The sequence below is a fragment of the Cricetulus griseus genome, chromosome 7, assembly GCF_003668045.3.
Source record: "Cricetulus griseus strain 17A/GY chromosome 7, alternate assembly CriGri-PICRH-1.0, whole genome shotgun sequence".
Taxonomy (NCBI): Eukaryota; Metazoa; Chordata; class Mammalia; order Rodentia; family Cricetidae; genus Cricetulus; species Cricetulus griseus.
In genome coordinates, this window is record NC_048600.1 from 93,412,771 (window position 1) to 93,556,949 (window position 144,179).

Below are 144,179 nucleotides of genomic sequence, written 5' to 3' on the forward strand. Positions count from 1 at the left end.
TTTATAGCCCCTTTTGCTCCACAAACAGCACTGGATAGTAAATTACTTCTGGCACTCAGCCTTGTCAGCTTGCCAGACTCCAACTGGAGCGAGTTTTTACAACCCAGCTAATAAGCCCTAAAATGAGGAGGTAGGTATAGTGGAAATAATGACACGTTTTTTAACTGCAGGAGCAGAGTGACAACAGAACAGTCTAGTAGATTCTACTTCTTAACATTTTTTCTTCTAATCAAATTGCCACAATTTTTTAGGCCATTGTAGTTCAAAACACATGTAAATGGAAAGGGTTTCTTTTAACTGAAAAAAAAATTAGTTTTGTGTCTATTGGTCCTGTAGTCCTGTAGTTTAAGTTGCTATTTTTGTAAACTTGGAAAATAAATGAATAAATAGATGAAGGAGGAGCAGTTGAGAATAGAAAGAGCAAAAATATGGGTAAACAGTTTGGGTAAACAACCTGACTACTAAAACTAACTACTATCTTTCAAAACCGTATTCCAAAAGGACTGGCTTCTAGACCTGGCAATTGTCTGTGTATGAATGCATTCTACAAAGGCCATGGCTGATTAGCTACAACTACTATTTCTCCCAATTTTCCCAACTGCAGTCAAAATTAAGTTTTAGTCTTTTAAATGTTTTTTGAACATAGGTCCAAAAAAACTGAAAGTGAGTATCATATTTGATTTTTATCATTGAAAGGAACTTAAAAAGTAGTATCCCTTTCTCTAAACTTAATAGTGACGTCTGATACGAGTCATAATTTACAAGCACAAGAAAAACTCTTTTGCCTCCATCCCATTCTGCTTCCCAATTAGACCTGGTCTGATTAGCCTCAATACCACATGCTCAGTCAGAAAACATTGATGCAAAAAATTATGTGAAGTAAGTGTGTGTGTGTGTGTGTGTGTGTGTGTGTACACTAAAATAATGTGGCCCTGCCCTCAAAATATCAGCTTTCTAATAATTTCTAATATTTTCTCAACAATGTCATGCTATTTTATACCTCACTAAACAGACATAAACTATTCTTTGTTTCTGGAAGGTTCATCATCTATTCAGCAAGCTTACTTAATTAAAAAATTAATTACAATTAAAAATTAAATTTGCAAGCCAGGCAATGTGGTGCACTCTTTTAATCCAAGCACTCAAATGACAGAAACAGGCAGATCTCTGTGAGTTCCAAGCCAGCCTGGTCTACAGGGAAAGTTCCAGGATAGGCTCCAAAGCTATAGAGAAACCCTGTCTCAAAAAAGCAAAAAATAAGTAAATAAATAAATGGATAAATAAGTAAATAATTAAACTTGTTTTTAACACACTACCATTACAGTCTGATCTACAGAGTGAGTTCCAGGACAGCCAAGGCTACACAGAGAAACCTTGTCTTAAAAAACCAAAACCAAGCCTGGCTGTGGTGATACATGACTTTGAGCCCAGCCCTCAGGAGGCAGAGGTAGGCAGATCTCTGGAAGTTTGAGGCCAGCCTGGTCTACAGAGCTAGTTCCAGAACAGCCAAGAGAGACACAGAGAAACCCTGTCTCTAAAAAACAAAACATAAAACAGATAACACACAACCCCTGTTTTTTCTTGTTTGGTTTGGTTTGGTTTATTTAATCCCAAGTGGTGAAGTTAAAGGCTTTTGCCAGCTGGCTTACCTAAATTAGGTGTATTTATATAAAGGGCTCTGCTTGCTAGATTTACCCAGGCCTATGATTTCAAAAGCCATTACTTACTGTTTTTTGTTTTGTTTTGTTTTATGTTTTGTTTTTGTTTTTTTGTTTTTTTTCGAGACAGGGTTTCTCTGTGGCTTTGGAAGCTGTCCTGGAACTAGCTCTTGTAGACCAGACTGGTCTCAAACTCACAGAGATCCACCTGCCTCTGCCTCTGCCTCCTGAGTGCTGGGATTAAAGGAGTGAGCCACCAACACCCGGCTGCCATTGCTTATTGTTGCTAGTATAGTATATGTATGTTTGCATCTGTGTGTGTGCATGTGAGTATGCATGCACTCGGTGTGTGTAAGCCAAGATTGACATGGAGAGTCTTCCTCCATCACTTTCTACCTTGTACATCGGGCAGGGTCTCCTGCTGAATCTGGAGCTTGCTCTGAAGATTTCCAGTCAATACCTGTAGATAAGGAATTACTGCTGAGTCACCACATCCACCCAGCTTTTATATGGGTTCTGAGCATCAAACCCTGTTCCTAAGGTTTGCATGCTCATGGTTTCAGGACAAGCCTTTTACCTACTGAGCCATCTCCACAGTCCCCAACTGAAGTTCATCTATTTTATTTTGAGACGGAGTCTGGCAGTATAGCCTAGCTTATCCTCAAACTGGCCATCTTTCGAGGCTAGCACTTCCCAAGTGCTAGCATGACGAGTATGTATCCTTCCTGCTTTGCCATATGTAAAAATGGAGATGCATTTATCTAATATGGTAGCCACGAGCCACAAATGTCTGTTGAGTGGCTAGAAGAGCTGAGAAACTGAATTTTCAAAAATTAATGGTTATTAATTCTTTCATTTGCTTTTGTTTTTTAAGACAGGGTTTTTCTGTATAACCCTGACTGTACTGAAACATCTTCTATAGACCAGGCTGGCCTCAAACTCAGAGATCCACCTACCTCTGCCTCCTGAATGTTGGGATTAAAGGGGTGCACCACCACTCCCAGCCCTATTTTTAAAATTTGTATGTGTGCATGCACCACCAGCCTGCTCTCGTCCCAGGGCACATGGATGGAGATCAAAGGACAATATACAGGTATATGTTCTCTTCTTCCACCATGTGGATCTCTATGATGAAACTCAGTCTATGAGAATTGATGGCAAGCACCTTTACCCATGGAGCCATTTCACCATATGCAAGAGAAAGTGAATTCTAAATATCACTTTACTTGTTCTAATTTTAATTGCCACATGTAGTTAGTAATTTCCAGCTTGAACAATACTGATCTAACTTCCAAACATAGTACCAATCCTAAATTCCAGACTTATGCTAGTATACCAAACTACCAACTCAACATCTCCATTGCAAATCTTAGAAGCATTTCAAATGTAATATATCTGAAGAGTTGAGACTATAGCTCAGTGACAGAGCACTTTCCCTAACACTGTCATATATAATATGATTTAATATATACCTATGTGTACACACACACACACACACAGAAAGAGAGAGAGAGAGAGAGAGAGAGAGAGAGAGAGAGAGAGAGAGAAACCCAAGCTCCAAATACTCTAATTCCAAAACTTGCTCTACTGTCAGGATGGAGGCACACACCTGTGATTCCAGCACTTTGGAGACTGAGGTAGGAGTATCACTTGAGCTCATTAATTCCAAACCAGTTGGGGAGCCACTGAGATGGCTCAGTGGGTAAAAGTGCTTACTGCCAAGCCTAAGCACCACTTGAGTTCAATCCCTGAATCCCATGTGGGGAAAGGAGAGAACCATTGCCACATACTCGTCCTCTGAGGATGTTCTGATACTCGTGCACTGGGTGATGGTTTTACACACCTTTAATCCCAACACTTGGGAGACAGAGGCAGGCAAATCTCTGGGCTACACAAGAAACCTTGTCTCAAAAAACCAAAAATAAATAAATAATAAAAAAGGAGAAGAAATAGATAAAGACAGGTCTATAGCTCTGGTAGATTGCTTGCTCAGTATGTATGGGATCCAATGCCCCAACTCTACAAGAAGAAAAAAAATGAAACAAGAAGGTTATTTAGTAGAGATGTATTTATTTACAGTCAAAAAGAATCTATGAGAGATAGGACCTTGACAAAGGAAAGTTGATTACTCTTGGTTTAGGAGACAGACTCCCACCTTGTAGCTCAGGCTCTTTTGGTACCCACAGTGATCTCTTTCCTTAGCATCTCAGGTGCTGAGATTACAGGTTTGAGTCACCATTCCCACCACTTGACAAGGGAACTTGTAAAGAAGCCAAACATACAGGAGGAACTATGAAGTATAGGAAAGACGTAGACTAAGGGAGCAAGGGAAGAACACAGCAACTGAAAGAAGATTGGAGAGTCAATGAGTCACCCTGACTGAGGATTCACAAACTCCTACAGCTGAGGAGTTTGACATCCTCTGTGTCAATTTACAATAGTGCCAAACTGCAAAATAAAGAAGCACCCCTGTTCTCTACAACTCTCAAGCCCCTCCCACAAACAACACTGGCATGCATACATACAAAGAATGAGGGTGTTTATTTTCATACTTTCTGACTGATACACTTGAGATGATCTTCAAAGCCCAAGACAAATGGAGCCCATGGAACTTTAACATTTGTTACAAAGCACAGGGTGAAATATTATACTTGGAACCATTGAGTTTGTCAAGAGAAAGTACAAAGAAGATCATGAGCAAAGTACAATTATATTTCTGTATGAAACTGCCACAGTGAGTGGTTGGAGAGATGGCTCAGGAGGCCCTGAGTTCCATGACAGTCAAGGCTGTTACACAGAGAAACCCTGTCTCAAAAAAAAAAAAAAAAAAAAAAAAACCAAACAAACAAAAACAAAAGAAAACAACAAAAAAATCACTAAGTTTTCTTAATTCTGAGTATAGTTTGGTAATATCTATCCACATTTTAAACACACATGACTTAAACCCACCAATTCCAACATTTCCAAACCTGTCCTGTTTGGACAATGAAGTGTTGGACCCAAAAGTGAAGTCGCTTGGGAATGCCCCAATGTGTTGGAATAAAATCCTTTTGCTTTTGCATCGAACTTGTGTCCTGTGAGTGACTCTATGGGGTGCGTCTCCTGGAGTTGAACTTCACTTTTGGGTCCAACATAAGCACTATTTGTAATAGTTTTAAAAAGAAGAAGCCACTCTTTAATCTCAACACTTGGGAAGCAGAGGCAGGAGGATCTCTGTGAGTTCGAGGCCAGCCTGGTCTACAGAGTGAGTGCCAGGTTAGGCTCCAAAGCCACAGAAAAACCCTGTCTCAAAACCACCCCCCCAAAAAAAGAAAGTGACTAAATAGTACATGTGGATAACCTTGTACTGTGTGTGTGTGTGTGTGTGTGTGTGTGTGTGTGTGTGTGTGTAGCAATTGAATTACAGTATTACAGGACAGGGGCACATGATGTCACACCCAGCTTTTTATGTGCATGCTGGAGATTAGAACTCAGATCCTTATCCTTGTGCAACAAGCACTTTTCCTACTAAGCCATCTCCCAAGCCATACTATAGAACTATTAAAGAGAGTAAGGTTCAACATAATGGTACACATCTGTAATCCCAGCATTTAGGAGACTTGGACAGCAGGATCATGAGTTTCATGCCAACCTGAGCTATATATAAAAAGACTCTGTTTCAGAAAACAATACAGAAGAGCAACAACAATGAAAAGAATGGAGAGTGTGTGTAAATATACATATACAATAAAGTGGAAATAGGAGTAACACATATTGTTAAAATTTTAAAAGACAAATTGATTATATTGTATAATCCGCTTTAGGAGTGTGTGGGAAGTGTTCAAACAAAACAAATAAACAAGGGCTAGCTCAGTGGATAAAGGCACTTGCTACTTAGCCTGGCCACCTGAATTTGATCCCTGAAACCTATGTAAAAGTGGAAGAAAAAAACTAACTCCACAAAGCTGTTCTCTGACCTCCACAGAAGGGCTACACACACACACATCATGTACCCACAAATACAATAATAAATAAATAAAATGTAATTGATAAATAATTCTTGGAGGATTGTTCCCCAAACCATTCATATTTGTTATCAGTGGAATGGTGTAATCAATATGAATCATATAATTAAGGCACACTGTTTTTGTAATTTCTGTTTAAGGAAAACATTTTAATAGAGTCTAAAGAAAAGTACTAGTGGGCTGGAGAGATGGCTTAGTAGTTAAGAGCACTGACTACTCTTCCAGAGGACCTGGGTTCAATTCCCAGCACCCACATGGCAGTTCATAACTGTCTATATTTCCAGTTTTAGGGGACCCATGCCAAAACATCAATGCACATAAAAATATAAAAAATGGAAAAATCTTTTTAAAAAAGCTTTGGAATTAAGCTCTGGTTCAGATTGCATGTTCATTATCATTTTATGTTTAGCTAGGATATTAAGGTAAAATATAATTTACCTGAAGTTCTCACTGGTAAGTCACAGCAAATAACCTCAGCTTTTCTTCTAGACACTGTTAGTTCTGTCAGAGACGCTTCTGTCTAAAGGAACTTGAGATTCAGTTTTCGTAAGAAAAACACTTTCTGTAAAATTAAATACATAATAACGAATCTGGAAGATTCTGTCCTCTTTTGTCCCCATCTCACCCTAAGCTTCTATAACCTGGGAACCGTCCAGGTACAAATTAACATTTTAAAAGACCTCACATTGTTCACACAAGAGCTCTATTATTGGTCGCTCTTTTACAACTTTGGTTTACTCAAAAACCCACATACAAATTGGATCGCCTCCACTCCAGCTTTTCGACACACAGGTATTGTGGACAAGAGGCCGCTTTTTGACTACAAACTGCCTTATTCATTTAGAATAACTTCATTCACAAGGTTCATTGGACAGCTAGTTTGTGCCCATCACCGGCATCACAAAGCAATTTGCCTACCTTGTCATTAATTCTTAAGCAGCTGTGTATTACTACCCTCATTTAACAGATAAGCAAACCAGGCTCTAAATGAAGTTACTTGGCCAAGATCACACAGCTAGTAAGTGGGGAGCTTGCTGGAAAATTTAAATCTTGGAGTAAACAAAGGTGACTAACGGTTCTTTTAAAGTTTTTGGTTACATTCGTTTTAAATGACAAGGAGCATTCTAGGGTTGTTAAAAAAAAAAATAGCATTCCCTGCCGGCTTGCATCCCCCTCTCTTAGTTTAACTTCGCTGTGCAAGCATGTGGACGTCTCCAGCTATTTCTGTTGATTTACCGCAAAATTTCTAGATGTTCCTTGAAACCAACGTGTAGCAACGTGTAGCACCCAAACACCACCCTCCCATTAGCTCTTTTGGTTCTTTTCTACCCCAAACCAGAGCCTCCTTCCCTGCCCAGGTTGACAGCTCTGTCCTGCCTCCCCCTTTGAGGTGTAGAACCGGCTGAGGCTCACTTTGATCTTAATACACCCTGCGGTGACTAGCGGGCAGGGCTGAGGGATGGACGCGGTACAGGGAGGTGGGGATGCAGCGGAACACGGAACACGCTGAGCGCAGAGCATTTCCCAACAGATCCTTTGAGGGCTACAGGTCCGGCGGGGTTGGGGTAAGACAGCTGGGGCAATGCTGATGGCTGAGGGCTGGGTGAGAGCTAAGAATCGGCTCTGGCCAACATGGGTAGAAAGGGTCAAGTCAGAGGTGAGGATGGGGTAAGTCCTAGGTATGGAAGAGTGTTCTAGGTAGGTCTGGCATGAGGATGGGGAGAAGCCCACGGTGGGGGAGAGAGATCGAGATCTCGGGTGTTAGGGCTAGAGAGGTCCAGTCTGAAGGGAGGGTCGGGGAGGTCTTAAGTTTTGGATAAAGCTGGAGGGCTAGAGAGGTGGAATGAGGCTGGGGTGGGAGAGAGATCCAGGTCTGAAGTGAGGTGCGGTTGAGAGCAGAGGGCTTCGGATGAAGTACCGAGTGGCGAACAGCAGATGGATCTTAGTTTAGCTGGGTGTCGCGGCTCGGAGTGTAGGAGTGAACTGCCGCTTCCCTCCCGCGGCAGGCAGCGCCCTGTGGAAGTCTCCCCCCCGCCCGCCCCCTGGACCCGCGACGGTGCTGGCCCTTGTCCTCCCGCCTGGACCCAGCTCCGCGCTCCTACTGGAACCGGGCGCCAGCAACTCCGGCCCAACTGCAGAGCCCTCTGCCCAAAGGCGGATCGGCCTCTCCCGACCACACGTTCCTCGTGAAAGCAGGGCCACGTCGGAGCCCTGGGCCGCACCAGAGCTTCAGGCTTTCCGGATGCGGCCTCCTGGGCCTCCGGGTTGAGGATAGCACTGCCTGCAGCTTCTTCCAAAGCAGGTGGGAGCAACACCACCCGGTTCCGAAAACCCCTCCATCAATGTCTCCACTCCCATTCCTGATATCCCTTATAAAGTCTTCATCGATCCGAAGGGGGTTCAAGACTGCAGGAAAACTTCTGTTTTACAGAGGGTCTGATTCCCACTAAGCTTGGTATCATCGCCTTATTGATCCCTCGCCAATTCAGCCCTTCAGTCCTCTTTACCCATCCTCTCCAAACGTCAATACAATTGTGGGCTAAATAAAAATTTACATTATTATGGATTAAAACTACTATTCACAGTGTTTGTGTAGTAAAATGCAGCTGTATTTACTTTATCACACACACACCCATCAGTTATTGCATCAATTTTTGTTTTTCTAAGCTTTCTATGTGCCCATCATTGATTTCCCCTCTACCAGAACTGTAAATATTCACTCGGCAGGATCAGGCTATATGCATTTTCTGTTGTTTCTTGGAAAAGCCTTTCTAATACAATCTTGAATAAGAAGCCAGTTGCACAACTATTCCAGGATTTCTTTTTACTGTCATGCTGGGATTTCACTTCTTATGTGAGTCCCTTGCGTTCTGGAGTCTGTGTTTATTTTTCCCTTATATTTTAATAGAGCACATCCTCCTGTAACTTTCTGAAAAAAGGTAAGATGGCAAAAAAATTTTAAAGATCTTAATTGTCTCAAAATATCTTTATTTGATCATCTCACTTAATTATTGTGATAATTTGTCTGAGTACATAATTCTAATTTGGAAATTACTTTTCTTTCTTTAATGTATTTATTTTCATTTTATGTGCATTGGTGTTTTGCCTGCAAGTATGTTTGTGTGAGGGTGTCAGACTTGGAGTTATAGGTGGTTGTGAGCTGCCATGTAGTTGCTGGGAATTGAACCCTGGGTCTCTGGAAGAACAGCATGTACTCTTAACCTCTGAGCCATCTCTCCAGCCCCTGAAATTACTTTTCTTTAGAACTATAAATCGTAGCCTGGCGTTGGAGGTGCTCGCCTTTAATCCCAGCACTCGGGAGGCAGAGGCAGGCGGATCTCTGTGAGTTCGAGGCTCTTATCCTACCTTCCAGTTTAGCTGCCGAACAACTTAATGAAATGTTTTATTTGTTGTTGTCGTTGTTGCTGTTTACTTGTAGAAATACATTTGTGTGGGAACCTGTTTCCATTGTTAATTCTGGAAGCTTCTGTCTTTGATAAGCTTCTGAAAATGCGGGAGACATGCTTTGATGTGCTTCTTTTCATCCACTGAGTTAGATAGTCAGGGTCCATTTAGAAGCTTCTGAGTTTAGTTCTGGAAACTTTCTTGTGTTACATTGTCTCCCTTTATATTGTTCATTATTTTCTGTTCTAGCTTCATTTCTCTTGTTGTGGGGAAAAAAAAAACTGACAAAAAGCAACTTAGGGGAGAAAGGATCTATTCTTGATCACAATTCCAGTTTACACACAGTCCCTTATTGTGGGGAAGTTAAGGCACCGGAACTTGAAAATATCTAGTCACATGACATCCATAGTCAAGAAGACTGGAAGGGATGTGTAGTGCTTACTTGTGTTCAACACCCTCTATAAACTCACACAATCCACAAACCTCTTGCCTAAAGAATGGTACTGCCTCCAGTGGCCTGATTCTTCCCACATAACCAGATAATCTCCCAAAGAGCTATCCACAGGTAAACCTGATCTAGCCAGTACTTTCTGAGACTCTCTACCCAAGTGATGCTAGATTAAGTCAAGTTGACAATTAAAAGTAACAGTCACAATCTATTACACACACACACACACACACACACACACACACACACACACATTCCACTCACCATCCTCTGTTCTTCCTTTTTCATATTTGTTATTTGTATACTGAACTTTCCAAATAATTCTATTTCTTTCCTCTTTTCTCTCATACTTCCCATCTTTTTTTTTTCTACTGTCTGCAAACTTCCTCCATCCTATATTTCTTCATTGCCCTGATCCCAGTTTTGACTTTCAATAATGATATGCTAATCACTGTTTAGCAACTGCCTCTTAAGGAGGGGGAAGAAGAAGAGGAAGGTCTTGATTTTATAGCACTTATCCACTTGCATAGTGTAAATTTCTCCTTCCTGTTGATTTCAAGTTACCAAGATTATATCACTGAACATGGCATAATAGTAAATCATATTAATATTTCTAATGCATAGCTTAGAAGGACATAATCTCAAGAACATATATAATAGCAAAATCATCTGAAGTGATAAGCTTTCAATATTTCTTTTTAAAAAAATGTATTTCATTTGTATTGGTCTTTTGCCTGCATGTATGTCTGTGTGAGTGTCAGATCTTGGAGTTATAGACAGGTATAAACTGCCATGTGGGTGCTGGGACTTGAACCTGGGTCCCCTGGAAGAATAACCAGTGGTCTTAACCGCTGAGCCATTTCTCCAGCCCCCTAAATATTTCTTTTAAAATTTAAATTTACTATTTGGGTTGGGGTGGCAATTTGTGTATACCACAGCACACATGTGGGAGTCAGAAAACAACTTTGTGGAGTTGCTTCTCTTCTTCCACCTTTACACTGGTTTTGGGGATCAAACTTCAGTTGGCAGTCTTGCGTGACACATGTTTTACCTAATGAGCCATCTTTTTTGGTGGGAGGGGCAGTTTAAAGGCATGCGCCACCTCCACCACCCGGCCCTCATGAGCCATCTTTATGGCCCCAAATATAATTTATTTCATCAAAAAACCTGAATTTTAATAATGAATGCTTTAACAACTAGCATACAAAATTCCTAAAAGTTTCAATAATTGGCTTTTGAAATCTTGCATGAGCCAGCTCCTGCAGTTATTGCTTCAAAATAATCTTGGTCCCTAATAATAAATGTAAATCACCGTAATCTTCAAAAAAACTTTTCTAATTATATCACACACATCACTTGAGTGGTTTGTTTGTTTGTTTGAGACAGAGTTTCTCTATGTAGCCCTGACTGTCCTGGAACTCACTCTGTAGACTAGGCTGGCCTTGAGCTCAGGGATCTGCCTGCCTCTGCCTGCATGTGCCACCATGCCTGTTGTGTTTTGTATTTGTTTTTGTTATTTATCTGCCTACAGAAACCCTCTACAGTTAAGCTTTAATTCACAATCTACGTTCCTTGTCAGTTCATTAAAGAGATCGTCCTGCCTCTGCCTCCCTTATGCTGACATTTTTCTTTCTTTGAGGCATTCAGTGTAATAGGAAAAATAAAAGGTAAGTACAGATAGTACAATTAAGTGTGATAAACAAGTAGAAAGGATATACTAATGTAAAGGAATAACTAATGTAGGCTGGAGGAATTTACTAGTAAAAAATTAGCATACTTTTTTGTTGTGGCTGTTTTGTTTTGTTTTTTTCGAGACAGGATTTCTCTTTGTAGCTTTGAAGCCTATCCTGGCACTCGCTCTGGAGACCAGGCTCCAGACCTTGACCTCACAGAGATCCACCTGCCTCTGCCTTCCAAGTGCTGGGATTAAAGGCATGCACCACCAACGCCTGGCGTGACTGTTTTTTGTTTTTGTTTTTGTTTTTTTTAAGGCAGGCTGTCACTATACAGCCCAGGCTGTCTTTGAACTGGCAGTGATCCTCCTGCCTCAGGTTCCTGGAGTTACAGATGTACCTCATTTTATCAAGTCTCCTTGTCAGTAGAAGTAGTAGTCTCACCTTTTACCCAGATTGGCCTCAAACTCCTGGGCTCAAACCATCCTCCTAGGCCAGCCATTTGGGTAGCTCAGACTACAGGTGAACACCACCAATACACCCACTCTTTGTCCTTCAGGATACTTCTGGTTCCATTATTGTCATTATAGAGACAGAAGCAGACAGGCAGCACCAGCCTGATCTAAAGAGCTAGTTCCAGGACAGACATAGCTACACAGCGATACTCAGTCTGGAAAAACAAAAACAGCAACAACAAAAAGCCAAAACAATCCAAACAAAACAAAATCTTCATGAGAAGGCCTGGGAGGTTGACAAGGTGGCTCAGTAGAGTAGGTAAAAGTGTTTACTTTACAGGCCTGATGACCTAAATTCAATCCCTTGCACCCACATAAAGGTAGGAGAAAACCAATTCCACAAAGTTGTCCTCTCACCTATATGTCATACTAGCTCTGTGTGTGGGGGTGTGGGTGTGGGTGTGTGTATGACACAAGATGCATAGGGAGGTCAGAAGACAATTTGTAGGAATCTGTTCTTTCCTTCCAACATGTGGGATTGAACCAGCTCATCAGGCTTGGCAGTAAGTACCAAATCTGCTGAGATACCTCATCTGTCCCACAGTGAGATCTTCCCTAAAAGTAAAAATGATTCAGAAAATGAAGTATAAAGTATATTTAAATATGCTTGAAAGTTAAAACTGAAACATAAACTTCCCATGTAAAGGATATATTTATGCCTGTCCTTAGTGTATTGTCTTTCATGGACTTAGTACACATTTTATCAAAGTTGTACAAAGGTTTTCTAACCTAAAATATTTAATGTTATGAGGTTATGATTCCATTTCAGATAGAGATCAATAGATACTTCCAATATCTATACACAGGGTTTATAGCAAGGATTAGATACCTAGATGTTTAGCTCTCACTTCAGTATCTTCTAAATACTATAAATGTTTACTTGGAGGCAAGCTCAGAATTCCACTGAGCAGCACTGGAAGCAACCTTACCCCAATATGTTCATTCCTTTCATGAATCAGTTCAACAGGCAATTATTGAATACCTATTCTACAATTGGCTTTAAAGACACACAGATGATATTGGACACATTCCCAGCTTTCATTATCTAATGGAGAGGCAAATACAAAAATTATGGGCAACTCATTCTATCTGGGAAGATTGAGAGAGATTTTCACTTCATAGATTCTGATTACAATGATAAATTCATAGAACTTTAGAGTTGGGTCATGAAACATTCCAAGTACATGAAAAGTATAGAAAATAACTGTAGCCAGGTGGTGGTGGTGCACGCCTTTAGTCCCAGCACTCGGGAGGCAGAGGCAGGCAAATCTCTGTGAGTTCGAGGCCAGCCTGGTCTACAAGAGCTAGTTCCAGGACAGCCTCCAAAGCTACACAGAGAAACCCCGTCTCAAAAAAAAAATAAAAATAAAAATAAAAATAAATAAATAAATAAAAAGAAAGAAAGAAAATAATTATAGAATGATGCTGGAAGTACTATAACTTGAGAATGGGAATATGGCACACACCTTTAATCTTAGAACTCTGGAGAGGCAGGCAGATCTCTGTGAGTTCTCGAGGCCAGCCTGGTATACAGAGTGAGTTCCAGGATAGCCAAAACTACACAGAGACAGGATAGCCTGTCTCCAAAAAACAAACAAACAGATAAGATAAATGTTGATGGGACTGGAAAGATGGCATCGGTTAAGAGGGCCGACTGCTCTTCCAGAGGTCCTGAGTTCAATTCCCAGCAACCACATGGTGGCTCACAACCATCCGTTATGAGATCTGGTGCCCTCTTCTGGTGTGCAGATATACATGGAAGCAGAATGTTGTATACATAATAAATAAATAAAATATTTAAAAAAAGATAAATGTTGATAAGCATTCTGATTTTTCAAGGCCTTTATCTGAAAAATTAGGGTAATTAATTTACAACGAGGTCTCACACTGGAGCCCTGGCTGGAACTTGCAACAATGACCAGGCTAACCTCAAACTTTGAGCAATCCTGCCTTTGCCTCCCAAGTCCAGGTATCACAGGCATGCACCACCATACTTGCCTCTATCTTAATAACCCCCCCAAAAGCTGCAGAGATGTCCCAGTGGTTAAGAGCACTGACTGCTCTTCCAGAGGACCCTGGTTCCATTTCTAGCATCCACAAGGCAGCTCACAATTGTCTGTAACTCCAGCTTCAGGGGATCTGACACCCTCACACAGACAGACATGCAGGCAAAATACCAATGCACATAAAATAAAAAATAAATAAATAAATCATTAAAAAGGAAAAGATTAGGGCCCTGTGGACCCCAGACTGGTCTTGAACTTCTCACATAGTTGAGGATGCTCTTGAACTGATCTTGCTTTCACCTCTCAAATGCTGGTATCACGTAGTGTGCCACCACACTCTGTTTATGTAATGCTGTGAAATGAACCCAAGACCCTATGCTTGCTAGGCAAGCACTCTACCATGTAAACACCATCTCCAGCTCTCTAAATATTTTTGAAGCAAGAGCTAGTAGCTGGGCGCTTAAGAAAGTTTTCATGACTCAGAGCTTTCCCAGCTATTTATTATGTATCATACTTCTCTCGAGAAAAAGCTTCAAGCAACGCAAAACAAGTTCCCCAATTCTATTTGGGAATTTTATCATGAAGTCATTCTCTCTGTGGCTCTGTTCTTTCATCTGCTTTTCAAACACTTAACTAAAAAAAACAAAGACTTCTAAGAAACGAAAACTTGCTGGTCGGGGAGGGAAAAAGGAACTCTGCTTTGATTAATGGCCTAACCAACATGATTAGAATCCGAAAATTAGAATTCATGTTACAATTTTGTAGTGCTCATAGTGAACTGAACATATCCTTTATGATGCAGACTTATCTATAAAGAAGAAATCTCCTGCCTAGAGAGTGAAGTCTCCCCTTAAACAGGAGGCACCACTAATAGGCAGGCCTTCAGTTCATTTGCTAGCCCCATTGTTTCTTTCTTTCACCAACATTTGCAGCAAAGGGTGCTGTGAAGAATTATCCAGCATTTGGTGATTGTCTCTCTCCTTTCTGATACAAGGTCCCAGAGAAGAGAGTTTTCCTCACTGCAATGAGGTGGGATTTAGTAAACACATGAGTAACTATTAGCAGCACCAGCTGGGGCCTGATAAAATATTCAGGAAAGGTAAACTGCAGAGGAAAGCCATTCCTAAGAAAACAGGTTCAACAAGGAAAGGTGTTTGACACACATTCCTAATGACCTCATCTTGATCCCTGGAAACCATGTAAGGTAAAAGGAGAGAACTGACTCCAAAAAGTTGTCCTCTGACCTCCACATACATGCCACAGCATGAGCATGTCCCTGCCTCCATCACAAGCACACATACACACAGAAATAATAAAATAAAAATTTGAGTTGGGCAGTGGTGGCACACGCTTTTAATCCCAGCACTCAGGAGACAGATGCAGGCAAATTTCTGTGAGTTTGAGGCCAGCCTTGTCCACAGAGTGAGTTCCAGGATGGCCAGGACTATTACAAGGAGAAACCCTGTCTCAAAAAACAAAACCAAAAACAAACACACAAAATTTAAAAATACATGGTGGTGTCGACCTTTAACCCCAGCACTTGGAGGCAAGAAGCAAGCAGATATCTGTAAATTCAAGGCCAGCCTGGACTACATAGCTAGTTGCAGTCCAGCACACTGAGATCCTGTCTAAAAGAAAGAAACAAAAAGAGCCACTAGAGGCCCATGACACCTGAAGGATGAGCAAGTATCATGGATTTCAAACTTTCAGAAATCTCTGTACGCACCAACAGGACCAGAAGTAGCATGAGAAACAATACAAGAAAATTGATTGGGGCACAGTCCTTTTAAAATGCTTCTCATGCGCCTGAGCTAACATGCGCTTAACTCGTTAAACAACTATAATAAAGCCTTATGCTGTTTGCATCCAAAAAAAAAAAAATGCTTCTCATGCAAAAAGAACTGTCCCAGAAAAGTAGGGATTGAAGCCAAACAGCCAAATTCTGCTATTAGAAAGTACTGAAGGGACCAGCTCCCCATTTCAGCAGCCATAACAGCCTAGCACGTGCTTGCCTGACCTTGATCTTGGTCACTAGGAGGTCAGATGCCTGCCTCGTGGCAAGGAACCAATCAGAAGTTAGCTGGTGGTGCTATGTTTTATAGCTCTGTGTGTGCTTTACAGACAAGTGCACAGCAATGACCTACAGAGCATAGCAACCGCCCTGTGAGGGCCTATGGGCCATAACAACCAATTGACCAATCAACACAGGGCAAGCCTGGAGGCACACCAATCCTGAGCCTGTGTGTACCCCTAGACACTCCCCTTACGCTACCCTATAAGGCGTGTTTCCTAGCCATCCGCTATGGTAGATGGATGAAAGGCCCTAGCTAACATGGGGTTAGCTTATTAAACAACTACAATAAAGCCTCGTGCTGTTTGCATCAAGCTTTTTTTGTTTGTTTGTTTGTTTGTTTGTTTTTGGAGACAGGGTTTCTTTTCTTTTTTTTTTCTTTTTTTTTTTTTTTTTTTTTGAGACAGGATTTCTCTGTGGCTTTCGAAGCTATCCTGGAACTAGCTCTTGTAGACCAGGCTGGCCTCGAACTCACAGAGATCCACCTGCCTCTGCCTCCTGAGTGCTGGGATTAAAGGTGTGCGCCACCAATACCCAGCTCCGACGTTTTTTGGTTTTTATTTACTTATTTTATGTATATGAGTGTTTGCCTGTAGTATGCATGTGCACCTTGTGTGTGCAGTGCTGGTGGAGGCCAGAAAAAGGTAATGGATTCCTGGAACTGGAGTTACAGGTGGTTGTGAGCCTCTTTGGGATACCACCTTACTGAGTTCAACTGTGAAGGTAGCAGCTTGCTTGCTGCTGCTGCTCCTCCTCCTCCTCCTTCTTCAGACAAGGTCTCTCTACATAGCCCTGGCTGTCCTGTATGTAAACGACAGCCTTGAATTCACAGAGATTCAAATGTCTCTGCCTCCAAAATGCTGGAATTGTTTAATTAAAGGTGTGTACCACTACTTTCAGCCTGGTAGCACTTTCCTTTCTTTTTTCTTTTTGGTTTTTCAAGACAGGATTTCTCTGTGTAATCATCCTGGCTATCCTGGAACTTGCTTTGTAGTCCAGACTGGCCTCGAGTTCAGAAACCTAACTGCTTCCCAGAGTGCTGGTATTAAAGGTGAGCACCACCATGGCCCGTGAATAAATTATTAGCATTTTCCATGAAGAAAGTTATCTTAGAATGGTAATGGCTGCAGGGAACAAGGAGAGGCAATGCCTTTAAAAGGCTTCCAGGAAGTCAGATGGTGGTGGTGCAACACAACTTTAATCCCAGCACTCAGGAGACAGAGGCAGGCGGATTTCTATGAGTTCAGGCCAGCCTGGTCTACAGAGTCAGTTCCAGGACATCCAGGGATACACAGAGAAACCCTGTCTCAAAAAAAAAAAAAAAAAAAAAGGCTTCTAGGCAAGTTTCTAATCACTACATGGTCAGAAGATTCTTTCTACAGTTTAAAAGACAGGTCATGAGTTTGAATTCATTCTCCCTCTTCCTCTCTGTGCGGAGTGTATGGTGGGGGGTATGTGGGGGGCAGGATATGGTGGAGGGGCATGTTACTATGTTCTCCAGGTTGGCTTCAAACTCCTATATTCAAGTGGTCCTCTTGCCTCAGTGTACCAAATAGCTAACTAAGACCACAAGCATGTGCCACCAAGCAAAAAAAAAAAAAAATCAACTATGAATAATTGCAATGTTTTCCCAAAAAAAGTCATTTTACTGGCAAGTGTGCAGGCAGAAATAAAATCCTAAGAGGAATTAGGTGAATGAAAATCTTTTATTTTATTTTTTATGTATATGTGTGTTTTGCCTACACATATGTCTGTGTACCAGATGCATGTCTAATGCCCTAGGAGGTCAGAAGAGGGTGTGAGATCCTGTGGAACTAGAGATACAGATGCCATGTGGGTTCTGAGACTTGAACTCAGGTCCTCTAAAAGAGCAGCAAATGCTCATAACTGCTGAGCCATCTCTTTCAGTCATGAAAAAGGATTTTTGATTATTTAAAGAACATAAAATATTTCAAGAGCACTGAATCCAAGCATTGTGGCACATATCTTTAAACCCAGCACTTGGGATGCAAAGGTAGTTAGATCTCTGGTCTACATAGTGAGTTCCAGGACAGCTAGAGCTACATAAAGAGGGCCTGTTTCTAAAGACAAAATGAAATGAAAACTTGTTACTGAAAGAAACCCCCCCCCCAGGCTCAGGCCCCCGGGATCTCAGCCCAGGACCGAGGTCACCCAAATCACCAGGCAGAGTTGAAAGAAAGCTTGATGCAAACTGCACGAGGCTTTATTGTAATTGTTTAACAAGCTAACCCCATTTTGCTCGGATCTTTCATCCATCCACCATGGCGGGTGGCTGGGAAAAGACGCTGTGAATCATCTGCATAGAGATCTTACAGGGCAGCGTAAGGGGAGTGTTTTGGGGTACTCACAGGTTCAGGATTGGTGTGCCTCCAGGCTTGGAGGGCTTGCCCTGTGTTGATTGGCCAACTGGTTGTTATGGCCCATAGGCCCTCCCAGGGTGGTTGCTATGCTCTGCACGTCATTGCTGTGCACTTGTCCGTAAAGCACACCCAGAGCCGTAAAGCATAGTGCCACCAGCTAACTTCTGATTGGTTCCTTGCCACGAGGCAGGCATCTGACGTCCCAGTGACCAAGACAAGGTCAGACAAGCACGTGCTAGGCTGTTATGGCTGCTGAAATAGGGAGCTGGTCCCTTCAGTTTCCATATAACAAATTAACTTCTAAATACTAACTACTAAACATAGTAGTGAGTAGCTTAAGATAGAGAGGTCTTTTCCTCATACTGTGCCCCCAGGTCCAGGTCTCACTGTAGCTCAGGCTGACCTTAAACTCACGTAGTAACCCAGGCTACACATTTAGCCCAAGATACATGCTTCTCTTCATTTATTTTTTTGGTTTTTTGATTTTGGTTTTGGTTTCTTGAGAAAGAGTTTCTCTGTGTAGCCCTTGCTGTCCTGGTACTCACTCTGCAGACCAGGCTGGCCTTGGACTCGGAGATCTGCCTGCCTTTGCCTCCTAAGTGCTAGGATTAAAGGCATGTACCACCACTGCCAGGCTCATTTAATTCTTATTAACCACAATAAATTAGCAATTGTAAAATGACATACATTTATAAAACTTAAGTAGCAATCTAGCATCCCTGTAATAGAGAATTATATTCCTGGTTGTATAGACATGATTTATGAGGGGCAATGATCCAGTTCTGTGGCTTTAATACATTCCCCAATGTCCATGTAGGTCATACTTGGAAATTCAGTGTTGAGATGATTACATCAAGAGTGTAGAAGGCACAAAGGGCCAGGCGTTTGTGGCACACACCTTTAATCCCAGCACTCAGGAGGCAGAGGCAGGCAGATCTCTGTGAGTTCGAGGCCAGCCTGGTCTCCAGAGCAAGTGCCAGGTTAGGCTCCAAAGCTACACAGAGAAACCCTGTCTCAAAAAACCAAAAAAAAAAAGAAGAAGAAGAAGAAGAAGAAAGAAGAAGAAGAAAAGAAGAAGAAGAAGAAGAAGAAGAAGAAGAAGAAGAAGAAGAAGAAGAAGAAGAAAGAAGAAGAAGAAAGAAGAAGAAGAAAAGAAGAAGAAGAAAAGAAGAAGAAGAAGAAGAAGAAGAAAAGAAGAAGAAGAAGAAAGAAGAAGAAGAAGAAGAAGAAGAAGAAGAAGAAGAAGAAGAAGAAGAAGAAGAAGAAGAAGAAAGAAGAAAAGAAGAAGAAAAGAAGAAGAAGAAGAAAAGAAGAAGAAGAAGAAGAAGAAGAAGAAGAAGAAGAAGAAGAAGAAGAAGAAGGCGGCACAAAGGTCTTTTGAGCACAGATAAGCGCTAGGGCACCTGGAATGTTAAGCAAACTGGGTCACTCCTTCCGGAGAAGGAATGCTGTATCTGTTATCTGCCCAGAAGGCTGGAATGAATGTGTTTCTTAGCCTGGTGACCCTTGCACTATCTGTGTGGTCAGAGACTGAGGCGGAACCCTCCCCCAGACCTTTACTTTGTCATTTAAGGAGTTTATGTGTGCTCGCGCTCATGGTATTGAGCTAATCATCACCAGAATGGTTTTTACCACGTTGTGCTGTCTCTAAAATGAACCACTCGGAGTCATAACTAAGTTGGACAGATACAGGATACTGAGTTGTGCTGTGACTTCTTCTCTCTTGTCTTCCATGACTCGTCACTCCGCTAGCCATGAAGGCCTCAAAGACCCCAACCAAACATGAGAACAGGATCCTCATGAGTGGTTCATGACATTGTTGCAGGAGTATGTTTATGTTTGTGACAGCGGGTTTGCTAGAAGACCAATCTTTCTTCTCCTAGTTTGTGTTTTTAGTTTGGGTTTGGGTTTTGTGAGATTTTTTTTTCCATGTGAGGCAATTCTTGTGTAGCAGTTTCCTCCAAGACTGAAATAATCCATCCTGCCAGGAAGGCAGGAAGCTCCTTAAGCAGGAAGGTAAAGAACTCAAATAGCTTTCAGAATTCCCTGAAACTGACCAGATTCACTAGGGCCCTCTCTGCCAATGTAAGCAAGAAAAGCTTACTCTCAGAGGAAGTGAGGCTGAACTGCAAAGAAGTTTCTCAGACAAGAGCTGCTTGGAAAAGATTTAGACCAATGAGGCACCTAGAAAAGACACTCTCCAAACTGTTGAGCAGTTTGTGCAGTGTGCTCCAGGTTCCCAGCTTTGTGAGCTATTACTGATGCTGGGTTGGGCTTTGGTGATACAGCTGTCTTTAAGTCATTTCTGCTCCTGTAACTAACCCCTCACCCATACTCTTTTTTTTTTTTCCAGACAGGGTTTCTCTGTGTTGCTTTGGAGCCTGTCCTGGAACTTGCTTTGTAGACCAAGCTGGCCTCGAAACTAAGAGACATCTGCCTGCCTCTGCCTCCCAAGTGCTGGGATTAAAGACATGTACCAGCACCATTGCCTGGATCTGGCCCATATTCTTGTAAGTAACGCCAATAAAACTAACTCATTGGTTCAGCTGGGAGGTGGTGGTGCACGCCTTTAGTCCCAGCACTTGGGAGGCAGAGGCAGACAGATCTCTGTGAGTTCAAGACCAGCCTGGTCTACAAAGCAAGTTCCAGGACAGCCTCCAAAGACACAGAGAAACTCTGTCTCAAAAAAACAAAAAAAGAAAAAAACAAAAACAAAACAAAAAAATCCTCATTGGTTCATCAAGGTGGACTTTGATCTGTCATGGGATTCCTATCTAGGGTGAGTTGATATGTGTGGCATTCCCCCAGGAAGGGTTTTGTCACCCAACAGTAGTGCAGCATGGGGCCATGCATCCTGGATCTTGAGATTCTCAAGCAACTTCATAAATTGTCAGCCAAATGACTTTCTACTCTTTACAAATTGCTCAGTCTGTAGTATTCTCTGTTATAGCAGTCAAAATGGACTAAGACACATATATGCTCTCCCTCCCTCCATGAAAATTGAAGCAAACATTTATTTTAGAAACAATAAAAGCAGGGCATGGTGGTGCAGTCCCTTAACCCCAGCACTCAGGAGGCAGAGGTAAGCAGATCTCTGTGAGTTCCAAGCTAGCCTGGTTGACATAGCAAGTTCCAGGCCAGTCAGAGCTACAGAATGAGACCTTGTCATTAAAAATAAAATCAGGAAAACTTAGAGGTAATTATAACAAGATTAATTTTCTTCTACACATGAGAAATACAGATACTCCTTTGTTTATAGTATGGTTTATGGCCATGAGTGCATTGGAAGTTGAAAATGTGTTTACCTGCAGCCCTGCTTCAGAGATCAAGGAGCTGTTGCTTCACTTTCCAATAAAACCTGGCTTGCTTGCCATATTGCCATATTAGTTCAGCAACACAGTGCACAGAAAAAATGTCATTTGTTTCCCATGTAAAAGAATGGGTAGCTGCAGCTGCCAGTCCATGAGTTCTCTTGGCTTCATGGCTCCTGGTTGGCTCACCCTTGGCCTCCTTGGCCTCTCTCTTCCCCCTCTCTTCGCTTTTTCTCTTACTCCCTCTCTCTCCTGTCATGGAGCTGGCCATGTTCATCTAGAATCTTCCAGATGCCACTGGCTGTTGTCTCCCTCATATCTACAATAAAATTCTCCTCAATCACACCTAGGTGTTGTGGAATAATCTTTTTATACACTGTGAGGATGTGTCACTGATTGGTTTAATAAGCTGAGCAGCCAATAGCTAGGCATGATTTTGGGGCCAGAGAGGACACTGGGAAGAAAAAAGTGGAGACTCCAGGGACACGGAGCAAGCAGGATGGGCACTATAGAGATGAGATAATAAAGCCATAAGGCAGAAAGTAAATTAATAGAAATTTGTTAATTTAAAGTTATAAGAACTAGGTAGAAACAAGCCTATTGTGTGGTTGAAGTTTTCATAATTAATAATAAGTCTCTGTGTCATTATTGGGAGCTGACAGTCCTGATGAAAATGTCTGACGACACTTAGGAGGGGTCATGTTCTCATTTTCATTTACAGAGGACCTGAGTTCAAAACCTAGTATTGGGATCAGGTGGTTCACAACATTCTATAACTCTAGCTCCAACGGATCTTATACCTTCTTCTGGAAGCTGCATGTAGACATGCACATACCCCCACACAAAAATACACATAATTTTTTAAAAAAAAGACTAGGTATGGTGGTATATACCTATAACCCCAGCACTTGGGAGGCGGAGGCAAGGTCATCAGATTCTCAAGGCCATCCCTTGCTACTCATTGATTTCAAGGTCAGCCTGCGCTACCTTAGATCCTGTCTTGAAATAAAACAACTTACTTGTTCTTGGGACTGACTGTATGACTCAGTATGTAACGGAGCTTGCCACCAAACATGAGGACATGAGCTCAATCTCCTGGAGCCCACATGTTAGAAGGAGGCAACTCCTGCAAGGAATCCTCCACCTCTACGTGAGCACCCTGACCCATGAGTTCACACACACACACACACACACACACACACACACACACATTTTGTTTTTGTTTTTGAAAAGCCAAAATTCAACTTCCATGTAAGGTTTCTATTGAGTGCCTATTGATTTCATAGCATGATAAAGCTTAAAAATTGTTAAGTTCAACTGCAAAACAGGGACCAGGGCTGGGAAATAGGTCAGTTGTAGAGCCCTTGTCTAAGTATATGGGAGACACTGGATGGGAACCAGAACACTGCAAAACAAAAACACGAATCACAGCCTCCCTCAAGACACCCTACAATAAATGCTATCACTGAGAAGGTAGAAGAAGGACCTTAAGCTCCAGGGCAGTGTGGACTGCACAGAAAGTTCAAGGTCAGCTTGAGCTAAATAATAAGACTTTGTCTCACAAAATGAAAGCCAAGGGCTGGGGATGCAGTCCAGTTGGTAGAGTGCTAGCCTAGCAAGCAAGAGGTTGGGGACTTATCCCCAGCACCACATGAAGGAGGGGGATCAGGAATTCAAGGTCATCTTCAGTCTGAGCCAGTTGTTGGCCAATGTTGGTCGATACTTTGTCTTAAAACAATAATAAAATTAGATTAAAAAAATGAAAACACACAAAACAAAATAGTATAAATCATAGGCCATCTCCACACAAAATAACTTTTTCATTTACTCCTTACTGTGAAACAAAATAATCATCCACTGGTTTGTTTCCAGTGCTCTTGAATTTTGAGCACAATTCAGTGATCCTCACTAGCAGACTCTAGAAGACAAGTGTAATGAAGTGGTGGCAAAAAGAAATGTAGCGAGCAGAAGCATTCCCTTCAGATGGTGTATAAAGAGATAAAAGCTGAACAGCTTTTATTAAAGATCAGTTGGGCTACAGACCTCATCATAGTGTAGCTTACAGTTCTCCCTGAGAACCTTCCTGAAACTGTGGGGCATCCCTCATAACAGCTTGGATCTGCACCATTCAGGAAAACAAGGGTTGTTGAACCCCCTTGTAACTGGGTTTATTTGCTTTTATCTTTACTTTTTTGTTTCTTGGTTTCTTCTTAGAGAGAGCCTTAAGTAGGCAAGGTTGACCTTGAACTCCTGATCTTCCTGCCTCTGCCTCCTGAGTGCTTGAATACAGGCACATTGACCACTCCCTCTCCTGGCTCTGTAACTTGATCCAGTTCTTCCTTTTATAAGCTGGTAGGGAGATTCCTTAATATGAAGTTTACTTATGTATGTGGTGTTACAGATAATATATATATATTACATATAAATATTTTTTTCCAAGACAGGTTTCCTGTGTAGCCTTGGCTATCCTGGAACTTGCTCTGTAGAACAGGCTGGCCTCAAACTCAAGAGATTCACCTGCCTCTGCCTCTGGAGTGCTGAGATAAAAGGCACATGCCACCATCACCCTCATTATTGTTCATGGTTGCTATATGGATAGGATATTCAACAAGTATCAATCCATTTTAGTTTTAAAATTAAGCATAGAACAACTTGTGCCTGCCACAGTTTTTAAAAATGAAAATAATAGTTGTTTCCATACACAAGGCTCACAAAATCCAGTGTAGATAGTTCTAATTTGGCTCAGGTGGCTTATTTTCCCTCTGGTTATTAGTGTCAAGTTTCTTCTTCTCCCTGGGGTTCTAACTATGGCTTGATACCATCCTTATTATTTCTAGCTAACTCTAGATATACACACAAACTCTAGATATACACATCAGTGGTTTATTATGAAAACCTCATAGTACACAGCAAACATCCCATGGTTCTTATGTTTTTTCTTTCCTATACAAAAGAAACAAAAATGATTAACATTTGGTTTTAAGTTTCAAATAAGATGAGTGAAACTACTTCTTCACACCACTACCTGTTAGGCAGGTTATTGCTATTTTTATCTTGGGGCATTTTTGTTTCTGGTTTAAAGATGAATTATATTTCTCTCAAAATTACCATAAAACATGACTAATTTACTAAAAGCATGACAAATATTCTTGATATAATGCTTGTAGTTTATTTTAATAATCTCAGCCCTTGACTTTTAAAGTGACATGGGTAGATGGAGGAAAGACATTGCACACACTTAAAAAACAAAACAAACAAAAAAAAAGCAGATTTGGCGGGCAGCAGTGGCACAGGCCTTTAATCCCAGCACTCAGGACCCAGAGGTAGGAGAATCTCCATGAGTTCAAGGCCAGCCTGGTCTACAGAGTGAGTTCCAGAACAGCCAAAGATACAAGGAGAAACCCTGTCTCGAAAAACCAAAACCAACCAACCAAACAAACAAACAAAACTGGATTTGATACCTTGGTTAATTTTAGAAAACACACAGATACTTATAACTGACTTGGTATCAAGGGTTATGTTTACGACCTTCTGGACCTAACAATGATAGGCACAGCATCTTGTAAGACTCTGAAATTTTGTCATATGCTGCTCAAGAGTGAGGCTTCTGGGGATAGACTGTCTGGATTAGCATGTCAGCCCCAGGGATGCTGAGATGGTTCAACAGGAAAAGGTGCCTATACACAAGCCTAACCACCTGAGTTGGATTCTTAGGAGCAATAGTAGACAGTAGTAGACAGACAGAACCAAGTCCTGCAAGTTGTCTTTGACATTGCCCACAACCCCATATAAGTGTAATTAAAAAAAAAAATGTCTGCTCCACTGCTGTCCACGTCAAGTTTATTTTTCCTTATCAATGAAGTAGAGATAATAATACTGCCTTAGATGGCTAGTCAGAATATTGAATGAGCAAGAATATTAAAAACTTAATATATTGCCTGGAACATGATAAGCACTCAACTGTTATAATTTACAATTGTGCACTGGTGACCATACTTAGTGGCATTTACTGAGTTATCCCTTATATATGCCAGACCCGGTGACAGACACCAGCCCTATCCAAGGGTTTATTGAAGAACAGAATAAAAAGGATTTGCTAGTTGATCATAGTGGCTCAGATCTGGAACCCTAAAACAATGGAGGTTGAGGCAAGAGTACTGTCATGCATTGTGGGCCAGCCTGAGCTACAGAGTAAGATCCTGTCTCAAAACAACTAAAGACTACTGCTGTATCTCACAGGTGTTTGCTTTGTTTTGATGCTGGAACTTGATCTCAGGGCCTTGGGCTTGCTAAGAACATGCTCTAGCAGGGAGCTAGCCTGCACACAGTTCATCATTAAGTTGGAAATCATTCAGTTTGTGAATTTGGATGAGGGGGGAAAGAGTCTTTATCTAAATCTCTAAGTGAAATTTAATTATTTCCTACAATTTTTAATATGGGCAGATAAATCACAGTGATGTTAGCCATTTCTGTGGCTTTGTTACCAAGAGAAATAACAGCTATTTCTTTTTTTTTATGTTTTGTTTTTTGTTTTTTTGTTTTTTTTTTTTTTTGAGACAGGTTTCTCTGTGTAGCTTTTGCTGTCCTGAAACTCAGTCTGTAGACCAGGCTGGCCTCAAACTCACAGAGATCCACCTGCCTCTGCCTCTGCCTCCTAAATGCTAGGACTAAAGGCATGTGCCACCACTGCCTAGCTAATAACAGCTATTTCTGTATTGCTTTACATAGTTCTCTCAGTATTTAAAAATGCAACTTAACCTTATCACTATTTTGTTTTGATAGACTGTCCTATGACTAACTCTTACATAAAACATAGGGCTGAATTCACGAAGAAACATTTAAATCATTACAACTGTATCATTTTGATGTTTTGGTATTAATATTTTATAATCTGTTTTCTATATATGTACTTTTATGAAGTCTTCATTAGACTACCAAAGATCCATGGCATAAAAATGTTAAAAAGTCAAGCAAGGGCTGGGCATTAGTGGCACATGCCTTTAATCCCAGCACTCAGGAAGCAGAGGCATCGGATATCTGTGAGTTTGAGGCCAGCCTGGTCTACAGAGTGAGTTCCAGGACCACCTCCAAAAAAAGAAAAAGAAAAAAAAAAAAGAAAAAAAACCAAGCAAGGTACAGACATTAATGACAGAGAACAATGGGAAGAAATACAGATTAAGTTTTGATAAGAAAAATTAGGTTACCCTCTTTTGAAAGGAATTTTAAAAATAGGCTATTTTAAAATAGGAAATGGTATTGAAGTCATAAATCAGAGAGCCACTTAGTAAACAAGTCATTTCACTTCCCTTGGCCTGTTTTGTCAGCTGTAAAATGGAAATAATGCCAGTGTCATAGGATCATTATGAAAAAGTGAGTTAGTACCCATAAAAACATATTGATAACTGCAAGTGATAAAACGATTACTATTCTCTCCTTAGACACATCTGGCCATGTGCTGGAAATGTAAAAGAAATGGAGCGTGACCTTTGACATTTATTAGTTGACATTCAATTACAGATATGGCATGAAGGAAAAAACAAACAGAACATTTAGAAAGCAACCCAAATTCATTGTTTAGAAGGGGAATTGAACATCTGTGTCATTGATGGTGAGGTGTCATCACAAATCTCAAAAGCACTAACATCCCAAGTAACAAGTCCAGCCACAGTCAAGAGCTGTCTAGAGGTAGTCTGTAAATGCTTTACCTATCTGATTAAGATGATGATGTAACTAAAATGACCCCTCGGTTAATTCCAATTTGTCTTTAGTCACTAAGTTTTTTTGGCATTCTATACTCACTCCAGATAAAGAATGTTAAAGTGAGAACCCGTCAACAGTGCCTCTCTCACAGCACAAATAGCTGTTTCTTCATCCACGTTAGTTAGCTCACATCAATGCCTGATACCACCATTTCCTTTAAGGATACCCCAAATCCCTCAGGCCCATTTCTCTTTCCATAAAAGATTCATGATAGTCTTTCACTTGGTTATTTGGCAGTATCTGTCCCTTCATGCTTTTCTCCCCTACAACAGAACCCTGACAAATGATGGAGAGGGAGTATTTTGACAGTTATATTTATGGCTAGTTAAATTAGCACTCTAGTTTGTAACTCGATATTTTGAGATTTGCTTACAGTGATTTAATTATCCAGACTCCGACTGAATTTCCCAACACTATAAACTTATGCAAAAAATGGGCAGCTAAAACTTCAGAAATCTCAGTGGGATGGCATTAATCATCGATGTACTTCAGAAATCTAAAGAAAAATATCTCTAATCTTATTTTGCCTGGAAAATATTTTTTAAATACATGGGGTAGTATAAAGATCTGAAAGCATTCTAAAGTTTTGTCTAAGTATAAAACATAGGTTGGGGCTGGACATATATGGCAATGCACTTAAGAGCACTGTTTGCTCTTTCAGAAGAGGTAGGTTCGATTCCCAGCACCTACCTGGAGACTTACAACCATCTATGACTCTTGGCCTGTAAGGACAGCACACAACTGTGGTATAGATTTACACGAAGTCACACTCATACACCTAAAATGTGTATGTCTTAATTTAAAAATTTTGGCTGCTTATTTTGTCCAACTTGAAATTCGTTCAGAATATTAGCTCAACTGTAAGCCAGTTTATATTAAAAGACTTGATCGGGCCTGTACATCCGTCTTTTCAAGCCTGACGCTCAGAACACGGACTCCCTCACAAGCTTTTGACAGTACAATGAGTAGAGTCTTAAGGAAGTGTCCCTACTTCGAATAACCCATTCGTCTTGGAGGAGAAAATTAGTATCTACTTTGGTCGCTTCACGTTCAGAAACCACAATTTTAATCTTAATCGGGAAGGATCCTGAAGCCTCACAGCACCTTAAAAAAAAAAAAAAAAAAAAAGGTCTTCTTATTTCTTTTGAGACACGCCCGCCACAAAATAGACCGCTCCCTTTCGTGTAGCCAGCCCATTCACAGCCGACAAGGGCCGCCGAGACAACCTTGCGGCTGCGCTCGTGAATTTCGACCATGGGTGGCTCGGGGCACGTGGCGGCGAGGGGACCGGGGACCCGGTTTCCTCCCGCGTCCGCTGAGAAGAGACTGTGAGCACACATCAACCCCGGGGCAGGCCACTTCCTAAGACCACACAGTCTCGGGATCCGCAGAGGATCTCAGCTCCCTTCAAAGGCCCCTTCGCCCTCAGTTTCCCAGACACCCGCCTCTCTTCAGGGGTCCTCTACCCCCTGGGGGGCGGTGACTACGCTCGCAAGGCGAGAAACGGCTCTCTAATCCGCTCGCTGGTCCCCCTCTGCCCACAATGCACCGGGACCAGCAGGAAGGCCGCTCCGACCCCTAATTTTCCCGCGAATTCAGTTCAAAGAGGCGGCCGGGCCCGCGGTCGGCAGCGCGCACGGGCCAACCAAGCCGCGCCTCCGCGAGAAGCGCCTCCGTGTGACTGACGGGGGAATCTGCGGACCAACGGGCTGGGCGGCCGGGCGGCGCGCGCTCCCGTCGGCCAATCAGAGCGCCGGGCGGGGAAGTGGGCGGAGCCAGGCCAGGGTAGGGTGAGCGGCCTCCGAAGCGGAGCGGGGCTCGGAGGAGACACTTTTTTTTTTTTCCTCCCTCCTTCCCTCCTCTCCTCCTCCCTTCCCTTCCCCTCTCCTCCCCTCTCTCCTCCTTCCCCCCTCGGTCCGCCGGAGCCTGCTGGGGCGAGCGGTTGGTGTAGCAGGCGCTCACTCTCCGGGGCCGCCCGGCGGGTAGCTGGCGGGGGGAGGAGGCAGGAACCGCGATGGCGCCTCAGAAGCACGGCGGTGGGGGAGGGGGCGGCTCGGGGCCCAGCGCGGGGTCCGGGGGAGGCGGCTTCGGGTTCGCGGCGGCGGGCGGGGCGGCGGCGGCTTCGGGCGGCAAATCCGGCGGCGGGGCTGTGGAGGCGGCGGCAGTTACTCGGCCTCCTCCTCCTCCTCGCGGCGGCGGCGGGGTCCGCGGTGTTACCGGTGAAGAAGCCGAAAATGGAGCACGTCCAGGCTGACCACGAGCTTTTCCTCCAGGCCTTTGAGAGTGAGTGTGAGAGGCTTCGAGAGAACGAACGCCCCTCTGGAGCGTTCCGGGCACGGGGCGCTCCGCGGGGCTTTCGGAGAGTGCACTTGGTTTGGGAGTGGAGGGAGGAATCGAGGGGGACGGCCCGGCTCCCGGGGTCCCGGGGCAGGTCCTTGACTCCCGGAAGGTTCGCCTCGGGGCCCCACGTTCGGAGCAGCCTTTTTTAGGTGAGGACGTGACGGTTGAACTGAATGCAGACAGATCCCGAGACGAGTTCGTGTTTTCTTTTATGCCTTCCCTACTCTACAAGTACCGGGGTTCCAGTTGTAGGTTTCGGGGAACAAGACGCACCCAGTGTAGGCATGAGCGCAGTAGAGCCGAGGAAATTGTCATTGGTCTGAAATGCCTTCGCAACCACTTGGGCTGCGTGTTAACCCGGCACCATTTGAAACCTTTTAAGCCTTTCAAATCTTATCCACCCATTTTATGGATACGTAGACTGAGACAGAATGGACAAGCGTCTTCTCCGGGGACAACCCCGGAACTGAGTCTTAATTCCTGAACATTATCTTAGCTCAGTTTTCTGTTTTAAAAGATGCGTGGAGGGCGAAACTATGACTTACTCGCAAAGGGGAGCAGTGTCTGGAAACAAACAATAGAATTTATAAACAACATTATGACTACAAATACAATTGCTACTTAATAGATATTCTGTCCTGATTGTTTTGCTTTGCTTTTGCGTAGATACTGTAATTTGGGCAGTCTTCTAGCTAAGTATTTTACGGCAACTTGAATAAACTCAGCTTTACCGTCGACTGTCTTTATTTACAATATTACTGTGGCATATGTTACGGGCATGGTATCAGCTGTGCTTGGAAAGACGTATTACATTGTTTAATACTCTTCTTCATTCTCGTTAGTGCTTCATGAAATTCCTGTTGGAATGTAATACAACTAATTTCGATTTTTATTGGGACAAATACTGAACCTACTTTAAAGATCATTCTTTTGCTTAATACACTTAACAAAAATCAGAAGCTTTTAAGTGGAAACGGAACTGAAGGACAGTTATAAAAATAAACACGCTTGTTTGTGCCTCTTCTAAAATATCTTATCTCCTTTTAGTTTAATTTGAAATTAAAACTAAACTGTAGATTAAGTGGAAATTTAAAACTTTCTAAATGTTATGAGGAAATAAATCCTCTGGGAAGGTTTTAACTGCTTGTTTTCAGATGAGTCCACCTGCGAGAAATTATCATTAAGAGTTAGATCTTTTTTTTTTTTCCTAATACTGATTTTAGTTTGTGTATGTTTAAGTTCTTAATATAATTATTAATTTAGGTATTCATAATTAAATTAATACTCCTTAAAGAAATGTGATTCTGGTAGCTTACTAATATCACTGGAATGTGGTTATGAAGCTATATTCTTAGCTTTAACCTAAGTCTTTTATAAAAATTTAAAATTTAAACATTAAAAAGATTGTAGGAACCTAACAATTATGAATTTAAAATATGGTGACTTTTATAATACTAATTCTGATCATGTCTGTATTAGAATATTTGGAAAGAGTTTTATTTGATCCTGGCTAGTTACTACAAGTTTTTGTAATGGCCAGTTAGAATATAATTTTTCGTCTTGTTTGACATTAATAAATTTTTGTAGGATAGAGCTATCTCAAGGTACTTTTGGGGGAGAAAGGGATAAGTAAGTCATCAAATGAATTTACTGCTCTTTGCGTCTGCACAGTAATGGTGGCCACCTTCAAAAGGGTTAGTTTGAAATTGTAAATTAATCTAAGGGAGAGAAGGTAGCATAGGGAGGGAAGTGGATTTTGTGAATATATGCCACAGACTGAATGATCTTTAGTGCTTACTAATTTTCTGGATATAAACACATAGTACCCTGTTTCCACAAAGTAGATTGTTGTATATTGGTTAGAGTGTATGTTGCAGGGGCTGTTGATGGTTTACTGACAAATTGATTAAAAAGATAATGTTTGGATTTTGTTTCCTGTTAACCAGAACCAACACAGATCTATAGATTTCTTCGAACACGAAATCTTATAGCAGTAAGTAGTCAATGAAATTCACCAATATTATTTCATTTTTTATAACTTCGTCTGTAATTTTAATATTTTTAATTTTTTATAGCCAATATTTTTGCACAGAACTCTTACTTACATGTCTCATCGAAACTCCAGAACAAACATCAAAAGGTACATTTTTATAAATCTTATTTCAAACTGATCAAACTACTAGAAAGTTTAGTCTTGCAGTTGGTGAGAGATTCTCAGGAGACAGTTCTTCAAAGATTTGTCTTAAAAGTTCTAGTTAAATATAAAAATTTACAGAACAATTAGTTGAATTTGGGATACTTGTTTTAAAGTATCATTTTTGTAATTCTAGTTTGTCACTAGTTTTTTTTCCTCTAAAAGAAATTATTTAGTGTTTTTTTTTTTTTTTTTTTTTTTTACTGACTCATATTTTTGCTCTTTGCTGTTAGTTATTTTCAAGTTTGGTTGATAGGACTTAAATGATTTCTAAAGGGCTCAAGGTCTGATACTTTCAAAGTTAATAGAAGGGTCTCTAAAATAAGGTGTTTTGATTATCTGGTCTTAAAGCAGAATCTGAGTGTGTTGTACAGAACTTATTTTTTATTGTGTGGTATTTAGAAGTTAGTTAAAGGTAATAACGGAAGTTAGGTTTCTTAGTTCATGTGCAAGATTTACTTTTTGAGCATATCAAAATGAACAACTTTCAATTGAAAAGAAAGACCTTCTGTTAAACTTGGTAGTATCAGTATAGTCTTACTATTTGTCTGTTGAGTCAATGTCTTGCTAGGTAGACATGGCTCGCCTCATAACTTGCTATATAACCTAGACTGGCCCCAAACTTGTGACTATTCTGACTCAGCCTCCATCCTAGGACTGAGATTATAGGTGTGAGCCACCATGCCTATCTATTTCAATAGTCCTGACTTAATAAAACCATTAAACTACTTCAATACATTAGAAACTAAACTGGTCTCAAAAACTAGAAAGAAGAAAGACAGGCAGACAAACTAAACTGCTTGGGAGAATCTTGGTTACTATGAAGGCATCACATTTCCAGAGCAAGATACAATTTTGTAAAAGTATCATAGTTTACAATGAAAAATTGAAATGTAAGATGGTCTTCTGGCAGTTGGAGGGAGCTGGGGAATAACTAGGAAGAAGATAACAAATTAGACAACAGAATTAGATTGTCTACTTTTTGCCTGTATTGCATTATTGATCTATGTCAAGATTCACCAAACTTTTTCTGTTAAAGGAACAGTAAATATTTTAGGGTCATTTGGTCAGAAGATATAGTCAAGAATATTGTCTAGGTACTTAATATAAAGAGAAAAGTGTTTATAAATGTTTTATTAATGAAATTATATAAGGGTTCGATGTACACTGTTTTGTAATATAAGCCTACTAGAGAGAAATACAGAATCCTTTTTGGTTTTGGAGAATAAAGAATAGTTTACTTAATGATAAGGATTCATCAGGTCAGCTAGTCACCTTTATCTTCAAATACCATTCTTGGCTTGTGGGTTTATACAAAAACATTAAGCCAGATTTGGCTTGTAATCTGTAGTTTGATTACTTAATTCATTCCATAGAACTTTGTGAATTTTAACTTTTTTTTAAAAATTAAAGTTTTTTAATACAGTTAGTTATTCTAGAATATGACCTGATTTTGATTTTAAAAGTGATATAGTCTTTGAAAACTAAATTTGGGTTAATTTATAAGTAGATTGCATACACATCATTTCATAATGTTGCTTATTAGACTGTCTTGTGGGATATATTATATGCCAGTAGAGACAGTATAAAGTTTGGTTATGCTGGGCATGGTGGCATGTGCCTTTAATCGTAGCACTTGGAGGAGCAGAGGCAGGTGGGTCTCTGAGTTCAAGGCAAGCCTGGTTTACATAGCAAGTTCTAGGGCAGCCATAACTATCTAATGGGACTTTTGTTTCAAAAAAAGCAAAATTTTGGTAATAGAAATGGGTTTTCTGATTATTGCCGTTTGGATTTTTGGAACTGTCTTTGGGGGATTTTGAAGCAAATTTACTAACCTAGAAACATTTAAATCTCACTTAGATTATTTCCTCACAAAACACATAGGGATTATTACTTAATTCTCTTGTTATATCTGACTTTAGGACTTTAGGGATAGGACCTTTAGATGAGTGGTCTTTGCTGTCAGTGACTTTGAAGGTTTATGTTGCACAGTAAATATCTACATTTCCATTTATGTATAACATGTACTATTAGTATACCAGTATTTTGTGGAAAGGGCACTGTTGAGAACTGAATCCAGGATATTAGGTATGTTAGACAAATGCTGTCATCACTTAGAGCTATATCCTTAGGCCTCATTACTCCCTTTGAAGTCATACGATCAGTTATAATATTAATTCTAGTGTATTTGTTAGACACAGACTTCAGTCTTACTTCATAGGTTTTAAGTTTTTATTTAAAATACCGTAAGCTTACCCTACTATGACATAGTAGGATTAAAGATGAGGTGAACACTTTTGTTTGCTTGTTCATTATTCATTCATTTACTTATTTAGGGAAATTATTTCACAGTGTATTCCAAGCTTGGTTGGAAGCTATAATCCTGTCTCAGATTCCAGGATACTATGATTACAGGCATACAACTTACACATCTGACTTTGGAAAGCTTTTTACTTCATCTATTTTATTAGATATCTTTTAAATTATTCTGAATCCTCCCAGTGTGTCGCCCCCACCCCCCAAGTTTGTACTTTTAATCATTCCATATGGTGACCTTATGGTACTATTTTATTTGTTAATCTTAGCTGTGCTGTGGTATTGCTTTTCTAAAGAAGTGCTTGGAGTTGGAGAATGCTATTTTTCTGTGGTTGCTTCCTTTTTCCCTACAGAAGGCTGGATTGTTCTTATAATCTTAACTATTTCAAACAGTTGCGACTGTTCAGTTCTATTGATTTCTTCTACATGAAACTCAAATGTTGGAAGAAATGCTTGGGTTTTTGAGTCTTACCTTTCTTTCTGCAGACAGCATTTAAAATTTTTTTTAGTTGGGGGCTGGAGAGATGACTCAGCGGTTAAGAGCACTGACTGTTCTTCCAGAGGTCCTGAGTTCAATTCCCAGCAACCACATGATGGCTCACAACCACCTTGAATGAGATCTGGTGCCCTCTGCTGGCATGTAGGCAGAAGACTGTATATAAAATAAATAAAATCTTTAAAAAAAAATTTCTTAGTTATAAAAAGTTCATAATGTTTCCAGTAATTTAAAAGAAACCCTTCATATTTATACTGAACAGTTCTTTGTAATTAGTATAAAAAAGTCCTTCAGTTTTCTTCTATTTGAAAATAGACTGATTTTTCTAAACTACTAAGCTGTATGATAAAACTTGAAAATGGGGGGGGGTTGGTTAACCTAGGGATAAAGAGATTTTTTAAAAATCTTTCATTAGTGGAGAATGTTTTTTTTTTTTTCTAGACACGGTTTCTCTATATTGCTTTGGAGACTGTCCTGGAACTTGCTCTGTAGACCAGGGTGGCCTGAAATTCATAGAGACCCTCCTGCCTCTGCCTCCTGAGTGCTGGGATTAAAGGCATGCGCCACCAATATCCGGCTGAGGAGGGTTTTTTTAAAGAATAAGCCTGCCTTATGTCTGTAATTTCTATTTATCCACATACAAGTAGTAAAAAATTGTAACTGAAGGGCTGCAGAAATGGCTCAGTGGTTTAGAGCACTGACTGCTCTTCCAGAGGACCTGAGTTCAATTCCCTGCAACCACATGATGGCTCACAAACCATCTATAATGGGATCTAATGGCCTCTTCTGCCTGATGCCCTCTTCTTTCATGAAGGAATAAATGCAAATAGAGCAAAATATACATACATAAATAAATCTTTTTTTTTTTTTTTTTTTTTTTTTTGAGACAGGAATTCTCTGAAACAACCCTGGGTGTCCTAGAACTCGCTTTGTAGACCAGGGTGGCCTCACAGAGATCCACCTGCCTCTGCCTGCCAAGTGTTCCCAGCACTCAGGAGCCAGAGGCAGGCCGATCTCTGTTGAGTTGGAGACAGCCTGGTCTACAAGAGCTAGTTCCAGGAGAGCCTCCAAAGCCACAGAGAAACCCTGTGTCAAAAACACAAAATAAAAAACCAAGAATCAAAAAGTGTCAAGTTAAAGATGAATACATAATTTTATAATTGAGTGGTATGTGTCCTAACTTCATTGTTGGTGGTTTTTGTTGTTAACCTTTTTGGTGTGGCATATCAGTTAGCTGAAAATTTGCCAGTAACTTTTGAGGATGTTTTATGACTGTCAGTTACATCTTATAGTCTGGTGTGATGGCTCATACTGTAATCCCAGGATTTGAGCAACTGAGGTAGGTAGGATTGTCCTGAGTTCAAGTCTAGCTTGCGCCACAGAGTGCAACAAGATATAAAAAGAATAACCATGGTGCTAGTATGTATTTGTTGGTTGCTTCATAGGTACTGAATGTTCTAGCAGGGTATGGTGGCACAAGCCTTTAGTCCTAACATTGGAAAGCAGAGACAGATCACTTGAGGTCAAGGCTAACCTGATCTACAAAGCAAGTTCCAGTATAGCCAGGGTTACAGAGAAAAACTGTCTCTAAAAGCAAAACAAACAAACAAACAAACACAGCTGTTCCAAAACTCTGCATTTGTTTGGCTCATCTTGATAGGTGCTTAAATACCTAATAAGATTAAGGCCTTATGAGAAAGCTATATGCTTAAAGAAAAAGTAATAAAGTAATCACTCTCCTTTGGGGACTTACAACCTATTAGAAATAAAATACTTCAGAGACATTTTACATGTAGGAGACTTTAAAAATAAGTAAAATTAAATGCTACGGGTAAGGAGTATTGCTCATGACTTAGATAATTACAGGAGGTTTCATGAAAATAAAATAAATAACATTTACAGTTGAACTTGAAGGAGTGTCTACTGTATTATAACAAACTATTGTCTCAATAGTATGTGCATTGTTATGAACTAGCCATCTAGTTTATCTTGAAATAATCAAAATTGAATTTTTATTTTGTTTATTACAGTATAATTTGTATTTTCCCCAGTTGAGAAGTGATTATTATGTTTATCTGTTTCTTCCAGGAAAACATTTAAAGTTGATGATATGTTATCAAAAGTAGAGAAAATGAAAGGAGAGCAAGAATCTCATAGGTAAGATAATCTGTCAGTTTACATTAAGGGATATACTTGAGGAAAGAGGGATAATTATAAGTGACCATTTCCCAGTGATCACCTCAAGATTGTTAGGAGTTTAAAAAAAAAACTTAGAATCAGTTGCTCCAGGTACTGTGTGAGTCAGGAATTAGTTTCTGTAGCATCTGTGGCAGAGATTCCCTCAAGGCTGTTTGACCATCTCTAATGTTGGAAACTTTTCTAGGACATTAGTAATTGTTTATCTCTTACCAATTTCTGGCGTTTTCAAATCAAGTTCTTTAACTATGTCTCCTACTTGTGTTAGTGCCTCATAGTCTAGTTAGAACCTGATCTGATGCATTTTTCTTCTGATTCTCTTCATAATTTGCCCACTAGTCATTTCAAGGTTGTAAGAATTGAGCCAATATAAAAAAATTGACCCATTGCTGGGCAGTGGTGGCACAAACCTTTTAATCCCAGCCCTGGGGGGTGGGGGGATCAGCAGAGGCAGGCAGATCTCTGTGAGTTTGAGGCCAGCCTGGTCTACACAGTGAGTTGCAGGCTGTTTAACAGAGAAACCCTGTCTTGAAAAAGGGGAGGAAAAAACAAAACAAAAATTTCATTCCTTTATCTTCCTTACCCAAAATTTAGTATAGATGCCTAAATTAGTTTTTGTTTGTTTGTTTTGAAACAGGGTTTCTCTGTGTAACAGCCCTAGCTGTCCTGGAACTTGCTTTGTAGACCAGGCTGAGATCTGCCTGCCTTTGCCACCAGTGCTGGGATTAAAGGCATGCACTACTATACCTAGTATAGTTTTGAAATTTATAGCAGGTAAAAACAGAACCAAAGTATTAACATTCATCTATGTAAAACAAGTTAATATTCCTTGTTTTTTATGCTTTAGGTCTACAATTGTTGTAGAAACTTGTTAGAAGAAATTATGGACAGAAAAAAGATCATGAGTTGTGTCATGGGTTTTAGTCGTCTTTCTTTATTCCCCCCTTCTTTTTGGTGTTTCAAGATTATTTCTCTCTAGTCCTGGCTGTCTTGGGGGTTGCTCTGTAGAATAGGTTGTCCTCAAACTCACCTGCCTTCTGCCTCCTGATTGCTGGGTGCCACCATGCCCTACAGTTTTTTTCTTTTCTAAAATGTTGGTTTGTCATAATAAATGAGAGTCATTTTGTTCTGTTAAGTATAATAATAAAACTGTCATTTATACAAATTATTGTTTGGAAAAGGAGCATCTTCAAAGCACCTAGCAAATTTTAGAGACTCATCAGGTCATACCTGCTTCCCAGATTTCTCTGATTTGTCTCCTTGCTTTTTTTGGTGTAATTGTGTATACTTAAAACACATCTTTTTTTCATTTGTAGAATGCCTAAAGTGCCTTATGTCTTCTCAAACTATTAGTTTTGGTGTTCTAGTTTGAATTTGTGGGGTTTTGACCAAGCATTATGGCTTCCTGGAATAAATAAAATCATATAAAAAATTGAAGTTGAGGTTTCTTCTATAGGTATCTCCTAGGTCCAGATGAGAAGTAAAATATCTTCTGTCTTGCCATTGCCCTATTCCATCCTTTGTTTAATATTACTTACTGGGTAAATACCCAGAAAAGTTACCTGAACTAGATTTTTTTTTTTTTTTTTTTTTTTAATTTGAGAAGTCTTGCTGTTTCCCCAGTTTGCCTTCAATATGCTATCCTCCTGCCTGCCTTACCTTCCCAGATGCTGGGATTATAGGCAGGCATATGACACCATGCCTTGCTGAAGTAGAACTTCTATTAGTTGGTTTTTCTAGTTATTTTGATTTGTTTGCCTTGCTGGGAAATTAACCCAGGGCCTTGTGCTTGCTAAGCAAGCTCTCTAACTTTTAAGAGATATCTTAAGTCCTTATGGGCCTTTTATCATTGTTTTTGTTAAAACCTAAGCTTTAGAGTTACTTATCTTTCCTTTGTAAACATTCCTTTTGGTAAGCATCTTTTTCAACAATAACAAGGTCTGTATCTGTATCTGGAGCCAGAAGAGTGTGTCATTTCCTTAGTGTGCCATGTCCCAAGCACTATATTTAAGCCTTAGGGATATAATAGTGAGCAAAATACATCTGCCTTTTTGGAGGGAAAGATGTATTTATCTAATAAATGGTGGGAAAGAAAAGTACAGGGAAACCATGAGTGTATACACAGGAAGAAGCAGTTTTTGTTTCAGTAGTTGAATATGGGAATGTAATGGAAATCTTGTCTGGATAAATAAGCTGAAATTTGAAAAATGGATATAGGAGTAAAGTGAGGGAGGATGAACAGATGTCTGAGTAGAAAGAGCAGGAAGAGTGATATGAAAAGCCTGAAAAAGGTGTCTGTGGCCAGGCAATTCAGGGTCTTAGAGGCTGTATGAAGATGTGATCTTGCTGGGCATAGTGGTGTACACCTTTTACCCCAGCTCTTGAGGCAGGTTCAAGGATAGGCAGAGCTATATAGTGAGATCCTGTCTGAAATAATAAAGAATGAATGAATAAATGGTGTGGTGTTTAACCTAGGAATACTATTAAGTTATTCTTTGTATATATTTATCTTTGTAGTTCTGGGGATGGAACCTAGGACCTTGTACGTGCTAGACAGTTGCTCTATGAATGAACTACACAACCAATAAAACTATTTTAAACAATGCTATTGCATTAATAGCTTTTCTCTGTCCTGTTTTGTAGATAATGTTTAAACTTCTTTGGTTTATTGTATGTTTATCTCTAATGTCTTCTTTTATGTTTTTGTCTTAGTGTTCTTTGAGATAAGGTTTCTTGTAATCTTTGAACTCTCTGTGTAGCTGAAGTTGACTTTAAGACGATCTTCTTGTTCCATTTCCTAAGAATGGCATTTGATAGGTATATGCCACGAAGCCCCGCTTAAGCACTCTACAGTATTGAAAGATTTGTTTCTGTGTAATAGATACACACCATCTCCCACTCAAAGTCTTCCTATCTGTAGGTCTCAAATGCTATATTTAGATACCTTGGGTTCTAGAATACGGGATTCAGTAGTGAAGTCATCAGATTTTTAGCTTTCTAGGATAAAATGTATAAGGAAAGTTAAGCTAGTGATATGGCTTACCTGCTAAAGGCGCTTTCTTCAAAGCCTAATAACCTGAGTTTGTTCCCTAGAACCAGCATGGTTGGAAAAAAGAACTTTTTTTGATTCCCAAAAATTGTCCTCTGACATTGACACATGCATCATGTGTGTACCCCACACAAACACAGAATAAGTTAGTGTGTAAAAGAGAAGTAGCAACCCTTGCACAGTGTAGATGCTAGCATACAACTATTCCTTTTGTTTGTTGTTTTTTTTTCTGGTTTTGAGACAGTTTCTCTGTGTATCTGTCCTGGAACTCTGTAGACCAGGCTGGCTAAGGTTCTGTTTTTTTGTTTCTTTTTTAGTTTTTCGAGACAGAGTTTCTCTGTGGCTTTGGAGGCTGTCTTGGAACTCGCTCTTGTAGACCAGGCTGGTCTCCAACTCACAGAGATCCACCTGCCTCTGCCTCCCAAGTGCTGGGATTAAAGGGCATGTGCCACCAACGCCTGACTGGTTTTTGGTGTTGTTTGTTTTGTTTTGTTTTGTTTTAGAAGACAGGGTTTCCCTTTGTAACAGCCCTGGCTGTTCTGGAACTTGCTTTGTAGATCAGGCTGGTTTCAAAATCAGAGATCCACCTGCCTCTGTCTCTGCAGTGTTGGAACTAAAGACATGCGCTACTATACCTGACTGGATAAATAACAATTCTGTGCCCCCCCTCTACCCCCTCCAGGATATCCCCATGTATCCCTGGCTGGCCTGGAACTGGCTATGTAGACTAACCTGGGTTAGAACTCAAAAAAATCTACCTATCTCTGCCTCCTGAGTGCTGGGATTAAAGTTGTAGGCCATGCTGGCCCAAATCCTGAGGATTTATCCTGGTCATCTAAATTCTATCTAGCCTGAAATCAAATAATGCCTGACTAACCTTACATGTTTTTCTTCTTTCTCATTATCTGACCCAGCTTTAAGTGTGGGTACAGTAAATATTAGGGGCGAGGAAAGGGAAAGAAAATGTTTTTTAGAAGAAATCTGTGGTAGACATGGTAGTAGTATACACCTGTAACCACAGCTTAGGGAAGTGAAGGCAGAAAGATCCTTGGCTGAATAGTGAGTTTCAGGACAGCCTGAGATACTTAATTTATTTACTTATTAGTGTGTATATACAGATGCACACATGCCACTGCACAAGTGGAGATCAGAGTACAACTTGTAGGAGTCATTTTTCTCCACTTTACGGGTTCCAGGGATCAAACTCAGGTCACCAGACTTGATGGCAAGTGCGCTTACCCAAATAACTATCATGCTATTCTCTCTCTCTCCCTCTCTCTCTCTCTCTCTCTCTCTCTCTCTCTCTCTCTCCTTTCCTTTCTTCCTTTCTTCTTTTTTTTGAGATAGGGTTTCTCTGTCTAGCCCTGGCTGTCCTGGAACTCTTTGTGTAGACCAGGCTGGTCTTGAACTCACAGAGATACACCTGTCTCTGCCTCCCAAGTGCTGGGACTAAAGGTGTTTGTGATTATGTCTAATAAAAAATACAAGTCTTAATTTCAATTTCTTACATTGTTTGTGAATGATAAATTTTTAGTAGTAACTCAAGTTTACAAAGTTGTTTTGTTTTTTTGTTGTTGTTTTTTTGTTTGTTTGTTTGTTTGGTTTGGTTTTTTCAAGACAGGGTTTCTCTGTGGCTTTGGAGGCTGTCCTGGAACTAGCTCTTTTAGACCAGGCTGGTCTCGAACTCACAGAGATCCACCTGCCTCTACCTCCCGAGTGCTGAGATTAAAGGCGTGCGCCACCACCGCAGCTACAAAGTTGTTTTTTTGTTTGTTTTGTTTTTTCGAGACAGGGTTTCTCTGTAGTTTTGGAGGCTGTCCTGGAACTTACTCTGTAGACCAGGCTGGCCTCGAACTCACAGAGATCTACCTGCCACTGACCTCTGTAGTTGAGACTGTCTCAGAAGGGAAGGGGAGAAGAGATAATAAACACAAAAAGCAGAAATAGAATTCTAAAACAAGTCTAAGAGGAACACTACATAATGCCTTTGCCATTGTGCTGTTTTTGTTTTTCCTTTTTTGAGTAACCCTTTATATCTTTTTGTAATGCTTATGGATGTTTTGCCCTTATTTACATTTGTATACCACTTGCATGCCTGGTGCCTAAAGAGGAAGACCAAAGAGTGTTAGAGTTCCTGGAACTAAAATTACTGATAGTTGAGAGCCAGCTTGTGGGTGCTGGGAATTGAAACCAGATCATCTGAAAGAGAAGCCAGTACTCTCTGTTGAACCATCTCACCAGACCAATTTTTTTGTTTGATTGGTTAGCTGGTTGTTTGACTGTTTTTTAAGGGGGGGGGTGTGAGGCAGAGACAGGTGGATCTCTTGAGTTCTGGGCTAGCCTGGTCTACAGCCAGGGCTACACAGAGAAACTGTCTCTAAAAACAAAGACAGGTTTCATTTAGCCAGGCTGGCCTTGAATTTACCATGTAGTAGAAACAGCTTTAAATCTACTATGTAGCAGGTGATGCCTTTGAATTGCTGGTCCTCCTTGAGTATTGTGATTGCAGGTATACAGTACCATACCAAAGTTGTGGTCGTTGTTGTTTTTAATACCAATCCCTTTGTATAACAGTTTTGTTGATACTTCAGTCATGGTTGTTGCTCTTAGTTTTTCCTTCATATTTTATGCTTTCTAACTCTACTTCTACCTTTACTACATTTCCATAGTCATTTTTGTCTTTTCCTGATACTCTTTAGGGCTCTCTGTAGTTCTGACTGTCCTGGAACTGTATAGATCAGGCTACCTCTTGCATTTTTTTTTTTTTTTTAACTTTATTTTATGTGTGTTGGTGTGGAAGTGTCAAATCCTCTGGAACTGGAGTTAACAGACAGTTCTGAGCTGCCATGTGGGTGCTGGGAATTGAACCTGGGTCCTCTGGAAGAGCAGTAAGTTCTCTTAACTACTGAGCCATCTCTCCAGTCTTAGCATTGTTTTTTTGTTTGTTTGCTTGTTTGTTTTTGTTTTTCAAAACAGGGTTTCTCAGTAGGTTTGGAGGACTGTCCTGGAACTCTCTTTGAAGACCAGGTGAGCTTCGAACTCACAGAGATCTGCCTGCCTCTCTCTGCCTCCTGAGTGCTGGATTAAAGGCATGTGCCACCAATGCCTGGCTTGTTCTTCAGATGCTGTTTCAGTACCCCTACCTTGTAATGTTGTAGCAGACTTTATGGAATATTCCACTAAGGATAAAGGTGTTTCCATATCTGTTATTGAAAAAAAAATTACTTAATTCACTTGTCTCTAATTTCTACTAAAAAAAGAAAAATAACAAGTTCTGGGAAGCTTTTTCCACATCAGCCTCTTTGCTATGTTCTCATTTCTTGTCATTATTTATGTAGCACTTTATAGCCTGCCTCATTTTCTATAACTCTCATTTCTATATAGATACCTAGAGTGTCACCACCATTTTAAGAAAACTAAACATGTACTGGATTATATAATAGCATCTGCATACTGTGACTAAAATATGTGATAGAAGGAGAAGACCTTTATTTTGTTTCATGGTCTCTAGAAGTGTCCGTCCATTGGGGCGGTAAATACATATTGGTAGTAGACTCCATATTTTGTCAGCTAGGAAGTAGAGAAACAACATATAGGAAGGGGCCTAACTTCCTACAAGTAGGCCCTACCTCCTATTTTTCAGCATCTCATCAAAATGTCTTCATACTTGTGAATCTGCTTATTAGGTTCCAGTCCTCGTTAGCTACTCTGGAAATGTCATCCTATCCACATCTTAGAAGTGTGTTTTTCTAATCTTAGGATTCTTAACCATCATTCATTATAGCCTTTTATTACTGAGCTTTGTTGCTCTATGTAATTTAGTTCTCTGTAAAAATAAATACCTTGTCCTTATCTACCATCTTTTCTCTTTAGTCCTCTGTAATCCTGGTTCTTTGTCACCACAGAAACTGCAACAAATGTTGGTTATCTTTTGCTGTTAAAATATATTAGAAAAAACTGTTGGTGTTTGCCTAATTTTTCTGTTAGCAGTTTTTTGTTGCTGTTGTTATTTTTTCCAAAATAGGGTTTCTCTGTGTAGCTCTGGCTGTCCTGGAACTCTTAAGATTAGGCTAGCCTCCTAAATACTGGGATTAAAGGTGTGTGCCACTACCTTCTGGCTTGCTTCCTTTTCTTATTGTAACGCTTCTAACTCTTATATGAAAATTGCATATTAAAAAAGTAAATTATATTAGGCTGGAGAGATGATTCAGTGGTTAAGAGCACTGACTGCTCTATCAGGATCCTGATTCAATTCCCACCACCTACATGGCAGCTCATAACTTTTTGTAACTCCAGTTCCAGGGACTCTGACACCTTTATACCAGTGCACATAAAATAATTTAGATGAAAAGAAAAGAAAAGAAAATACACATTTACAGAAAATTTGTAATTCTGTGTTTCACTCTTGATTGTAGAATAAAGTAATGGCTCCACATCATCTGTGAGGATGCATGGATTTCCATTTCTGTAATATATTTGACGGGCTGGGGAGGTAACTCAGAGGTAGTGTACCTGTGTAACATTGGATGTCCTAGCACCATGGGAAAAATATTAAATACTTTAGCATTGATTCAGATTCCATTGTCAAATACGTATTTTTTAAAATTGCATGATAGGAAGGAAGCCTTCCCATTTATGGCAAAGAGAATAAAGCACTGTGGTTATGGGACATCATTTGGTAGTCTGCTGTTTTTTTACTTTATTCCTTTGGTGTTTTGTATTTTTGTCAGTTTGTGAGCAGAGTTGGTTGTAGTTGTTTGATTTTTTGTTTCTGAGATAAGGTCTCACCATATAGCTTAGGTTGTCCTTGGTCTGGATAGTTAACATCTTTGTTGTGAAGAGATTACAGAATCTGTGTTAACCTCTCTTTTCTACATTTATTACAAAATATTAAAGTGATAAATTTTTGTTTTATTTAGCTTGTCTGCTCATTTGCAACTTACATTTACCGGTTTCTTCCACAAAAATGGTAAGTATTGTAATGGAATAGTGGTTCATTCTGAATTCTTTGTGTTCATTTTTCTTGTGTGTTTTGTTTTTTGCTAATTTTCATTTGTTTGAGATTTCTTTATTTTTTTGTGTGTACTGGGTATTAAACTCTGTCCCTCTGTTACCTCTGATGGTGCATTTCAATGTTGAGCTTAAAATGTAATGATTAAAAAATTTTAAATAGTTACCTCAGAAGTTCAAGAGGCCAAGCATCTTGGTATGACCCATTTACATTAATGTGCTGAGTTGGTGCTGTCATTGGTTGTTGGTTTGGTTTTGATGTTTCAAATAGAACAGTAAACAGTTGAAATAACCACTACTACTGATGAAATATTATCAGAATGTCAGTACCAAGAAAATATATAGTATTTTGTGTTCATTTCAGTGAACGCTAAAATCATGTTGGGAAACTTGGGTTGTTTTAAAAATGGTGAAGGGCCAAGAGTGGTAAAGGCCAGGCATGGTGGTACATGCATGTAGGAGGCAGAGGCAGAGACATCTCTGAGTTTAAAGCCAACCTGGTTTATATAGTGAGTTCCAGGCCAGCCACGGCTACAGTTAGCAAGACCCTGACCCACCCACCCCCAAAAAAAAAATGAATACGGAATCATTGAGATAGCTTAGCAGATAAATGTGTGACCAAACTTAATGACCTGAGTTTGATCTCCAGAACTCTACTACATAGTAGAGAACAGGCTCCCATAAGTTGTCCTCTATTTCTTTATTCACACATGCCTATACCCAAACACACACATTCAAAATAATTATGGATTGTGAAGAGAATAGACAATGCCTGTCAGATTGTCCATCTTTTTTATTAATTTTATTCAGTGGAATAAAATTTTTACCAGAAAAAAAGCTTAAGTTTTTCTTGGATTAGTTCAGTAAGGAACAACGTTTAAGGGTTTGAATACTAGAGAGTAAGTAGTGTTGTGATTGCTTAGTATAGGCAAGGTCCTGCATTCTGTCTGCAGCCCTGCAACAACAGACAGGTGAGGTTGATAATAAAATAGTGTGGTAACCTCTTGGTAAGTGATTCATGATTTTTATATTAGAAACTTAAAATCTGATCGTATGTATGTTATCTACTAATAGTTTTAAGTGTTGCTTTAAGATCTGACCTGTTTTGTATTTGGAGGTAACCCAAAATAACAATTTCTATTTTTTCTCCTAAATAGTTTATAATCTAAATTTTTTTTTGTTTTTGTTTTTTTGGGTTTTTTTGTTTGTTTGCTTGTTTTTGGTTTTTCAAGACAGTGTTTCTCTGTGTAACTTTTGAGCCTATCCTGGCACTCTCTCCGGAGACCAGGCTGGCCTCGAATTCACAGAGATCCACCTGCCTCTACCTCCCAAGTGCTGGGAATAAAGGTGTGTGCCACCAATGCCCGGCTATAATTTAACTTTTATGCATTCATTAGGTCTGTTTCCAGGGACTTGTTTAAAATATACATATATTGATACTAAAATGGTATCTTTGGGAACCATGTGATAAATTTTTTTCTTGTCATATACAGTGGCAAGAAGCTTTGGTTCCCAACACTCAGGAGGCGGAGGCAGGTGGATCTCTTTAAGAATTCCAGGCCAGCCAAAAAGCTACATAAGACCCTGGTTTCAAAAAACAAAACCCCACAAAATGTGAAGTAAAATCTTATTGATCTCATTTACTGGTTTGGTGACTTTGCACAAACTTTTTCTTTGGCCAAATAACAAAACAAAACAAACCATTCCCGTCAGGCTGGTGATGGTGCACGCCTTTAATCTCAGCACTTGGCAGGCAGAGGCAGGCGGATCTCTGAGTTCAAGGCCCGCCTGGTCTTCAGAGAGAGTTCCAGGACAGTCTCCAAACCTACAGAGAAACGCTGTCTCAAAAAACAAGCAAAATAGACCCTGTCTCAGAGTAAAATAAAATTAATGGAAGTTTGAGGGAATTAAGATTTGTTTTGGAAAAAAAAAAAAAACACTTAAATCAGAATTGAGAGACTAGCTTCCAGGTTCCTAACAAAACTGAGTGTGGTAGCATGTGCCTGTGTGTGTAACTCTAGCACCTGAGATTCCTAGGCCAGAGGATCGGTAATGGGACAAGATCCGGGTCAGTTTGCTTGTTTCAGACAAACAAAATGCCCAAAATAGCAGAAATGACTTGAGAGATCTGAGAATAAATTTATATACATTGTTAAGGCTCCATTCTTACGGTAAACATTATTTTGACAATCTTTCTGTTTTGGACACTGGTTGGTTTTTGTTGTCTTAAAGTATTTTCCTTGGGGGCTGGAGAGATGGCTCAGAGGTTAAGAGCACTGACTGCTCTTCCAGAGGACCTGAGTTCAATTCCCAGCAACCACATGGTGGCTCACAACCATCTATAATGAGATATCATGCCTTCTTCTGGTGTGCAAGCATGCATACAGATAACTGTATACATAATAAATAAATAAATAAATAAATAAATAAATAAAATCTTTTTTTTGTTTTAAGAAAAAGTATTTTCCTTGTGGCTGGGCGGTGGTGGTGCATGCCTTTAGTCCCAGCACTCAATAGGCAGAGGCAAGGGGATCTCTGTGAGTTCAAGGCCAGGTTGGTCTACAAAGTGAGTTCCAGGACAGACTCCAAAGCTACACTGAGAAACCCTTCTTGACAAACCAAAGAAAAAAAAAATTTCATTGTGATTATAATTTGCCTGATTCAGCCATCTTCTCAGTATACACTGCATAAAAAGATTGACTTGCATTTGTTTTGTTTTAGTGCTTTCTGTTAACTGCTTTTATTTGGATTGGTGCTAGATATCACATACCTTTCTGCGTGCTAGGGAAGCAGTCTAGTAGCTCTGAGCAATGTCCACAGCTTAAGAAGATTGATTTTATGTAGGAAAGAAAGTTACCTAATAATCTAAGAAGGGAAAAGGTTGTTTGCAATATATATTTGGTATATTAATGATCTAGTAATAGTTCTATATATTTATTGAAGTTTAGTATTTAAATATTTAGGTTTGCACTATTAACTTCAGAATTTTAAAGATCAGTACTTTAGAGCCTTGGCTAGGAAAATTTTTTGTTACTTAATCAAAGTATAGACTGATACTCAAACTACAACTTCTTAAGTTTTGTGAGCCAAAGCATTGCTAAGTAGTAAATAGTAGCTTCAGTTTTGCTATTGCCATTTAGACATTTTCTTTTCTCTCTCTCTCTCGTTTGTCTTTTTGATACAAGGTCTTGTTATGTAGACCAGACTGGCCTCATATTCATAGATATCCACCTGCCTCTACCTTTCAAATGCTGGAAATAGAGATGTGTACCACCACATCCCACTAAAGTAATTCTTTAGTAATAGATTTTGGGGAGAAGGAGAAAGCATTGAACTTTTTTTGTTATAATCCTCTGGAACTATTTTACTCAAGCTTCCTGCCAAGAAGCTTTGCCTACATTTGTCACTTTTGACAAATAGTTTTCTGTATTATCATAAATGTTAAATTTTCAAATGAGAAGTAAATAGATGAAGTATAAGTTAAAACTGAGCCATCCTACTCAAAAGAGAAAAATCTTAATCTTTAGGCAGATACATATATTTGTCTTATGAAAGTTTTATTTATTTTTAAAAAGAGTACTGCAAGTCTGGAACTGAACTGGGAAGAAACAAGAAAAATAAAGCTTGTGATATGTTTTCATTATAGGAAGTCTTTTGAGATTACTTAATTTAGGAAAATATTTTTCATTCTTTTTTTTCTCATGTATATATTAAAAAGATTTTTAAGACATTGGTTTTTCTATTTAGATAAGCCATCACAAAACTCAGAAAATGAACAAAATTCTGTTACCCTGGAAGTCCTGCTTGTGAAAGTTTGCCACAAAAAAAGAAAGGTAATGTATAAAATACTAGTAGATGAAGTAGTATAATCTTTAATTGAACGTGTTTCTGTATATCTACTATAATTATGAGCCAATTTTAAAACCTCAGAAATGAGGACTGTGTTGAGGCTGGGCATGGTAACACACTCGCCTTTAGTCCAAGCAGTTAAGCAGCAAGGGCAAACCAGGTGTTCGCAGTGAGTTCCAGGCCTGCCAGAGCTACATAGTGGGATGGTGTTTTCAGAGTGGAAAAGGGAGACAACTACATAATGGCTGAATTACTATCACCTGTTGCCACCCTTCCTAATTTTCCCCCTGATCTGAGCATCTGGACAAAACATTGTGCAGAAGTCACAGGAAGAAGATATGGTCTTAGTGCAGATTCTGCTGCTTCTACTGTTTAGTCTCATAGGTTGTTCCTTAGCTATTAGTACATTAATATGGATGTAGTCTTTACAGTTTTAAATAAGGGTATAAGTACATCCCTTCAGATTGTATTTAGAAGATTAAATCATTTCATCATAGAAACAACTGTCAAAATGGCAACATTTATTTCCTGAGCAACCCACCAAAACCAGCACTATGTAATTCTAGTAGCCTTAAGTCCTTGAGTCTCTCTTTTATTAAAGGCAACAAAATTAATAATGGCTACAGAATAGGAATAGGTGTTTCTTTCCAAAGAGAATAAATGTATCTCTAGTAGGCACAAGAAAGGGTGAAAGAGGGTTTTTTGTTACTATTTTTAGCTAGAGTATCATTACACCTTAAGCAAGAATTGAAATATATAGATCTCCTAGTGGTGATGCTTTTGCATATGGTTTTAAAGTGATGAAGGACTTTTAAAACTGCCAGAGTCATAATAGGAAGCAGACTAGATGATAGGAGGCACTTATGTAACGTATTAAAAAAGTATATATAGGGGGCTGGAGATGGCTCAGAGGTTAAGAGCACTGGCTGTTCTTCCAGAGGTCCTGAGTTTAATTGCCAGCAACCACATAATGGCTCACAACAATATGTAATGAGATGTGGTGCCCTCTCTGGCCTGCAGGTGTGCATATAGACAGAACACTGTATACATAATAAATAAATAAATAAATAAATAAATAAATAAACCTTTTTTAAAAAAGTATTTGTAAAGTTAGGATCTATACTACTAATTACTCACACTCAACCTTCATAAAATTTATGATAAGCAGTAAAGTGAAATTTTAAAATTTTGAGGAAAAACTGTTTCATGTTTCAGGAAAAAATACTAATTGTAAATACCTTCAAAGGACATATATACCTGTTTATTTTAGTCATTTGAGAAAAGACTTAGGGTATAGGTGAGGTTTAGATTTCTCATGTAGAGTGCTTTCTTTTAGTCTGTTGTAAGTACATGTTTATTATTATTCTTTATGGTTATTTTGCGTGCGTGCATATCTGCACCATGTGCATGCCTGATGCTAGAAGAGGCATCCCTAGAACTTGTGAGTACCATGTGGGTGCTGTGAATTAAACCTGGGTCTTCTGGAAGCTAACCAGTGTTCTTTTCTGCTGATCCATCTCCAATCCATTTTGTTTTTCCCCGTTTTATTTACGAATTTACTAAGTTGGTTGTGGAGGAGCATCAGAGCTTTGAGGCCAACTACATGGGCTATCCTGTCTCAATAGTTACTGCATGAGATGCAAAGTTTTTTTCGACTATGTTCTCAGATAATTAGTTATGGAGTGACTATTTCTCAGATGATTGGTGACACTTTTATTAAAGAATATAGAAAACAGATACAGGTTTACTGTTTTGTAGCAATGTAGTTTATAAGTATCTTTTTCTGATGGTCCCATTTGTTATGTCAAAATAGAAGATTTAAAGGAAATGTTGAAGTGAAGGTTGTTTAATATTTTAATCATGCTACTAATTTCGTTCTTGTTTTTGTTTTGAGACAGGGTTTCTCTATGTAGCTTTGACTGTCCCAGAACTCAGTATGTAGACCAGGCTGCCCTCCAGTTCACAGAGATCCACATGACTCTGCCTCCTGAGTCCTGGGATCAAAAGCATGCCTCACCACTGCCCTGCTTTAGTGTTTTGTTTTTGTTTTGTTTTGTTTTGTTTTCAAGACAAAGGGTTTCTCTGTGAAATAGGCCTGGGTGTTCAGGAACCTAATTTTGTAGGCCAGGCTGGCCTTGTACAGACAGATCCTCTGTCTACTGAGCGCTGGGAAACCAGGGACTTGTGCATACCGGATTACTGACTTTATCACCAGCACTTTGATTCTATTTTTCTTTTTTTTTCCTTGTATTTCCAGTTGTTTTGTTTATATTTTAGGTTATTTATTTGTCTATTTATTTTGAGGAAGCGTCTTAAAGTAGTCTGTGCTGCTCCAACCCGCTATGTAGTCCAAGATGAGCTTAAACTTGTGATCCTCTACTTGTACCACCATGTCTGTTCATGCAGTGCTTGGGATTGAACACAACACTCATGGTTTTGTACACATAAGGGAAATTCTCTATTGCCTGCACTACATCTCTAGTCTTTTGTCTTATTTACTCTATATTTTTTCCCTATTGCTTGTAGTTGAACCCAAAGCCTGTACATAGTAGACAAGTACTTTAACTGTTGTTCTGTACTTCCAGGACCCATATCTCCATTCTAGCCCATATATACCACATTTGTAATATACATCTTGCAAATAACTATCAACTAGACTGGATATACTTCTCTCTCTCTCTTCATTATATTGTAATAATCTTCCATTGCTTTGATATTAGGAATCTAATTATTGCATTTTTATTTTTGCTTCACAGTTTTCAGCAGTATGATTATTTTAAAATGCCATTTGGTAATTATGACTTATACCATGTTTCCTATAAGTGAATAAAAGTTTTAGTGTAATTTATCATTGCTTTTGTATAAATGTAACTTATGAATCTTTACTTTGCAGGATGTAAGTTGTCCAATCAGGCAAGTTCCTACTGGTAAAAAGCAGGTGCCTTTGAATCCTGACCTCAATCAAACAAAACCAGGAAATTTCCCATCCTTGGCAGTTTCCAGTAATGAATTTGAACCTAGTAACAGTCATATGGTGAAGTCTTACTCATTGCTGTTTAGAGTAACACGTCCAGGAAGAAGAGAATTTAATGGAATGATTAATGGAGAAACCAATGAAAATATCGGTAATTTTATTTCAGTAATTTCACTAGATTTTATTGTTTGATATTAAAAAGTAGTAAAAATATTTGAATTAATATTTCATTATTATATTTAGAATTGTGGAGCCAGGCAGTGGTGGCACATGCCTTTAATCCCAGCACTTGGGACACAGAGGCAGTAGAATCTCTTGAGTTCAAGGCCAGCCTGATCTACAAAGCGAGTTCCAGGACAGGCTCTAAAATTACTCAAACCCTGAAAACTCTGGACTTGTACAACTTGTATCAGTTTCTCTATGTTTGACTGCAATCTAGGATCTTCCTCATGCTGGGTGTCTTGTTCTCTGCTTAGGTTAAACCTGAGCTTTCCCTTTTTATCTTACTGTTTGTCCACCTGTTTTTAAGCTTCCCTTCCTTCCTTCCCTCCCTGCCTCTTGTTCCCTTTCCCTGTCTTTCTTCTCTTGTTACTTTCTTGCTTGTTTCCTTTCTCTCTTGATAAATGGTTTCACCATTACCTAGGGTAGTCTTCAAAATGAACACTTAATCCTTCTAACTCAGCTTTCATAGTGCTGGGACTATATAGGTGCATGTCATTGTACTATCTTGAACATGAGCCATATATATAATACACACATATCACATTGATCCCTGTACCCATTCTTCTGAATTCATCTTTGAGGTGGTCATTCAATTGATGTATAGATGTCTACGATACAAAGATAATTATACATGCAGTACTTTTCTCAGAAGGCTTACAATCTAGTTTAGGGTGAGAGATCTGGAATAAATATTTGCTTTGAAATGAACAGTGGTATAACAAAGATATATGAAAAGTACTGTTTAAAAGTTGTTGTAAGAGAGCCAGGCGGTGGTGGCACACGCCTTTAATCCCAGCACTCAGGAGGCAGAGGCAGGCCTGGTCTATAGAACGAGTGCCAGGACAACCTCCTAAGCAATACAAAGAAACCCTGTCTTGAAAAACAAAAACAACAAAAAAGTTGTTGTAAGAAGCTGGAGGGATAGCTCAGTGTATACACTCCTGGAAGAGACTTGTTGCTCTTCCAGAGGATCCATGTTAGGTTCCCATCAAGCACATGGCAGTTAACTGCTATCTATAACTCCAGTTCTAAAGGCTCTAACACCCTCTTCTGGCCTCCATGGGTACTGTATGCACATGGTGCGCAAACATAAATGTAACCAAGACCACTAATAAAATAAAAATAAATCTCTCTTTATGAATTCTTTTTTTTTTTTCCAATAAGATTTGTTTATTTTTACAGTGTTCTGCCTGCATGTACGCCTGCAGGCCAGAAGAGTGCACTATACGAATATAGGCCATTACGAATGGTTGTGAGCCACCATGTGGTTGCTGGGAATTGAACTCAGGACTTGTGGAAGAGCAGCCAATGCTCTTACTGCTGAGCCATCTCTCCAGCAAACCTCCCCACCCCCACCCCCTTGTTTTTTTTGAGACAGGTTTTTTCTGTGTAACAGCTCTGGCTGTTTTGGAACTCATTTGTAGAACAGGCTGGCCTTGAACTCAGAGATCTGACCTGCCTCTGCTTCCCAAGTGCTGGGATCAAAGGCTTATACCACCCAGCAGCTTAAATTCTTATAGTGGAACTCTGAGTAGTAATGAGGAGCCTGCCCAGCATGAGTCATTCCAAACACGTATTATTTGCAAAGATGAGTTCTGATGTCATTGTTGTCAGGAGGTAAGGGCAGACACAGCTGAGTTGTATAGGCCTATGTTCCCAGTACCCAGTAGATCAGCCAAGGACAGCCATTTCTAGACCAGCCTGTGCTATATTACGAGATCATGTTGTAGAAAAATAAAGATGGACACAGTACAAGTTAAAAATTGAAAGTTGAAACAAATGAGTGTGAATGTTGATACATTGTAATTTGTACTTCATTTGGATAAATGAGCACATTTTACCTTACAACATTAAAAGTGACGAATATAGATGACATTTCTTTTTAAGTAATTGTTTTACAAAAAAAAAATTTATTCAATTCAGATGTCAGTGAAGAAGTTCCAGCCAGAAGAAAACGAAATCGTGAAGATGGGGAAAAGACATTTGTTGCACAAATGACAGTGTTTGACAAAAACAGGTAACATTGATGGTCAAATAAGGCTTCCATACTGTTCTGCAAATGTTTTCATTCTGAAGCAGAGTAATGGTAATGTTGCTTGTGTTTGTTTTCTTCTAATAAATAGAAAAATAAGTTTGCAAATACTGAATTTTTCTCTTACATAGAGAGCAGTAAGCAGAGATAAGGAACTCTGAGTGACTTAGTTAAAATTGTTTATTCAAGAAGTATTTTCAGGGGCTGGAGAAATAGCTCAGAGGCTAAGAGCAGTGGCTGCTCTTCCAGAGGTCCTGAGTTCAATTCCCAGTAACCACATGGTGGCTCACAACCATCTATAATGAGATCTAGTACCCTCTTCTGGCCTGCAGGCATACATGTAGGCAGAACACTGTATACATAGCAAATAAAATAAAAATCTTAAAAAAAAAAAAAAAAGTATTTTCTTGCCAGGTATTGGTGGCGCATGCCTTTAATCCCAGCACTCGGGAGACAGAGGCAGGCGGATCTCTCTGAGTTCGAGGCCAGCCTGGTCTCCAGAACGAGTGCCAGGATAGGCTCCAAAGCTACACAGAGAAACCCTGTCTCAGGGAAAAAAAAAATAAGTATTTGTGACTGCTTTTTGACAAATACTTCCAGTCAGGAGGCACAAAATTTCTGTGTGCAGCCTAACTTCTAATGTAGGCTATAGAGAACTCTCCAAAAATATCAAGTACTGTGAAGAAACATTAGAGAATAAGTGGCTGTTGTTTATAGAAGAGGTAATGTTTGAAATAAAGGCATAAATGAAATGGGTTCTAGAAAAATCTTATGATAGCAACTAAAGCTAAGAAAGTCAGTTATCTATAATTCTGTGTGACTATATGTACATTTGGCACAGGGTATTGAGTAAAAGAAGATGTAGGAAATAAATACAGCATTCTTTTTACATATAGTTGGAGAATGGTACCAGAGGTTTCATGATTTCTCACATTATTGTGAGAAATCAGTTCCAGCTGATTGCTAGAACTTAGCAATGAAACTCAAGATAGTGTGGTTATTTTTTTATTTTTTAAATTATATTTATCGATTTATTTATTTGATTTTCGAGACAGGGTTTCTCTGTGTAACAGCCCCACCTTGTCCTGGAACACTCTCTGTGGACCAGGCTGACCTTGAACTCACAGAGGTCTTGTCTGCCTTTGCATCCCAAGTGCTGAGATTAAAGGTGTGTGCATCCAGCGTCCTAAGATAGTATGTTTTTAAAGTCAGATTTGATTGTAGATCAAAGTGTTAGTTGAAAACAACTAGAGGGATGAATGTAGCTCAGCTATAGAGTGCTAACTTTGAATGCACATGACCTGGGGTTTGATCCCCTAAACACAGATGTAAAACAGTGGAAGGCACTGGTGAATCTAGTGGTGAAACAGTATGACATACCTGCACTGGGCCTCATTCTTTGTACCTTACATACAAGCTAATACATTCTTTATGTGAAATAAAATTCTGGGCCAAGAGGTGGTGGTGCACACCCTTAATTCGAGCACTTGGAAGGCAGAGGCAGGCATATTTCTGGGAGTTCCTAGCCAGCCTGGTCTACAGAGAGTGCTCCAGGACAGCCAAGGCTACCCAAAGAAATCCTGTCTCAAAAAACCAAGAAAAAAATTTTGAACCACCATCGTGAGGTTAGATGTATCAATTTTTTCTTTTATTCTTACATTGAAGTTTTCTGAGAGAATAACCCAAATGTAAAAAAAACATGTAGAGAAAGTTTGAAATAGTGAAGAAGAAAAACCTATGTCTTTCAAAGAACAAAGACTATCATAACCAGAGTGAGACTGTGATAGACAGTTGTGGTCATTTACCTATAATCCCAACTACTGCAGGTCTGGAACAGCAGGTTTGCTTGACCTAAGATTTTAAGGCTAGTCTCCAAAAATGTGTCAAATGGGGCAGTTACTTTAAAATCATATATTCAGAATTTCTATTTCTCTGATATAAAACTGGAGAGATAACTCAGAGGTTAAGAGCACTGAGTGCTCTTCCAGAGGTCCTGAGTTCAATTCCCAGCAACCACATGGTGGCTCACAACCATCTGTTATGAGATCTGGTGCCCTCTTCTGGTGTACAGATATACATGGAAGCAGAATGTTGTATACATAATGAATAAATGAAATCTTAAAAAAAAAAAGAAAAAAAAAACTTATTGTGCAACTCTAAGAACTGCAGCCTCAGGAGAGTGAAGTAGATCTCAGTTTACACACTAGCCTGTGACTCATAAAAGATCCCATCTCAAAACAGTAATTGTAAGAAAAGGGGGGGGGGGAGCTGGAGAGATGGCTCAGAGGTTAAGAGCACTGACTGTTCTTCCAGAAGTCCTTAGTTCATTTCCCAGCAACCACATGGTGGCTCACAACCATCTACAATGAGATCTGGTGCCTTCTTCTGGTGTGCAGATATACATGGAAGCAGAATGTTGTATACATAATAAATAAAATCTTTTTAAAAAATCCAAAAAAACAAACCATACAGCAAAAGGATATTATAAAATTTTAAGCTATATGTAGTTAAGCAATTAAAAAGATGAGACATCTGAACTGAAAGTACACTAAGATACCATTTTTCACTTATCAGATTGACAATCAAAAAAGTTGATGAAGCAGTGTTCCTGAGGCTGTAGGGAGAAGGGCCTCCAAACACATTACAGGAAGTGTTAGATTGTTGCTGTCAAATACACAGGCATAATGTAAAATATCATGTAGCAATGTAAAAGTGTGAGGGGGAGATATTTTTTAATTTAGTAGTACAGGATTGTGTTTCCAATTAAAAATTATGCAAAGGCCAAAGTTAATTTTTAAAAGAAAACTAACTGTTGTTAAACCATGATGGCAGAATTCAAATAGTAGAACATGGAGACAATACACACACACACACACACACACACACACACACACACACACACACACACACACACACACACACACACACACACACTCTTAAATCTAAACTTATTTGATGCTAGGAGTCAGACTTTAGTTTTGGATTTACTTGATAGGCCTGGTTATTGGTGTTACTCTTAAGGCAGGGGACTTACTGTTGCTGGGTCTTGCTTTCCTTTTCTGTGAACAGCATCATCTGGGGTATAAGGTTGTGGGAGGCTAATGTAGCAGTGTATCCTCCCAGTGCCTGGCACACAGTAAAGTTCTCAGTACATCTTAGCTATCATCATCTAATGGGACCTGAAAACCAAAGTGGAGTCATGTTCTTCCTATGCGAAATCAGTTGTTACATGATAAAGGAAAGGTTTGTAGAACAGCAGTGAACTCCAGTGTTCAAGCATGGAAACAATATATCAATCATACAGCACATGCATATGACCACATGTGTTAAAGCTATATAGGTGTATAACTTCCTTTCTTTTTTTTTTTTTTTTTTTTCCCCCCTTTGGTTTTTCGAGACAGGGTTTCTTTGTGTAGCTTTGGAGCCTATCCTGGCACTCGCTCTGGAGACTAGGCTGGCCTTGAACTCACAGAGATCCCCCTACCTCTTGCCTCCCAGTGCTGGGATTAAAGGCGTGAGCCACCAACACCCAGCCAATGTATTTCTTGATTGATTCATTCTTTCACTCATGAAATATTTACTCAGCACTTGTATGTGCCAAGTTCCCTTGGGTACCTGCAGTGCACAGGCTTGTACCTTGAATCATTAGTTTCTTGAGCAAATGTAAATGTAAAGTTGCCAGTTCAAACACTAGTGAACGTACTTTGGAATGATTCCCTAAGGAATGAATTTTAACACTGCTGTTGTCCTTATTTCAAAACTCTCAAACCTAGAGAGAGTTTATACTTAATGTATAAAATTAGCTAGGTTTTGAGACTTTAAGAATATTACAAATGTTTAAAATTATGCCTGTAGCTGCTGTCATACAATTCTCTATATAGTTGTAATTGCTTTTTGTTAATGTTGCCTTTATCAGAACTAGAATGTTATACAAATGGAATACTTTTTAGTATAAATCTAGAATGTAGATTTTGTGTCCTTACAATAATACACAGGTTACTTTATGAAGTGTATGTGTTTATTTTATAGGCGTTTACAGCTTTTAGATGGGGAATATGAAGTAGCCATGCAAGAAATGGAAGAATGTCCAATAAGCAAGAAAAGAGCAACATGGGAGACGATTCTTGATGGGAAGGTATGGATGACCTAGAAGGTTGAGTCCCCCTTACTTGCAACGTCTTATTTTGATTGATTGTATAATTCTGGAAAACTCTGTAGAACCAAATAATAGATAAAAGATATTATACTACCACATTCAACATTTACTTATCCAAACACCTTGCTATGCTGAGATCATCAGATTTAGTACGAAGTGCCTTTACCCACTGGGTCATATTGCTTACCCTAATAGTCCTTTGTTTTTAATATTAAAATGGTCTAATCAGAAAATGAGGGCATTGTGCTTAAGAACCTGGCTGAGTTACATCTCTGCTGTTAGATTTGTGGCATTTGACAAGATCACTCATTTGCCTTGTTTCTCCTGTAAAAATGAGGACTAGAATTGAAAGATTTTTTTAAAATTTTTTTTTAAGATTTTATTTATTTATTATGTATACAACATGCTGCTTCCATGTATATTTGTACACCAGAAGAGGGTACCAAATCTCATAATGGATGGTTGTGAGCCACCATGTGGTTGCTGGGAATTGAACTCAGGACCTGTGGAAGAACAGTCAGTGCTCTTAGCCTCTGAGCCATCCCTTCAGCCCTGAAAGATGTTTTTTTAAGATTTATTTATTTACTTACTGTGTATACAGTGTTCTGTCTACATATATGTCTCCAGGCCAGAAGAGGGCACTAGGTCTCATTATGGATGATTATGAGCCATCATGGGATTGCTGGGAATTAAATTCAGGACATCTGTAAGAGCAGACAGTGCACTTAACCACTGAGCTATCTCTCCAGCCCAAATTGAAAGATTTAATAGGATAATGAATGTGCATGTGCTTAACATTCAATTCTTGCTCAATAAGTATTATGTATTATTTTATGTTATATTTATAATAACAACAAATAACATGTAATGGTTAGTAATAAATTTATTGAGAAATCTGCAAAAATTAGATAAATCATACCTAATATAACATTTAAATTTTTTTATTTGCTTGGGGTTTTGTTGTTGTTGTTTGTTTTATTTGTTTGTTTTTGTGTGTGTGTGTGTGTGTTTTGGGTGGGTTGTTTGGTTTTTTTGAGACAGGGTTTTTCTGTGTAGCCCTGACTGTTCTGGAACTCACTCTGTAGACCAGGCTGGCCTTGCACTCAGAGATCTTTCTGACTCTGCCACTGTAATGCTGGGATTAAAGGCGTGTGCCACTACCACTCAGCTGAAAACAACTGAAATTCTGACTATTATGTGCCATTGTTTTCATGGGGTAATAATTCAGTGTTTGTTTGTAAGTAGCTGCCACTTCATACTTCCTGAGCTTTCCATTTTTCCAGTGATGACTTACTTCATACATTATTTGGCTATGTGTGTTGCTTTTGGACTTTAAAATAAATGTATTTGTCACTGCACTGAAGCACATTTGTACAGGTGCATTTACATAATTGAAAAAGTTGTCTTTGTTTTAAATAAATTCAACATTGACATACTACAATGAATATTTGTGATTCCTGCATTATCTTTGAAGTCATCATAACTCTTCCTGTATTCTTTTGTTTCTTTAGAGGCTGCCTCCATTTGAAACATTTTCTCAGGGACCTACCTTGCAATTCACACTTCGTTGGACAGGAGAAACCAATGATAAGTCTACAGCTCCTGTTGCCAAGCCTCTTGCCACTAGAAATTCAGAGAGCCTTCATCAGGAAAATAAGCCTGGTTCTGTTAAACCTGCACAAACTATTGGTAAAAACACCATTGCTATCAAAATAGTGGTTTCAATGTTTTAGGCTTTACTATTTGACTCATTAAGTAGTCATATTATTAACTGATAATAGAATTTGTCTATTAAATGTAAAGTTCTGTGTTAAAATTACGATTAATAATCCCTTTTCTACAGCCATTGTGAGAGATGTTTCTAGGAATTTCACTTTGCCTTTAACATTTCAGAAGTATGATATGTAGCATGTTTTCTACATATAACACCTTCAGGTGGGTCTGTAAATATCCTTGTGACTATTTAGACCAAATTGTTCCAGTAGTTTGTCTCACATAAGAAAATGATTTGTGTCCAAAGCCACAAAGAAACCCTGTCTCGGAAAAAAAGGAAAAGAAAGAAAGAAAAAAAAAAGAAATGATTGGTTTTCAATGCATTATTAAAATATAAAAGAATCGAGCTGCATAGAATATTTGCCTATCATATGCAAGGACCTGGGTTCAATCCTTGATATTGCAAATAAAGAACAAGTGTAGGCAGAACCAGAGCTCTGCTATATTCAGTCCCGGCTTGATATTTTAGGTCTGCCTAATGAGAACAGTGACCTGGATATCAGAGCATCTAGGTATTGTTATCTTAAGAGGGAATGTTTCTCTTTGATATTGCATGGTCATGTGCATGTTATGTTCAAGTGACTATAAAAATGAGAGATAGAGCCGGGCGTTGGTGGTGTGCGCCTTTAATCCCAGCACTCGGGAAGCAGAGGCAGGTAGATCTCTGTGAGTTCGAGGCCAGCCTGGTCTACAGAGAGAGTGCCAGGATAGGCTCCAAAGCTACACAGAGAAACCCTGCCTCAAAAAACCAAAAAAAAAAGAAGTGACTTGTAAATACCTTTAATCCCAGTACTTGGGAGGCAGACGCCGATTTGAGGCCTCACCAGGGATTCATACTGAACCCATCTGCTTGCTATGCAAGCCTGACATCCTGAATTGATTCTCAAATCCCATGTGGTAAAAAGAAAAAAAAGGCTCCTGAAAGTTGTCCTCTGGCCTCCAGATGTGCCCTGGTACTGAGTTTTAAACTCACTGTACACAAAGATAATAAATAAAATTTTAAAGGTAAAAAAGAAATGACCAGCACCGTGGAAAACATTTCCTGAGTAATTTGTGGTTTGGGCACTTCTCAAAGTACTCTTTAAGCTAGTGAAATGGGTAAAAGTATCATGGGATACTAAAACAAAGCTTTGTGACAGAATTCTGTATGTGGGATCATTAGTTTTGTCACATAAACACACTAAATTAAGTAGTTTTTCATTAAGTCTGAAGAAATATACTAAATTCATTAAGGATGATTATTTTGGGGGTTTGGTGTGAATATAAAATTTGTTTTTTTATTAAAAAATACACTCACTTTATTTCCACTTTTCCCCCAGTCCCCAACAGCACAAAGGAGAACCCTCTAAAACACAAAAATAGCCAGAAGCAGAACTCAGATGCTTTTTTTTTTTTCTCGAGACAGGATTTCTCTGTGTAGCTTTGGAGCCTATCCTGGCACTCGCTCTGGAGTCCAGGCTGTCCTCCGAACTCACAGAGATCACCTGCCTCTGCCTCTGCCTCCGAGTACTGGGATTAAAGGCGTGCACCACCAACGCTCAATAAACTAGTCCTTAGAGGATGACTGCATGCGTGCACTAATAACCAATCAAATCCAGAGTCAGGGCCAGGTTTGTAGCAGGTGAATGGCATGCTTGGGGGCCTGAGTTTAACCACAGCAACACCCAAAACAAAACATAAGACACTTGTGACTGAAGTATTCAAAAACTTGTTGTGATTATATAGAGTTATGTGAGGTTTTTATTATGGTTTAAGGTATCAGAGGATAGTCCAGGTGTGGTGACGCATGCCTTTAATCCCAGCAGTTGGGAGGCAGAGACAGGCTGATATTTGTTAGTTATAAGGCCAGCCTGCTCTGCAAAGTGGGTTCCTGCATAACCAGAGCTTTGTTACACAGAGAAACAAGTCTTGAAAATAATAATAAACAAAAAGAAACATCTTTCTTTATCGCTTGAAGATAAGAACAGAAATACCACAGATAAAAGTCTTTGTTTAATAATTTTGGCAATATACTTTATAGAAGGGAGTTTTATATCAACTAAGTAGGTTCATATTTTCAGCTGTTAAGGAGACTCTGACTACAGAGCTGCAGACAAGGAAAGAAAAGGATACTTCAAATGAAAATCGCCAGAAACTAAGAATATTTTATCAGGTAAACACAGCTGACTTGTTCATTTTAATTGTAAAATACAATTTTGAGTATTCTGAGTGTTTTTCTAGTTAAACTGGTTTTAGAGACAATAATTAAACAGTGCTTAATTGAAATGTGCAAGTTGTAAGCTTAATGCTTTTTGTTTTTAGTTTCTTTATAATAATAATACAAGACAACAGACGGAAGCCAGAGATGACCTGCACTGCCCTTGGTGCACTCTCAACTGCCGTAAGCTGTATAGTTTACTCAAGCATCTAAAACTCTGCCATAGCAGGTTTATCTTCAATTATGTAGTAAGTAGTTTTTCTTGCTTGCCTTCCAGTAGTACACATCACACATAAAACAACCTTAGAGAAAGTGCAGTTTGCATGTAAATAGAAGTTTTGCCCAGATTACAGTGATTGAGTTTATTGTATTTATGTTGAATAATAATAAGTATTTGTAAATACATATATTCATTGGCTATGATTAAAGGGGAATGGCTATGATTAAAGGGGAATGTCCTTTGTTGTTATTTTGTTTTGTTTTGAGACAGGGTTTCTCTGTAGCTTTGGAGGCTGTCCTGGAACTAGCTCTTGTAGACCAGGCTGGTCTCTAACTCACAGAGATCCACCTGCCTCTGCCTGCCAAGTGCTGGGATTAAAGGCTTGCACCTCCACCGTCTGGCGAGAATGTTTTTTGGGTTGTGTGTTTGTTTTTTTTGTTTTTGTTTTTTTTGTTTGTTTGTTTTTGTTTTTTTTTTTGGTGTGTGTGTGTGTGTGTGTGTGTGTGTGTGTGTGTGTGTGTGTGTGTGTGTGTGTGTGTGTGTGTGTGTGTGTTATTTTGCAAAAGAAAAGGTTTGTGCAAAGTCACCAAACCGTAAGTGAGATCAATAAGATTTTACTTCACTTTTTGTGGGGTTTTGTTTTTTTGAAACCAGATCTCATCAGTAGCTAGGCTGGCTTGTCTTCTCTGTGTCTACCACCCAGGAATGGGGATTGCATTTAGAGCCAGCATGCCTAGCCTGCTTTTTTTTTTTTTTTTTTTTTTTAACGTCTTCTGGTATGCTTTTTTTTCTTCCCTCCCACCCTCCCTTCCTTTCTTCCTTTCCTTTCTTTTTTTTGCTTTTGGGCTTTGAGACAGGGTTTCTCTGTATCTTTTAGATGCTGTCCTGGAACTTGATCAGTAGAACAGGCTGGCCTCGAACTCACAGAAATACTCCTGTATCTGATCTGGTATACTATAATATCAAGCTGATGATGCTTGCCTTAGTTTAGTTTTCAAAACATTAAGAACTCATAGCTGTATTTTAATTAAATTGGATGTTTAGAGTTAGGTGTTTAGAATATTATTATTATTTTCTTGCCTAAACAGCCTGTTTCTGTTGTTTTGTTTTGTTTTGTTTTTATAGTACCATCCAAAAGGTGCTAGGATAGATGTCTCTATCAATGAGTGTTATGATGGCTCCTATGCAGGAAATCCTCAGGATATTCACCGCCAACCTGGATTTGCTTTTAGTCGAAATGGACCAGTAAAGAGAACACCTATCACACACATTCTTGTGTGCAGGTAAGTGGAAAGCTTATACTCAGGCTGTGTCTGTGTGTGTGTGTGTGTGTGTGTGTGTGTGTGTGTGTGTGTGTGTGTGTGTGTGTGCGCGCGCGCGCGTGCGAGAGAGAGAGAGAGAGAGAGAGAGAGAGAGAGAGAGAGAGAGAGAGAGAGAGAGAGAGAGTTTGGTTAGAGGTTGGTTCTCTCCTTCCACCCATCATGTGGGTCCCAGGGATTAAATTTAGACAGTCAGACTTAGCATCGAATGCGCTTTTATTGATGTTAGAATAACAAAGGGGATCCAGAAAAGGCTAGTGTTTTGGTAGAATTCTTCTTTTTCAGTGTTAGGTCCCTGAAGTAGTACACTATTTTATAACCCTTGCTAGATCCTGTTTCTAGTGGGCTTTTCCTCTTTCATTTTGAACTTTCCCAAGTTTTATTGTTGGTGTGCTGCTGAGCATTAAGCCCAGGACTGTGTGCATGCTAGACAAGCTGTATTGATGTAGCCCTCTTTTCAAATTTTTAGCATTCAATCAATCTAGATAGATTTCTTTTTTTCCTTTTTGTGGTTTTGGTTTTGTTGGGGGGGCGGTGTTTGTTTACCAAGACAGGGTTTCTCCGTGTATCTCTGGCTGTCCTGGAACTCACTCGGTAGACTAGGCTAGCCTTGAACTTAGAGAGATCTGCCTGCTTCTGCCTCCCAGGTGCTTGGGATTAAAAATGTGTATTAGCATGGCAGTTATGCACTAATGTTGCTACCCCTTCGTTGATTTGTAGAATTCTCTACATTGGGCTGAAGAGATGGCTCAATGGTTAAAATCATCTGCTCTTGCAGAGGACCCAGGTCTGTGTAGGAACCTGCAGAAAAGGGATATATTCGATTTGGGTAGTATGAAATAAAATGATTCTATCCCTGTCACTTAAGTTCCCATATGATGCTATCCTAAGATAGCTGACATTATTTTTTCTCCCTTCATTGAGTTTCATAAACACACAATAGTGGTGAGTTTGAAGCAGCAGATGTGACTGCTGAGTTGAAAGGTTCATTTTCATAAAACTTAGAAAAACATCAGGCAGTGGTGGCGCACACCTTCAATCACTTAGGAGGCAGAGGCAGGAGGATTTCTGTGATTACAATGTCAGCCTAGGCTAAAGACTGAGTTCCAGGACAGCCAGGGCTGTTACACAGAGAAACGAGGGCTTAAGAAACTTAAAAGGGAAAAAAAAAAAACTATTAAAGAGGAGAATTTTTGGTTAGGTATATATCTTCAACTATTTATAATAATACTTGGCTGGAGGGGTGGCTCAACCATCAAAGACTAGGCTCACAACCAAAATAATACTATAAATAAATATTATATTAAACAGTTTTTATTCATAAAATTAGTTGTTTTGGAGATAGTTTTGCTATGTGATACCCTGGAATTTATGTGTAAGTAATGACATGTGCATGTGAGTGCCCAAGAATTGAGAAGAGGGTGTCAAATCCCCTGGAGCTGGAAATAGACAGTTGTGATCTACCTATCTACCTTATGTGGATGCTGGAAACTGATCTTGGATCTTCTGCAAGCATGCTTAACCACTGATACATTTCTACATCTCTTAAATGTTTCTCTCTCTCTCTCTCTCTCTCTCTCTCTCTCTCTCTCTTTCTCTCTCTCTTTTAAGTTTATTTCTCACACCCAGAAAGATGCTTTTGTCTTTGAAACTTTGGTGTAGGATTGGGGCTACATTTTAATCTTTGATCTCTAATTCTTGTGTGGAGGGATCTTCTGTCTACTTTGCATTATATATTGAAACAAAACAGGGCTGGGAAGATGACTCCTTGATTAAGAGGACTGACCTGGGTTCTATTCCAAGCACCCACATGGCAGCTGTCAACTGTCTGTGGCTGCAGTTCTAGGGGAATCAGTCACCCTCACAAATATACATGAGGCAAAAACATTGAAGCATACAAAATTTAAAAAAAAAAAAGGAAAGAAAATAGTATAAGGGGATGCTTCCTTAGGTATTATAATTTTTATCTGATAAAATAGTAATATTACAGACCTTGGTTCATGTTCAGTATTATATGGGTATAGAAGTTGTCTTTTATCAGCATTGATTTCTTTTCATTAGGCCAAAACGAACAAAAGCAAGCATGTCGGAGTTTCTTGAATCTGAAGATGGAGAAGTAGAACAGCAAAGAACATACAGTAGTGGCCACAATCGTCTCTATTTCCACAGTGATACCTGCTTACCTCTTCGGCCTCAAGAAATGGAAGTAGATAGTGAAGATGAAAAAGATCCAGAATGGCTGAGGGAAAAAACTATTACTGTAATTACCACTGTTTTCCTCCTCCTCCTCCACAGTGCTCATACAAGTTTTGTAATTATGTCATTTAAAAAGTTACTTAAGTGTGGAAAATTTTCTTTTGTGTGAGTTTGTATTGGGAATTTTGTCTTTTTTTAATTGCAATTTTGTAACTTAGGATTTCCTTTCTAAGATAATTGCTTAAGTAAAAGTTGGTTTTAAGGAATGCTGCCAGATGTGATAGGTAAGGAGCAGGTGGATTTCTGAGTTTGAGGGCAGCCTTTTCTACTACATAGTAAGTTGTAAGGCAGCCAGAATTAAATAGAGAGACCTTGTCTTAAAAAAGAAAGAAAGAAGAAAAGAGAGCGGGGAAGTGGTGGCACACACCTTTAACCCCAGCACTTAAGAGTGAGTTCTGTAGATCTAGTCTACAGAGTGAGTTTTAGGACAGCCAGGGCTACACAAACCCTGTCTTGAAAAGAAAAAAAGATGCTGTGTCTGCTGTTTTCCAGTTCCAAAACAATCTAGTTTGACAGCCTGTTTTTCTTAGAAATACCACTTACGTTACATATGTAATAGGTATTTTTCTCTCTCTTTCAGCAAATTGAAGAATTTTCTGATGTGAATGAAGGAGAGAAAGAAGTAATGAAACTGTGGAATCTCCATGTCATGAAGCATGGGTAGAGTGTTTCTGTTCCATTACTTCGTTCTTTTTGCTGCTTCTAATTCTGAGTCTGTCCAACTTTTTCAGTTATTATTTTATGTGTTTGGGTGTTTCGCTTGTATGTATGTCTGTGTACCTTCTGTGTGTCTGATACCTCCAGAGGATGGAAGATGGAGTTAGATGATTGTAAATTGCCTGTGGGCGCTGGGAATTGAACCCACCCAGGTTCTCTACAAGAACAGTAGGTCCTCTTAGCATTTGAGACGTCTATTCAGTCCCACCTCCCTTTTGAGGCAATGCATATGTAGCTTAGGCTAGCTTTGAACTCCCTGTAAAGCTAAGATGACCTTTAATCCATATACTCCTGCCTCCACGTTAATATTATAGGTATATGATATCATGTATAGCTCACCTTTTAGTATTATTATTGTGTGGGTGTTCATACACACCGGATGCACTGTTCATATGTGAAGATCCTTTGTGAATCTGTTATTTCCTGTTGTAGATTCAAAGAGGGCAACAGTGCTTTTCTACTGAGACATCTTGTATCCCCTTGAGTATACAAGGAGATATATTTTTTTGGTTTTGTTTTCTTTTTTTGAGACAGGGTCTCTTTACTTACCCTGGTGCTCCTGGAACTCACTTTGTAGATCAGGCTAATCCACAAACTCACAAAGATTTGCTCGACCCAGCTTCCCAAAAGTGCTGGGATTAAAGGCCTGTACCACTACACTATAAAGATCATTTTTTGTAGGGTGCTCTGCTATAATGGGGGGAGGATAATGATAGGTGAATCACCTGCCAGAACCTTAAACTATTACTGTAGGTATGTTTCATAAATATTAACCTCAACCAAAAGTATATTAAGTATGTGAATTCACTAATGGTGCTTAGAGAGTGAACTGCATAAAGGGCATTGAAATTCTTTTAAATATTTGTTTTGTTTTTTTATGCATCAGTTTACTATTAGTTGAACATTAACATATTAGGATTTTCTGTGCAGGTATAATTCCTGAAAGCTTAACACAATAAGATGTTCATTATTTGTTTAGTTTATTGAAATCAGGTCTCGTGTACTAGAGGCTGACCCTGAACTCATGTTCCTTCTATACTCTGGAATTATGTGTGTGTTCCACCTTGCTCAGCTTGTTTACATTTTTAAACACACAAATACATGGTCTCAGTATTTTTCCCTGGGTGATTTTTTTTTTTAAGATTTATTCACTGTGTATACAGTGTTCTACCTGCACATAGCCCTGCAGGCCAGAAGAGGGCACCAGATCTCATTACAGATTGTTGTGAGCCAACATGTGGTAGCTGGGAATTGATCTCAGGACCTCTGCAGAGCAGCCAGTGCTCTTAACCTCTGAGCTATCTCTCCACCCCTCCCTGGGTGATCTTAACCTTGTGTGTTAACGCATTCTCTCACTTAAAAAAAAAAAAGTAGGTTGGGCATTGGTGGCGCACGCCTTTAATCCCAGCACTTGGGAGACAGAAGCAGGTGGATCTCTGTGAGTTTGAGGCCAGCCTGGTCTCCAGAGCGAGTGCCAGGATAGGCTCCAAAGCTACACAGAGGAACCCTGTCTTGGGGGGGGGAGGGATTATTTATGGGTGTGTGCCTGTGGGAGTGTGAGATTCCTGGAGCTGGAGTTACCTGTGGTTGATATCTACCTCACATTGGTGCTGGGAACTAAACTCAGGTCCTCTGTAGGAAGAGCAAATGCTCTTAACCACTTAGCCATCTCTTTGGCTCCTTACCCCATCCCCTTGACTCAGCATCCCAAATAGCTAAAACTATGATTCCTTTTTCGTTTTTTATTGCCAGTGAATACAAAAATAATGTGTGCTTAAAAATTATGAAAGTGTGGAATGCTTGCCACACAAGCCTGCTAACCTGAGATCAAACCCTGAAACCAATAGAAAGGCAAAAGGAAAGGACCTACTTCAAAGAAAATGTCCTGACCCAAATATACAATGCTAGAAATAATTTCTTTTAAAAATGATGAGGTCCTGGAGGAATAGCTCAGTGGCTAAGATCAGAGCATCCGGGTTCAATTCCCATCACCCAAGTGGTGGCTTGCAGCTATCTGTAATTCTAGGCACACATTGGGTATAGGGTGCACAGATGCACATGCAGGCAAAACAACCATATACATTTAAGACAATAGAGATTGGATTAAATGTGTTTTCCTTTTTTTCTTGATAAGCCCATTTCAAGATGCAGTTTTAGACTGGGTAATGTAGGCAGTGGTCTTAAGTAGATGGCTTGCCTAGAATGTACAAGGATCAACCACCACAGATAACATGGTTTTATTCAGATTACTTTCATTTATGATTCAGTTTTCTGATCCAAATCTGTAAGTATGATAGCTACTGAGGTTTATTTATTGAGGATCATGGTTGAAATGTCATGTCTTGGCTGGTGACTTTGTATTAAGTCATTTGCTAAGCTTGGGTGTGTTTGTCATGTTAGACATTGCTTGTCTCTGTTGTTTTCACAAAAGATCTGTATCACTATTAATGTTTTGTTTTTCTTAAATAGATTTATTGCTGACAATCAAATGAATCATGCCTGTATGCTGTTTGTAGAAAATTATGGACAGAAAATAATTAAGAAGAACTTATGTCGAAACTTCATGCTTCACCTAGTCAGCATGCATGACTTTAATCTTATTAGTATAATGTCAATAGATAAAGCTGTTACCAAGCTCCGGGAAATGCAGCAAAAGCTAGAAAAAGGAGAATCTGCAACCCCTGCAAATGAAGAAATAACTGAGGAACAAAACGGGACAGCAAATGGATTCAGTGAAACTAATTCAAAAGAGAAAGCTTTGGAAACGGATGGTGTCTCAGGGGTTCCAAAACAGAGCAAGAAACAGAAACTCTGAGGTCTAACCCCATGATGTGGACAAACACTGAAATTGCTTCTAGGGAATTCAGCCTTGAAGAAGAGTTGTGGTTTTAGGTTGTTTGGTTTTTAATCATGGATTTGGAACAGGCAGAGTTAGATGAAGTCAGTGATTTCAGCATGGAGGCTCTGTGGGTTGCTTCACTTCATTCTCGAGTGTTTATCAGCTTTAGTGATACAATTTGGTTTAAGCCTGAAAAGCAGTAAATACTTCAAGGAATTTTTTTTAACTGAAACAGTCAATTTATGAAATATATTGGATTAATCTAGAAATTTCACACCTAAATTATAAGGCATTTGTGACAGTCTGTTTTTCTGCTTTTTAATTATGAGAGGTTTTCTGGGGAGGGAAGGTTGGGGTGTCATTCTCTTTTAGAAATGGAGGATTTTTGTGAAATTGTTACATTGCCACTTTTTCCCAAAAGTTGACCCTTGATTCTGAAATCATTTCTACACTTGGAATGGAAAGTTATGTTGCAAGTTCTGCAAGTTTGTGTTGCAATTTTAATGTAGCACCTATTCATCTGCCTGTTGGTGATGTTAACTGTCCAGGTAGACCATGCAGCGTCATGTTCATTGATGAAGTTATCTTTTTTTTTTTTTTTTTCAAGTGGATAATTTTATTGCTTGCTTACTGAATATGGTTTTTGACTTGGAACATAGTTTTTCTAAGCTTTTCTTTTTTAATTAGGTAGTACCATGGAAAATTCTCCTGTGCACCTCTCTGCATTAGGATTATAAAGCAAGAAAACAGTTTGAGATTTTATGAGATGCTACTTGGGTGGGTGGGGTGTGTGTCCCTGCGAATGAACCAGATGTTAGACCTTGTTTCCTTGAGATGTGCTTTATGATTAGAATATCCAATGCAGATAAGCTGACTTGAATTGTTTTGAGCGATTTTCCCTGTGTTGTGTGTTTTATGCACATGTGTGCAGTTGGATTTTCTCCAACAGAAAGCGGTTTCACTACTGGCGTATTAATAAGCACCAATAGGTTTTTATTCCAACTCCAAGCACTGTGGTTGAATAACATCACCTCAATTTTTTATTATCCTTTAAAGATATTGCATTTTCATATTCTTTATTTATAAAGGATCAATGCTGCTGTAAATAACTGGTATTTTTAATGTTTTAATTTCATTCCACCACCATCAGATGCAGTTCCCTATTTTGTTTACTGAAGGGGCATAAGCTTTCTCATGGTGTCTTCAGAGATTTATAAATGTAAATACTGATTTGGCTGGTCTTTACGATGTGTTTCACTGTGAGGCTATTTAAATAGTGTGGATGTGATTTGTCATCCAGTATTAAGTTCTTAGTTACTGGTTTTTGTGTTTAAAATATAGAGAAGAGGGAAACTGCAGTGTCGCTGCAAACTCCCTGGGTGTGAAGCTCTCCTCCTGACTTCACTGAGCTGTCATTTGGCCTCTGGTTGTGGGTTCTGAGCATTTTTCTTGGGCTTTAATTTGCTAAAGCTGTGCACATATGTAAAAAAAAAAAATAGATTATTTTAGGGAAGATGTAGATGTAGAATTATTGCTTATGTCATTTCTTAAGCAGTTATGCTCTTAATGCTTAAAAGAAGGCTAGCATTGTTTGCACACACACAAAAAAAAATTTGGTGATTTCCCTCCCCTGAATAGTAATGAAATTACTTCTGTTGAGTAAACTTTTTATGTCATCTTATAATAAAAGCTGAAAAATCCCTTTGTTCTATTTATAAAAAAAAAAGCTTTTCTATATGTACCCTTGATAACAGATTTTGAAGAAATCATGTAAGATGATAAAGCATTTGAATGGTACAATAGATGTAAAAAAATTCAGTTTAAAAGAAACGTTTGTTTTTACATTAAATGTTTATTTGAAATCAAATGATTTTGTACATAAAGTTCGATAATATAAAGCTGCATTCTGCTTTTCTTCATTCATGGTCTGCATGTATACATTTAGATTTTTGCTTAGATGGCTTAGGAAGGATCCAGAAAAGCCCAGTAGTTTCATGAAAAGGCTAATAGGGAGCCAAGAAGAAAAAAAAGAAAGAAAGAAAGAAACTCAATTTTCAGTGCTCACAGTTTATATACGTGGTCATTCACAGTTCTGTGTGTGCTGTGCATGGTGGCTGTGCTAGGCAGTGAGTGGCTCTATTATCTCTATTGAGATATGTGCTACACTTTGAACGTACATAGAAAGTTATTGACCCCAAATTGTTTTCTAAGTATGTAGTTCAGAGCAAAGACAGTAAGTCAAACTGGTGTTTTATTTGTAGATTTTTTGTGTGTGTGTGTTGTTTTTTCATTTTTTGGTTGTTATTGTTTTGAGACAGGGTTTCTCTGTATAGCCTTGGCTGTCCTGGAATTTGCTCTATAGACGAGTCTGGCCTTAAGAGATCTACCTGCCTCTGCCTCCAGAGTGTTGGGATTAAAGTTGTACAACACCACACCTGAATTAAAAAATACTGTTTTCCAAGACTGGGTTCCTCTGGGTAGCCTTAGCTGTCCCAGGCTGGCCTTGAACTTAGAGTTCTACCTGCCTCTGCCTCTGCCTCCAGAGTGCTGGGATCAAAGGCATGCACTATTGTGCCTGGCAATTTTGTTCAATGTTTGTAATAAAAAATGCATTTATCTTGGTCTTCAAAAAGGTTAGAGAATAGGAATCAAAGTAAATTCTTTTTTTAAAAAGGTGGTTGGGGGAGGAGTTTGTACACAGCCATAAAGGACATAAGTGACTCTTTGGGATCAGCATTACTGACTCAGTGGTTTAACACCACTGACTTTCGCAGAAGGCCTAGGTTCCATTCCCAGCAACCACTTGGTGACTCACAGCCATCAGCTAACTCTACATATTTAACACCCTCTTGGCTGCCTCAGGCACTTGACATGCATGTGGTACAGACATATACACAAGCAAAACACCTGTACACAAAAAATTTAAGAATAGAGAACTACATTAAATATTCAGGTGGGACAATAAATTGATACACCCTTTAGGGAAAGCTATCTGGTATACTTGTTTAAAAACGCACAGCAGTTCTTTTCCTGCCACAAGTGAACCCTGCACAGGAGGCACAGGTACATTCAACCCACCAACCTGCCACCTTTGGCTAAGGAAGGCATGGCTATTGGAGCTGTAAAATGTATTAATATTACTGTCCAAAATTCATTGATTACTGGCCTTACCCAAAATAACCTAGCACATGGAGGTCATGAATCTGCCCTTTGTCTTAGACAAAATCATCTCAGTTAAGGGTGTAGCTAAGTTTGTTGAGGGCTTGATTAGCCTAGCATGCATATTGCTTTGGACTCAGTGCCCAGTTAACACATACATAGCATGGTGGTACAAGCTTGTCCCAGCACTTAGCAGGTGGAGGCAGGAGGACCAGAAATTCAACACCATCAGACTGTATAGCAAATTCAAGGTCAGTCTGGGCTCCATGAAAAGACTATCAAGAAATTAAGTCTTGGGGCTGGAGAGACGGCTCAGAGGTTAAGAGCACCGACTGCTCTTCCAGAGGTCCTGAGTTCAATTCCCAGCAACCACATGGTGGTTCACAACCATCTGTTAAAAGATCTGGTGCCCTCTTCTGATATACATGGAAGCAGAATGTTGTATACATAATAAATAAATAAAAAGAAAGAAATTAAGTCTTGGCTGGAGAGATGGCTCAGAGGTTAAGAGCACTGGCTGCTCTTCCAGAGGTCCTGAGTTCAATTCCCAGTAACCACATGGTGGCTCACAACCACCTTGAATGAGATCTGGTGCCCTCTGCTGGCATGCAGTCACAAGACTGTATACATAATAAATAAAATCTTTAAAAAAAAAAAGTAGCTGGGCAGTGGTGGCGCACGCCTTTAATCCCAGCACTCGGGAGGCAGAGGCAGGCAGATCTCTGTGAGTTCAGCCTGGTCTATAAGAGCTAGTTCCAGGACAGGCTCCAGAGAAACCCTGTCTTGAAAAAAACAAAACAACAGAAAAAGTAAATTGGCTTATTGGTATATCACTTTTAGCCAGGAATATCACTACTTCAGTCAGGATTTGAAACAAGCCCTGCACTTGCCAGTTATGCAGAGACTGGAAAACACATGATACAGCTTGACATGTAACCCAAATTTTTGCTGCCCCCCAGACACCAGGAAGTAACTTTAAGAACACGATGCCCACCTTCCCAAGAGGTGGGGTGGGTGGTTTTTGATCATTCATTGGTTATGCATATTTGTCATTGTTTAGGGGTATTGGTCACAAAATATTGTTGCTTATGATCAGGAAAAGGTTGAACAAAGGGTAATATATTTGAAAAAAAAAAAAAGTCACTTGCTCGAAATTCCTGTTTACTCAGTTAATATTATTTCCTTCTCGGGTCTCTGAGAGAGTTGAAGACTAGATAGTATAGTTATAGTTTTCCTTGTTTACCAGACTCAGTAAAGAAATTCGCTAAAGATGTGTTAAGTGTAATAGGTCTGAAAGACATTAAAAGATACTTTGAGGCCAGGCGGTGGTGGCACACTCCTTTAATCCCGGCACTTGGGAGCCAGAGGCAGGCAGATCTCTGTTAGTTCGAGACCAGTCTGGAACACCCCCCCCCCCAAAAAAAAAGGTACAAGACTTTGGACTCATCAAGAAAGAATGGATAATGGAGTATTTCTCTGAATTTGTCATATACTAAAATACTAGACACTGTTGATGTACTTATTGCCTGTATATATTGTATATAGTTACTATACTTATTGTATATAGTTTTTCTTATAACCTTTTTAAAATTTTAGACAAAGAAAGGAGATATGTGGTGATATCTTGCTTGTACAAATAAATAAAGCCTGTCTCAGGATCAGAGAATGGAGCTTGCCACTAGCTATCCATAGAAGTCTAGAGGTCTGTACCGATAGAAAGGAAGTGAGATTGCTGGGTGGAAACAGGATATAAGCACGCAGAAACAGGAAGTCTCTTGTCTGCTGAGACACTAAGGATGTAAGGTGTGGCAGTGGCTTGATGCTGCTTCTCTCTGATCTCTCAGCATTTTCCTCTATATCTGACTCCCAGCTTTTATTACTTAGACCAATTAAGAACTCCATTTACAGCCAATGAAGACACATGGAGCTAGCCTTGCGCCCCAATCCAGAATGAATTCATTATCCATGACAGTGTGGTGTGGAAGATGCCTAACAGCTGTGTACTCTAGCTGTGGTTTAGTGGTGAGGCCACCTCTACTGCAGTGTCCGGAGAGCCACACCCAGCCCACAGCAACATATTGTAACCCGCCCCCGACCCCGCCCCCGGCTTGTGCCCCTGCACAAACAGTTGTGATTAGTCACTGAGGGGGAACTAGGCTTCCTCTTCAGGATCAGGCAGGTCATCGTCCCTTTCCTAATACTTCCCCTACTGCGGTCCGATTGAATGTCAGCAGCTAAAAGATTTAATAAGTGGGGCTAGAGATGCTCAGTGGGTAAGAATGACTGATTACTACCTAACCCTGAAGACTTCAGTGTGGATCCCAGCACCCACCCAAGCCCTGAGTATGCTGTAAGTCCCAGGCAATGCGTGTCTGGAGACGGATCACTGAAGTTTAGGGTTCAGGGAGAGAATCTGCCTCAAAGGAATAAGGCAGATGATAGAGGTCAGCTAACACTCATTCCTCTGGCTTCCATACGCGCAGGTGACTGAGCACACAGACACACGCCACAGGTTTAGTATGGTATAGAGTCTCATAACTAAAAATGTCCATTTATTTACTTTTTGCTTGATTGTGTGCGTCCATGTAAATGTGTGTACATACTTATGAAAAAAGATGGACACCAAGTATCTTTTTAAAGTACTTTCTACTTTTTGGTTTTCTTTTTCTTTCTTTCTTTCTTTTTTTTTTTTTTTTTTTTAGGTATAGTCTTTCGATGAACTGGAAACTTCCTGACTTGATTTGAATGGCTGGACAATGAACTCTGGGGATCCTTTTTGTTTCTATAGTGCTATAATTCCAGGTACCACCATGCCAGGCTCTTGGATACTGAGAATCAAATTTAAGTCTTCACAATTTTATGGCAAGACTTCACCACCCGAGCTATCTCTCTAGCCCCTCTATTTATTATAGACAGAATGTGGCTAAGTAGCCAGGCTGGCTTAGCCTCTGGTGCTGAGAGTCTATCACTATGAAAAGAAAAATGTCCACATTTCAGTAGAAATTTACTTTTCTTATCAAAGTCTACAAAGATCAAACAATGAAAGACAACAGACACGCTGACTGGAATGCACCTGGACTCTCTTGATGCCACTGTTGCTTTTGTTTGTTGGTTTTCTGGATTTTTGCTGATTGTTTGAAGTAGAGTTGAAATTATTATTTTTCTCAAGAGTTTTTGTGTGTGTGTGTGTGTAGCCCAGGCTGGCCTGGAACTTACAGAGATCTGCCTGCCTCTGCCTCCTGAGTACTTAGGATTAAAGGTGTGTGCCATCACTACCTGGCAAGTGTTGCAGAGTTGGATTTAAGGTATCCTATTATTTTATGGTTAGGAATGTATGCCATGTATGTCTGTGCACCATGTGTGTCTCTGGTGCACAAGGAGGCCAGAAGTGGGTGTTGGATCTCCTAGAACTGTGCTGTCAGGTGGAAGCTGGAAATGGTATCCTCTAGAAGACTCGCCAGTGCTTTTTTGGGGGGTGGAGTGGAGCGGTGTTTTGAGACTGGGTTTCTCTGTGTAACAGTCCTGGCTGTCCTGGAACTTGATTTGTAGACCAGGCAGGCCTTGAAGTCACTGAGATCTGCCTGCCTCTGCCTCCCAGTGCTGGGATTAAAGGCATATGCCACCACTACCAGGCTGCCCCGAAGATATTTTAATACAGATTGTAAGCATAAGGGCCAAGAGAAAGAAAGGCACTCAAACCAGAGCCTGATGTGTGTGCGCTTCTCTAAGACATGAGAATATAATCACTCAATATTGCTTATTTTCGTATGTATTTGACTGCTGTATTCATGCCAACCATGGCTAACAGCTTTGCAATGGAGTGAATGTGGAGGTCAGAAGACAACCTCAGGTGTCAGTCCCACCACATACCTTACTAGGGAGTGGGTCACCATGTTTCTGGGCTGGGTCCACCAGACAGACTGACCCTAGATAACAGGTACTTGCTGGGCTTTTACACAGGTTCTGGAAATTTGAAATCAGGTCATCACTTGGCAAGTTCTTCTGTTCACCAGGCCATTCCCCAACACAACAGCAGTTTTTCTGAGTTCTATGTCCTAACAAGTCACTCAACCTGAGGGCAGGCTGCTCTTTTTTTTTTCTGGTTGAGACAGGGTTTCTCTTTATTTGGAGGCTGTCATAGACCTCGCTCTGTAGACCAGGCTGGCCTCGAACTCAGAGATCCACCTGCCTCTACCCCCCAAATGCTGGGATTAAAGGCCAGCCCTGGTCTTTTTTTTTTTTTTTTTTTTTTTTCCAGGCTCATTTTTTTTTTTTAAGATTTTATTTATTATGTATACAACATTCTGCTTCCATGTATATCTGTACACCTGAAGAGGGCACCAGATCTTATAATGGATGGTTGTGAGCCACCATGTGGTTGCTGGGAATTGAACTCAGGACATCTGGAAGAGCAGTCAGTACTCTTAACCTCTGAGCCATCTCTCCAGCCCCCAGGCTGCTCATTTTTAATTATTGTGTCTGTATTGGCACATGCTTGTGAATGCAGGTACTCTGAGGTCATGAGTCTCCTGGAGCTGGAGTACACTTGGTAGAGCTGCTTGCCTTGCCTGCAGGGAACTGAACTCATGTCCTCTGCAAGAGCAGCTTGTGCTCCTAACAGTCACTGCTCTGGCCCCTTTATGTTTTGAGTAGGACCTCACTATGTAGCAAAGGTTGGGCAGAAATTTCAGAGGCCCTTGCCTTGACCTCCCACATGCTGGGATTTCAGGTGTGCAACTCCCAGGACCAACTCTGAAGGAAGCCCTGAATACTGCAAGCACTTGTTGGGACCCTTGTGTTCAACTAGCATTGATGGGAAATCCCCCAAATTTTACAGCTATTTCCAAACTGCTCTACAGAGAGCATCTGTTGATGATTCAGGGTTCCTGCTGTTCTCATGCCTGCTCTTCTCCCACTTCCTCTTCCTGTGGAGATACTAATATCACAGAGTTCATGCAGCATTTATGGTTTCTATCAACTTGGACTTGGGATTCGAGGGAGTTCCCTGCCACAGTCTTCCAGTGTTATCCATAGAAACTTTTTATTTATCTATGTAACTGCTCCATTTCATGTGTTTGTGTGTATGTGCGTATGTGGAGGTCAGAGGACTGTTAGTGATGTTTCTGGCCCCGCTGGTCCTGCTGCCCTTCTCTGCCCCAAAGAAATACGCAGACGTTATATTAGTTATAAAGCTGTTGGCCATTGACTATGCTCAGGCCATATGTCAGCAACTATGACAGGCTGCTCTTATTGGCTAGCTCTGATTTAATTATTAACCCATTTCCTATTAATCTAAGTATTTCCACATGGTCTTATCTTACCAGGAATGCTGGACCTTCAACTGCTTTGCCTGCTACATCTTGCCTACTCAGTGTCTCAGCAGAGAAGAGAGCCATTTCCTGTTTGTCCCTGCTTATATTCTGATTCTGCCCAGCTCCATCACTTCCTGCCTGTCTGTACAGACCTCCAGACCTCTATGGTAGCTAGTGGCAGTTTCTGTCCAGCTATGTCACTTCCTGGGATCACATGATGACTCCTCTCTGCCTACACCTCCCAAAATCTTCCTTGTCTCCCAGTCATACCAATCATCCTGCCTAGCCAATCAGACAATATTCATCAACCAATAAGACAAGCATGTACACAGAAGAACATTCCCCATCAGAGGACAACTCAGGGTGGCAAACTTAGTGGCAAGTACCTTTACCTGCAAAATGGTCTCGCTGGCTTCTTTCTCTTTCTCCACAGATAGAGTTGTCTCCCAGGTTGCTTCTTACTTGCAACACTCCCAAGAATGTTCCCTAGATGATCTATAACTTCTGATCCTTCTACCTTCATCTCCTTACTGAGTGCTGGGATTATAGGCATATGCCAACTCCCTGGCTAACTAAGCGTCTGAAAAACTATAAACTTCTTGGAATCCATTTAGGAAATTTTAACTCAATGAATGAAAATATCAAGATCTGTAAAGACACACTCATAATCATAAGGAGCTGTATGTGTAAAGAATGAAGGTAATGAAGACAAAGACACACTCACCTGAAACCTTCTGGTTCATTCAGGATCACACAGAGAAAACAACAGGATGGCTTCCTACTCAGATTCTCCTGTTGGTGCACCACCACACTCACACTTTTCCAAACAAACTACATTTTGCCAATACCCTCCCTAAAAAGTACAACTAGGGCTGGAGGGATGGCTCAGAGGTTAAACAGCACTGGATGCTCTTCCAGAGGTCCTGAGTTCAGTTCCCAGCAACCACATGGTAGCTCACAACCATCTATAATGAGATCTGGTGCCCTCTTCTGGTGGCAGGGATACATGCAGGCAGAACACTGTATATGTAATAAATAAATAAAAACTTAAAAAAAAAGTGTATTAAAATTGGTTCATTATACTCTCAAAAAAAAAACACAAACTAACAACAACAACAACAACAAAAAACAACCCACAAAATACAGTTAGCTTTTGGTTTTTTATTTTGTTTCAGAAGTCTGGATAAAGGCACCTACACTCTAGAATGTCTTATTATCATGAGAAAGGGCACTTACTTATACAAAACAAGGGAAGGAGGAAAGGACATGATTGTCAAAAAGGGAACATAAGTCCCCAAATAAATTATCTTACAAAAATATCACACTTGCTTTTCCACTTTTTTACTACTGCTAAAAACAAAAAGAAAAAATTCACATTAAACCTTATCTGTACGATGGTATAACAAGACCACAATTTTTTACATATTAAGTCAAATAAATATTTTACACAAATTTAAGTTTTAAAAAAATAGGTCAAGTATTTTTTCTTTGGTCCATTAAAAGACCATTTCTTAACCTGCTATTACACTGGACTGTAACACTCTGCATGGTCCCATGTGCACGCCTGAGGTGGGGTACACATGGGTGCGTGCTGTGCACATGTGAATTGGTTAACACTGCTGTGTACTTCCGTAAGTGGCCTCACCGTGAGGAATGCAGACCCTGCATCCTATCTTGTCTCATACTGCCAGGAAAGAGTGACGATGCTAACACTGGCTATCACAGACACTTGTTCAGGCACTGTAAAAACGAAGAATCCACTAAGGTTTCCAGACCCAGAGAATACTGAACACAGGAGCAAAGTCAGCACACTGAAGGGAGGAGCAAGATAGGCAACTGGACAATATTACAGAGCCCTGGCCTCTAGCTGTATTTTTCTGTTTTCTTATGGTCTTTGATCTTGATGAAGTTTTAATAATGTGATGTTTTTCTGTTCTAACGACCATGTTTAGAAAGAACACTTTTAAAGTATGCAAACTTTTAAAATGAGTTTGATATTTATACTAAAAACAAAACTGAACTATAGTTTTGTTCACCTCACTCAACTCACTTCTTACTGAAATATTACTTGCTTTATTTTTTCGAGGCAGATTTTCTTGTAGCCCAGGGGTGTCTTGAAACTGGCTCTGTAGACCAGGCTGGCCTTGAATTCATAGATTCACCTGCCTCTACCTCCCAACCACTGAGATTAAAGGCCTGTGCCACCACTGCCTAGCATCCTACTGAAATATTACAATGCAAACCCGGCAATACTTTCCATTTCTGGTGGTCCAAGAGGTAAGCTCACCTTTTGAAAGTCAGATACAACTAAGCTAGTCTGAGGACAGAAACCAAACCCTCAAATCAAGGCCAAGCCCTCAAAATGCTAAAACACCAGCACTTTCCATCCAGGATAGAAAAACGAGCATCCGAAGTAAAGAGAGCCACAGGACTGGTCAAGCAGCCAATCAAACACCACCTCCCTGTTACTGGAGCTGATGGTTACTCGGAGCTTGGCATTTCCACCTTCACTGTTGTTAGCAGTTCCTAGAGTCACAGCTTCGATGTCAAATGTGACAGTGGATCCGGAGGTTACTGCAGGCAACTGATTAGTCATTTCTTTGCCATTGACAAAAACTGCACCTAAAACATTAAGAGACATTCACCTGTGACTGAGAGAATCGAAACAGTTTCTAGATTACTGATTCTTACTTAGGAAAAAGAAACACTCCAGAAAACCGGGTATTAATAATGAACTTAAATAGATATTAACCCCTATTCCCACAGTCAGAGCAAACACTCCAGCTACAATCACATTTCAGAATTCTGGTATGGAGCTGGATTCGTCCAGGAGAGACTGAGTTTCCTACGAGAAATGGATTGAAAGAACTCCACAGAGCAGCAACACAGCTTCAAGCACAACAGACAAGAAGCTCACTCTACCTAATGTTCCATCTTGTGCTACAGAAGATTAAATGCTGGCTTAGGAGTGATGTGGTCATTTATTTCCGCCAGAGATACAGAGAAAAAAAAAAAAAAAAAAACCCAGATTGGCCTCAAATTCCCAAGTGCTGGGATGATAGGTATGTGCCACCATGCCTGGATTTTGGTAGAGATTTTGAAAGCATAAACACTAAAGAGTGAGGGACTAAAAAAGTACTTATTATTTAATATGTATGTGTGATGTGTATATAAATTCGAGCTTGTTGGTTTTCTCTTCACATCTTTATGTGGGCTCCCGGCTCAAAATCAGGTTGTTGGATTTGCATGGCAAGTGCTTTTTCTGCTGAGCCAACTGACCAGCCCTAACTAGTTTGTGTGTGTTTTCTTCATGTTTGTTTGTTTGTTTGTTTGTTTTCTCATAGCTGGGCAGAACTGTTGGTTGTTTCCCTCCTTGTGGGCTTGCATGGTGCCTTGTCATACCAGTGAGTTAGTCCTTGGGGAAGTGACTTTCCGCTCAGGTCAGCTCAAGCTCCTGGTCTGTTTTAAGGGCACCATCATACGTGTCTTACCATTGGTGCTGATGCACACAGCTTGGTCCCGCTGCAGAGAGTCACAGCCATTCTGCTTTTCTGCACACACTCCTATACTGTCTCGTCTATCTGGCTGTCCCACAGTTTCAACCCTATAATCGAAGTAGAAAGGTCATTTCATCTCTCTCTCTCTCTTTTTAAATGTAACACGAGACAGCAGGGAAGTTCAGGGGTAGGAGTACTCACTGCTCTTGGAGGGGATGGAAGCTCAGTACTCAGCACCTACATCAGATGTCTCACCGCCACCTGTAACTCCAGTTAGGAGATCCAATACTTTCAAGTCTCCACAGGCACTTGCATGCCCATACATTCACACACACACACACACACACACACACACACACACACACACTAACAAAAAATAAATAAATATTAAAAAGGGGTATGTTAGGTGGGCTTGGTGGTACACACCTTTAATCCCAGGTTTTGGGAGGGAGGCAGGCTGATCTCGGAAATCAAGGTCAGCCTGGTCTGAGCTCATTCCAGGACAGCCAGGACTACACAAAGAAACCGTGTTTCGAAAAAACAAAACAAGGGCTGGAGAGATAGGCTTACTGGTTAAGAGCACTGGCTGCTCTTCCAGAGGACCCAGGTTCAGTTCCCAGCACCACACCTGGCAGCTGTCTGAAACTCCAATTCCTGAGGATCTGACACCCTCATACAAAAAGTAAAAAATAAAATACAACCCAACTCTCCCCCCACCCCAAACAGAGTTTCTCTGTAACTTTGGAGGCTCTCCTGTGGATCAGGCTGGCCTCAAACCCACAGAGATCCGCCTGCCTCTGCTTCCCAAGTCTTGGCATTAAAGGCCTGGCTCTTCTTTTTCTTAAACTCTAATTCTTTATAATAATACACAGTGCTCTAAATACCCAGAGTGGGAAAAGAATTCAATGTGGTTCACTTGAAAAAAAAAAATCTGCATTTCTTTAAATCCCAACAGTCCAGAGACAGAGGGCAGGGGGATCTCAGAGAATTTGGGGCCAGCCTAGTCTACAGAGTGAGTTACAGGACAGCCAGGTTGACACAGAGAAACCCTGTGTGTGTGAGGGGGGTAATGCACCAACCATGAATGGCTTTTGTAGTACTAAGGACCAAACACAAGACCTTCACATGCATGCCATGCCATGAGTACACTTATACTCTCACACACAATTTAAACATATGTGCTGTGGGATGATCTTTCTGTATGCTATGAATGTATATAGCTGCCATTGGTTAATAATAAAAGTTGTTTAGCCTATGGCAAGGCAGGATGAGGTTAGGCTAAACAATCAAACTCAGGACTCAGATAAAGAAGGGCAGAGTCAGGGAAGACCTGAGCCAGACGCTCAAGAAACAAGATGCCAGAGGACTGGTAAGCCATTGACCACTTGGCAATAAACAGATTAATAGAAATGGGTTAATTTTCTTGAAAACAAAAAAAAGAAACAAAAAAATGGATTAATTTAAATGTAAGAGCTAGTTAGTAATAAGCTTGAACTATATGCCAAACATTCTATAATTAATATTAAGCCTCTGAGTGATTATTTAAAAGCGGCTAGGGGACAGGAAGGGACAGAGAAACCTCTATTTACACACCTATATATACATCCACACATACACACAATAAATAAAACAAGCCAGGTATGGTGACACATACTTGAAACCCTAACACCAAGTAGGAAGAAATAGGATTGCCGAAGATTTGAAGCCAGTCTGGGATACACAGTGAGTTCTACCCAGACCAATCTAGGCTATAAAGTAAGACCCTTACTAAGGAGTGTGGGGGATGGGGGATCTACCACAAGTGAGCACTGAATCAAATTCACATACTCCAAAGCTATTAACCTCTGGGTAGCACTTATCACAATACTAGCACTCTGGAGACAGAGAAAGGGGGATTGCTGCCATGTTCAAGGCCAGCATGGGTACATATTAAATTCTAAGCCAGGGGACCATAGTGAGAATCTGTCTCAAAACATAAGCGAATGGCTGGGGCTTTTAAAAATTGCAACTGATGTGGGAGGGCCCAACCCTCTGTGAGATGTGCCACTCCTAGCGTGTGGGCATGGGGTATACAAGAAAGGCAGCTAAGCAAGTCGGTCAGTATCTTTCCACTGTTCTCTCTGCTTGGGTTCCTGCCTTCAGGTTTCTGATTTGATCTCCTGCCCTGGCTTTCCTCAGGGATGGAGTGTGACCTGTAAGATGCAATTGAAAAATCAAAAATAAATAAGTAAATGGGGGGGGGGGGCTGGAAAGATAGTTCAGTGGTTAAGAACACTGCGCTTTCAGAAGACACAGGTTCGAATCCCAGCACCCACATGGCAGTTCACAACTGTTTGTAACTAGCTCCAGGGGATATGACACCCTCACACAGACATACATACAGGCAAAATACCAATGCACATAAAATAAAATAAATAAAACACTTAAAAAAAAAATAAGGGGCTGGAAAGATGGCTCAGGGGTTAAGAGCATGTGCTATTCTTGCAGCAGACTAAGTTCAATTCCCAGGGTGCACAAGAGGCAGCTCACAACTGACTGTAACTCCAGCTGGAGGGGATCCAGCTCGAGGGCATACTCACATGGCATATGCACACACAGACATACGTAATTAAAAAGTAAGTCAATGATGATGTCAGGAAAACATAAAAGCAAAGAAAACAGGGATGTTCAGTCAGGAAACAGGAGAGGCCAAGAGAATGGCTAACATTCAGCCAGAGACAAGTTCTCACTGGTTTCAGATGCTCTACCAATCATGTCTAACTTGTGGCCCATAGCCCACATATAGCTGAGGATAGTTGGGAATTCAACCCAATGAAGAATGGTATACTTACTTAAAATAGTTTTACTTCAGAAAAAATTTTTGCTATCCCCTCCGTTCTCAAGTGCACACTTTCTAGATGACAACGCCAAGTCACAATGCCAAAAGGTTGGCCATACCTGCAAGCCCACTAGAAACCAGAGCAAAGACAAACTGGTTGAACAAGAGATCAGGGCCTGCCAGAGTACAGTCACCCTTCTGAAGAGTAGGTCCTTAAGATGATCTTCATGCAGGTATACTCATTTGCCCCTCCCATTCACCTGGTTTAACTTTGCTGCCTTTGAACAAGGGGGAAAAACACTTAATCCACATTCAAGGGGGAGAATGACAAAAATGCAGTCTGGCTAACTGAGTTTCAGTTTCTCACTCAGCCAAGAGTGGCCCAGTGAGGCTTCTCTGGGAGAGGGCAGAGAAGCCATGTTTGATTGAGACCTTCTGTCAGACCAGTAGGCAGTGGAGTCATATCAATCTGTATCATTGCAAGTATGCAAGTGATCAATCAAATACTCCTCTGTATCCAGAGAGAGGGAACTTGAAACATAGGACAGCAGGCCAGGTGGGGGTGGTGCTTGCTTTACTCCCAGCACTCTCAAGGCAGAGGCAGATGGATTCAAGGCCTGCCTGGTCCACAGGAGAGTTCCAGGACAGCTGGGGCTACAGAGAAGCCATCGTGAAAAACAAAACAACCCAAAAACATAAGAAAGCATTATGATTAAGCAATATGGAGAGAAAAAAGGGCCTAAAATTGGAAAGAAGGGGTGGCCAACTCTGTGGAAGAACAAATGCTTTACATGCCCAAGGCCTAAAGTTCAGCTACAGCACATCCACCAACACAAGAGTGAGGAAGCAGCAGCAAGACTATAGATGCCCTCATCAGTAAGAATCACACTTACATTCTCACAAAAAAGACAAAGGACAATGACAAATAGCTAAGATCACGAATTTCTCTGGGTGTGGTAATTCATGTCTATCCCATACTCAACAGGTTGAGGCAGGAATTCATAACGACAGATTCTGAAGGCAAGCTCCCTGGACTTCAATTCCAGCTTTGGCAATTACAAGCTTCGAGGCACTGAATAATTAACTTCTTTGTGCCTTAATTTCCTCACTCCTAAAAGTGTTAACTACACTTAGCACTTTAGGTTACCTTAAGACTAAAATGCAGCTTGCTGTATAACTCAGCTGGCTGAGTGCTTGCCTTGCATTTACAAAGTCCTGGGTTCATTTCTTAGCATGAATAAGCCAGCAGAGCAGTGCATGTCTCTCTCTCAGCTCTGGGAAGTAGAAGCAAAAGGATCGTAAGTTCAAGGTTATTATCAGCAATATAGCCTAGGGAACATGAGACCATATGCACTAGTACTTGGCAAAGGGTAAGTACCATTTAGATAGCAACTGCAATTATTTATTTATCATTATTCTTATCTGAGCTCTCTGGCCTGCATCTATTAAAGCTCAAAAGGTCTACTGATGTGCACAAATACCTTGAGGTATTTCACTAATGAAAGTACTTCTGTACACAAGGACATTAAGCTCAGAATATTTCTGTATAGCAAATTCACTACATGGGGCCTAAGTAGATTTTGAGTTTTTGATTCTGCCATAATTAGATATAGAATACCTCCCTACTCCTGAAAGGCAGTGTCAAAGGTTTGGTCCTTGGCTGGCACTATTAGGAATGGGTGAAAATCCTGCCACCATACTTACTGGCACAGGCCCCAAAGAAACAAGCTTCCTGCAACACCCTAAACTACCAGAAGGTGAGCCAAACAGCCCTCTTCTCTTTGTGAGCTGATTATCTCAAGTGTTTATTGTAGAAATGGAAAGCCAACACAGACTCATTTTTCTCCTCTTGGCATTTTTCTGGTGATTCAACCATTCTTTCCTTATGACTTAATGGGTGAAAGGAGGTGTCAGAAGCAAGACAAAGCATAAACAAGCATATCCTGACATTGGGGGGCAGTTCAAATGATTTGGCTGGAGGGGAACACAGCAACACTGGCTTAAGACAAAACTTCCAGATATTCCTCCATGTCTTACACAAGGAAATAAAACAGAAAAAAAAATCTGATCATCTGAGGCTGGTGAGATGGTTCATGGTTAAAGACACTGGTCACCAAGCTGGAGGACTCTTACATAGTGGAAAGAGAAGAACTGACTCTTCCAGGTGTGTGTGCCCAACACACGTAATTAAAAACATTTTTTTTTTTTTTTTTTTTTTGGGTTTTGTTTTTCGAGACAGGGTTTCTCGGTGGCTTTGGAGGCTGTCCGGGCACTCGCTCTGTAGACCAGGCTGGCCTCTGCCTCCAAAGTGCTAGGATTAAAGGCATGTGCCACCACCTAGCAATAAATCTTTAAAAAAAAAAAAAAAAAAAAAAAAAAAAAAAAAAAAAAAAAAAAAAACAGAAGGAAGGGGGTGGAATACTAAATAATCTTGGGAAAAAATTAAATAATCTTAGAATTCAAAACTTAAAGAAAGAAAAGGCATAAAATACTGAATAGTTGAAAAAGAAAAAAACAGGAGAACAGACACATGCTAGATCATTCAAATTAAAACTGGGCTTTGCCAAAAATAAATGAGCAAACAAAACATTTGAGCTTTGGTTTTGTAAAAAGAGCTATTTAAAAATATGACCACAGAGGGGCTGGAGAGATGGCTCAGAGGTTAAGAGCACCAACTGTTCTATCAGAGGTCCTGAATTCAATTCCCAGCACCCACATGGTGGCTCATAACCATTCGTTATGAGATCTGGTGCCCTCTTCTGGTGTGCAGATATACATGGAAGCAGAATGTTGTATACATAATAAATAAATAAAATCTTTAAAAAAAAAATATGACCACAGAACACACTGGTCGGGTTAACAAGAAGGAAATGTTTCCCATTTAGAAAAGTAGGTAAAGGAAAATGGACTGATGGTAAAAGAGGTTTGCTTTCAGTTGTATTTTACAGAGTTGTATATATGGTGTGTTCACGACAGCAAGCTGATGAGGGATATCCTTCTGTAAGCTGTGAATATGTTTCTCTTATTGGTTGATGAATAAATGCTGATCGACCAGTAGCCAGACAGGAAGTATAGGCAGGGCTACCAGACTAGAAGAATTCTGGGAAGAGGAAAGGCAGGGAAGCAGTGACCAGAGAGAGATGCCATGAAGCGATACACAGATTAATAGAAATGTGTTAATAGTTAATGAGAGCTAGCCAATAAGAAGCCTGAGCAATTGGCCAAACAGTTAATAATTAATATAAGCTACTGTGTGTTTATTTGGGACTAATCAGCATCAGGACAAGGCAGCACAGAAACTTCCGTTTACATTAAGCTGCTTTTCAGAAACTTACTCTCATTGACAAATGATTGACAAATGGAAATAATTCTTGGCCACTCGTTTATTTTATAGACAGGATCTTGTACAGCCCATGCTGGACTTGCTTTGCAGCTATAGCCATCCTTGAATTTCTCCATCTCCTGAGTTCTGGTGTTGCAGGTCTGCATCATCATGTCCCATACCTCTGATTTTTTTTTTTTTTTTTTTTTTTCCCCCCGAGACAGGGTTTCTCTGTGTAGCTTTGGAGCCTATCCTGGCACTCGCTCTGGAGACCAGGCTGGCCTTGAACTCAGAGATCTGCCTGCCTCTGCCTCCCGAGTGCTGGGATTAAAGGCGTGCTTATACCTCTGACTTTTAAAATCACTTTTATGAGGTATTCTATTTATCCCTACTTACTAAGAGCAAAGAGACAAGCATATCAAGTACCAAGAATTTCATATACAGTATCCATTACTCTTCACAATAACCCCACAGATATAGACAATTATACTGAAACAGAGGAAAAATTAAAAACCTTGCCAAAAAACTTGATGTGGTAGTGCACTCCTTTAATCCCAGCACTTGGGAGGCAGAGGCAGACAGATTTCATTGAGTCTGAGTCCAATCTGGTCATCTGGCCAAACTGGGGTTACATAGTGAGACCCTGTTTCAACAAAAAACTTGCCAAACTGACACTACATATAAGTGATGGACTAAAGCTGAGATATATCAAACTCAAACTCATGCACACCCCACACACTCCATTACACGGCTAGAGGCATGACAGGCATTTCTCAGTCTACTTACCTGAATGTTAATGTCTGCCCACAGAAGTAGGTTGGAGCACTGGAGTAGAGCACACCCGAGGACTCAGCATCATTCCGGAGTGCTATATTTCTTCGACTGCTCAGACTGTATCCCTCAAAGCCAGGTGTCCACTCTTTAAAAGGAAAGTCATTAAAAAATATTACAATCTTTTCAAGAGTATACTGAATACAGACACCTTAAACAGAATTGAATGAAAGTAATTACTTAGAGCAGTCCTAGCTAAGTTTAATAAAAGATTTAGTAACAGAGTATTGGAGTTGGAGTCACAAATTACAAAAAGTTTGGTAAATTCCTGTACAAATCAAAAAAAACAAATCACACAATGGTCATCTTCTATCTAAAAAAAACATAATGTTCAAATTTAATAGTTTGAGGATATTACAACCTGAATAAATAATAGAGCATGTATTTATTAGCATGTATAAGGATCTGATTTCAATCAAAAGCATCATACTAAAAATGAATAAACAAGCGAAGTGGTGGTGGCTCACACCTTTAATCATAGCACGAGGAAGGCAGAGGAAGGAAGAAGATCTCTGTGAGTTTGAAACCAGCCTGTCTACCAAGAGAGTTCCAGCAACAGCCAGGGCTATGGGTATGGATGGGTGTGCGTGCGTGCGTGCGTGTGTGTGTTTTCTAGGCACTGTTTTCAACCTGTGGTTTTGGGTGATGCTCAATTTTGAATTCCAAAGACAAGAGCTGATGAAAACAATTTACAGGGAATGATCTGAGTAAAAGGCAGGTTCCACGTTCTTCTCTCAATTCAAGATCATCCTTAGGAAAGTGGTTACCTGTGCACCACTCTCAGCACAGGAGGTAAACTTCCCTATACTCTATTGAGTTTCAGGTGTGACAAGGTAAGAACATACCATGAGGCACCAATGTGGAGTGACCTGTCTGGGGAACACTCCAAGGACTCCACTCTTGCCGGCCATCTCCTCGGGCGCAGACTCTGAATTGATAATCAACATTGGGGTCTATGTGCAACACTATGAATTCAGTGTCAGACCCTACATACACATCTTCAAAATGATTTGCAGTGCATTTACGGAACTGGAGCCTGTAATCTTGGGCTGTAAAATCATCATCCACCTATGGAGAAAGATTTTTTAAGTTAGGTAAAAACCAGAACAAACGGGAACATCTAGACAAAAACCATTTGCTGAATAGGGGCAATACGGAACACTATGGGGAAGGCACAGGCAACATGCTTATCACTATTTTCTTTTTCTTTTTGTTCTTCCTGAGATTTCACTATATGTAGCCCAGGCCAGCCTTGAATTCATGATAATCCTCCTGCTTTGGCTTCCTGAGAGCTAGGAATATAGATATGCATTATCATACCCAGTTGCTTCTCCTTTTCTTTGTCTTCTGTTTCTTTTTGTAGAGCAGGTCTTGCTCTACTGTAGAGACTGGCCGTGGGCTCACCATCCTCCTCCTTGCCATCCCGAATGCTATGATATCATCATGCCTGGCTCCTTCCTTCTACTTGTGTGTAGGTATGTGCATGTACAAACATATATGCATTACCACAAAGCACATGTGAAGGTCAGAGAACAACTTGTGGGAGTCAGTTCTCTTCTACCACGGGGAGTCCAGGAACTGAACTCAGCTTGTCAGGCTTCATAACAAATGCCTTTATCTGCTTAGCCATCTTACCAACCTACCTTTTTTTCTTTTTTAAATTGAAAAATGTCTTTAATATTACCCAATCTGAAGTTGGGGATGGTAACGATACCTCTAATCACAACAGCTAAAAAAGTAGACAAGAGGCACAGTAGTTAAAGTCCAGCCTTAACTACATAGCAAGTTCAAGGCTAGCCTGGACTACATGAGATTCTGACTCAAAAATGGCTCAGCAGGAGGGTGCCTGACACAAATCCTGGTGGAGATCTGAGTTCAATCCCCAAGACCCACATGGTAGAATGAGACAACTCCTGCAGGAAGTCCCTCAACCTTCAGACATTTGAAGTGGCATGCATGCCCCTCTCACAAATAAAATATAATTTAAAAAGAAAAAGATGAGGGAAAGAAGAGCTGAACAGAGGGGCATATGGCTATAATCCCAGCACTTAGAAAGATAAGGCAAAGGGATAACCAATCTGGGATCAGACTAGGCTACAAGCCAAACTGTTCATTTAGTTTATTATTTATTCTCTGTGTGTAAAGTACTAGGGATTAAACCCAGTACCTTGCATAGGCAAACACTCTGTAACACTGAGTCACAGTCTCAGCTCCTTGGCAAGTTCTAGGCCAACCAGGGCCATATGACAACCTCAGGCTAAAAATAATTTTTTAAAAGGAAAAAAAAGCAAAAGATATGAAATAAACATGAATAGCCAAATATGGAAATACAATGTAAAACCATAATGAGATAGCATTTGTGCAAAAACATAAGCCTGACAATCCTAAGTTCTGGTAAAGACAAAGAATAGTAGGTATTCATATAAGGTGTGGTAGCACACACCTGTAATCCCAGCATTTGGAGAGTTAGACAGGAGGACTGTGATGAGTTTGAGACATAGCAAGGCCCTGCTCTCCCTCCAAAACCAAGTCAAAAGTAAGGGAAAACATCTGGCCTTACCCAATACAGATCCAATACACTAAAATCTCATAATTCACAGTAAGATATACTTTAGAAAAAAACTTACATGTGTGCACAAGGAAATACAAACAAGAACAAAATAACAACAAAAGGAAAAGGCAAGCAAACAAAAACCCTGGAAATAACCAGAGTCCTTGAGGGTTTCTGTTACGAAGTTTTTTGGTGATAACGGTAGGAGAATATGGGTACTGAGAATCCTTGTTTTAATCCAGCAAAAGCATCTCTACTTCTTTCTTCTATACAAAAGCTTCAATTAAAAAAAAAAAAAAATCATTTCGGGGAAATAGCTTGTAGAAGCCATTTTGTATACTCTGGTACAGATATGTGTGTATATGTGTTCCTGTGCATGCCCCACAGCAGGCATGTGGAGGGCAGGAGACAACTTTTGGGAATCAGGTCTCTCTTTTCTTTTTTATCTCTGTGAGTTCAAGGCCAGCCTGGTTTACAGAGCAAGTTCCAGGACAGCCAGGGCTGTTTCACAGAGAAACCTTGTCTGGAAAAAAACCAATAAGTAAGCAAATAACTAAACAACTAACTAACTAAACAAATCTTAAACCCCCTCAATCACAAACCCATAATGTTGAGTCCATTTCTGCAATTTGGTACATACCTTACACCACCGTACTATGATGCCTCCAGGTTTCTCTATTAATTCTTCAATCTGTACTGGTGGGCGGGAAGCTACTGTTCCATGCTTAAAAATGTGGTCTTTCACTATGTTAAGAATGGAATCATCCAACTGAGCCGACAAACAGGGTACATCAACTAGTAAAGGCACTTCTGGTAAGCTAAGGAAACAAAGTCATGTGTTTAAGACATGCTTAACTTGGAGATGAAAATGCAAGGACTTTACTTTAGACTGGCCACATGCTAGAAGAATCCTAAAAGCCTCAGCAAATACGCTGGAGGTGTTTTTGTGAGGGGCTTTCATCTTTATATTAAAGATTCTCTTCCGAGATAATCGTAAGCAAAGCAAAAACCTGTAAACTGTATAATAGCATATGCCTAAACCCATCACTCAGGAGACTTAGACAGGAGAATCACAAGCCAGAAGTCAGCCTGAGATGAATACATAGAGATACCCTGCCTTAAAAAGAAACAAGAGCTGGGCGTTGGTGGCACACACCTTTAATTTCCAGCACTCTGGAGCCAGAGGCAGGAAGATCTCTGTGAGTTCGAGGCCAGCCTGGTCTACAAGAGCAGTTCCAGGACAGCCTCCAAAGCAATACAGAGAAACTCTGCTTCGAAAAACCAAAAAAGAAAAAAAAAAGCAAACAACAACAACAAAAGACAAAACTGATAAAATCACAACTGTTTATATCAAATGATCTCTTTTACTGAAATAAGATTTGGTTTCACTGGGCATCAGTGGTGCACGCCTCTAATCCCAGTACTTGGGAGGCAGAGGCAGGCGGATCTCTGTGAGTTCAAGGCCAGCCTGGTCTCCAGATCGAGTGCCAGAATAAGCTCCAAAGCTACACAGAGAAACCCTGTCTCCAAAAACGAGAGAAAAAAAATAAAAAAGATTTGGTTTCAATGAGGCATTCAGAATGTTTTTTCTTGTGCAGAGACCACGACAATCCTCTATGTATTGCTCCAATTATGTCATTATGAGTGCTGCTTTGAAAACACATACCAGAATTTTTAGAATTTAACAACTCTATTAACTACTGGAATTGAAAAAAATCTATAATTGTACTATATCAAAGTTTTCAACTACAGCCATTTGATACTAGTAGTAACGATAATGGGCAGTAAAACCTTGAAAAACAGATTCTGTAATTCCTGTAATCAGAATTTTTAATGGAGACCATGGAGGTAAGGAGGGCGAAGATTGGAAGGGAAGCAAAATCGTTTAAGTGTTTAAAAATAAGTCCAAGGGCTGGAGAGATGGCTCGGAGGTTAAGAGCACTGACTGCTCTTCCAGAGGTCCTGAGTTCAATTCCCAGCAACCATGTGGTGTCTCACAACCATCCGTTATGAGATTTGGTGTCCTCTTCTGGTGTGCAGATATATATGGAAGCAGAATGTTGTATACATAATAAATAAAATCTTTAAAAAAAATACCCATAAAAATAAGTTCAAAAGGGACAAACTCTTTTACCTGTCCAACTGAATATGTGAGGCCTTTTTGGTAAAGTTCCACAATTTGTCATTCTGTTCTTCTTTACCACCAAGAATGGCGATCTCACCTACAATTGAGGGTAAGAAAACTAGCTCAGAATCCCAGCACTTGGGAGGCAGAGGCAGGTGGATCTATGTGAGTTTGAGACCAGCCTGGTCTACAAGAGCTAGTTCCAGGACAGCCTCCAAAGCCACAGAGAAACCTGTCTCGAAAAACCAAAAAAAAGGGAAAACTAGCTCAGTAAAACACAGTCACATTTTAAAGTCAATGTTACACATTAACCAAAACAACTCATGTTTAACTGTAGATTTCTAGTTTTGTTGCAAGTTAATTCCCAAGTGGCACACAATCAAACTCTCAAAATGACTTGGCAAGCCAGAGAGAACAAAGACCAAAGATTCTGTTTTTAACTTCAAATCTAGCTCAACAACCAATTTTACACAGATCAGAAAGCCAGGGACATTTCCTCATTCCTCTGTATCAATTCTTTAACTTTTTTTTTTTATCCTGCTTTGGGTTTTTACATTAATTTACTGAGGGAGATATGTACATATGTGAAGTCAGATGACAGCTTGTGGGAGTTGTGTTTTGTTTTTTTCTTCATCATGTGAGTTTCAGGGACTTACCTCAGGCTATCAGGCTTGGTACCAAGCTCCTTTATCCACTTAGACACCTGCTCAGCCCTTTTTTTCTGACTTTTTTGAGATAAGGTCTCACTAATAGACTTGGCTGACATGAAACTTGCTATATAGACTAGGCTGGCCTCAAACTCACAAGCTCTTTCTGCCTTGAACTCTTGAGTGCTGGGATTCCAGGGGTGAACCACCATACTCCTGGCTCCTCTTTATCAGTTTTAACAGGAACAAAGTTATTATCCTAAGAGCAGCAAAAGGACACAGGATCTTAAACAGCCAAATGATGCCAGCTGGGGTGGTACATGCCTATTATCTTAGTATTTGTAAGGAAGGCTGAGGTTTGAGACAAGCCAGTGTGTAGGAGACAGTGTAAGCCACGCCTGCTAGAAGCTGGCTACAGGTGTGCCTGACCACGTCTGTTAGGCCGTGGTCAAGGTGAGGTCAGGATGATGCATGATAGGTTTTTAAGGGGCTGCAAGGCACATGGGAGCCCCTTCTGTCTGGCCTGCTTGCCTTGCTGCCCCTGGCACACTCTGGCTTGCGTTTGGCTGGTGTTTATCTAAATAAAGATATCTTAACCTTACAGACTACGGATCTTCTCGTAATACCTGTGCTATATAATAAGACCCTATCTCAAAAGTCAAATGATGCAGTTAGATTTCCGTGAAAGCACATTATACATTGGATCAGAAATTATTCAACGGCTGGATGGTGGTAGCACAAGACTTTGATCCCAGTCCTTGGGAGGCATAGGCACACTGGTCTACAGAGTAAGTTCCAGGACAGCCAGGACAACACAGAAAAACCCTGTCTAGATAAAAACAAACAAACAAACAAACAAACAAACAAACCAAAACAACAAAAGAAATTATTTAACAGCACAATAAGAAGGAAATGCTTTATACAGGGCATGAAAATGACCAATCTCTTTATCCTCTGATATAATGAAGGATAGTATTACATCATCCAAATGCAGACTGAAGTTACTACAGTTTTTTGTTAATTATGATTATATTCATTCATTCATTCATTCATTCATTCATTCAGTTGGGGGAGGGCATGAATTCCATGGCACACATGTGGAAGTCAGAGGACAGCTTGCATGCGTCAGTCCTGTCCCTCCACCATGTGGTCCCAAGATCAAACTCAGGGCATCAGGCTTGGCAACAAGCTCCTTTACCCAATGAGCTATCTTGCCAGCCCTAAATCAAGTTTTCTGGGAGGATATGACTTTCTTTACTAAAAGAAAACACAGACATATTGAACACTGCCTCAAAAGTCTCTGGCACTTGGGAGGTAGAGGCAGGGCAATCAGAAGCTCAAGGTCACCTTTAGCTAATAGGAAGTTCAAAGCCAGACTGGGTTATGAGGCCCTGTCTTTAAAAAAAAAAAAAAAAAAGATGAGGGATTCAGAAGAGATGGCTCAGAGATTAAGAGTACTTATTCTTGCAAAGAACCAGGGTTTGCTTCCCAGCACACACATGGTAGTTCACAACCATCTGTAACTCCACTTTCAGGGGACTGGCCTCCACAGGCACCAAGCACACATGTGGTGCACATACACATATATGCAGGCAAATGTAAAAATCAAATGAATCAACTTAATTACACACACAGAAAGAAGCTTTTGTCTTCTCTGTAGGGGGGAGGGGGAAGAATTTGAAATTAAAAATGTTTTCGAAGTATAAAAAAATTCAAGCATTAAGTAGTATGACAAGTATGTGCCTCAAAGAATTTTCAAAAATGAAAGCACAGTCTTTAATGTTATGGGTGTGTACACTCCAGCCCTGTGCTGACCTGCTTCTGGGTCTGTTTCCAAATTCAAAACCTCAAGGGGAAGACATTCTGTGGTTCTGCTAAAAAGAATTTTCTCAAAGGCACTATTATGTCAGTAAAAAATAAACATGTCTCATTGAGGATTACAATTAGCTACACAGCAATTTCGAGGCCTGGGCCAATCCCATTATGTAACTCTCGACTGAAACAGATCCTTCACATTCACTCCACTCCGATGTTACTTCTGCTTAGAATCACAGTTGCCTTTTTCCTTTGCTTGACAAATTTCTCCAAGCCTCTGCGGAACTCCCACAGAAGGCTGTCCTATACTTCCCCAGACAGATTCCTTTGTTCTTCAGTAAGATTTTTTATCTTACTCAGCAAGACTCTCACTGAATTACAAACCACAAAGAACAGAACTGTTACCTTTTTATTTAATATACCTAATAAAAGGCCTGCACTGGAAGAAGGTCAACATCAACGAAGGAAGATAGAGATGAACAATCTAAGACTTACAGATGACTTAACAACAACAAAACCTGCCTAAAATCTGGAATATAAGAACTAAAAATAGCCAGCACTCGGGTATCTCTGTGAGTTTGAGACCAGACTGGTCTACAGAGCGAGTTCTAGGTCAGCCTCCAAAGCCACAGAGAAACCCTGTCTCGAAAAACAAACAAACAAACAAACAAACAAACAGAACTAAAGCTAGCTGGACAGTGGTGACACACTCCTTTAATCCCAGTGGGAGGCAGGTGATCTTCGTGAATTGTAGGCCAGTCTGACCTACAGAGAGTTCCAGGACAAACAGGGCTACACAATGAAACCCTGTCTCACAACCCCCACTAAAAAAAAAGCACTAAGAATGAAGTTAGGTATGATGGCTCAGACCAGTAAACCCAGTACCCATTCTGCTTCGTTAGAAGACTGCTGAGAATTAATTCATGGCAGTCTGGACAATAACAGGAGACTCTGTCTCAAAAACATAAAACAAAACAGTAGATAAAATTTTATAAAAAGTTGTAAAAATAATCTGAAATTACATGCTGAATACATGATTTAAAATGTAATGCATGAGCCAGTAAGATGCACAGTAGGTAACCAAAGGTACTTGCCACCCAGCCTGCGGACATCAGCTCTATTCCTGGGATACATATGGTAGAAGCTGAGAACCAATTTTGTTGGTTGTCCTATGCCTGTGTTGTGGCATTTGTGAGTGCCCCCCCCCAAGAATATAATTTTAAAAAAGTACTGCATAACCCCTTCAAAAATTGTGAATACCATAATCATAGAACCTTTTCTAGCCGGGTGTTGGTGGCACACGCCTTTAATCCCAGCACTCGGGAGGCAGAGGCAGGAGGATCTCTGTGAGTTCGAGGCCAGCCTGGTCTCCAGAGCGAGTGCCAGGATAGGCTCCAAAGCTACACAAAGAAACCCTGTCTCGAAAAAAAACCAAAAAAAAAAAAACCTTTTCAAATAATCACTGCGCCCCCCCCCACCCGGGGTTTCTCTGTGGCTTTGGAGACTGTCCTGGAACTAGCTCTTGTAGACCAGTCTGGTCTTGAACTCACAGAGATCCTCCTGCCTCCACTTTTTGTTTTATAAATGATCCAATCAATTCTTAGACTAGTATCTCTCACAGCATTATCTATTTTATAAACTGTCTCAAGGTAGAAACATCCCAGGTCTTGCCTTCAGATGGCAAGAAGCCTGATAATATCTTAAGAAATCAGGCCACGTGTTGGTGGCCCATGCGTTTAGTCCCAGCACTTGGGAGGCAGAGGCAGGTGGATCTCTGTGAGTTTGAGGCCAGCCTGGTCTCCAGATAGAGTGCCAGGACAGGCTCCAAAGCTACACAGAGAAACCCTGTCTCCAAAAACAAAAACAACAACAACAAAAAATAAATCAGCCAGGTGTCAATTAGAATGTAAGGATTTAATAAGTTCCCTGGAGTCCCACCTTCTCGGACCAGGTCATCAGCGGTGCTAACTCCATGCTCTATGAGCTTCTGGCAGTCATCTAATGGTTTGATGGTCTCCTGTTCAATGGTGTCCACCTCTTGCAAAAGGGTCACCAGTCGCTCATCCAACAGCTTTCCAAGGGTTCCTTTTAAATCACTAAAATGTTGTTTGAGGACATCTCTTGTCTGTGAAGCACTCTCCTTTATCTAAAAAGAACATAAAAACCTCAAATTTAGAACCTATAGGGAAAGTCAGTATACGCACCATTCATAATTACTAATTGTACCAAACAACTACCATCTTCCCTCTGTGCTGGGATTGAACCTAGGGCCTCACACATGCTAGACAAGCATTTTTTTTTTAAGATTTATTATTTATTATGTATACAGTATGCCTGCAGGCCAGAAGAGGACACCAGATCTCATTACAGGTGGTTGTGAGCCACCATGTGGTTGCTGGGAATTGAAGAGCAGTCAGTGCTCTTAAGCCCTGAGCCATCTCTCCAGCCCCTAGACAAGCATTCTACTGCTGAATTATTATGTATTCAAGCTCCCTCCCCTTTCTTTTGTTAATTAAGACAGGGTCCTACTATGTAACTCTAGGTTGGCCCCAAATTTATAATCTTCCTACCCTCCAAGTACTAGGATTATAGGATGCATCACCAGCCCAAATAGACTTATTTTTAAAAAGGGGAGACAGATAAGACAAGGTCTTCAGGCCTGGAGCTAGTTTTGATCTTGTGATCCTCTGGACTCAGCTTAGTAGAAAATTTTAATGTAGCCAAGCATGATAGAACATGTCTGTAATATCAGCACTCAGGAGGCTGAGGCTAAAGCCTCATAAATTTGAAGCCTGCTCAGATTATATAACAAGACTCTGTCTTGCAACGAAATTTTTTGTTAATTGAGGTATATGTATATACACTTATGGCACACAGTATGTTCTGACATACATATACACAGTCAACTGATAGTTCTGTCAAGCTAATCAATGTATGCATCTCTTGACTTACTTATTCTTTAGTATTTTGGGGACAAAAAACTGTAGTTCTGGCTGTTCTGGAACGCATTCTGTAGACCAGGCAGGTGTCAAACTTAGATCTGTCTGTTTTTGCCTCCCAAGAGCTGGGATTAAAGGTATGAGCCACCATGCCCAATGACTATTTTTTAATATACATGGTAAGAACACTGAAGATCTGTCTTAGCAATTTGCAAAATACAATCCAGTATAGACCACAGTCCTATCCTATAATTAGGGTTCCAGAATACATTCATCACACATAACTAAAACATGGTGCTTTGGGACTACCATCGCACTATTCTTCCCACCATACTCCTGCTACCCATTATGCTACTCCACATTTCTATAAATTGGACCTTTTCCAGATTCCACATAAGTAAGATCATGTAATACTTTTCTTCTGTGTTCACTTGTTTCACTTGGCCTCTTGGTAAGCATGTATCACCATACTCAGCTTTGTTGTTGCTGCTGTTGTCATTTGTATTTTTACGAATTTGCTACATTTTACATTTGTGTCTCTGTGTGTTCACGTGTGCACACATGCATGTGGGCAATGTCTTCCTACATCACTGTCCATCTTATTTTGGGGAACATGGTCTCTCACAGACCACAGAGCTCAATGATGGGCTAGACTGGCTGGATAATAATCGAAACAAGTAGTAATTATGAAATTTTCTTTGCCAAGGTATTCTGTGTGCTGTTAATTCAGACTGCCAGAGTTCCATCTGAGACAGACTGAGCTTAAAGGAAAAGGAGGAGGGCCACATGCTTACAACTCTGGACTGTCATAGATACATAGGTGGTACTGCCCACATTCTGAGATACACTATCCTCAGTCCACGGAACTGAGATTAAGAGTCTTGGTTCCAGGAGTTGAGAAAAAGGTCTTTGTATCTCACATATATTCTCTCACTTAAATAGTAACTATAAGTTAGACAGTTAAATTAAAGCAAACACATAAACTAGGATATAACCCAGTGGCAGGGCACTTGCCCTGCAGTGCAAGGTCCTGGATTCCATCTTCAGCAATAAAAACAAATACAAGTTCCCAAAACCCACTTTGCTTTACAAACAATAGTAGTTTCATATGATTATTAAAACTACCCTAATTCTCTTGCCAGCTTCATATTTTTAGTATGTACAGTAGCAGGCTATGGACTTGTTGCATTTTAACTTTTTTGTTGTTGTTTTGAGACAAGATCTCACAGCTAAAAATTCTTATGTAGTTCAAGATGACCTTGAACTTCTGATCCTCCTTCCTCCACCTCTCCAACACCAATATTACGGGTAGGTGCCCTCATGCCCAGCTTCATGTATGCTAGGCAAGTACTCTCCCAACTAAGCTAAATTCCAGTCCCAGAACCTGCATTTTTGAAGACCACAGTTAACTTATAAATGCAATACAGGTAGAATAAAGTCATCAAGTAGGATCACTGTGCTACATTTCAGATCCTTTTCTAAGAGGAAACTCTGCACTTGAGCACTGGACTAGCAAAGTGCTGCATGAATCTTTAACATTTAGCAGATAGAGTATGCAGGAAGTGCACTGGTTAGGTAAAGTCAATTTCCTCTTTAGAAAGAATTCAAAAGCTCCCTCAGACATTGCAAGCCCATGTTATATTTGTTTTTGTTTCAGAGCCTTGGGGAAAAAAAGGAAGTATGTATCTATTAGCAGTGAAGACTGTGGAAGGGAGAATCTATTTCTAAACCTATCTCCTGTGTATTCATCATAAATTTGCTATCTTTTGTTCACAGAATACCAACCACTGCCATTTCAAACTTGCTTTTACATTAGATTATTTTCTTCTTCAAAAAACAGTTTACAAGTCGGTCGTTGGTGGCTAGGCCATGTCTGGGTTCATAGTCCCGTTGTAGCTGAGGTCTGTGGCCCGTGTCACTTCAGGGAGCGATGAGAACCATACATGATGGAATTAGAGAGGCCAAGCTGAGCCAGGTCTTGCTGGACAATGAATACAGCAAGAGAGCTGTCCCTCCACCCCCACTCTAGGGAGAGATGACCCCATCCCTCATCTGATAGCATGGGTGTAGGGAAGCTGGTTCCATCCCCTCACCTGAGGGTGATGCTCCAGTGACCTAGACGGATCAGCTCAACTACCACCCACAGCTAGGCCTGAGGTTGGCCCACCCTAACATCTACCCCATCTAGGGCCTGCTGGAGCTCATGAAGGGACTTGTCCTGTGGAACAATAACCACAGGATCCCCATGACTCGAGGAGACCTCCGGATATTCAAGGAATCTTGGTGAGGATCTAGTGATGATGGTGTCCCAGAAACCAGAAGCCTTGTACCGGACCAGTGACTCATTGTAATGAACATTTACAAGTAAAGCTGATTGAACACATCACAGCTCCCATTCGTTCCACCAGGACAAATGAAGAGGTGTTGGAAAGGTGGGGAAGATGGAGGAAGGAAGAGGCTTTTTGTTGTTGTTTTGTTATTTTGGTTCTTACATTTTTCTTCTTGTTTTTGATGGTTTGTTTGATATTTTTTAATTTTCATGGGGAAGCCACTGCAGGATATGGAGGGGTTGAGAAATAAGCAGAATTGGGTTACATGATGTAAAATTCCCAAAGATTCAATAAAAAATTATGTTAAATATGAAAAACAACAACAAAAACCATTAGCTAACAAGAACACACAGGGGCTGCTAACAGATAATTCCATCAATAAAGTATTTTATGCCACCAGCATGAGGACATGAATTTAGATCCCAACAACCATGGAAAAGGCAGGCACAGAGGTGTTCACCTGTAACTTCAGCACTGTGCAGGAATGGGGGTGTTATACAGAGTGAATTACTGGAGCATGCTGTTCTATTAGAATTAGTGAGATCCAGGTTCAGTGAGAGACTGTTGTCTCAAAAAATATGGCAGAAAGCAGTCAAGAAGACACTGACATTAAGTTCTAGCCTTCACATGCATTTGTATACATGTGTTCAAGCACTCTCACACATGTGTATATGCTACACCCCCACACACAAAACAACAACGACAAATAGCTAAGCATAGAAAAGCGGTCTACTGGGGCTGGAGAGATGGCTCAGAGGTTAAGAGTGCCACTGCTTTTCCAAAGGTCCTGAGTTCAATTCCCAGCAACCACATGGTGGCTCACAACCATCTGGCGCCCTCTTCTGGTGTGCAGATATACATGGAAGCAGAATGTTGTATACATAATAAATAAAATCTTTTTTTTTTTTTTTTTTAAAGTGCTCTACCACTAATCAGCTTTGCTTGTTTTAAAACTGAGTCTTAGATGTAGCCCTGGCTAGGCTAGCCTGGAACTTGATATGTAAACCAACTGCTCTTAATGAAGCAATCCTGTAGGAATGAGCCACCATGCCCAGCTATTTGTTGTTCACTATTGTTGGGGCAAAGGGAACATGGAACATTCAAGCTTAAACTCCCACCCCTTTTTTAAAGATTTACTTCTTTATTTATTTATTATGTATACAGTGTTCTGCCTATATGCATACCTGGAGGCCAGAGAGGGCACCAGATCTCATTACAGATGGTTGTGAGCCACCATGTGGTTGCTGGGAATTGAACTCAGGTCTCTGGAAGAGCAGGCAGTGCTCTTATCCTCTGAGCCATCTCTCCAGCCACACTTTCTTCCTTTATAAACAAAGAAATTTTTGAAGCCAGCATGATGGCAAATGCCTTTAATCCCAGTACTCAGGAGACAGAGGCAGGCAGATCTCTATGAGTTCCATGCCAGCCTGGAATACAGAGCAAGTTCCAGGATAGCCAGAGCTGCACAGAAAAACCCTGTCTCAAAAAAATAATAATAACAATGCTAATTTTTTTACAAGGATCTCTCTCTCTCTCTCTCTCTCTCTCTCTCTCTCTCTCTCTCTCTCTCTCTCTCTCTCTCCTTCCCTCCCTCCCTCTCTCTCTCTCCCCACCCTGAACCCCATAGGCCTAGTTGTCCTGAAACTCACTATGTAGAGTTGATTTCAAACTCAAACTCACAGAGATCCTCCTGCCTGCCTCTGTCTCCTGAATGCTGGGATAAAGGCATGTGCCACCATGCCTGTCTTTTTGCAAAGTTTCAAAAAAAAAAAAAAAAAAAGTATATGACATGAGTCGGTAGTTTGCTACATCAGTACAACATATGGAATTCCATGCCTAAGTATAATCCTCCCCACCCAGAAATCGACAAGCAACAATCACACATTCATAGCAATTCCATGAAACTGATGCTATGCTACTTGCTTAGACCTCATTCTTAAGATCTGACAACTGTTTTGGTACTTTTGGAGGTCCTGATGTACCATGAAAGTGGTGTGATTATCACAGCAAAGAAGACAAATGGAGAAGGGGGAAGACAGAAAATGGTGGTATGGGCAAGAAGGGATGGAAGGGGAAGAAGACTGAGTTAATGCTAAGGAATTTAGGCCTCTAATGAAGTCCTAATTAACACTAAGGATCTGAAAAGTAAACACTCTATGTTGGATGCCTGTAATCTGACAGCAGTATTAAAATCTTTCCTGAGTAAAACCTGAACTGACTGATTTGATCCCACTGAAATCCAAGAACTGTTTTTTTTTTTGAGGGGTGGGAGAGGGGGTTAAAAAAGTGTCTAACTCAGCGGGGCGGTGGTGGTGCACACCTTAATCCCAGCCCTCGGGAGGGAGAGGCAGGCGGATCACTGTGAGTTCGAGACTAGCCTGGTCTACAAGAGCTAGTTCCTGGACAGCCTCCAAAACCACAGGAAAACCCTGTCTGGGGGGGGGGGGTGTCTAACTATGTAGCCTTGGCCTAGAACTCATTATATAACCCAAGCTAACCTCATTCTCCTAGAAATCCTCCACCCTCAGCCGTATTGCTAGGATTATGAATTTGTCGTACCAGAGGACTAAAATCTTTGCTTCGAAGCTGTTGAAATTTTGCAGTTTATTATGTAGCAGGAAATAACCAAACCATATGACGAGATATGTTTAACTCTTGATTAACTGCATTAATGAATAGAATGTATATAATCAAGATTACAATCTAAGAGGGAGCTCTACAAAACTACACCCACATTTATAAAGGCTTTCATTAACGTATTTATTGAGGCCTATTATGTGCCAGGAACTGGGGTTGTAAAAATGAATAAGGCATGATCTTGCCCTCAAAAAACCTCATTCTACTGGGCATGGTGGCACATGCTCGCAATCACAGCATCCCAGAGCCTGAGGCAGGAATACCACAAGTTTCAAGCCAGCCTACCTCCCAAACCAAAAAGAACTTTCATTTTGGGAAAGGATATAGAAAATTTCCCACACCAGTAACTGTAATTAAATATATTAAGTCTTTATATAAATGGGATAGCCAAAAACTGCCACCAGGATTCAAAAAGGATATTTTGCTGGAGAAGACCATAGGAGACATTTAAAAAATAAGCTGGGGCTGGAGAGATGGCTCAGTGTTTAAAAGCACTAACTGTCCTTCCAGAGGACCTCCGTTCCATTCCCAGTACCCACATGGCAGCTAACAACTGTCTGTAACTCCAAGATCTGACACCCTCACACAGACATACATGCAGGCAAAATGCCAATGTACATTAAAAAAAAAGAATAAATAAATTTTAAAAATAATAATAAAAAAATAAACTGTCAGCAGAAGCAAGAGATGTCATCTTGAATAACAACATTTAGTAATTTATAGCATTGTAGCTAATGCTAATTGAGAACATCCTATGTCCCAGACATTGTGCTACACACTTTAAATGCCCCCTTAAAAATTTGTATTTATTAGTATTCTGTGTGTATATGATGGGAATGGGCACATGCACCACCATAAACATGAAGTCAGAGGATAACTGTGGATTTGGTTCTCTCCTTTCTTCTTTATGTTCCAGAGATCAAATTCATGTCCTCAAGCATGGGCAGCAAGCACTGAGTCATTTCATTGGCCACAGTACTTATTCATATTTATTTATTAAGTTAGTTACTTTTTTTTTTTTTTTGAGACAGGGCCTCTCTACATAGCCCTGACTGTCCTGGAACCAGGCTGGCCTCAGAGATCCACCTGCTTCTGCCTCCTAAGGGCTGGGATTAAAGGTTACACATCCAGCTGTACTTATTTTAATTCCCACACTGGTCAGGTAAAGTAAGCACTATTTTTTCCCCATCTCTAAGGGGCATACTAACCCCCCTCTTTTTTTCATTAATTTATTTTTTTACATTTCTTACTTTTTTTTTTTTTTAGATTTATACAGTATACAGTGTGCTGTCTGCATGTGTCCCTGCAGGCCAGAAGAGGGCACTAGATCTCATGACAGATGGTTGTGAGCCACCATGTGATTGCTGGGAATTGAACTCAGGACCTCTGGAAGAGCAGTCAGTGCTCTTAACCTCTTAACCTCTCCAGCCCTATTTTTTACATTTCAATCCCAGTTCCTCCTCCCTCCTTTCCCCCCACTCCCTTCACTCCCCCCTCCTCCCATCTGCTCAACGGAGAGAGTACTATTTTCTTTTTATCTTCATTTACAGATGATCAGGAAAGTCAGATTTCACTAGATCTCCTGGATAAAAAGGATAATTATTTTACTTATCCTTTTTATCCAGGAGATCTAGTGAAATAATTAGTGTATTGACAGCCCTCAATAATAAAAGATTACCCCTACACTTGATGGACTGTCTAGAAAGCAAATTAGCTATACTTACAGTTTAAAAATAAGTGCAGTTTTATATCAAAATGATATGTATGACAGGAGCCGCAGAGACAGCTTAGTGGTTAAGAATACATACTGCACTTGGAGAAGATCTGGACTTAGTTTCCAGCACCCACATGGTGGATGAAAGCTGTCGGTAACTACAGTTCTAGAGGATTAGAAACCTTTTTCTGGCCCCCACAGGCACTGCATGCACACAATGTACAGATATGCAGGCAAGCACGCATATATATAGAAAAAAGTGTGTGTGTGGACTGGAGGGATGGTACAAAAGCTACAAGCATGAACTGCTCTTCTGAAGGGCCCGGGGTTCATTCAGTTCCTAGCACCTATATCAGGCAGCACACAAATACTTGTAACTCTAGTTCCAATGGCTTCAACAACTTCTTCTGGCCTTGGTAGATACTGCATGAATTCACTTGGACATGAACGCACCTCTCAAAAACAAACAAACAAACAAACAAATAAATAAATAAATAAATAAATTTAGAAATGTGTGTATTTGCAGGCTGGGCAATAGTGGTACACACCTTTAATCCCAGCACTCAGAAGGCAGAGGCAGGTGGATCTCTGAGTTCAATGCCAGCCTGGTCCACAGAGTGAGTTCCACAACAGCCAGAGCTACACAGAGAAACCCTGTCTAGAGAAAGGGGTGAACCATCATAACCAGCAACCTTTTTTGTTTGTTTTTCAAGAAAAAATTCTTAATAAATGCTTATACTGCTAACCAAAAGAAAATATTAGGTACATGGTTACATATAGAGCAGTCTCTCACCTCTGTAGAATATGTATCGACAGATACATCAAAACATTAACTAGAGCTGTCTCCAACTGTAATTATGGGTTATTTTAAAATGACTATCTATTTTCAGCTTTCCCTAGATCTAGATTCAATGCTTTCTTAGGCTACTATGACAGTGTTACTGCTGTACCAAATTAATCTAAACAGATTCCTATACTGTTTTCAAAATGGTAACAGAAGGGGAAGTGAGAGATAAAAGCAGCAATAATAGCTTTCTTTTCTTCACTGAGCTACTAAGACTTCCTGTCTTGGTTTTCCGAAATAACCCATGTTTTTCTTCATGAGTCTTTAGTTTGCTGTATGTTTTTAACTCCTGTGGGAATAAAGATCTATGGAGAACCTGGTCTTACAAAGAAAAAAAAAAAAAAAAAAAAAAGGATACTAATTAAATCTTCAAAAAGTAGTCTTAAATCAATTATTTAAAAAAAGACAAAACCAACCAAACAAACAAAAAACCCTAAGCTAGGCATAATACTATGATACAATTACTAACAAGACAAGGGCAAGAGGACCTTCTGAGCCCAGAAATTCAACTCAGGGAGATACTGCATCCAAAACAAAAGCAAGCAGGGTAGTTGTGGAATTGTCTGTCATCCCAGCACTGGTGGTTTTTTTTTTTTTTTTTTTTTTTGGTTTTTGGTTTTTGGTTTCTAGAGACAGGGTTTCTCTGTGGCTTTGGAGGCTGTCCTGGAACTAGCTCTTGTAGACCAGGCTGGTCTCAAACTCACAGAGATCTGCCTGCCTCTGCCTCCCTAGTATTGGGATTAAAGGAGTGTGCCACCACCACCCAGTTTACCCCAGCACTCTTGAGAATGAGGCAGGAGAGTAACAAGGTTTGAGGACAGCCTGGATTATACAGTGGATTCTAGGCCCATCAGAGATACAATGAGACCATACTTCAAAGACCAACCAACCAAAGAAAAGAAACACACAAAAATAAATTATAAAAGCATAGTATAGCCGGGTATTGGTAGCGCACACCTTTAATCCCAGCACTCAGGAGGTCGAGGCCGGCGGATCTCTGTGAGTTCGAGACCAGCCTGGTGTACAAGAGCTAGTTCTATGACAGCCTCCAAAGCCACAGAGAAACCCTGTCTCGGAAAATAAAAAAAAAAAAAAAAAAAAAAAAAAAAAAAAAAAAACCATAGTATATATAAACTTATTAATTGACTGGCCTTATTATAGATATTAAAAGATGCTATGCTACCCAGAGTCGTGGCATGGATCAATAATACAAACTACCCAGGAGGCAGGTGCAGAAGAAAGGACAGCAAGAGTTCAAGGCCACCTTGTGGGCTATAGTGACACAAAAAGACATGCTAGGTAAGCACTGGCTTAAGATCATCAATTATTCATAGGGGCATGTTGATGCTAGTGCTTAGTCCCACAAGGGGCTACAGAGGCAGGAGAATCTCTGAGTTCAAGCCTAGCCTGGTCTACACTGTGAATTCCAGGACAGCCATAGCTATACAGAGACCCTGTCTCAAAAAAAAACAAAAAATAAAATAAGATTATCAGTTATTCCCTTGCATGTTTTTGTATAATTATCTAACATACAAATTTACTATACTTCAAACACTATTTTGAAACAGGGTCTCACTAGGTCCCTCAGGTTAGGCTAGAACTTCCCATTCTCCTCCTCTAGCCTAAATGCTAGAATTTCCAAAACACACCAGCATGCCCCAAACAACATCTTGGAAGAAAAAACATGGCAACTTAGAAAATCCACTTAGTTTAAACCCTAGAAATCAATGAAGGTCTACTGAAATGTTAAAGTACTCTGAATACGTGCACTTCAGTCTTTTTTTTTTTTTTTTTTTTTTTTCTCGAGACAGGGTTTCTCTGTGTAGCTTTGGAGCCTTTCCTGGCACTCGTTCTGGAAACCAGGCTGGCCTCGAACTCACAGAGATCCGTCTGCCTCTGCCTCCTGAGTGCTGTGCGCTGCCAACACCCGGACTTTTAATGTATATTTTAAAAAATTTATTTCATTTTAATTGTATGTATGTCTGTAGCACTATGGAGTGATTGCAGGCACTGTGGAAGCCAAGGGAACTGCATCCCTTAGAGCATGAGTTACAAGTGGTTTTAAACCACTTGGCATGGATGCTGGGGACAGAAACTAGATCCTCTGCAAGAACTGTATGCACTCTAAAGCACTCAACTATCTCTCCAGCCCTTTAATGTGTTTTCTTATCACACTTAGGGATCTTGCTAAAGTAGATTCAATGGGTCTGGTCTGAAGCCTAAGGTTTTGCATTCTTTTCGAGATGAAGTCACTGATGTAAGTCATGGACCACAGTTATAATAGCAAGGACTCAGGGGTCACCACTGGCCAGAGCTGGGTAGAGCTTCACCAAACAGTATACCTCAATCAGGATATCAGCATATACTCTGAGGGAGCAAAGACTTGTGTTGGTTAATGCCTGGAGGCTAAAGAAATCACCCTACTAAGAAATGGGAAAGGCAAGATAGTCGTTTTAGAGGGTACTCTGTAACTACACACAGACTAAAACACTGGCATTTCTCACGGTGGGCGCTTTCTGGTATCTCACACTGACCTTCCCCATCAGTGATGAAAGAAGGAGCTTCTGGAGCTGCAAAACTCAAGTGTTAGGCCTAAGACTGTAGCAATGTCCTTAAGGTACTACTGCTGTTAGGCCTGAGTAGATGGCTGGCATCCTTGATCTTTGATCTCTGCTTACAAGCAGAAACAACACTGTTCTAGAAATAGCACAAGTGATGAAAAATACAGTGGAAGTAAAATCGTAAAATGAATATACAATGACTCAGGATCCTCTTGTTTGTTTTTAGGGGTGATAACCTACTTATCGGGCACCAAAGACAGGAATAAATTCATGAAAGTTTATTACCCTGACCTCAGTATACAGGACTTAGAAGTTACCTCTGATATACAATAAATATTTACTGAGCAAATGAACAAGTGGGTGCTTAAAGACAGTGGGATTTAATTTCTTCGGTGTTCACTCCTAGTACCAAGGATTCCAGAGAGTTATAGAAGACTATTCTTGATGACTTCCACATCAGAATAGGCTGCTGTGAAAATTACCTGCTTTCCTGACAACCAAACATATCTCTAGCCTTTAACTGGGTGACAAGTCTGTACTGGTGGCACTTCAGAGGTGGAGGCAGGAGTTAAGAAAATCTTTAACTAAGAATCATATTCAAACCCTGCCTAGGAACATGAAATTTGTCTCAAAAAAGCAAACAAACAAACAAAAAAAAAGAAACAGTAAGTTAGAGACAACCCTTGCATTCCTACACAGAACTTCCTTTTCTCTAAAAACAGAGGGCAGGGCCAAAACTTAACCACAGAAAAGAAACTGCTACATGTTTTTGACAGAATAATTTAAAAGATTTTTATCCTTCTTCCCCCAGACTTTCATAAACACCATTTCTTGACGGATGACAAAAATTTATGAGAAAATTTTAAATAGTAAGAAACCAAAGAAAAGAAAACATATGCCAAGAATTCATGAAACAGTTAAATCTTAAATTAAAAGTTACCATGTGATCTTGTAATTGGTAGGTATATCTTTAAAAAAAAATGAAAATATGTCCACATAAAAAACTGTACAGAGGGCAGGCGGTGGTGGTGCACACCTTTAGGCCCAGCACTCGGGAGCCAGAGGCAGATTATTAGGTTACTTAAACTAAAAATTGATAAATACAGAGTATTACTGGAGAACAATGAAAATATTCTGGAATTACATCATGATGGCTAAACAATTTTTAATTAACTTTTTAATTATTATTTTTCAATGTGTTTGGGTATTTTGCATGCTCAAGAGCTGTGTGTGTGTGTGTGTGTGTGTGTGTGTGTGTGTGTGTGTGTGTGTGTGTAATAACTTTGAAAGCCAAGAAGAGGGTGCAGAACTGGACCAGAATTGAACCCTGGTCCTCTGGAAGAACAGTCAGTATCCTTAAGCTCTGAGCCATCTTTCCAGTCTCTATAGCTAAATAATTTTATGAATACACTAAAAACCACTGAATGGATTTCATGATGTGAATTTTATTTCAAGTTAAAAAAAAAGGGCAGGCCTGGAGAGATAGCTCTGGTTGAGAGCACTGGTTGCTCTTCCAGAGGACCTGAGTTCAATTCCTAGCACCCACATGGCAGCTTCACCTGTCTGTAACTCCAGTTCCAGGGCATCTGACACCTTCACACTAATGCCCATGAAATAAAGTTAAGTAAATAAATAAAGAATCATGAGCTTGGGGTGTAAGCTCAGTGGCAAAACATTTACATGAGGACTTGGATTCCATCCCCTCTCAAAAAAAGTCATAAGGAGCTCTGAATTCAAGGTCAGCCTGATCTACAGAGCAAGTTCAAGGATAGCCAGGGTTGTTACACAGAGAAACCTTGTCTCAAAAAAAAAAAAAAAAAAAAAAAAAAAAAAAAAGTCAAAAGCAAGTAAAAGCTTTTGTGTAATCCCCTCCCTATATAGTTAAAATGTTCAGTTTCTAAGCCTAGATGTATGGGCGTGGCTCAGTGATAGAACATTTGCCTAATAGATCCACAGCACTGAAAAAAAAATATAAACCTGTGTTCTTTCGTTAAGGGTTGTGCAGCAACCCTTCTCTGTGATTCTTATCCTTGCCAAAACAACATTTTTACTCAAAAAACATATATTTGGTGTAGTTAATCTGAAAATGAATGGAACTCTAAAAATATCCTAGACACCAAACAAAGGCACCTGCTTATTTTGATAATATTTTTGTAACAGAACTTTCTTAAAATTTGACTTGACAGCACCCTTATTCTACAAATCCAAACAAGCACAATGAGTTAGAAGTAGCTGTGGTAACTCACAACTAGAACAAAACACATTCCAGTTGACAAAGGCGACTGACAGACACTATGACTTGGTGCAGTTAGAATGTAGTGCCATCAGAAATCCAAACTGTGATGGATGTGCTCTTATTGTTTTCTGTGTCAAGCATGAGACAATGCCTTTCAAAAACAAAACAAAACGAAAACCATACTAAACCACACTAATTACAGGAGTATGTTCTCTATTTAAATTATTGGATTCAAAACGTAATTGCTCAAGAGGTAGAGCAGTTTTCTAGCATGCCTAAAGTCCTACGTTCCATGCCCAACACAAAGGAAAAATAAATATAAAACGAAAGAACACAGGTTTATATTTTTTTTTCAGTGCTGTGGATCTATTAGGCAAATGTTCTATCACTGAGCCACGCCCATACATCTAGGCTTAGAAACTGAACATTTTAACTATATAGGGAGGGGATCACACTAAAACATACTTAATATACACACAAGAAATTAATAAGTACTATGCTTACTTCATTCTTAGAGTGCCAACCCTAATGCTTCTTAGTTGCTGGGGCAATTAAACAACAGCCATGCTCGTGTACAAGATATCTGAACTGGATTTAACATTAGTCACTTACCAAGGGGTACTTTAACCAAGAGTGGTAGAACATGCATGCCTGCTTCCCAGTACTCTAGAATCTGAGGCAGGAGGATTCCCAGCTTGCTATCTGTCAGCCTGGGCTACATAATGAGTCCCAGGGCAGTCTTGACTACTTAGTAAGAGCTGTACTTATTAAAAAAAAAAAAAAGCTGGGTGGTGGTGGCCCATGCCTTTAATCCTAGCACTCTGGAGGCTGAGGCAGGTGGATCTCTGAGTTCGAAGCTAGTCTAATGTACAGAGTGAGTTCCAGGTCAGCCAGGGCTACACAGAGAAACCCCCGTGTCAAAAACAAAACTTAGTTTAAAGTTAGAGGGGGCAGGGTGGGAGGTAGATATGACACATGAGAGTCTCAGACTAAACAATATTATATAAAAAGAGGTATTTTAAACTTTTTTTTAAAGTCCTAGATTTTGAACATTGGAATAATGCAGATGCTTTCAAAAGGAAATCCAGATGTGTGCAATGGAAGACCTTGAAAGTATTCACCAAATCAGGTTTAATCATAAATCATATCCAGATTCTGATCCCAGTTTTTTTTTTTTTTGTTTTGTTTTTGCTAAAATGATGATGCCTGGTCTACACCAGCTCTACAAAGATTCAAAATACATAAAACAAACCTAAAGCTTATGGTGGTGTCTTTGTGATGACAACATTCAAAGGCACTGTTATCACAGCACTAAGTCACCATTTCCAGGTTCGACACAGCAGCATGGGAGTTACCAGTGGGATGATATGCATTCGTAGCAAATTAGGCCTAGAGAAATTCTAATGGAATTCCATTTGCTCAAAAAGCATTAACTAAGCAGTTAATAGTAACCTGGGATTATCTGTCTTATCTAGCACTAGCAGAAGGCTATATCTTTTTCTGTATGCGTTTGAGAGTGGAGAGGAGCCATGTGGCATTCCTCTATCTTTGCTGGCCCTTTTACTTGTGGAGAGATATCTGCACCACTTGAAAGTATATTTAGCTTCTCCTTTTAGCGGTCCTTTCTTTAAATCTGTTTTTCCACTTCCCTTCACCTTTGTATACCCTCCCTGAAACAACATCTTGTTTTCCTCCTTCTGCCCTTTCAACATCCTTGACGTAAACTTCTAGCCCATCTAGAGATTACGCTAAATAACTTTTCAAGATATTTGCGATCATGTGAGATCTCCAAGTATTAACCCCATTCATTCAGCATTTATGTTACCGCTGCTCAAGCTCTCCATTTCTCCTTACTTCTTCCCTCTCCGTCCGTGTCTACTTCGTCTCCACTTTTACAGGTCCCTGCCCTGAGACTTTCTAAACTGAGTATCTCCGCAGGTTTCCCCTCACTATGCCCTCTTACTCCCGACTCTCTTCGGTCATTACTCTGGGATCCCTCGGATTTTGCTACGGTGGCTCAACCTCCGACGCCACCCCTACTGCCACCAATGGCCCCGCAAAGCGGCTTAGGAGAGCTCCCCGCACCCTTCCTCGGTCCCCCGCCTCCCACAGGTCGCCGTCCGCCTTCCCCTCAGAGCCTCGGGGCGCCCCCCTCCGCGCGCGCCCACCCTATGGCCCGCGCCCTCCAAGGCCCGCAGCGGCCCTCGGACCTGCCTCTGCGCCTCCCGCAGCCCCTGCAGCCGCTGGCCCAGCTCCCGCCGGTAGCTCTGCGCCGCCTCCACGTTCTCGCGGGCTTCTTGCAGCAGCACCTCTGGCTCCTGCTCCATCGCGCCCCTCATCCGGCTTCGCCACCCGCCAGGTTCCCGACTGCGCCGGGTTCCCGCGAGCGGCCCCGCGCGGCCTCGCGCAGCGGAAGCGCCGCCCCGCCCTGCCCCGCCCGTCATGTCACGCCCCCCCGTTTGATTGACAGGCGACGGGGCGGGGTACATGCTCTAATGGCGTCCAGGTCAGAACCGGTGGGACCTGTGGCGCCTCCTACCTAGCGCCTCCTGCGGTCTGTGTGCTGCGCCGGTCCGGACGCTTCCTCAGGAAACGAGTGGAGGCCTTAGTAGAAACGCGTGAACACGTCGCTAAGTGCTTCCCACTTCTAATCTCACGGCGCTACGTTATCTGTCCTGCACAGAGGAGGAAGTGCAGGGACCCAGGGGAATCTACTCTCCCTCCCAAACTCAGTGCATGATCCGCAGAGCCGAAGCTACAGCTCTGGCCCTTAGATCGTCGCTGTTATACCATCCTAGTAATTGCCTTCTGAGTCAGGCATTTTCGGAGGATACTGAGATCCAGGCGCCACCACCTAGCTACTTTAAGGAAGGAGGTACGAGGGAGGCCCAAGTGATGACCAGAGCCTGGCAGAAGTCCAAGGCGGGTGTTGGCAGGCTTTTTTTCTGTGAGGTCCACTTGGCATGTGCTAAATTGTGTGCTTCGATGTGTTAAGTAAATACGCGTGACCATGTGCAGTAAAAAACTTGTCCCTGAGGAGCTGCATGTTCCTGTCGTCCCAGCTACTGGAGAGAGAGAGAGGTTGGAGAGTGTGGATTGCTTGGAATGGGGAGCTAGAGACCAGATTGGACAACAAGGCTGTAAAAACAAACCTTTGAATACTGAAATTTATATTTGAAGTAAATTTCACATGTCACAACATGGTCTTTGTATTTGTTTTTTTTTCTATTTAAAAAGGCAAAAGTGTTTTGTTGAAAACCCCATACAAAAACTGGCTGGATTTGAGTCCTAAGTGTCAGATGTGTAAATTGTCCTTTACCAGGACTAGATACTGTCCAGGATTGTCTCAGGATTACACAGTGAATCTGTATTTGAGGCCAGATCTCACATGTTCTGTGCCAGAGTACTGCTCTTCCTACATTTGGGCTGGGACACAGGGACATGCAACATAGTGAGTCTGTAGGCAGCCTGAGTGAGTTATCTGAGACCCTGTCAAAAGTGGGTAAGGGGAGGAAGAGAGGAGAAAAGAGGAAATAAAACAACACTTGAAAGTAAGGAAAATAGGCTGTGGTGGCACAGACCTTTAATCCCAGCACTGGGAAGGCAGAGGCAGGCAAATCTCTGAGTTTGAGGCCAGCCTGGTTTACAGAGTGAGTTCTACAACAGCCACACCTATCCAGAAAAACCCTGTTTAAAAAAATAAATAAAATAAGAAAGAGAAGAAAATAGAAGGGAAGCCCTTTTTGAAAATAAAACAAGGAGAGTGGCCAGAGGAACTCGGTTTATCCTAAAGATAAGGTAGCCTGCTCCTTAGTAGACAGTCAGTATCTGCTTAATGAATTAAAACATTGACTAAGGAAGCAGCAAGCAGTAGGACAAAGTAGGAACGAACAGTGCTGCCCCAGATAGGACAAAGTGGAAAAAAACAAACTTGGAGATAGAAACAAAGGAGACTCTTGAACAACAAATAGATGAGTGTTGCTGGGAAGATAGACTGTATGCTATGTGAGAAGGTGAAGATTAAAGATTGAACTAGAGAGGTCTCCATGGTCAAGAGCACTAGCTGCTTTTCCAAAGGACTGGGATTTGACTCCCAGCCCACATGGCAGCTCACAACCATCTGTAACTCCAGTTATGGAGGATCTGATGCCCTCTTCTTGTCTCCACACATATACATATATATGCAGCCAAGACACTCATACACAAAAATAAAAATAAATAGCAAAAAAAAAAAAATTGGGGGGCTGGAGAGATGGCTCAGAGGTTAAGAGCACTGACTGCTCTTCCAGAGGTCCTGAGTTCGATTCCCAGCAACCACATGGTGGCTCACAACCATCTGTAATGAGATGTGATGCATGTAGACAACATATATGCAGGCAGAACACTATACAAAATAAATAAATAAATCTTTTTAAAAATTATTTTTTGAGACAGGGTTTCTCTGTATTGCTTTGAAGCCTGTCCTGGAACTCTGTAGACCAGTCTGGCCTCAGCTCACAGAGATCCACCAGATTCTGCCTCCCCAGTGCTGGGATTAAGGTGTGTACCACCACTGCCTGGCCAAAAATAGCAAATAGCAAATCATATGTGTGTGTGTGTGTGTGTGTGTGTGTGTGTGTGTGTGTGTGTGTGTGTGTTAAAGAAGAGCAAGAAAGATTGGAGAGATGACATAGTAGTTAAGAGCATTGGCTGAGCTTCCAGAGGACCCAGGTTCAATTTCCAGCACTCACATGGTAACTCATAACTCCAGTTCTGGGGATCTGATGGCCTTTTCTGTCTTTTGGGCACCAGGTGCACACATAATGTACAGACATACATGCAGGCAAAATACTCATACACATAAAATAAAATAAAGATAACTTAAAAAAAAAAAAAAAAGCAAGGGAGCCGGGGCGTTGGTGGCACACTTCTTTAATCCCAGCACTTGGGAGGTAGAGGCAGGCAGATCTCTAAGTTACAGGCCAGCCTGGTCTACAGATGGTCTACACAACAGCCATGGCTACACAGAGAAACCCTGTCTCATAAAAACCCAAGTGGGAAAAAAAGAAAATTAAAAAAAAGCACAGGCCTAAGAATTCAGGATAAGGAGTATTGCCTTAGCCAGGCATGTTGACATGCCTGTAATTCCAGCATTCAGATTACCAAACTAGAAGTATCAGTTGAGGCTAGTTTGGGCTGCATAGAGTTCAAGGGCAGTCTGAACTACCCAGTGAGATCCTGTTTCAAACAGCCAAGAGTTAGGCTACTGATGTAATTCAGTGATAGAGGCTTGCCTAGTGTCTTAATTACTGTTCTATTGCTTAAAAGACATCATGACTAAGGTAACTCTTACTGCATTTAATTGAGGGCTTGCTTGCTGTTTCAGAGGGTTATTTCATGATCATCTTGGCAGGGAGATGTAGCAGCAGGCAGGCAGTTATGGCACTGGGGCAGTATCTGAGATCTCATATCTGATCCATAAATTGCAGGCAGAGAATGACACTGGGCCTGGAGTGGGCCTTTGAAATCTCAAAGCCCACCGACAGTGACACACCTCCTCTAACACCTCTTAGGCCTTCCCAAACAGTTCCACTAATTAGGGACCAAACCCTGAAATATATGAGGCTATGGGGGCCATTCTCATTCAAACCATCATAACTAGTGTGTCCAAGGCTCTAGGTTCAAAATCTAGCACCAGCGAAAACAGACACAAAGAAGTGAGTGGGTGAGGCATGTGCACTGTCATTTATAAACCAATATTTCAGGAAAATCAATGATAAGTAGGACATAGATCCATCTTATCTAGCTTAAGATAATGAAGATAATACACTAAATCCTCAAAAATGTTTATTGAGTGAAATAAATATATGTGATAGATGATGAAGAGTAGGATAAAAGAAAAAACACCTAGAATTAATATAATTATGATAGTTATGAGAGAAGCTTGAATAAGGATGGTGGTCATGGGGCTGCAGAGATGGCTCAGAGGTTAAGCCCACACACTGCTCTTCCTGAGGACCTGAGTTCAATTCCCAGTACCCACATCAGGTATCAGGTGGCTTACAACTACCTATTGTTACAAATCCTTACAACTCCTCACACATGCCGGGCAGTGATGGCACATGCCTTTAATCCCAGCACTTGGGAGCCAGAGGCAGGCAGATTTCTGTGAGTTCGAGACCAACCTGGTCTACAAGAGCTAGTTCCAGGACAGCCTCCAAAGCCACAGAGAAACCCTGTCTCAAAAAGCCAAAAAAAAAAAAAAAAAAAAAAAAAAACCAAAAACCCTCATACCTGACCTCTGTAGACACACACATGCACATAATGAAAATAAATCTTGGGCTGGAGAGAAGGATGGCTCAGCGGTTAAGAGCACTGACTGTTCTTCCAGAGGTCCTGAGTTCAATTCCCAGCAACCATCTGGTGCCCTCTGCTGGCATGCGGGCAGAAGACTGTATACATAATAAATAAAATCTTTAAAACAACAACAAAAAAAAAGTCTTCAGAATCGCCTGGAAAAAAAAAAGAAAATAAATCTTTTTTTGAAAAAAAAAAAAGGAATGGTGGTCATTAGGGATGTTTGACAATAAAAAGAAGGGGAAAGTTAGTCGAATAGATCAAGAGAATAGTAGGACTTTGGCAAAAAACAAACCAACGTAAAAACTGGGAATATTTAAATGTTTGTGTTTGGGATTGCTTTTCTTTCTTTTTTATTTATATATCTTATTCTGTGTATACCATGTGTGGAAATCAGAGGAAAACTAGCAAGTCAGTTTTCCACTTTCTACCATGTAGGTCCAGGGAATAAAAAACAGGTTATCAGTCTTGGTAGCAAGCACCTTTATCCAATCATGGGCCCTACTTTTGTTTGTTTTTGAGACAAGGGCTCTCTGTCTCTGTTTCCCCATAACCTTGGCTATCCTGGAACTCACTGTGTAGACCAAGCTGTTTGCAGACTCACAGAGATTGGCCTGTCTCTTCAGGGCATCTGCCACCACACCTGACATGCCTCACTGTTTGTTTGTTTATTTGTTTTGGTTTTTTGAAACAGGGTCTCTCTGTGTAGCCCTGGCTGTCCTGGAACTAGCTCTATAGACCAGAGATTGGTCTGCCTCTGCCTCTGCTAGAATTAAGGGTGTGTGTGCGCCACCACTGCCCTAAGCACTGCTGTTTTTAGCCTTATAGCCTAAATTCCCAAAGAGTGAATCTTCTTGTCCCTAGAAGTAAGAAAGGAAGAGAGTCCTGAGGCAGTAGGGACAGATGTCAGCTGGCCACCGGACAGGGCTTAGATTACAAGGATCCAGAGGCATCGATGGAATTAGCCTTCCCAAGCAAGTGGGACAAGCAGGGCAATCTATTGACACCAAAATGACAAGAGAAAGGGATTTTAAAGGAAAGGGAGATTATGAGAGGGAGGAAGAGCAATTTAAGTTTAAATATCTCTAAGCACTGGGCACAGTTCGGTGACAACAGCACAAGCCTAGGATGTGCAAGGCCCAGCACTGCACAAAAATAACCAAAAAGAGGAACTCCAGTGGTGGCTCAGCAGTTAAAAGTGGGTACTGCCCTCACAGAGGAACTGAGTTTGGTTCCCAGTGGCCATGTATGGTGATTCCTGATCCCCTCACTGCTCCAGGGGAATCTGATGCCTTTGGCCTTCTCAGGATCTTTCACTCATGTTCGAATACCACACAGAGACAAATGCTCTACATGTATTTAAAAATAGTAACAATAAACCTAAAGAAAAGGTTGGGGTTATGGTGGTACACACCTTTAATTACAACACTCAGGAGTCAAAGAGTTCAAGGCGAGCCTGGTGTATACATGGAATTCCAGGGCAGCCAAGACTATATAGACCGTGTCTCAAAAACAACAAACAAACAAAAACCCAACACCAAAAACATCTCTAAGCTATAGCTCTCTCTCTCTCTCTCTCTCTCTCTCTCTCTCTCTCTCTCTCTCTCTCTCTCTCTCTCTCTCTCTCAAGACAGGGTCTATCTGTGCAGCCCTGGCTGTTCTGGAACTTGCTCTGTAGACCAGGCTGACCTCGAATTCAGAAATCCAGAAATCCACTTGCCTCTGCCTCCTGGCTAGTTTCTCTTTTAAATTGACCACCAGGAAAGGAAAATGTAAACGTGCATACTTGGAAAGCCTGGATCATATGGCTGGCTGTGCAGAATTACACACTCACACCCAAAATGCTTAAGAGCAATTGAGATTAAAAAAAAAAATCAATGAGCCCTCCACTTGCTTTCACAGTCCAGTCACGGCAACACATACATAAACAGAAATGTGTGATATGATGCACCAAGTACAATGGAAGCTCAGAAACCTTAAATTTTAACCATAAAATTTTGGCTGAGATGGAAGTAGTTGTGTACAGGTTGTATAGAAAGTTTCGGGGTTGGCTACCTCTTCTTTCCTTTACAAAAATCTACTAAATAATAGTAAAGGAGTTTAAGGTTAGAATTAGGAATAAGAAACTCTGGAGAATGAGAGGACGAAAAAGACTATCAGAGGCCCAGAAATGGTAGGAAATGGGAACGCAGATGGAAGAGGCACAACTGCTCATGTCAACAGAAGGAAGTTGCATCCTAATCTTCAGAGAGGAACCACTGGCAACTTGGCCAACTTACCGTTTGAAGATGCCTGAGAAACTTTGGTTAGAAGAATATATATATATATATATATATATATATATATATATATTCTTATGTAGCCCATGCTAGCTTCGAACTAGCTATGCAGTGAAGAATAATCTTGAACTTCTGATCTTCCACCTGCCTTCCTAAGTGCTATCACTACAGGTGTATGCCACCACACCTGACTAGCCCCAGATAATATATATATATTCCGAGACAGGGTTTCCTATGTAGCTTTAGAGCCTATCCTGGCACTCGCTCTGGAGACCAGGCTGGCCTCGAACTCACAGAGATCATCCTGCCTCTGCCTCCCAAGTGCTGGGATTAAAAGTGTTTGACACCAACACCCTGCTAAAAAATATATATTTATGTGTATGGATACTTTGCCTGTCTGTGCTCCCTATTTATGCAGTGCCCATAGAGGCCAGAAGAGGACATCATATCCCCCTGGGCCTAGAGTTACAGTTGGTTGTGAGCAGCCATATGGGTGCTGGCAATCAAACTCTGGAAGAACAACTAGTATTCTTTTTTTTTTAAAAAAAGATTTATTTACTATATATACAGTGTTCTGCCTGCATGTTTGCCTGCAGGCCAGAAGAGGCTGCCAGATCTCATTACAGATGGTTGTGAGCCACCATGTGGGTTCTGGAAATTGAACTCAGGACCTCTGGAAGAGCAGCCTGTGCTCCTAACCATTGAGGCATCTCTCCAGCCCCAACAACTAGTATTCTTAACAGCTGAGCCATTGCTTCAGTCCCCACTGCCCCCCTACACCTTTTTTTTGTGTGTGTGTTGATTTATTTTGTGTGTGTAGGGGTAGTACATGCATGCCATGTGTGCAGAGGTCGGAGAACAACCCATGGGAGTCAGCTCTCTAGTTTCCTCCTTCACTGAGTGAGATCTAGGGATTGAACTCTGGTCATCAGGCTTAGCACCAAATTACCTGCTGAGTGAAAGCTGTCTTTTCCTTACTCTACTTCCATCACTATTTTCTTTTCTATGTTTTGTTGACAGCTGGCATGGAGCAAGCGTGACATACTATTTAAGGAATGGATGGATGGGTGGATGATGGAAGTATAGCATGGAAGATAATGAGAGATACGAGCTTGAAGGAGATGATTACTGGTGAAAATTAAGAGTTGGATCTCAAAAAAAAAAAAAAAGAAAGAAAGAAAAAAGAGTTGGATCTCAGGAGTCCACATTCCTTGCTGTTAAGTGATCCATTCTCCTTGCTTCTGTCCAATCCCCATTAATCTGCTTTAAAGAACCATGTAGCAGGCTTTCTTGGATGGCCAGCCCCCAAATCATGACACTGACTGAGACTTATTATTAGTTATGAATACTTGGTCTTATCTTATGCTTGTCCCACTATCTCTTCTAACTTAATTTAACCTGTTTCTCTTCATCTACATTTTGCCTCAGGGCTTTTTACCTTTCATTCTCTATGTCCTTTTTTTTTTTTTTTTTTTTTTTTTTTTCTGCTGCAGTCTGACTGGCTGACTGGCTGATGCCTGCCAGGCCCCTGTTATCTGCCCCTCCCTCTCTCCCTTGTTCTCTTCTCTCTCTGAGCCTAAATTCCTCCTCCTACTTATTCTCTCTTCCTGCCAGCCCCACCTATCCCTTCCCTGCCTAGCTATTGGCTGTTTAGCTTTTCATTAGACCAATCAGGTGCCTTAGGCAGGCAAAGTAAAACAAATGCAACACATCTTTACATAGTTAAAGTAATATTCCCCAACATAAACAAATGTAACACATCTTTAGATAAAGTAATATTCCACAAGAGAATTTTTTAGGTGCTGGAGAGATAGCTCAGCAATTAGGAATACTTGTCCCACAGGTAGTGGTGTCACAGGCCTTAAATCCCAGCACTCAGAAGGCCGAGGCAGATGGATCTCTATGAGTTTGAGACCAGCCTGATCTACAGAGTGAGTTCCAGGACAGCCAGGGCTGATAACACAGAGAAATCCTGTCTTGAAAAGCCAAAGAGTAATTGTTGCTTTTGCAGATAATACAGGTTTGATCCCCAACATCTACATGGGTAGCTCACTACAATCTCTAAATCCAGTTCCAGAAATCCAACACCCTCTTCCGATCTCCTCAGGCATCAAGCATTTGTATGGTGCATATATAGGCATGTGGGCAAAATATGCTTACAGACATAAAATAAAAATAAATTAATCCTTTAAATTTTATTTATTTACTTAATCATCATTTACAGTGCTGAGGATTGGCTACAAGATCTCATGCAAGACATGTCAATATTCTGTCCCTGAATTATATCCCCAGCCCTCAATACTTTAACACAGGGCCTCCCTATTTGTCTCATGCAGGCTGGGCCTTGAAATTTTTTTTTGGTGTTTTTCAAGACAGGGTTTCTCTGTGGCTTTGGAGGCTGTCCTGGAACTAGCTGTTGTAGACCAGACTGGTCTTGAACTCACAGAGATCCACCTGCCTCTGCCTCCCGAGTACTGGGACTAAAGGCGAGTGCCTCCACCACCCGGCTGAACTTTTTTAAAAAAAACTTATTTATATTTTTATTTTACATGCATTTGTGTTTTGTCTGCATGTATGTCTGTGTGAGGATGCCAGATTCCCTGGACCTGGAGTCACAGACAGCTGTAAGCCACCCTGTTGGTGCTGGGAATCAAACCAGAGTTCTCTAGAAGAGCTGCCAGTGCTCTTAACTGCTGAACCTTCTCTTTAGCCCAAACCTTTTTTTTTTTTTTTTTAAAGAAGGAGTTTCTCCTTGTAGCCTGCTTCATCTGGCACTCTGTGTAGATCTGACTAGCCTCGAACTCAGTGACGTACCTGTCTCTGCTTCCTGAGTGCCACCATGCCCTGCTTAGGCCTGGAACTCTTTTTTTTGTTGTTGTTGTTTTTTTTTTTTTTTTTTTTTTTTTGGTTTTTCGAGATAGGGTTTCTCTGTATTGCTTTGGAGTCTGTCCTAGAACTCGCTCTGATGACCAGGCTGGCCTCAAACTCACAAGAGATCCACCTGCCTTGGCCTCCCGAGTGCTGGGATTAAAGGCATGCCCCGCCACCACCCAACTGGAACTTTTATTTAATTTTTTTATGTTTATTTTTTTATTTTATTTTATTTATTTATTTACTTACTTTATTTTAAGACAGGGTCTCTCTGTGGCTTTGGAGGCTGCCCTGGAACTAGCTCTTGTAGACCAGGCTGGTCTCAAACTCACAGAGATTTGCCTGCCTCTGCCTCCTGAGTGCTGGGACTAAAGGCATGTACCACCACTTCCCGGCTTATGTTTATTTTTTAAAACAATCTTTTTTATTTTTACTTACCAATCCCAGTTCCCCCTATTATCTTTAAAGTTATTTATTTATTTATTATTTGATGGGGGGTAAGTGTGTCTTTGTGTGTACTCTGGGAGGTAGAAGAGAGTCTGTCACTTTGTTTACTCCTTTGCGGAAGTCTCTCCCTGAACATGCACTCATGGCTTCTCAGTTAGGCTGGAGCCCAGGCCTGGTGATCCTCCTGTCTCTGCTGGTCTCAGAGCTAGGGTTACAGCCAGACACAGATGCCCAGTTTGTTACATGGCTGCTGGCTGGAAACTGCAGTTGTCATGATTGTACATCAAGCACTCTTAACACTGTTCCCTTTCTCCAAAACTATGCTTAACATTTTCCTTTTATTTTTAAGTTTATTTATTTTTAAATTATGTGAATAGCTGTGTGTCTCTGGGTATGTGGATGTGAGTGAGTGGCTATGAAATTCAGAAGAGGGCATCTGATCCCCTGGAGCTGGAGTTACAGGTTGTCAAGAGCTGCCTGAGTTAGGGGCTGGTAACCAAGCTTATGTCCTCTGCAGGAGCAGTATGCATTCCTTGTTTTTTTTTTTTAAAGATTTATTTATTATTTATAGTCTTCTGTCTGCAGATATGCCTGTGGGTCAGAAGAGGGCACCAGATCTCATTACAGATGGTTGTGAGCCATCATGTGGTTCCTGGGAATTGAACTCAAGACCTCTGGAAGAGCAGGGAGTGCTCTTAACCTCTGAGCCATCCCTCCCTAAGGCTGTCTTCTTATGTTTGTTAGTTTGCTTGTTTTCCAAGACAAGGTTTCTCTGTGTAACAGTTATGGCTGTCCTGGAACTTTCACTGTAGACCAGGTTGGCCTTGAACTCAAAGAGATCTGCCTGACTCTGCCTCACAAGTGCAGGGATTAAAGGTGTGCGCCACTACTGTGCAGCCCAGTGTACACTCTCAACCCCTGAGCTACCTTTCCAGTACCATTTTGATTTTGCTTTTTTAAAAAAGATTATTTATTTTTTATGAACAAATGTTTTGCCTGCATCTATGTCTCTTTGCTATTTGCTTGGTGCCACAGAGATCAGAAAAAGGGTGATGGATCTTCTAGAACTGGAGTTATAGACTGCTGTGAGCTGCCATGTAGGTGCTAGTAATTGAACTTGGGTCATCTGTAAAAGGAGCCGGTGCCCTTAACTGCTGGGTCACCTCTTTAACCCCCTGCTCCATGCTTGGCTTTTTATTGATTTAGAGTTGCATTTTGGCAATGCTCAGGATTGATACCACCACCTTGTGAACGGGAGGTGTTTCTCCAATACTCTACCTTCCTAGCCCTCATTTCTTTTTATTGCTGAGAAGGATTCCATTGTATGGTTATGACATGGTTATGCCACAGTGTGTTTACTAACCTATCTGATGAAAGCATGAAAGGAGAAGTTCCATTGTGGGCGATGCTATAGAGCAGTTAAATCTTTAACCAAGGTAGCAGGGTTTTATACATACTCTTTGTAATGGTTAAATCATGGGCTGGGTATGTAGCTCAGTAACAAAGCACATGCTTTTTGTATCTGAGGGCTAGAGAGAGAACTCAGTTCTTCTTGCTCTTGCAGAGGATCTGGGTTTGGTTTCCAGCACCCACATGGTGTCTCAGGGGATCCAATGTCCTCTTCTGGTCTCCACAGGTACCAGGCATACACATAGTACATATACATACATGTAGGCAAAACACTCATACACATAAAATTAAAATAAATTTTTTTTGAGACAGGGTTTCTCTGTGTAGCCCTGGTTGTCCTAGAACTAAATATGTAGACCAAGATGGCCTCGAACTCAGAGATCTGCCTGTCTCTGCCTCCCGAGTGCTGGGATTAAAAGTGTATATTCACCACCACCACCTGGCTTTTCTATCTCTTTTAAACTTCTATTATTTATTTATTTGACAGAATCTCTTGGTTGAACTAAAACTCTATGTAGACCACCACCCGGCTTTTCTACGTCGTCTTAACTCCTTTCTATTTATTTATTCACTCACTCATTTATTTCTCTCTTTTTTGCTCTATCTATCTATCTATCTATCTATCTATCTATCTATCTATCTATCTATCTATCTATCTATCTATCTATCTATCTATGTATTATCAGACAGATTCTCTTGGCTGAACTGGAACTCTATGTAGACCAGGCTGTGCTGGAATTAAAGCCATTAAAGTCGCACTTCCTGGCTTTAAAATATAATTTTAAGAATGGCTACAGTCGCTGGGCAGTGGAGGCACCTTTAATCCCAACACTCAGGAGGCAGAGACAGGCGTATCTCTGTGAGTTCGAGGCCAGGATGGTCTACAAACGGAGTTCTGGAACATTCAGGACTCAAAAAAACAAACAAACGAACGAACGAACAAAAAAAAAATGCCTTATGTCTAAGTCTTAGTTCGGCCACCAAGTGACTAGGTAGCCTTAGAGAAATCACGTCCTGAATGGTCAAACTCGCCTGTAACACCGAGTCACGAACGTCTGAAGTCCCACTAGGATTCCAAATAGACCTGGTTCCGTCGCTTGCTGATTCGCCAAACGAAATAGTTTGGTCTTAGTGGCTCACCGTAGGCCCAGTCTCCAGAAGCGGTCATAGGCTCCGCCCCCTGCGCTCCGGACGGCGCGAAAACCCAATTGACAAGAAGTCCCAGGAAGCCCAAGGCCTGATCGGCGTTCCGTGTGCAGCGCCCACTGCGGCCCGGGGCTCGAACGCTGAGCCTGGAGCGCCTGCCTCGGGGTCACCGTGCACTGTCCGGCCGCCTCCGCGGGGCCTGCGCCCGCGCTTTCTCGACGAAGCCTGGCTGGACGGCCCTGGGCCCAGCCTCGCACTCGCGTCCGCCGGCTGGGCTCTGGGGGACCCGTGACGGACCCCGCGGCCCCGCAGCTCGCTCCCATTGCACCGGCCGCCTCCATGGCCTCCAGCCAGGCTGGGCCGGACCGCCTGAGGTCCTAGGATCCGTGGCTCTGGGAGGCAGGGATCATGGTGGGGGTCCTGACCATGGCGGCGGCTGCAGCTCCCCGTCCAGTCAAGGACTACGAGATTGAGGTGAGCTCGAGGATCTGTCAAGTTCTTTCCTGCCTGTGTTGGCGAATTGTGGCGTGGGGGTGGTGGGAGTCCTGCTTGCTTCTGAGACGGGGAAGGAGTGATGTGATGATCCGCAGCTATAATTTTGTGTGGGATGGTTGCCTCGGTGTATCGTGGTTAAGTCCTCAGTGGAATTCTCAGAAATTTTCGGGCTCGCTGTAAGCTCAAGATTTGAAAACCACTGTTCCCGGGTCCTGAAACATTGGTGGAATGACATGTCACCGAGGATCTCAGGCTCCAATTCTTTGTTCGTGATGTGGAATCATAGAACAGCGAAAAAGCTTTAAGTGCGTCTAGTCCGTACACACAAACATCTGTCCTAGGAATTCCATATGGAATGTCACTTAAGAATTAAGTGAGGTATTTAAGTCGGTTTCTCGAGGCTGCAGAGCTTAATGTAATGTAGTTAAGAGTCTCTGTGACATGTTAGGTGTTCTGTATTTACCGCGTTTCAAGAGTACACTAAGCTGAAGACAGTGCTTAATCTGGGAAGCCCTGGTTTACAGAAAGAAATAAAAATACACTAAGCAACCATAATGATATTCTATGCGATTAAGTAGTGGCTAGGATCTTAAAGTACATGGCTGATATGTATATGTAGATAGAAAAATACCCAGGCTGGATTCGGACCTACTGATCCTCCTGTCACCACTTTCCAAATGTTGGGATTACAGGCTTGTGCCTCTTCATAGCTGCTATGTTTTTTTTAATATACCATGTCTCAGACTAGCATTTTAGTTAATGTGTTGTGGTGCCTTTGAAGTGAGCTAAGATGTGTGCTCACTTCAGTCCTAACTCTTTGTTTTGTTTTTGTTTTTCGAGACAGGGTTTCTCTCTGTAGTCTTGTCTGTCCTGGAATTCATTCTATAGATCAGGCTGGCCTAGAATTCAAAGAGATCCTCCTATCGCTGCCACCTGAGTGCTGGGGTGGAAGGCTTTCAATACATTTTCAAACTTGTTTTTATTTCTTGTTACGTTTATAAATTTACAGTTGTGTATTGGTAGTATGGAAATCAGAGGACAACTTGTAGGAGGAGTCAGTTCTCTTCGTCTACCCTGTGGTTCCCAAGGCCTAAACTCAGATTGCCAATTTGGCAGCAAGTGCTTTTATCTACTGGGCCATCTCACTGGCCCTGTTTTAGTTTTTAGACAGGATCCCATGTAGCCCAGGCTTGTGCAAGCACAGCCAGCTTACATTTCTTTGTAGCATATTTAGTAGTTTCTAATTATAATCCTAAGAACTTGGTTTCAAAAATATTTCTTTTTCACATATTTTTTAAATGATTTATTTATCTTCATTTTATTTACATTGGTTGCCCGTATGTATGCCTGTGTGAGGGTGTCAAATCCCCTGGTGCTGGAGTTACAGACAACTGTGAGCTGCCATGTGGGTGCTGGGAGTTGAACCCTGGTTCTCTGGAAGAACAGATAGTGCTCGTATCTGCTGAACCATTTCTCCAGCCCCATCACATGAATGTTTTTAATTTCTATGGCTATTTAGTCATTGTTGTGCCGTAATTATGGCACAAGCAATTATTGATGACTTTCTCCATTCCAGATCCTGTGTTTTCAGGATCAGTCAGCCATGCTTCTTCCCAGGGGAAGTTGCCAGTTTGTGTTGCTTGCTCCATAGTCACAGTTCTGTTGGGATGATATGACAGACTTTGGAGATCCCCCATGGAGGTCCTTACCCTCCCTGGGGAGCAGAGGGGGGATGGAATGGGGGCTTGGGGGTTGTTGTGGGGAGGGGGAGAAGGGGAGGGAGAGGGAGCTGGGATTGACATGTGAAGCAAGCTTGTTACTAATTTAAAAAATTTTAAAACAAAAAAAAAAAGAAAAAATAGATTTCCATACTAGTAGATATCAGGGCAGGTACTTTAACTTAATTCTGACTTGAATGTCTGTTGTGTGATGTCTCTGACACCATCTCAAAGCTTTATAGACCATAATAATAGATTCTTTTTTTAATTCACTTATTTCAACATACATAGTTTTGCTTGTATTTTACCTCATTTATCTAAATGGTCAGAATTTGTCCCACTATCATCTCTTAGTCTTTTATCTGTTAATTTGGATGTTAGTTTTACCACTTAAATTCTTTTTAAAAATTATTTTTGCTACATTTGCTTATTTATTGTAAGTGCAGGGGTCAGCATATGTGTGGAGGGCAACTTGTGGGAAGAGGTGCTCCCTTTTTACCATGATCCTGGCAAATCAAACTAGGTTACTGGGCTGGACAGCAAGTACCTTTGCTTTCTGGGCCGTGTCGGAGATCCCCTGTATGAATTCTTACATAACCTTGTCTGGTTTTGCTTTTCAGACACACTCCATTGAGCTTCTTGCCTACTTGTGCAGCATCAGTACTATGCTTTTAACCACAATAGCCCTGTTAATTCATTTGAATTTTCTAAAAATAAAAATTTCATCCTTATTACTTGTCTTTAAAAATAAAGTTTTTGTTATTTTGGCAGATGTACTTTTTCAAATGAGCTGAGAAATTAGATTGGTAGTAGGATGGAAATATAGCTCAAGGGTGAGTTTATTTAGTATTGGAAGGCTTGGGTTCAATGAAGCAAAAGACAGAAAAAAGTTAGGGCTAGAGCAGTAGCTTAGTTGGTAGAGTGCTTGTACCAGGAGGGAGTGGGGTGTGTATAAAAACTAATGGAGTTGTTTGTTTGTTTGTTTATTAGACAGTCTCATTATATAGACTAGACAGACCGGCCTTAAACTCAGAGATGTCTGTCTGTCCCTGTCTCCTGAATGCTGGGATTAAAGGCATGTGTGACTATGCATAACCAATAATTATTTTGTGACCAATATAGTAGTATGCATTTTTAGTTATGCAAGTTACTGATGCATTTATTAACTCATTTTGATCATTTTGGTTTTATATACATATGGCTTAGTCACTGTTTTATTGCTGTGAAGAGACACCATGACCAAAGCAAGTTATTTTTTAACTTAAAAAAAATTTAGTTTTCATTTTACATACTAACCCCATTTTCCCCTTCCTCCTTTCCCCCCCACCAGGCAACCCCCCCCCCAGACAGGGTTTCTCTGTATAGCTTTGGAGGCTTCCTGGCACTCTCTCTGGAGACCAGGCTGGCCTCGAACTCACAGAGATCCTCCTGCCTGTGCCTCCCGAGTGCTGGGATTAAACGCCAAGTCAACTTTTAAAAAGGAAACATTTCATTGGGGCTTGCTTACAGTTTCAGAGGTTTAGTCCATTGTCATGGTAGGAGCATGGCAATACTCATGATGCTTGGAGCTGTAGCTGAGACTACATCCTGACCAGAGAGAAAGAGAGAGACTGGGCCTGGCATGGGCTTTTGAAACTTCAAGGCTACCCACCCCCACTGCCAGTGACACACTTTCTCCAGCAAGGCCACACCTCCTAATTCTTCTCAAATAGTGCCACTTTCTGATTACTAAGAATTCAAATGTATGAGCTTATAGGGCCATTCTTATTCAAACCACCACAACATATTTGCTTAATTTAGTGAATTTCTAGGTCAGGTTTAAGGGTCTTTGTCAGTAGCTTATATTTATACTTGTTTCTTTGAGTTCTCATACTGTAGCCCATGCTGACCTGGAACTCTGTGCAAGCTAGGAGGGCTTCCAGTTCACTGTAGCCCTCCTGCTTCAGCTTCCAAGGTACTGGGACTATAGTATGAGTCACCATGCCCTGCTTTTGTTTATACTTAAAACATACAATACACATAGAAACTAAATGAGAAATAATATCCTTCTAAAGGTAAGCTTAGATATTGTAATCTAGTAAATTCAGAACAGTAAGATACTTCCTTACTCTGGTTGATCCGTATCATTCACAGATAGTCAAGAAGACAAATGTAGATCACAGAAAATCAGACCAGTTAATTTGTTCTGTGCTACCCTACCTGTTTCACAGTTCAAATCCCCTGTGCTCTAAGGTAAACCCATGAAACCTTTAGAAGAAACATATACAGCCAAAAATGGGATCACAGTTGTTAGTGAGCCAGTAGCTGGATGAATCCTAGTCATACTCAAGATGCATCAAAAGTCTATTTGCTCTAGGGATTTAGAGAATAGAGCTAAATCTATGTGCTGATCCATGTTCAAGTAGAGTCTACTTCTAGAAGTTGGTTACTTTTTCTAGTTATGTCATTGATTTTTTTCTTTCAAACAGTGTCTCATGTAGCCTTGACTATCTTCAAACTCACTAAATTCACCTTGAGCTTCTGATGCTCCTGCCTCTATCTCCTCAGTGATGTGGTTTCAAGCACGTGCCATCATGCTTGGTTTTACGTAGTGGTGGGAATCAAATCCAGGATTGTGCGTACCTAGGCAGTTATTCTCAGCCTTAGTTACAACAATGAAAATTATGTTTTTCTTGATAGTATCACCTGGTTCATGATTGTCCACCTTGAGTCTTATGCTCTTTTCCTAGCAGGCAGTGCCTTGCCCAGTCTTCGTCAGCCATACCTGGGCTCATTGTGATTTCTGTTTAGCCTGGATGCAAGTATCCTTGCTGACTGAGAATGTCTAACACTAAGGAATGTCCTTAGTGTTATAATCTCCTTGATTCTGTGAGGGTAATGGCTACTGCAGGAGGTAGGCAGTGACTTGTAGTAGCAAATTAAAACAGTAGACTTGTGACAAGTGTTCTTTTGTTGGTTCTGTGCTTCTTAAATAAATAACTATTTCTTACAAATACTTAGAATGATGTGTTTATTTTTAACCAAAAAAGTAAAGCAGAAAGGATTGTTTGTAACCCTACCCTGTGTTAGGTTCCACATATTTTAATGTATTCAGTATAGAGTCTGTGAGGTAGATAGTGCTATTCTAAGGTTATAGAGGGTAGGTAGGGCATGGTGATTCACACCATTAGTCTCAGCATTTGGGAGGTAGAGACAGGCAGATCTCTTAAGTTCAAGGACAACCTGTTCTATATAGTGAGTTCCAGGACAGCCGGGGCTATATAGAAAGATACTGTCTCAAAAACACAAAATAAAGTAAAATAATCAGAGAATAGTAGAAATTTGTTTTCTTATGAGTTTAGTTTTGTTTCAATATGAATTTTTTGTTTTGTTTTATTTGAACTAGAGTCTCACTATATAGTCCCTGGCCTGGAGCTTGCTATGTAGACCAGGCTGTCCTCAAAACTCATAGAGATCTGCCAGTCTCAAGATTCCTGAGTGCTGATCAGTATAAGCTTTGTTGTTTTTTGTTCATTTGTTTTTGAGGCAGGGTCTGACTACCAGTCCAGTAGCCTGACTGGCCTGGAACTTTCTCTGTTGACCAAGTTGGCCTCCAACTCACAGAGATCTTCCTGCTTCTGACTTCTAAATACTGAGATTAATGGCATAAACCACCACACCTAGCAATATAAACTTTTTATTGAAGTATAGTACATACACATGTGGTATAAAGTATAAAAATTACATATATAACTTGATATAACATTAAAATTTGAATGTAGGTTTAACATTAAAGGTAATTTTTTTCTAATGTATAATTTTTCACCTAAAGTAGCCTTCCTGAGCTGGGTAGATAATTCAGTGGGTAAGAATGCTTCCATGTACAAGTATAATGACCTGAGTTCAAATCTCCAGCAAGTCATCTATGGTGGCTGTACAGGCCTATAAATCCAGTGTTGCAGGTAAGCAAAGTCAGGAGGATTGTTGGGACCTGCTGGCCACCAAGCTAGCTCCAGGTATAATGAGAGAACCTACAAGAGAATAAGGTTAAAGTGATAGATCAGGACACCTGACATCCTTCTCCAGCCTCTGCATGCATCCTTATATACACGTGTGTGCATATATCACACACATCTTGTATGTATACACACAAAGTAGCCATTTGAAGTTTTTCTATCCATTTATTTGAACTGTGAAATCTGTATTTATAGTTAATAGTTCATATTATTTTACTTGAAATAAATGTGTTTTTCCCTTCCTTTTTTTTTTTTTTTTTTAAATTGTTAGCCATGTAAAAAGCGGAGAAAAGATGATGACAGCTCTTCCTGTGAAACAATTACCAAATATTTATCACCAATAGAGAAGACTGGAGACAAAGTCTTCTCTCCACCAAAACCTAGTAATATTCTTCATTATTTTAGAAAGACTTCACCCACAGATGAGAAGCTACAATCGACAAAGGAGTGCAAGATAAAGCCATCTCCCTCGTTGCTTGTTGGCAATAGCAAAGAGTGTAAGACACCTTTGGAAGTGCTCTCAAATACAGAATTTAAGAAAAAAGGAAAGAGAGTTAATTTATCTCATCAACTGAATGACATTAAAATTGAATCTGCAGTTGGAATTAGTAGTGGTGATAGTAAGGAGGACTGTGATTTAAGTGATTTTGTGGAAAGCAGGACTGATGTTTTCCTTTACAAGAAACATGTAGAGGTTCTTGAAGAAAGCAGTCAAGACAGCAGAACCCAGCCCAATACAATGACTTCCAAAAAAAATTCCCAGAAAGGAAATCCTAAACAAGGCACCTCAAAAAATGATGGCAAAAGATTGAGAAAAAGAAAGCACAGCAAGGTACTAGATCTGTCTGAAAGTTTACCCTTGACAGACGAAATAAGTCTGCCTAAGAAAGGTGGCAAGGACGGTAAACAGACTAAACCCTCCCAGGCCGATGAAAACGAGAGGACTGCAAATCATGTAGACTCCAGGGCTTGTGCAACCAAAATAGCTGATCTAAACAAGAGTACAATAACTGTCTCCTATGAGGAATTTTTAAAAAGTCACAAGGCAGCTAGAGTGGAAGAGATGCCTGACCCTGTAGTGCCAGCTTGTGTTACTTCTGGACCTGATGAAGCTGTCAAAAGTGGTTCTGAAGGTGAATTAGAAAGCTGTGAATTATCTCCACAGGTACACCTTAAGACAGTCACTGTTCTTGCACAAGTTCACCCGACTCCCCCTAAAAAGAAAGGGAAAATACCCTCAATATTTTTGAAACAGAAGCAGCTTGAGCTGGAGAGTAGCTTCTCTGACCCAGAGAATGAGCAGACAGTTCAGAAAAGAAAATCGAATGTTGTGATCCCGGAGGGCCAGTTAGAACTGGCAGTGCTGGAAGCTGGGAGCTCTGAAGTTTCAGTACCAAAATGCAGCGTGGAAGAGAGACAGCAGTTCATGAGAGCATTCAGACAGCCACCATCAGAATTGCTCAAAAATGGGCTCAAGAAACCTGTGGAGAAGCAGAAAGACCCAAGTGAAAAATCTGTAAATGAAGAAGGTGTTAACAGTTCTGAAAAAATCATAGACAATCCTAATATCCAAATAGTTTCAAAGCATGGCAGTTCACAGTCACACACTGATAAAGCAAGTTTTCCTAACGAGAAAAGTAAAAAACCAAAGAAAAAGGGTAAGAAAATGATAGGCACTAGGACAGTCCCAGGTGGAAATGGAGAAGAAAGCATGGAAAAGGAAGAAACATCCTTTTCCTCAAAAGATAAACAAAACCAAAATAGCCTTCGAAGGAGTTTAAGGCAGAAGTCTGAAGTTTTCAAAAGCAATTCAATACTTAGCAGTGAAAGTCTGGTTTGTGAGGATATAGCACATGATTCTTTAAAAAAGTCTCTGTGTGACAGAAATAAATCAAGAAAACACAGCACACCAATCAGGGATATGGTTACACATTCCAAAGCTGAGCCTGAAAACAGACTGGTAAACGTTTCCACACCCAAATCAACCAGGAGATCTCTAAGAGGCAGCAGCATGCCTGCCACAGTCACCTGTAGAGGTTCTGAGTCTGAGGATGCCCAGGACACTAGTCCAGTGAAAGCTTCCACTCCAAAAGCAGCCAGCATGTCAGAAAAACACAGCCTGTACACAGCGGAATTAATAATAATACCCTCTGATTCGGAGAGCCCCATTAGGTAAAGTTTTGTTTTTCTTCTCAAGTTGGAACATTCTACATGCATTGTTAATTGGGAAGGGGAATTCTTCAAGCATTGTAGAGTTCATTTATTTTCTAAAATACAGTTTATTTATGTGTGTGTTTTTTATGTGTATACAACCCCAAGGACTGAACCTCATAGGTAAGTAGTCTACCACCAAGCTAAGACTCCATCCTCATTTCATCCTGAGACAAGGTCTCCTAGGTTGCCCAGGATGGTTAAACATGCTCTCTCTCTCTCTCTCTGTACTCTTCCAAGTAACTGGGATGACAGATCTGTACCACCAAACCTGGCTTTTGTTTGGTTTATTTTTGTTTTTCAAGATAGAGTTTCTCTAGCTGGGTGGTGGTGGCCCTTGTCTTTAATCCCAGCACTGAGGAGGCAGAGGCAGTCGGATTTCTGTGAGTTTGAGACCAGCCTGGTCTACAAAAGCTAGTTCCAGGACAGCCTCCAAAGCCACAGAGAAACCCTGTCTCGGGGGGGGGGGGGGGGAAAGACAGAGTTTCTCTGTGTAGCCTTAGTTGTCTTGGAAGTACTCTATAGACCAGGCTGGCCTCGAACTCAAAGAACTCAAAGAAATCTGCCTGCCTCTGCCTCCTGAGTACTGGGATTAAAGGCCTATACCACCACTGCCCAGCTAGTACTAAACTCTTGTTTTTTTTTTGTTGTTGTTCTGTTTTATTGGTTTTTCGAGACAGGGATTCTCTGTGTAGCTTTGAAGCCTCTCTTGGAACTCACTCTGTAGACCAGGCTGGCCTTGAACTCACAGAGATCCACCTGCCTCTGCCTCCAGAGTGCTGGGATTAATGGCGTTTGCCCACCGACACCCGGCTATTGCTAAATTCTTGTTTGTCATATTAATAGCCCTCAAATATGAGTGCATCAAATATGAGATTAAAAATAAATCATAAGAGCATTTTTTTATTGTTGGTTTGAAACAGGGATTCTCTATATAGCCTTGGCTGTCCTGGAACTCTATGTAGACCAGTCTGACCTCCAACTCAAAGATAACCATTCCTCTGTGTCTTTGGTACTGAGATTAAAGTCATGTTCCATCCTGCCCAGCTGAGTGTTATTCCTTAGTACATGATGGAGTATATTCCTGGATACTGGGCCTATCTGATGGTATAGTGATCCAGGGACAAGTTTTAATTTTCTTCAAGAAGTATTATTTTTCTCTGTTTATTTGCTTTTGCTGTGCTGAGTGGGGTTAAACTCAGGGCCTTGCTCATGCTAGGCAGGTAGGTTTATCTTCCCTCCTTTCTTTTCTTTTCCTCCTTCCATCCTCTTTTTTTGTTTTTTAAGACAGGGTCTTCCTTGGATAGCTTAGAACTTTCTATAGAGACTAGAGGGTATCATGAGTGATCCTCCTGCCTCTGCTTCTCAACTGCTTGGATTATGGATGTGCATCACTGTAGTTGAACCTTTTCTTTAGGACTGCCAGCCCCCAATAATGACACAGAGACTTATTATTAATTATGAAAGCTTGGCTGTTAGCTTAGGCTTTTCCCACTAGCTCTTAAAACTTAAATTAACCCATTTCTATTTATCTGTGTGGTGCACGTCTTTAGTCCCAGCACTCGGGAGTCAGAGGCAGGAGGATTTCTGTGAGTTTGAGACCAGCCTGGTCTACAAGAGCTAGTTCCAGGACAGCCTCCAAAGCTGCAGAGAAACCCTGTCTCAAAAACAACAACAAAAAGATTTTACTTACTATTTTTATATTATTTATTTTTTCTATGACTATTTGTATTTTATTTTTAAGCACATTGTTAAATATACTGTAACCTGTTTAGAGGTTTTCCCTGTCTGAACCCTTTTTATTACATATCTGTAACCTTTCTGTCTGCATCAGCAAAAACTTAAACTCACCATGTGGGGCTCATGGGGCACTGGTGGCTCAAGCACTCAGGCAGCTGCTGGGAGTAGCTTTCTGTACCATGGCCAGCATTAGAGACAGGAGATTGAGAAGCTGAATTAGACTGTTTTTGTATTTAGAACCGCTCCCGGGTGGGGGGGGGGGACGGACTGGGCGCCAACTCAGAGATGACCTATAGTCCGTGATGGTAAGACTTCTTTATTCAGATAAACACCAGAGCAAAACGCAATCCAGAGCGAGCTCACAGGAACCAAGCTCGTGGCCAGAGAGAAGGGGCCAAGGTCTCCACGTGCAGCCCTTAAGAACCTTCCCTTAAGTCACCCCGGCTTCCCTTCACCCCGCCCAGGGTCCACCTGGCACCTGTCCGTCTTGCCATTGGGCGGGGCTAGGGTGTCTACACACACACAGGGTGTCCAGGGTCCACCTGGCACCTGTCCGTCTTGCCATTGGGCGGGGCTAGGGTGTCTACACACACAGGGTGTCTACACACACACACACACACACACACACACACACACACACACACAGGGTGTCTACACACACACACACACACACACACACACACACACACACACGTTGAATGCCATTTGTAGTTGGTTGGACCTTTTTGTCAGGACTGCCAGATAATGACACAGAGACTTATTAATTATAAAAACTTGGTTGATAGCTTAGGCTTGCTAGCTCTTATAACTTAATCCATTTCTCTTTACCTATGTGTTGCCACATGACTCTCGGGCATTTAACTGTCCTCCCGCATGTCTTGCTCCCACTCTGCCTGGCTGGTGACTTCCCACATCTCCACCCTTTTTCCCAGCATCCTTTCTGCCCTGAAAATCCTGCCAAGCTATTGGCTGTTCAGCTTTTTAGTAAACCAATGCAAGTGACAAATTTCACAGTGTGTGAAAAGATTATTTCACAACATATCACCACACCTGTATAAGGCTTATTATTTGGGGGTGGGGCATTGAGAATGGGTTTTTTTGTGAAGGCTTGGCTGTCCTGGAACTTACTTACTCTGTAGACCAGACTGGCTTTGAAGTCAAAAGATTGCCTGCCTCTGTCTTCCAAGACTGGGATTAAAGTCATGTGGCCCTATCGCCTGGCAAGACTTACTGGTTTTAATTTTTTGCAAGCAAGCAAGATTTTATTGAAAAGTAAGCTCTCCACAGCAGGGAGCGGTCCTAAAAATGTGTTAATTAGGCGTATTGTTTTGTTTTTCTTTCTTTTTTTTTTTTTTGTTTTTGGTCGAAACGAGTTCTCTGTGTAGCTCTGGCTGTCCTAGAACTAGCTTTGTAGACCATGCTGGCCTCAAACTCACAGAGATCTGCCTGCCTCTGCCTCCTGAATGCTGGGATTAAAGTTGAGCTCCCGCTCCCCCCATTAAATGAAGTAGTACATGGTAAAGCTTGTGGCAGGCAATGTGTCTTGATGGTAGAATGGTTGCTCAGTATGTACATAGGTCCATCCCCAGCACCAGAATTTAATTGAAAAAGTTTGAATTACTGCTGAATCAAATTGACAAGAATTGTTTTTTCTTTGTAAGTTGGATATTAACTGGTTTCTTTTTATATTTAAGATTCTTGTACATTATTATGAAAATATTTGTAAATGTCGTTTTCTTTTTTCCAGAATGAAATTCACTAGAATTAGTACTCCCAAAAAATCTAAGAAAAGATCTAAGAAATCTGAAACAAGCAAGGAAGATCTTACTTCTCAGAAGAGAAAGGTAATCAAAGTACTGGAGTACTGACAGTGACCCTGTTTCCTTCAAAGACTGGCGATAGATACTCGAAGTCACGCCAAAGAAGATCCCTATGTGTTTGAGTCCATTAATTACAACCTATGCCATTTATTCCCTGTTCTTCTAGGTAGTTTATTAAGATGTTAAGGTATCTCACTGTGCCAGGACAGCCAGAACTGTTACACAGAGAAACCCTGTTTCAAAAAAACAAAAAACAAACAAAAATTAGCTCTCTGTGAGCTCAAGCCTGCTGACCCAAGTCTGATCTCTCTCTCTCTCTCTCTCTCTCTCTCTCTCTCTCTCTCTCTCTCTCACACACACACACACACACACACACAGAGTGTATTATTTGATTATATTAGCTTTGTCCTTTGTCTATTTGGGGGTCAAGGGGACAGTGCTGGGATGTGTAAGGCCCTCAGTCTTCTGCATCCTAGGTTAAGTGCTACCACTAAACCTTATACACTGCCTTCTTTTTACTTTTTTTTTTTTGTTTTTTTGAGCCAGGGTTTCTCTGTGGCTCTGGAGGCTGTCCTGGAACTAGCTCTTGTAGACCAGGCTGGTCTCAAACTCACAGAAATCCTCCTGCCTCTGCCTCCCGAGTGCTGGGATTAAAGGCGTGCGCCACCAACACCCGGCTCTTTTTGCTTTTTTATTTTGAGTCATAGTCTTCCTAAGTTGCTTTGTTGGCCTTAAACTCAATAGGCAGACAGGCAGGCATTGAATGTGTGACTGGACTGCTTCAGTCTCCCTATATGCTTTGTTTTGTTTTTAATTTTCTTTATTTTTATTTTCTGTATATGGGTGTTTTGCCTGCTTTTGTGCCTGCATCACAGGTATGAAGTACCTGAAGAAACCAGAAAAGGGCTTCAGATCCCCTGGAACCAGAGTTACAAAAGGCTGTGAGCCACATGGGTGCTGGGAATTGAACCCAGTGCTCTTAACTACTAATAAGATACCTGTGCTCTTTTTCTTTTCTTTCTTTCTTTTTTTTTTAAGATTTATTTATTTATTATGTATGCAGTGTTCTGTCTGCATGTATGCCTGCAGGACAGAAGAGGCACCAGATCTCATTATAAATGATTGTGAGCCACCATGTGTTTGCTGGGAATTGAACCCAGGACCTCTGAAAGAGCAGCCAGGGCTCTTAACCACAGAGCCATCTCTCTAGCCTGAAACCTGTGCTTTTATCTATTGAGCCACCTCTTCAGCCCCTTCCTTATGAATTCTTTCTTTCTTTCTCTTCCTCCTCTTTCTTTCTTTCTTTCTTTCTTTCTTTCTTTCTTTCTTTCTTTCTTTATTATGTATACAACATTCTGCTTCCATGTATATCTGCACACAAGAAGAGGGCACCATATCTCATAATGGATGATTGTGAGCCACCATGTGGTGGCTGGGAATTGAACTCATGACCTCTGGAAGAGCAGTCGGTGCTCTTAACCTCTGAGCCATCTCTCCAGCCCTCCTTATGAATTCTTAACCACTTTTTTGAAATAAGGTCTCCCTATGTACACCAGGTTGGTCTAGATGCCTCCGGAGTGCTGAGATTAAAGACGTGCGCTGCCACCACCCAGCTGGTTCTGGGCTTTTAAACTCAGATTCTCATACTGAGCCCTTTCTCCAGCCCTTGCTTCTGGGTATTTTACACATATGCAGATACACTTACAATGACAATTACAGGTTAAAAAAAGCATACTAATTATCACTAAATGCATTTGCATTTGGGGTCCCTGGTAAGATTAGAATAATCATTTCTTGGTTGACTATTAATGTGATGTAAATATATTTTTTATTATGTATTTCTGTTTTTTTTTTTCTGTTCTCAAATATGAAATTCTTGGTATGTTCTGAATTAATAGTCCAAATTTTTGTCTAGGCAAACAATACTTCAAAAAATGTATCAAAAGCGAAACAACTTATTGAGAAAGCGAAAGCTTTGCGAGTCAGTGGGTCAAAGGCTGAAAAAGCAGTGGTGCCCCTGAGGCGGTCCTCTAGGCACCAGACACTTCCTGAAAGGGAGAAGTCACCAGAGACAGATGTAAGTATTCCAATATCTATTGATACAGTTGTTACTGTTTGCTATTAGGGGTGGGAGAAGGAAACCTTTACAGAGGTGTAAGGTCACATTTGATATCCTGGACATGGTGGAAGTTCTGCTTTAAAATAAGCCTGTGTTTTATAGGATATAGTCCAGGCTCAGGTCACATAAGGTATCTTGTAAACTGCATGGATTCTTCCCATTCCCCAAACAGTTCTTTATCACAGTCATACTAAACTTCATTTCTCCCCAGACACTGTTTATTTTATTTTCTGACATGGAAATTCATATTCCAAGGACTATCTTTCTACCTGAGAATTCTCTACTCCATTTTTACTGTCCTGCTAAAAGCCACTACTTCCTATTTTTAAAAATCCTTTTATTGAGATATAATTTACATGCTATACAGTTGGCCACTTAAGTGTACAATTTAAAAGCGAAGGTGTTATGATACATACCTGGAATTGTAGCACACGGGAGGGAAAATAGAGGGATCAGAAGTTGGGGGTGATCTTCAGGCTATATGATAAGTTCAAAGGCAGCCTGGCCTACATGAGTCCCTGTCCCAAAAAAGAAAAGAAAAAAGTATGCAGTTCAGTGTCTTCAAATACATTCAGAGTTGTGCCTCTACTATAATCAGTTTTAGAAAATATTCTGTTTTTTGAAATAGGATTTTACTATGTAGCCAGGGTCCTTCAAATTCACCATCCCTTTGCCTCAGCTGGGATTGGTTGTGCCACTGTGCCATTGTAGAACATTTCCATTACCTCCACAGAGGACACCATTCCCCTTTGCTGTTGTTTCCCAGTCCTCCCATTTCCTATGATAGCTACTTATCCTCTGTCTATTTCTATAGACTTTCTATTCTGAACAGTTAATAAAATATTATATGATATAATATGGGAGACTTCTACCTACTGAGCTACAACCCCAGCCTTCTATGATATCCATGCTTTATATGCTGTCTGCCCACTAGTTATTTAGTAGCCACTTCAGTTATCTGATCAACCAAGGCTGTATTAACAATGCTTGTGTCAAGCATCCTTTGTTTGCTTAATAGTGGCTCCATAGTATAAGAATCGAAATGCTGGCAGTTTGGGTACCCAAAAGAGAAGTAATGGAAAAGGTGAAAATTCAACAATTAATAAGGAACGAAGCTGGGCATGGTGGTACATGCCTTTAACCTGAGCGTCCCAGACAGAGGTTGGAATTTGAGGTTAGCATGATCTGCAGAGCAAGTGCCAGGACAGCTAGAGATATGCTGAGATGACCTGTCTCAAAGAGAGGAAGTTTTATTCTGAAATTGAAAAAAATCTGTAGTAAGAATCTTTTATCTGTGAAAATATGATGAAAAAGTTAATTCCTTCAGTTTCACTGTCACACCTCAATCTGTACAAGTTATGGCCGAAGTGTGTGTTATCAGTTACGTATGCTTGTGAAACCATCTAAGGCTTAGTAATCCACTGGGGTTATTGGAATCTCCTGTGGACAAGGGGAAATACTATAACATTAAAGTGGTTTTTTTTCTCTCTTCCTTATTTTGTTTTAGGACTCTACAATACTAATAGATTCAAGTCCAACTTCTGTAAAGCAACCAGAGAAAAATCAGAAGAAAGTTAAGAATTTGAATGATGTACTAGGAAAAAAAATTAACAAGCCTTCTAAAAATATCTGTGGTAATTGGGTTTAATATTGTCTGATGAATAGTAGTAGATTGATTGGGGCAATTAATTCTGAATTTTCTGGTGCAAAGTTAATGTCTTGCCCCATAAAATAGAAAATTAGGTGTTTTGTTTGTTTTCTTTTTTTGAGACAGGTTCTCACTATGTATCCCTGGCCTATTGAGATCTGTCTGCCTCTGCCTGTGAAGTGGTGGGATTAAAGGCATGTAGCATCATGCCTGGCTTTTGTTTTGTTTTGTTTTGTTTCGTGAGTCAGGATCTCCTGTCACCAGGCAAGTTACTTACTATGTAATTGAGGCTGGCCTTAAACTTCTCATCTTCCTGTGTTCACCTTCAAGTGTTGGGATTATAATGTGTGCTATCTTGCCTGCCTAATTATTTCCATTTTAATAAGTAAAATTTTGATCAAGCTTTTCAAACAAAAATCACACATCTTATTTTAAATTATTGAACTTTCTGTATATATATTTAGCAGCCCCTGAAATTGACTATCAAATTTTTTTGTGTTCATTAAAACATTTCCTTATAGTGGGATGTGGTAGCACATGCCTTTAATTGCGAGGCAGAAGCAGGTGGATCTCTGTGAGTGTAGGGCCAGCCTGGCCTACAGAGCAAGTTCTAGGAAAGCCAGAGAGAGCTACACAGAGAAACCTTGTCTTGAAACACCAAACCAAAACAAAAAAAAAATCATTTCATCATCATCATAATCATCATCATCATTATTATTATTTTGGTGTCTTGATTTTTAAGATAGGGTTCCTCTGTGTAGCCTTGGATGTCCTGGAACTACTCTTGTAGATAATGATGGCCTGGAACTCAAAGAGATCTTCCTACCTCTGCCTCCAGAGTGCTGGGATTAAAGATACAGCACCACTGCCTGGCACATTTCCCTACTTTTTAAATTTATTGATTGATTTGTGTGTTCCCATGTGAGGGAGCAAGACAATTTCAGGTGTGGGTCTTCACCTTTCACTTATGGCTTATACCTGAGCTTCAGGGATGAAACCTGGTCTGTCTGGCTCTACCTACTGAGCCATCTCTATAGCTCCCGTTTAAAAAAAAAGTTTTATTCATTAACTAATTATTTTTAAGATTTATTTATGTATTGTATGTATATGAGAGCTCTATCTCCATGTACATCTGCACGCCAGAGGAGGGCATCAGATGCCACTATAGATATCTGTGAGCCACCATGTGGTTGCTGGGAATTGAACTCAGGACCTCTGGAAGAACAGCCAGTGCTCTTAACTGCTTGCTGAGTCATCTCTCTAGCCCTGACTATTTATTGAGACAAGGTCTCACTTCACAATCATACCTGTCCTGGAACTTACTATGTAGAACAAGCTGTCTTTGAACTCAAATCAACTGGCCTCTGCCTTCCAAGAGCTGGGATTAAAGGTGTACCCACCTTGCTCAGCTTCTTTTATTTATTTATTTGTTTGTTTGTTTATTGGTTTTTCGAGACAGGGTTTCTCTGTAACTTTGGAGCCTGTCCTGGAAGTCACTTTGTAGAGCAGGCTGGCCTCGAACTCACAGACATCGTGCCTTTGCCTCCTGTGTGCTGGGATTAAAGGTGGGGGGTGGTGCTGTTTGTTCTTTTTTTAACATTAAAACATTTCAAATTTTAGGTATTTCCCTAGACACACTGAGCAAAATTTAAGGTGTACATTATGGGCTTCTGTAGTTAAAAATGAAAGTTTTCCAGGGAATTCTGATATTACCACATTGATGAAAATTACTATATGGCATTTTTATAGTTAAGAAGGTAGATTTCTAAAAGTTTTTAGAGATAACTGAAGGTAAGTGGAGATGCTAAACATCTAATACTAACCCAAGTATTGCTTTTTCTAAGGAAAAATGAAAATTGCTCCTTTATTTCTTGCCAAGAAGACTAAGAAAACAGCCATTCCTGTCATTGATTTGGATGAAAGCAGGTCAGTTCAATACGAATATATAAACATTAAATGTTTTATGGAATACAAGTTGTATCTACTTGCTTACTTTAACTAGATGTCAATGACCATTTGAAATCTTTCTTACTTTGCATGTGCATGTATGTGTGGTGTGTGTATATAGCATATTTGTGGGTATCTGCTCACATGTGTGTTTGTGTACTTGTGTGCAGTTGCTCAAATATGTGTAAATGGAGGTCAAAGGCAGATAACAGGAATCTTTCTCCATTACCCAGCTCTTCTGTGGGTGCTGAGCATCGAAGCTCCAATCTCCACATTTAGGGGGCAAATGCTTGACTCACTTGAGTCGTCTCCCAGTGCTCTGATGAAGTTTTAAAACATACTGCTCTGCATTTGCGCTCTCCCCTGAAAAACAAAACAAAACATACTGTTGATAATGCTTGCACTACTGTTGAAGGTCTTAGGTTTTTGTAAAGGCTTTGAGGCTATTTCACATAAAATAGCAGAATAAAAAAACAAAACACCCCAAATTATCAAACTTTGTTCATGACTTTGTTTATTCAGTAAATGTTTAAATGTCTACAATGTACCAGGCACTATTTTAGGAATGTTACAGGAAACACATTGCTTGTCCTCACAAGGCTTATAGTCTCCAGAGGGAATACAATCTATAAACATGGCTTAGCAAATGAAAAGTTGACATTGTGTTAAGGAAAGGAACAAAATTTTATTAGTTTATATTAAAGAGATTTTTGTTTGGCCATTTCACTGACAACATGTTACCTGACCTCTGAAGAAAAAGCAGTAGCACATCAAGGGGAGGGATAGTGTTCCAGCCAGAGGAACTATGTGTGTATGGTACCCGAGGCTGCAAGGAATGTGCTAAGTACCAATGATGGCCGGAATGCTAGTGTGACTTGAGCAGCAGAGCAGAGAGGAATGCAAGATTAACTGGAGAGATAGGTATCAGCCAGTAGTAGGTCAGAGATGCCATGGTAAAGAAGTTGCTAAGAGTGAAACAAGTACACAAAGGGTTTTAGACATGAATATACACGTATTTGGATTGTGAAAGCTTAATATGCCTACGAGATGAATCTTATGACTGCATAAAAGTGGGATACAAGGTGATAGAGTAACTTGTCTAACTTGCATGGAGCCACAGTTTAATTTCTAGCCTTGAATGATTTGTGTGTGAAGATAGACACCTGTAGCCGGGCGGTGGTGGCGCACGCCTTCAACCCAGCACTTGGGAGTCAGAGGCAGGCGGATCTCTGTGAGTTCGAGACCAGCCTGGTCTACGAGAGCTAGTTCCAG

At 40.6% G+C, this 144,179-nt stretch overlaps 3 protein-coding genes across 3 annotated transcripts in view; 2 read left to right on the forward strand and 1 right to left on the reverse strand.

The window, feature by feature from the left end:
- The first annotated feature begins 29,006 nt into the window (after positions 1-29,006).
- Suz12 (SUZ12 polycomb repressive complex 2 subunit) lies at positions 29,007-71,291 on the forward strand. Its single transcript, XM_027426529.2, is given in 18 exon segments — positions 29,007-29,376; positions 29,379-29,417; positions 29,420-29,515; positions 31,519-31,565; positions 31,648-31,712; positions 36,667-36,735; positions 44,743-44,792; positions 48,581-48,666; positions 51,576-51,807; positions 53,802-53,895; positions 57,940-58,045; positions 59,578-59,755; positions 61,900-61,991; positions 62,141-62,284; positions 63,382-63,539; positions 65,637-65,835; positions 66,412-66,491; positions 69,018-71,291. Coding segments are annotated over 18 exon segments (2,211 nt in total). The 5' UTR covers positions 29,007-29,246; the 3' UTR covers positions 69,364-71,291.
- Positions 71,292-78,999: 7,708 nt separating this feature from the next.
- Crlf3 (cytokine receptor like factor 3) lies at positions 79,000-113,141 on the reverse strand. Its single transcript, XM_027426527.2, has 8 exons — positions 112,936-113,141; positions 97,403-97,610; positions 93,012-93,099; positions 91,518-91,695; positions 89,172-89,394; positions 88,282-88,414; positions 81,350-81,462; positions 79,000-80,480 (listed from the first exon to the last, which is right to left on the reverse strand). Exons 1-8 carry the CDS (start codon positions 113,062-113,064, stop codon positions 80,224-80,226), a joined length of 1,329 nt encoding a protein of 442 aa, XP_027282328.1. The 5' UTR covers positions 113,065-113,141; the 3' UTR covers positions 79,000-80,223.
- Positions 113,142-125,251: 12,110 nt separating this feature from the next.
- Positions 125,252-144,179, forward strand: part of Atad5 (ATPase family AAA domain containing 5) — a 56,028-nt gene continuing 37,100 nt past the window's right edge. Inside the window, exons 1-6 of the mRNA XM_027426526.2 lie at positions 125,252-125,688; positions 131,694-133,594; positions 137,121-137,217; positions 139,109-139,270; positions 140,820-140,946; positions 142,805-142,886. Of these exons, the coding sequence (XP_027282327.1) occupies positions 125,623-125,688; positions 131,694-133,594; positions 137,121-137,217; positions 139,109-139,270; positions 140,820-140,946; positions 142,805-142,886 (2,435 nt within the window). The 5' untranslated portion in view covers positions 125,252-125,622. The remainder of the gene's footprint in view (positions 125,689-131,693; positions 133,595-137,120; positions 137,218-139,108; positions 139,271-140,819; positions 140,947-142,804; positions 142,887-144,179) is intronic.

Coding starts and splice junctions, on each gene's coding strand:
- Crlf3 (XM_027426527.2), bottom strand. CDS start 113,064: ATGAGGGGCGCGATGGAGCAGGAGCCAGAGGTGCTGCTGCAAGAAGCC. Junction 89,395..91,517: donor TCATAGTACGGTGGTGTAAG/GTATGTACCAAA, acceptor CTTTCTCCATAG/GTGGATGATGATTTTACAGC. Junction 88,415..89,171: donor CTCCACATTGGTGCCTCATG/GTATGTTCTTAC, acceptor TTCCTTTTAAAG/AGTGGACACCTGGCTTTGAG.